Source organism: Rhinatrema bivittatum, chromosome 12 (assembly GCF_901001135.1).
Source record: "Rhinatrema bivittatum chromosome 12, aRhiBiv1.1, whole genome shotgun sequence".
In the NCBI taxonomy this organism is placed as follows: Eukaryota; Metazoa; Chordata; class Amphibia; order Gymnophiona; family Rhinatrematidae; genus Rhinatrema; species Rhinatrema bivittatum.
The window spans coordinates 2,186,517-2,327,900 of NC_042626.1; the positions used below are offsets into that span (position 1 = coordinate 2,186,517).

The 141,384-nt window shown below is 47.1% G+C and overlaps 8 protein-coding genes across 13 annotated transcripts in view; 2 read left to right on the forward strand and 6 right to left on the reverse strand.

Annotated features, from left to right (window-relative positions):
* Positions 1-3,315: 3,315 nt before the first annotated feature.
* Positions 3,316-4,944, reverse strand: LOC115074232 (translation initiation factor IF-2-like). The gene has a single exon (XM_029573521.1). It carries the CDS (start codon positions 4,942-4,944, stop codon positions 3,316-3,318), a length of 1,629 nt encoding a protein of 542 aa, XP_029429381.1.
* Positions 4,945-5,331: 387 nt separating this feature from the next.
* LOC115073879 (G1/S-specific cyclin-D3-like) lies at positions 5,332-17,781 on the reverse strand. Its single transcript, XM_029572803.1, has 5 exons — positions 17,529-17,781; positions 16,867-17,082; positions 10,885-11,044; positions 10,380-10,522; positions 5,332-6,269 (listed from the first exon to the last, which is right to left on the reverse strand). Exons 1-5 carry the CDS (start codon positions 17,724-17,726, stop codon positions 6,099-6,101), a joined length of 888 nt encoding a protein of 295 aa, XP_029428663.1. The 5' UTR covers positions 17,727-17,781; the 3' UTR covers positions 5,332-6,098.
* Positions 17,171-45,274, forward strand: TAF8 (TATA-box binding protein associated factor 8). Of its 6 annotated transcripts, XM_029572797.1 has the most exons (10): positions 17,906-18,015; positions 19,643-19,760; positions 34,081-34,237; positions 36,555-36,653; positions 42,608-42,670; positions 42,758-42,882; positions 44,341-44,488; positions 44,582-44,691; positions 44,814-44,846; positions 44,973-45,274. In XM_029572797.1, exons 1-10 carry the CDS (start codon positions 17,987-17,989, stop codon positions 45,114-45,116), a joined length of 1,026 nt encoding a protein of 341 aa, XP_029428657.1. In that variant the 5' UTR covers positions 17,906-17,986; the 3' UTR covers positions 45,117-45,274. The 6 variants fall into 6 exon arrangements, with proteins under 6 accessions (XP_029428660.1, XP_029428657.1, XP_029428655.1 ...); XM_029572795.1 differs by lacking the exon at positions 44,814-44,846 and having other exon boundaries at positions 17,910-18,015; positions 44,582-44,724; XM_029572800.1 differs by lacking the exons at positions 17,906-18,015; positions 19,643-19,760; positions 44,814-44,846 and adding an exon at positions 17,171-17,317 and having other exon boundaries at positions 44,582-44,724.
* LOC115073877 (acidic mammalian chitinase-like) lies at positions 28,620-70,819 on the forward strand. The gene is made up of 12 exons (XM_029572794.1): positions 28,620-28,656; positions 47,690-47,837; positions 49,283-49,312; positions 54,180-54,381; positions 56,734-56,790; positions 56,914-57,079; positions 59,105-59,229; positions 60,029-60,152; positions 60,242-60,424; positions 60,597-60,713; positions 64,976-65,105; positions 70,478-70,819. Exons 2-12 carry the CDS (start codon positions 47,807-47,809, stop codon positions 70,747-70,749), a joined length of 1,437 nt encoding a protein of 478 aa, XP_029428654.1. The 5' UTR covers positions 28,620-28,656; positions 47,690-47,806; the 3' UTR covers positions 70,750-70,819.
* Positions 70,820-75,591: 4,772 nt separating this feature from the next.
* LOC115074442 (protein pitchfork-like) lies at positions 75,592-99,426 on the reverse strand. Its single transcript, XM_029573903.1, is given in 7 exon segments — positions 75,592-75,753; positions 76,488-76,605; positions 80,587-80,705; positions 87,821-87,872; positions 87,874-87,920; positions 98,255-98,397; positions 99,330-99,426. Coding segments are annotated over 7 exon segments (561 nt in total). The 5' UTR covers positions 99,343-99,426; the 3' UTR covers positions 75,592-75,684.
* Positions 99,427-99,435: 9 nt separating this feature from the next.
* LOC115074233 (suprabasin-like) lies at positions 99,436-101,032 on the reverse strand. Its single transcript, XM_029573523.1, has 2 exons — positions 99,637-101,032; positions 99,436-99,518 (listed from the first exon to the last, which is right to left on the reverse strand). The coding sequence occupies exons 1-2, from the start codon at positions 101,030-101,032 to the stop codon at positions 99,436-99,438; spliced, it is 1,479 nt and encodes a 492-aa protein (XP_029429383.1).
* Positions 101,033-102,490: 1,458 nt separating this feature from the next.
* On the reverse strand, positions 102,491-107,509 carry LOC115074496 (acidic mammalian chitinase-like). The gene is made up of 11 exons (XM_029573991.1): positions 107,443-107,509; positions 106,727-106,756; positions 106,190-106,391; positions 105,700-105,756; positions 105,432-105,597; positions 105,219-105,343; positions 104,761-104,884; positions 104,077-104,262; positions 103,556-103,675; positions 103,305-103,446; positions 102,491-102,870 (listed from the first exon to the last, which is right to left on the reverse strand). The coding sequence occupies exons 1-11, from the start codon at positions 107,465-107,467 to the stop codon at positions 102,602-102,604; spliced, it is 1,446 nt and encodes a 481-aa protein (XP_029429851.1). The 5' UTR covers positions 107,468-107,509; the 3' UTR covers positions 102,491-102,601.
* A 20,714-nt stretch (positions 107,510-128,223) lies between these two features.
* Positions 128,224-141,384, reverse strand: part of LOC115074464 (acidic mammalian chitinase-like) — a 13,579-nt gene continuing 418 nt past the window's right edge. The window contains exons 2-11 of the mRNA XM_029573932.1: positions 138,627-138,656; positions 136,610-136,811; positions 136,077-136,133; positions 135,405-135,576; positions 134,651-134,775; positions 133,891-134,014; positions 131,735-131,920; positions 131,137-131,256; positions 129,642-129,783; positions 128,224-128,516 (exon numbers count right to left, since the gene is read on the reverse strand). Coding sequence (XP_029429792.1) covers positions 128,290-128,516; positions 129,642-129,783; positions 131,137-131,256; positions 131,735-131,920; positions 133,891-134,014; positions 134,651-134,775; positions 135,405-135,576; positions 136,077-136,133; positions 136,610-136,811; positions 138,627-138,656 — 1,385 coding nt within the window. The 3' untranslated portion in view covers positions 128,224-128,289. The remainder of the gene's footprint in view (positions 128,517-129,641; positions 129,784-131,136; positions 131,257-131,734; positions 131,921-133,890; positions 134,015-134,650; positions 134,776-135,404; positions 135,577-136,076; positions 136,134-136,609; positions 136,812-138,626; positions 138,657-141,384) is intronic.

A 141,384-nucleotide genomic window follows, 5' to 3' on the forward strand; every position in this document is an offset into this window, starting at 1 on the left:
CTTTGGGACCTTGATGAGGTCCAGAAATCTTCGGGGAGCGGGTACAGCTTTTCCATAGCCCAGCTGCTCTTCAGGGAGGCCTCCAGGGTGTCCCATTCCCTGGTGAGAAGTTGTAAAAACGAGTCATGAATGGGAAAAGCCCGAGCCCTCGGCTGGAGTGCCGCCAGGACAGGATCTCCCTTCCTTGAAGAAGTGACGACAGTGGGAGCTACTGGGGCAGGCGGGTCTGGTGGCGGGTCCAAATCTAATTCTTGGATGATCTGCGGGATGAGGTCGTCCAGCTCTTCCCTCTGGAAGAGGCGTAGGGTACGCGGATCATCCCCCTCCTGCGTGCCGTCCCCTTGTCCCCCGTCCGGGAGGTCAAGTCCATGTCCCGCTGAGTCTGGCACCGCCCCCACTGCCGCGGGCATGGATCGGACCCGGGTAGGAAGGCGGGAGGCCCCCACTCCCGGAGGGTCGGGGGGGGGCCGGCGTCGAGGGCGACATCCAAGGGATCTTAGGAGGGGGGGTCCCACAGGTGCTTCCAGCCCCTGCAGATAAGCGGTATGCATGAGCAGGATAAACTCTGGAGAGAACCCCGGCCTGCTCGGGTGCGCTTCGGGGGTGGTGTGGTTCCTGCTCCCTGGCTCTGGGTGCTTGGTTCCTGCACCAAAATCGGGGGAACACCCCCGCTGGTAGAGTCCTCCAGGGATCCGTTCTCCCTCGTGGCCTGCGCCTCAGGGCGCTCAGAATGTAAAATGGCCGCCGTTCCTGCCAAAAATGGCGGAGTGGCCGGCCCGCACCGCCCAAGCAAAAAAGAGAAATCAGTCAGGGACTGTGAGGTACCTTCCCCCCCGGGAAGGCATCGTGCACAGATGCCCTCCCGGGAAATCTGGGACCCCGGGTCGCCGCAGGCCGCACAGCAGGACGGCCGCGGCATCGGGATCGCTGTAGGAGAAAAGAAAAAGCCACCGGGGGGGGGGGGCCACGCGCACAAAAGCGCCGCTGCGGGGGGGCCCGGTCGGCCCGCACTGCCCACTGTCCGAAAATAGAGGAGGGTGCCGCGGGGGGGCCTTCCCGGCCACACGACCCGCCCCAGACATCTTTCCCTAAATGGCTCAGCAGCCCATGAGGAGCTGTAAAATGGCCGCGGGTGAGGGAGTAAAGAGCGAAGAGGCCGGCTCCACCGGCTTTCACAGGCACCGGGGGCTGAGCTGTGAAGGAAAAAACTACAAAGGAAAAACAAACTTACCCCTGGCTGCAACGAGAAATAAACAGCAAGGCCGCAGAGAAGAGACAAGGAAGAGAAGCCACTCCCCAGGAGTTGAAAGAACTCTGCCTTACTTTTTTTTTTTTTTTTTTTTAAACTTAATACAAACTTGATCCACAGAAAAAGACAACAACAAGCCATAATCAAGCAAGAAAGTGAAGAAAAAGGAAAAGGAGGGGAAGCCTGATTCCCCTACTCGCATCTGCTGGAGTCAGAAGATACTGGACTCCTGCAGAGGGGGTAGTAGTATATATGGATACGCCCCCTCAAAGCTTGTGCTGACTCCATCTGCTGGATTGGGGACATAACCCACTGTCTGGACTGATCCAGGTACGTACAGGGAATTGGATCTACTTTATGGGGCTCTGCCAACCTGGATTGGCCACAGTGGGAGACCTTAGTCTGGTAAATCTTATGTTCCTGCAGCTGTGCGGTCAAGGTCCTTCTTGTTCTACTCGAGCAGGCACAGAAGACTTACAAGCAATACTCCCTGATGTGCTGAAGCAGGAGGGAGATAGCAGAGAAAGGAGGAGAAGAGATGCAGGATAAACTGGACTAGGCTTAACAGAAGAGAGATCAAGGCTGCCTGAGTCTGCTGGAAGCCTGCCTAGCTCCTTTCAGAGGGAGAGGGACCATGCATTCACCTCCTGAAACCTTCCCAGCGCAATACCTCTGGCACTAGGAGCAGCTCACCTGAGGGAAGGAGACTTGATTGTCACCTCAGGAGTACCTACCCGTCTCAAACCTGACAGGCCTACGTTCACAGAAGCAAATGCACATCAGCATCTACTGGAGACAGAGAATACAGGCAGGCTGGCGGTGCAGGAGTGTATGGGAGTGAGAGCTGCCAGTCTGGTCAGCTCCGTCTCCAGCTGCTGGAGACAGAGAATACGGGCAGGCTGGCGGTGCAGGAGTGTATGGGAGTGAGAGCTGCCCAGTCTGGTCAGCTCCGTCTCTGGCTGCTGGAGACAGAGAATACGGGCAGGCTGGCGCTGCAGGAGTGTATGGGAGTGAGAGCTGCCAGTCTGGTCAGCTCCGTCTCCGGCTGCTGGAGACAGAGAATACGGGCAGGCTGGCGCTGCAGGAGTGTATGGGAGTGAGAGCTGCCCAGTCTGGTCAGCTCCGTCTCCGGCTGCTGGAGACAGAGAATACGGGCAGGCTGGCGCTGCAGGAGTGTATCGGAGTGAGAGCTGCCAGTCTGGTCAGCTCCGTCTCCGGCTGCTGGAGACAGAGAATACGGGCAGGCTGGCGGTGCAGGAGTGTATGGGAGTGAGAGCTGCCAGTCTGGTCAGCTCCGTCTCTGGCTGCTGGAGACAGAGAATACGGGCAGGCTGGCGCTGCAGGAGTGTATGGGAGTGAGAGCTGCCCAGTCTGGTCAGCTCCGTCTCCGGCTGCTGGAGACAGAGAATACGGGCAGGCTGGCGCTGCAGGAGTGTATGGGAGTGAGAGCTGCCAGTCTGGTCAGCTCCGTTTCCAGCTGCTGGAGACAGAGAATACGGGCAGGCTGGCGGTGCAGGAGTGTATGGGAGTGAGAGCTGCCAGTCTGGTCAGCTCCGTCTCCAGCTGCTGGAGACAGAGAATACGGGCAGGCTGGCGCTGCAGGAGTGTATGGGAGTGAGAGCTGCCAGTCTGGTCAGCTCCGTCTCCAGCTGCTGGAGACAGAGAATACGTCTCCAGCTGCTGGTTGGTGTGCCATGGCCTGGCCTGCCTGGATGAAGAGGAATTTTTGTTTTTACATGATGAAAAACAACTTCAATCATTTTTACACAACTCTTGAATGTTTTAACTGAAAATGAATGTCAGTTAAAATATTTGAGTAGTGTGAAAGCAATCTGGTGGATCAGGCTCCTGCCCAGCTTATGGCACTTCAGTCCTGGAGTTATCGCCCACCAAAATGGTTGCCTACCCTTGCATGAGGAGGCTTCAAAGGTGTAAACTCAAGAGCCACCTGGAAATGTTTCTTCAGAGAAAAGGCTGGGTGTACGGCACGGGCTCCCGGGGCTGAAGCGCGAGGCAAAGAGACTGGGCCAGAAACCAAGAAGGGCTCTGCTAAGGACAGAGGAGGCCTAGAGCTGACACGAGGGGATCAGCTGGGCCCTGGGCAGAGAGAGAGAGCCCTCGGGTGCTGCTGCATCTTGCCCTGGGGCGGGAGAGCCCTCGGGTGCTGCTGCTGCATCCTGCCCTGGTGCGGACGGGGCAGGAGAGCCCTCGGGTGCTGCTGCTGCATCCTGCCCTGGTGCGGACGGGATGGGGAGAGCCCTCGGGTGCTGCTGCTGCATCCTGCCCTGGTGCGGACGGGATGGGGAGAGCCCTCGGGTGCTGCTGCTGCATCCTGCCCTGGTGCGGACGGGGCTGGGAGAGCCCTCGGGTGCTGCCGCATCCTGCCCTGGTGCGGACGGGCTGGGAGAGCCCTCGGGTGCTGCCGCATCCTGCCCTGGTGCGGACGGGGCTGGGAGAGCCCTCGGGAGCTGCCGCATCCTGCCCTGGTGCGGACGGGATGGGGAGAGCCCTCGGGTGCTGCCGCATCCTGCCCTGGTGCGGACGGGGCGGGGAGAGCCCTCGGGTGCTGCCGCATCCTGCCCTGGTGCGGACGGGATGGGGAGAGCCCTCGGGTGCTGCCGCATCCTGCCCTGGTGCGGACGGGGCTGGGAGAGCCCTCGGGTGCTGCCGCATCCTGCCCTGGTGCGGACGGGATGGGGAGAGCCCTCGGGTGCTGCCGCATCCTGCCCTGGTGCGGACGGGCTGGGGAGAGCCCTCGGGTTGCTGCCGCATCCTGCCCTGGTGCGGACGGGCTGGGGAGAGCCCTCGGGTGCTGCCGCATCCTGCCCTGGTGCGGACGGGATGGGGAGAGCCCTCGGGTGCTGCCGCATCCTGCCCTGGTGCGGACGGGATGGGGAGAGCCCTCGGGTGCTGCCGCATCCTGCCCTGGTGCGGACGGGATGGGGAGAGCCCTCGGGTGCTGCCGCATCCTGCCCTGTGCGGACGGGGCTGGGAGAGCCCTCGGGTGCTGCCGCATCCTGCCCTGGTGCGGACGGGATGGGGAGAGCCTCGTGTGCTGCCGCATCCTGCCCTGGTGCGGACGGGGCTGGGAGAGCCCTCGGGTGCTGCCGCATCCTGCCCTGGTGCGGACGGGATGGGGAGAGCCCTCGGGAGCTGCCGCGTCCTGCCCTGGTGCGGACGGGCTGGGGAGAGCCCTCGGGTGCTGCCGCGTCCTGCCCTGGTGCGGACGGGCTGGGGAGAGCCCTCGGGTGCTGCCGCGTCCTGCCCTGGTGCGGACGGGCTGGGGAGAGCCCTCGGGGTTGCTGCCGCGTCCTGCCCTGGTGCGGACGGGCTGGGGAGAGCCCTCGGGTGCTGCCGCGCGTCCTGCCCTGGTGCGGACGGGCTGGGGAGAGCCCTCGGGTGCTGCCGCGTCCTGCCCTGGTGCGGACGGGCTGGGGGGAGCCCTCGGGTGCTGCCGCGTCCTGCCCTGGTGCGGACGGGCTGGGGAGAGCCCTCGGGTGCTGCCGCGTCCTGCCCTGGTGCGGACGGGCTGGGGAGAGCCCTCGGGTGCTGCCGCGTCCTGCCCTGGTGCGGACGGGATGGGGAGAGCCCTCGGGTGCTGCCGCGTCCTGCCCTGGTGCGGACGGGCTGGGAGAGCCTGGGTGGCAGTAGCAGGCACTGTCTGATGAAACCCTGGGCCCGCTGCTCTTCTGCATGACCTTGGCTTCTTTCTGTTCAGTTCTTTTATTTTCCAGTGTTTACTCTAAACGGAGAACATCAGTGGCAGTTTCTCTTTCTTACTGACTTTCTCTTTTCTGTAACATCCAAGAACCCTGCCAAATGCCTGAAGTGCAGAAAGTCAGAGCCGGGGCCAGGAGTAGGAGGCAGCAGCTCTTCCATCCCACCCCCAGCTCAAGGGCAGATAAGAGAATTTGAGAAATAAAGCCCTGTAGAAAGGTAGAAATCCAGCCCCCGGGAGCAGCGTGGGGGATGGGCCCTGCGAGCCATGGCAGACGCACAGGTACCTGTACTTCCTGGGACCACCCCCTGCCCGGTTTCCTCCACTACACTCCTGCTTCTTGGCCTTTTTCTCTGCATGCAAAGGGCATCAAAACGCAAGATTTGTTTCCAGAAACATTTATTCAAGATACAGGACACTGGAAGCAATTCCACTCCACCCTGCTTCCTGGAGGTCCTATCCCCCTTCTGTATGTTACATGGAAAGAACCCAAGCTTTACACTCCTCCCCCAGCTCAGCTGGACCCCCTGTGTGCCACAGCACCAAGGAAGCTGGGGGGATGCGACCGCTCCCCACCGCTGCTGCCCGGCTGAGCCCCTGTGCTCCAGGAAAGAAAGAGCGAGAGAATTAATTTTCCTGTCTCTTCTAAAATAAGAGCGAGAATATATCAGCACCACCACCACCACCAGCCCATGAAATACCGGATGAAAGTTCAGCGGGCGCGAGGCGTATTGCGCCGCTGAGGGGCCCAGAGCCCTCCCCCAGTGATCAGCGATCATTACTGAGGCTCAGAAAACAGCAGCAGCCTGTGGGAAACTTCATCCGGGAGCAAGGGCCGCGCAGTCCCTGCTGCTCTCCGTTCCAAGCAGGTGGCCCTGTAGCCAAAGACATCAATGCCAGCGGTGACCTCGTGACAGTGAGTGGCTGGGATGTGCAGTGTAACACAGGCAACCTGCCGCTGCTTCCACTGCAATAAGCATCGGGGCCACCCTAAGAAAGCTGTAGAGGATACAGGAAACAAGTCAGTGTACAGCAGAATCAACCACCTATCCGTCCCCCTGAGGCAAGAGCAGGCCTTATGGCTTCCTCGCTCCCTGCACCACGCAAACGCTGCTGCCTCTGTCCCAGGCATCACAGGCTGACGTCCGCCACGTCGCTTGGTGTGTTCGGAAACGTGAGTTTGTGATCCGTCTGGCAGCCCGCAGCTTTGCAGGCCAGGACCTGCCGCTGGGGCTGGGATGCTTGACTCAGGTTTTCTGATAGAGCAGCTTCAATCTTTTCCTGACAGGCAATCACAAGTTGCTATGGGAGAAAGGAAGTACAATGAGGCAAGGCCCTCCAGGCCGCCTGTCTCCTGCCGTTAATGTGCCGAGGGGAGGGACGCAGTGGGATTTGTACTGAATGTAGTGCAGATGGCGCCACATATTTTGTGCAAAGTTATTGAAGGCTACTTGTGGCAGGGACTGGACAAAAGAGCCACAGCTGCTGCATTGTATCTCTGAGTTTCAGCCAAAAGGTTAGAACTAGTTCTTAGAAAATAAGACAGGCTGTGGTTTATAAAGATAGCAATTCATTCCCCCTCTGCTTCCAGTGACCATACTGGCTCAGGCTGAGGGTCCATCAAGCCCAGCATCCTGTTTCCAGTAGTGGGCAATCCAAGTCACAAGTACCTGGCAGGATCCCAAGGGGGAGAGCGATTCCAAGCTGCTTATCCCAAGAATAAGCAGTCAATATCTGCCCATCAAACTTAATAATGCTTTATGGACTTTTTCTCCAGGAACTTGTCCAAACCATTTTTAAACCCAGCTATACTAATAGCTTTCACCTCATCCTCTGGCAATGAATGCCAGAGCTTAATTATGCATTGTGTAAAAAAATATTTTCTTATTAGTTTTAAATGTATCACCGAGTAATTTCATTGTGTGGCCCCTGCTCTTTGTACTTTTGAAAGAGTAAACAACTGATTAATGTTTATTCGTTCCACTCCACTCATGAGAGGCTTCTAAGAAAACTAAAGTCATGGGATAGGTGGCGATGTCCTTTCGTGGATTACAAACTGGTTAAAAGACAGGAAACAGAGAGTAGGATTAAATGGTCAATTTTCTCAGTGGAAGGGAGTGGACAGTGGAGTGCCTCAGGGATCTGTATTGGGACCCTTACTTTTCAATATATTTATAAATGATCTGGAAAGGCATATGACGAGGGAGGTTATAAAATTTGCGGATGATACAAAATTATTCAGAGTAGTTAAATCACAAGCAGATTGTGATAAATTGGAGGAAGAGCTTGTGAGACTGGAAAATTGGGCATCCAAATGGCAAATGAAATTTAATGTGGATAAGTGCAAGGTGATGCATATAGGGAAAAATAACCCATGCTATAGTTTCACAATGTTAGGTTCCATATTAGGAGCTACAACCCAAGAAAGAGATCTAGGCATCATAGTGGATAACACATTGAAATTGTCGGCTCAGTGTGCTGCGGCAGTCAAAAAAGCAAAAATAATGTTAGGAATTATTAGGAAGGGAATGGTGAATAAAACGGAAAATGTCATAATGCCTCTGTATCGCTCCATGGTGAGACCGCACCTTGAATACTGTGTACAATTCTGGTCGCCGCATCTCAAAAAAGATATAATTGTGATGGAGAAGGTACAGAGAAGGGCTACCAAAATGATAAGGGGAATGGAACAGCTCCCCTATGAGGAAAGACTAAAGAGGTTAGGACTTTTCAGCTTGGAGAAGAGACGGCTGAGGGGGGATATGATAGAGGTGTTTAAAATCATGAGAGGTCTAGAACGGGTAGATGTGAATCGGTTATTTACACTTTCGAATAATAGAAAGACTAGGGGGCACTCCATGAAGTTAGCATGGGGCACATTTAAGACTAATCGGAGAAATTTCATTTTCACTCAACGCACAATTAAACTCTGGAATTTGTTGCCAGAGGATGTGGTTAGTGCAGTTAGTGTAGCTGGGTTCAAAAAAGGTTTGGATAAGTTCTTGGAGGAGAAGTCCATTACCTGCTATTAATCAAGTTTACTTAGGGAATAGCCACTGCTATTAATTGCATCAGTAGCATGGGATCTTCTTAGTGTTTGGGTACTTGCCAGGTTCTTATGGCCTGGATTGGCCTCTGTTGGAAACAGGATGCTGGGCTTGATGGACCCTTGCTCTGACCCAGCATGGCAGGTTCTTATGTTTATAGGCCTCTATCGTATCTCCCACCAGTTCCCACCTTTCACCCAGACAAACCATGCGGACGACTCGGCAGTGAGCATGGGACTCGTGAGACTGAAGCACTGAGGAGGACTCGGCAGGGAGGGCAGTGAGCGTGAGACTGAAGCACCGAGGAGGACTCGGCAGGGAGGGCAGTGAGCGTGAGACTGAAGCACCGAGGAGGACTCGGCAGGGAGGGCAGTGAGCGTGAGACTGAAGCACCGAGGAGGACTCGGCAGGGAGGGCAGTGAGCGTGGGACTGAAGCACCGAGGAGGACTCGGCAGGGAGGGCAGTGAGCGTGAGACTGAAGCACCGAGGAGGACTCGGCAGGGAGGGCAGTGAGTGTGGGATGCTTGAGACTGAAGCAACCGAGGAGGACTCGGCAGGGAGGGCAGTGAGTGTGAGACTGAAGCACCGAGGAGGACTCGGCAGGGAGGGCAGTGAGCGTGGGACTGAAGCACCGAGGAGGACTCGGCAGGGAGGGCAGTGAGCGTGGGACTGAAGCACCGAGGAGGACTCGGCAGGGAGGGCAGTGAGCGTGAGACTGAAGCACCGAGGAGGACTCGGCAGGGAGGGCAGTGAGCGTGAGACTGAAGCACCGAGGAGGACTCGGCAGGGAGGGCAGTGAGCGTGAGACTGAAGCACTGAGGAGGACTCGGCAGGGAGGGCAGTGAGTGTGGGATGCTTGAGACTGAAGCACCGAGGAGGACTCGGCAGGGAGGGCAGTGAGCGTGAGACTGAAGCACCGAGGAGGACTCGGCAGGGAGGGCAGTGAGCGTGAGACTGAAGCACCGAGGAGGACTCGGCAGGGAGGGCAGTGAGCGTGAGACTGAAGCACCGAGGAGGACTCGGCAGGGAGGGCAGTGAGCGTGAGACTGAAGCACCGAGGAGGACTCGGCAGGGCGGCAGTGAGCGTGAGACTGAAGCACCGAGGAGGACTCGGCAGGGAGGGCAGTGAGCGTGAGACTGAAGCACCGAGGAGGACTCGGCAGGGAGGGCAGTGAGCGTGAGACTGAAGCACCGAGGAGGACTCGGCAGGGAGGGCAGTGAGCGTGGGACTGAAGCACCGAGGAGGACTCGGCAGGGAGGGCAGTGAGCGTGAGACTGAAGCACCGAGGAGGACTCGGCAGGGAGGGCAGTGAGCGTGAGACTGAAGCACCGAGGAGGACTCGGCAGGGAGGGCAGTGAGCGTGAGACTGAAGCACCAAGGAGGACTCGGCAGGGAGGGCAGTGAGTGTGGGATGCTTGAGACTGAAGCACCGAGGAGGACTCGGCAGGGAGGGCAGTGAGCGTGAGACTGAAGCACCGAGGAGGACTCGGCAGGGAGGGCAGTGAGCGTGAGACTAAAGCACCGAGGAGGACTCGGCAGGGCGGCAGTGAGCGTGAGACTGAAGCACCGAGGAGGACTCGGCAGGGAGGGCAGTGAGCGTGAGACTGAAGCACCGAGGAGGACTCGGCAGGGAGGGCAGTGAGCGTGAGACTGAAGCACCGAGGAGGACTCGGCAGGGCGGCAGTGAGCGTGAGACTGAAGCACCGAGGAGGACTCGGCAGGGAGGGCAGTGAGCGTGAGACTGAAGCACCGAGGAGGACTCGGCAGGGAGGGCAGTGAGCGTGAGACTGAAGCACCGAGGAGGACTCGGCAGGGAGGGCAGTGAGCGTGAGACTGAAGCACCGAGGAGGACTCGGCAGGGAGGGCAGTGAGCGTGAGACTGAAGCACCGAGGAGGACTCGGCAGGGAGGGCAGTGAGTGTGGGATGCTTGAGACTGAAGCACCGAGGAGGACTCGGCAGGGAGGGCAGTGAGTGTGAGACTGAAGCACCGAGGAGGACTCGGCTGGGAGGGCAGTGAGCGTGAGACTGAAGCACCGAGGAGGACTCGGCAGGGAGGGCAGTGAGCGTGAGACTGAAGCACCGAGGAGGACTCGGCAGGGCGGCAGTGAGCGTGAGACTGAAGCACCGAGGAGGACTCGGCAGGGAGGGCAGTGAGCGTGAGACTGAAGCACCGAGGAGGACTCGGCAGGGAGGGCAGTGAGTGTGAGACTGAAGCACCGAGGAGGACTCTGCAGGGAGGCAGTGAGCGTCACTGAGGAGGACTCTGCAGGGAGGCAGTGAGCGTGGGATGCGTGAGAGTGAAGCACTGAGGAGTCTCTGCGCGCGGGCTTCTCCCACCCTCTTACCACTCTGTAACACTCACCACCTCGGTGCCAGTTATTCCTGCCAGCAGCTCTGGAAGCGTCGCACCCGTCCTGGGTTTTGCCAGGATCCGCAGGCCTTGCATAGCTGCCCCAATGCTGCCTGTGGCAATCATGGATGGAGGGTAGATGCTGAAGGTGAAATCTGCATGGAGCAAGAAAGGGTGCAGGAGATGTCAGTACAGGCAGCATCGATGGGGGGAGGGAGAGGACCCCCACAGCAGAGGAAGGGCTGCTAGGTGCAGGGCTGCCATGGAGGGAGTGCTGTAGCCTCAGCTGATGTTCCCAGCAATGCCTGCTCTCTTCCCCTCAGTGAAATATCAGGCACAGGACAGTGCAGGCAGGAAGCTGAAAAGCCAGAAGATGGGGCATCAGAAGCAGTGAGGCAGGGTAGGAAGAGGGCTAGAAGGGTCAGCAGACGCAGGCAGAAAGACTAGGATGGCGCTGGCCAGGAACTACAGCCCGGTGCTGCTGGACAGGAAGGTGGGGCAGGCTGCACGGCCATACCTACGGTGCAGAGTGTGATAAAGGACTCTGCGTGTTTCTTCACCAGCTCCCTCTCGTGCCTCAGGAGGGAGAGGTACTGAATGATGTGCTCCAGGAAGTCGTGCGATACCACGGCTGCAAGGTCCCACTTCAGCTTCCCGAGGACCAGAACCTCCCACTCCTAGCAAAGAACAGAGGTGGATTAGCAAGAGCGAGGCAGGGCCGACCCTCCCCAGCAGCACAGGAGAGAGAGAAGCCCGTCCTCGCTCCCTGCGCAAGGCAGTGGTGAGGACCCCGGCAGCCTGGGCACAGCCGCGCTGCTGCTCACAGGCGCAGATGTGATTTAAGGGGGGGGGGGGGGTTTCTAAGACAGGGCAGCCGTACCGATTTACGAGATGAAAGATGAGCCGGCACCTGCCAACGTCCCAGAGTGGGAGGTCAGTAAATCAGAGGCAGTAACAGAGGGTAGGAGTAAGTGAAGGCTCAGCTTTCCACATGAGGGAAGTGTCGCAAGCAGGGGCGATTCTATAATGAGGCAGGGTGAGGAGGCAAAAAATGCCCCTCTCAGAACAGCACTGTAGCATCTGCCTCACCCTGCTGACCCCGGCAAGGAGGAGGGTCACTGCCACCAGAGGCCAGGCCGGCAGCATGGAGCAGGGACACAGACAGCAGCGCAGGCTGGGCCGGGGCGGGGGCTGCCCTCTCATCCCGTGCCTCAGGCCTTGAAGCATCCCTGCTCCCTCCACTGGGTCCTGTGCAGTTTAACAAATCCATAAATTATCTGGAGAAAGGAATGAGGGAGGTGGGCCAAGCTGCAGATGTCACAAAATTCTTCTGAGTTGTTAAAACATCGACGGATTATGAGGAACCACAGAAGGACCTTGCGAGACTAAGTACCCAGATCAGTCCAGACTCCTGGGTTTTGCCTCCCTGCCAGCAGATGGAGACAGAGAGAGTCTCACTGACACTGTACATAACCCAGTGAGTCACCTGCAGTCCCTCAGTATTTCTCTGTCTCCAGCAGTTCCCTGTATGTACCCAGATCAGTCCAGACTCCTGGGTTTTGCCTCCCTGCCAGCAGATGGAGACAGAGAGAGTCTCACTGACACTGTACATAACCCAGTCTGCCACCTGCAGTCCCTCAGTATTTCTCTGTCTCCAGCAGTTTCCTGTAGGTACCCAGATAACTCCAGACTCCTGGGTTTTGCCTCCCTGCCAGCAGATGGAGACAGAGAAAGTCTCACTGACACTGTACATGACCCAGTGAGCCATGCTCTGTCCAGGCACCCTTTGACTGCCAAAAAAGACTTGCTCTCTCCGGCAATCAAAGTCGACAGCCCCACCCCCCAAAACATATGTTCCCGAGCCACAGATCCAAAATTTCTAAATAGTTCTGGAATGATCCCCATGTGCTCCTTCCCCACTTACCAGAACATAAAATTGGTGCCAGCTGGGCCCTGTAGCCACCCCCAGTTTGTTGTACAGAAAAACAGGCACTGCTGTGGTGCCACCAGGAAACCCTGGAAAAAAAAGGCCCTTAGGAACCCATATAACATGAGGCCTATTGTAACGCATCTTAGGTGTGGGTTTAGTAACATTTCCATACCAAATCAGTATTAACTGCATGCACTCAAACAGGAACAACCCTATCTAAGAAAAATCAAATATTATACCAGGCCCTAAAGCCCAACAAACTGTACACAGAAACTACGCACTAGCAGAATACATCACCTCGCTCACACATGAAGAACACTGACAAATTCACACAAAATACAGAATAAAGAGACCATAAAATAGAAATAGAAATGTGTAGAAACTGTACTGGAAATTGCAATAAGCCAGACTCTGTATGCAATGAAGCAATGGAAAAACAGAAACATCATCAGCCCTCATAAATCATCAAACAATAAAATCAAGAACTATAAATCGAACAATAACCCAGCCTAATAAAAAGAATATTGCCAAACACATGAAAAGTAGAATACTGTAACATCCAATTATTAAGTACTCATAATATGTTTTAAAAATTTGCAAACAGCAATAAAATATTTAAAAAAGACAGACACATCGACCCCCCAATAATTACATCAAGGGGGAAAAAAACTGCTTCCCATACCTGAAAACTTTTGATTTCCAGTCACCCTGTGTGTGTTGTAGATTAATGAGGGTGGCACAAATTTTTCACCCCTCTCCTAAGGCATTGTTCTATTCACACACAAACCTACATCCTCCCCGAGCAGGCTCCCATTTACACACACACACACCTCTATCTGCCCTAGGCAGGTTCCCATTCACACACACACACACCCCCCCCCGAGCCACATCTCCATCTGCCCTAGGCAGGTTCCCATTCACACACACCCCCCCCGAGCCACATCTCCATCTGCCCTAGGCAGGTTCCCATTCACTCACACACACCCCCCCGAGCCACATCTCCATCTGCCCTAGGCAGGTTCCCATTCACACACACACACCCCCCCCCCCGAGCCACATCTCCATCTGCCCTAGGCAAGTTCCCATTCACACACACCCCCCCCGAGCCACATCTCCATCTGCCCTAGGCAAGTTCCCATTCACACACACCCCCCCCCCCGAGCCACATCTCCATCTGCCCTAGGCAGGTTCCCATTCACACACACCCCCCCGAGCCACATCTCCATCTGCCCTAGGCAGGTTCCCATTCACTCACACACACCCCCCCGAGCCACATCTCCATCTGCCCTAGGCAGGTTCCCATTCACACAGACACACCCCCGAGCCACATCTCCATCTGCCCTAGGCAGGTTCCCATTCACACACACACACCCCCCCCGAGCCACATCTCCATCTGCCCTAGGCAAGTTCCCATTCACACACACCCCCCCCCCTGAGCCACATCTCCATCTGCCCTAGGCAGGTTCCCATTCACACACACACACACCCCCAAGCCACATCTCTATCTGCCCTAGGCAGGTTCCCATTCACACACACACACCCCCCGAGCCACATCTCCATCTGCCCTAGGCAGGTTCCCATTCACACACACCCCCCCCCCCTGAGCCACATCTCCATCTGCCCTAGGCAGGTTCCCATTCACACACACACACACCCCCAAGCCACATCTCTATCTGCCCTAGGCAGGTTCCCATTCACACACACACACCCCCCCGAGCCACATCTCCATCTGCCCTAGGCAGGTTCCCATTCACACACACACACACCTCTATCTGCCCTAGGCAGGTTCCCATTCACACAAACACACACCTCTATCTGCCCTAGGCAGGTTCCCATTCACACACACACACACCCCCCGAGCCACATCTCCATCTGCCCTAGGCAGGTTCCCATTCACACACACACACACCCCCGAGCCACATCTCCATCTGCCCTAGGCAGGTTCCCATTCACACACACACACACCCCCGAGCCACATCTCCATCTGCCCTAGGCAGGTTCCCATTCACACACCCCCCCCCCCCCCCCCCCCGAGCCACATCTCCATCTTCCCTAGGCAGGTTCCCATTCACACACACCCCCCCCCCCCGAGCCACATCTCCATCTGCCCTAGGCAGGTTCCCATTCACACCCCCCCCCCCCCCGAGCCACATCTCCATCTGCCCTAGGCAGGTTCCCATTCACACACACCCCCCCCCCCGAGCCACATCTCCATCTGCCCTAGGCAGGTTCCCATTCACACACACACACCCCCGAGCCACATCTCCATCTGCCCTAGGCAGGTTCCCATTCACACACACACACACCCCCGAGCCACATCTCCATCTGCCCTAGGCAGGTTCCCATTCACACACACACACACCCCCGAGCCACATCTCCATCTGCCCTAGGCAGGTTCCCATTCACACAACACACACACACCCCCGAGCCACATCTCCATCTGCCCTAGGCAGGTTCCCATTCACTCACACACACACACACACCCCCGAGCCACATCTCCATCTGCCCTAGGCAGGTTCCCATTCACACCACACACCCCCGAGCCACATCTCTATCTGCCCTAGGCAGGTTCCCATTCACACACACACACCCCCCCCCCCCCCCCCCGAGCCACATCTCCATCTGCCCTAGGCAGGTTCCCATTCACTCACACACACACACCCCCCGAGCCACATCTCCATCTGCCCTAGGCAGGTTCCCATTCACACACACACACCCCCGAGCCACATCTCCATCTGCCCTAGGCAGGTTCCCATTCACACACACACACACCCCCGAGCCACATCTCCATCTGCCCTAGGCAGGTTCCCATTCACACACACACACACCCCCGAGCCACATCTCCATCTGCCCTAGGCAGGTTCCCATTCACACACACACACACACCCCCGAGCCACATCTCCATCTGCCCTAGGCAGGTTCCCATTCACTCACACACACACACACACCCCCGAGCCACATCTCCATCTGCCCTAGGCAGGTTCCCATTCACACACACACCCCCGAGCCACATCTCTATCTGCCCTAGGCAGGTTCCCATTCACACACACACACCCCCCCCCCCCGAGCCACATCTCCATCTGCCCTAGGCAGGTTCCCATTCACTCACACACACACACCCCCGAGCCACATCTCCATCTGCCCTAGGCAGGTTCCCATTCACTCACACACACACACCCCCGAGCCACATCTCCATCTGCCCTAGGCAGGTTCCCATTCACACACACACCCCCGAGCCACATCTCTATCTGCCCTAGGCAGGTTCCCATTCACACACACACACACACACACCCCCGAGCCACATCTCCATCTGCCCTAGGCAGGTTCCCATTCACACACACACCCCCGAGCCACATCTCTATCTGCCCTAGGCAGGTTCCCATTCACACACACACACACCCCCCCCGAGCCACATCTCCATCTGCCCTAGGCAGGTTCCCATTCACTCACACACACACACCCCCGAGCCACATCTCCATCTGCCCTAGGCAGGTTCCCATTCACACACACACCCCCGAGCCACATCTCTATCTGCCCTAGGCAGGTTCCCATTCACACACACACACACCCCCCCCCCCCCAAGCCACATCTCCATCTGCCCTAGGCAGGTTCCCATTCACACACACCCCCCCGAGCCACATCTCCATCTGCCCTAGGCAGGTTCCCATTCACACACACACCCCCGAGCCACATCTCTATCTGCCCTAGGCAGGTTCCCATTCACACACATGCACACCCAAGCTGCCATTCACAACCGCCACTCAAGGCAGGCAGGTCCAAGGGTCTCTCTTTCTCCTACTAGTACTACTGCTGGACGGCCCTGCGGGATTAGCATTTCCCCTATGTTCATCTTGTGACGCATGAGATGAGCCTACAGGAAGTGCTAGCACCATGATTGTTGAGTACCACGGGGCCAGCTGGCACACAAGGAGGAACCATAGAGCGGCTCCTTCTTCCGAGGGAGTGCAGTGTGGGTCCTTTTATTCTTCTGTCGCCGGTGGGACGGGGTCCACCAGCAGCGCATGGGTTGCTTGCTATTGCAGTTGGTGAGCCCCTTCCACTGCACGCCCTGTGCAACTGCATGGTTTACACTCCCAGTAGCCCCAGGCCTGCAGACAATCAACCTATGGAATCTGTTGCCAGAAGATGTGGTCAAGGCAACTACCATCGTGGACTCATAAAGAGCATTAGACAAGCTGATGAAGGAAAAGTGCATAGCAAGGTAGTCTTGGAAAAGCCAGTGCTTGACCCTGGGAGTGCGATATAAGAAACACATCAACTATTGCGGACTGGCCACTATCAAAGATAGGATGCTGACCTCGATGGACCCTGGTCTGATCTAACTTGGCATTTGTTAGGTTCTTATGCCCCTGTGGTGGCAGGAAACCCAACTGTGCGAGGACTGCTCAAGACCTGGTGAAGAGTTTGCTGCTTGCTACTGTAAGGCATCCTTCCCAAATACCCGGGACCCTAAATTAATGACCATCCATCCACAGGAGTCTGGGACTGGGGGGAGGGGGGACCACAGGCCATAGCTGAGAGGGGAGTTAGGATAGAGAAGGGAGGTACCAGCAGCTCATGTGGCCAGAAGGAGCAGCCTGTGTAAACGCAGAGACTCTTCACAGTCAGGGGGCTGCTTTCTTTCAGCTTGGAGGCCAGCAGCATGCAGACAGCTCCCAGCAGCTGGAGATGGCGCTTTTGAGTGGGCACAGAAGACAGGTAGCGGTCTAGGTAGTTCATAGCCAAGGGAAAGACTTCAACTTCACATTTCTGATCCTCGCATACCTGGGAGAGGAGAGAGTGTAAGAAACGATCTTCAAAAGACATTAACATCCAACTACAAGGATGTTAGCCCAAAGTCCTGCCATAGTGGCCGGAGGGCGAACTCCTGCTGAAGGGGAAGAGACACCTGCAGGAAAAACAGCTTCAGGCAGGAGGCTGAATTCTGCTCGTCTGCAATTTGCAATTAAGCAATACAAGGGAACATTTGCTTGAAAAGATTTCCAAGTGACAACCAAAAGTAGGTGTTTATTATCTGCCCGATTCTTTTCGCTCCTTTCAAAAGGCCTTTAAACCTCGTTGCATTTCAGCCTTCATTTTTTGTTACTTTGCAAATAAGGGAACAAACATTTCATGTGACAGTAAGAGCAGGGAAGGGGAAATATCGTCCCGCCCTCTAAATAGCCCAGACACCCTCAGGCCCGTCCAGCCCCTGCCCCGGAGAGCGCTACCTCCAGTATCCACAGCGCCAGCATCCTGCGCATGTACGGCTTGATCTCCTGCTGCACGCATTGGAAATAGGTGGTGCGCGGGCTGTAGCGATCCTCCTGCTCCAGCAGGTTCCGCAGCACCCGCCGGTCCTGCAGCAGCCGGGGGTCGGGGCCGGCACGCGGAGCCCGCGCCGGGCCCTCGGCGCACAGCAGCTCCATTGAGCCGGGAGCGGCCGGGCCGTCAAAACCCGCGCTCAGGAGAAGGCGGGGGTCGCGCAGGCCCCGCCCACTTGAGTGACGCAGGGCGGGGCGGAAAGTGCCCGGCCACAGCCATCTTTGTGCGGGGCGCCCCACAGGCAAGAGCGAATGCTCACCTCGTCCCAGCTTAGCCGAGCGGCCGGACGTGACGTCGTGGCTAGCAGGCGGGCTCCGCCCCAGGCCGAGCTGTGCTGCTTTCTTTTTCGCGGGAGATTTAAAGGATGAGAGCGTGGCGGGAATTCCAGGAAAGGTATTTTCGCGTTTGCTGTAGTATTTCCTGGCAGATCAGGGAAGAGAGTTATAGACCAGGGTTAATCCTGCGAGAGATGCATCCTAGTACCAGCAAAGAGAAGATGGCAGCGAGTTGCTGAGCCCTGGGCTTTGCACCAATTAATTTAATAAAAAAAAAAAAAAGTTGCTGCCTCTGCTGAGAGACTTTATTCAGATGCTACTTCCACTTTAAACACATCAGTTTTATACACCTTCATGCAGTCACCTCTCTGGTGGATGCCTATTCACAGACGGGCTGATACAGTACCCACCATTGGACGTGCGTTTTCGACGCGCTAGCGTTACCCCTTATTCAGTAAGGGGCCGAAAACGCGCGTCCAACCCGCCGAACCTAATAGCGCCTCTACATGCAAATGCATGTTGATGGCCCTATTAGGTATTCCCACGTGATTCAGAAAACACACGGGCCGATTCAGTAAAGTCCGCAGGAGAGCTGAGCAGTCGCCTGTGCGCGCGATTCAGTATTTAAATGAGGTCTGGCGGTAGAAACGTCTCGAGCCCGCTGACAGCCATGGACTCGGAAACCGGACGCCGGCAAAATTGAGTGTCCGGTTTTCGACCCGACAGCCGCCGGCCGACTTCAAATTTTTTTTAAATTTTTTTTTTACTTTTTTTACCCTTCAGGACCTCAGACAATATCGCCATGATATTAAGTCGGAGGGTGCACAGAAAAGCAGTTTTTACTGCTTTTCTGTGCACTTTCCTGGTGCTGAAAGCAAAATGTGCGGCTTGGCTGCACATTTTATTTTCTGAATCGCGCGCATACCTAATAGCGCCATCAACATGCATTTGCATGTTGAGGGCGCTATTGGGTTCGGCGGGTTGGACACGCGTTTTCAGCCCCTTATTGAATAAGGGGTAAGGGAAAACGCACGTCCAATGGTGGGTACTGTATCGGCCCAAAAATGTGCTTTTCTGTGCACCTTCCGACTTAATATCATGGCGATATTAAGTCGGGGGTCCCGAAAGTTTTGAAAAGTAAAAAAATAAAAATTTGAAGTCTGCTGGCGGCTGTCGGGTCAAAAACCGGACGCTCAATTTTGCCGGCGTCCGGTTTCCAAACCCATGGCTGTCAGCGGGCTTGAGAACCGACGCCGGCAAAATTGAGCGTCGGCTATCAAACCCGCTGACAGCCGCCGCTCCTTTTGCCCTGTTCTACTGCCGGGCCTCATTTAAATATTGAATCATGTGTACAGGCGAGTGGCCTGTGCGCTCTCCTGCGGACTTTACTGTATCGGCCCATTAGTTTGGAATAGAATAAGTGTGCAGCCTCTCCCGAGAGTCCCTCGTCTTCTCCCTGCCTTCCAGGTATCCCTTCCTTAACATGCTGAAGCACAACAGCATGGCTCTGTGCCTTTCACTGCAACAGCTAGAAATGAGGAAAATCTCTGCAACAGTGAATGAACAGAGGGGGTGCTGGGGGCCAGAAAGCCAATCCACGGGTGAAAGGATACCAGACCCAATCAGGTGTGCGGGGTAACAATTACGGTGTGATGGTATATAACTAAACGACGGTATAGAAAAGATTTTACATAAATCACAATTATATCTTTGTCTGTCACCAGTAATCTCTCCTTTCTGTTTAGTGGTATCCTGCACCAAAACGGCTCCTTAATTAAAGTGCAGATACGTAACACATGGAAGGGAGCCAAGACAGAGACTTTCGAATGGGCCCATCTTTGCCTAGAGTGCCAGATTTTAAAGGTACCAAATATCCAAACTGAACAGGAGCCAGTTTCCATTTATTTTAGGGCAGTCTGCCGGTACAGCTGTAGGAGGGTGTCACCATGGCACAACACCTATGGGTGCCAAATCCATCTCTGCATTCAAAGAGCTCAAAGATATCAGTAATGTACAAGAAGCAAACGTTTTTCAGAGGAAAGAATATTCTCAATCAAGTGGTCATGGTATAAGACTCTTAAGGGGCAGACTCAGGAAATATTTCTTCACGGAAAGGGTGGTGGGCCTCTCAGGGGAGGTGGGAAAGATAATACAAGAAAGGCCAGGGGAAGCACAGAAGAGAGGGGTCTATAGCAGTGCAGCAGGGATGGAGTTGGGCATAGCGAATGAAGCTGAAGTCTTTACCTCTGTTAGGTGGGTGGGTTTGAGGGGTGTCTGCTCCCAATGCCTGAATGCTTGACTGATGGCTGTTTGCAAACATCTGCTGTTGGCAGCGGGTAACCACAGCAGCCCAGGGGAGCTCTGGGCTCTAGGGCTGGCAGCAGGGTTAACGGAGGCTGCACCTGCACTGCAGTTTCTCCTGCTATGTGTGGACACTAGAGATGTGTGTTCAGGGGAAAAGGGGCTGCTTTGTGCATAGTGTGTAGGTGACAGTGAGATTAGGGGGCATTTGGGAGAAGCAGAATTGGGTTATTCCCTGCTCCTTGATCCCTGTCTCTATATGAGACAATGAATGTGCCATTTACTCTAAAGAGGCATGTGTTGCACCAGTAGCATGTGATGCTCACAGTGAAAGAAACAGTCACATCACGCTGAAAAGTCCCACTGATATGCAAATTGGTGTTTACAATTTTACATGTCTATATTTAAAATACTTGTTTCTACCCACATAGGGCAATATTTACATTAAGAGTTGTCTTATGTAGTGAGAGTAGAATAAGATGGTTTACTTCATACACAGCATATTTCCTATATCATAACATTTATAGCAAAGTTCATGTCAGCTGGCACTGACAATGAGTCACAATTCCCATTTGCCCTGACCCTTGCCCTTTGCACCACTCTGAAGAAATGGTCCTCTCAGGTGTAAGCTCTTCAGTGCAGGGAGCTACCAACTGATGCCCACTATGTAAGAGGACCATGAGGGACCCTTTCCTGCTGTACTGATTAAGCCATAGGAAGTACAAAGCGAATGCTCTTATGGAGATGGCAGGAAAGAGCTCCCTACCTTCTGAAATCCTCTCATTTTTAGCCCTTTGAAACCACACTTCCTCTGCAGCTGCTGGTTCCTGCAGTGCCCTCTGGGCCTGGGCGGTTCACACTTTCTGTTGTGAGCACAGACTCTCAAAAGCACCCGTCACATCTTCCTGCTCTACCTCTAAGTAGGTTACAGATGTTTTTTGCTGTCTCAGGAAACTGAAAAAAATGTAGAGCTACAAGCACAAGGATCTCTATTTTTATTCAAAGCTACCAAAAATCCCCTGTGTACCTTCCAGCCTGTTTGTGTCTAATGAGGGTGGAGCAGGCAGTGTGGCCCAAGGGACTTCCTCTCAGGCAGCAAACCTGGCCTGGAAGTGGATCCTGAATCTGCATTTCTCGGCTGCTCTACCATGGAGGGTCAGGACATTTGTAACTGACATCAGCCTTCTTGTAATCTTCCACTGTGCTGCAGCAGCAAAGGGATGAAAACGGAAGCAATGGAATTAGTTCCACTAATCCTCTCAACCTGAACACCTGTCAGTCATTGCAGCACTCAAGTCTTGTTCCCTCTACTGTGACCATCTTAGGACACTTCCCAAACCTGTCCTGGTAACCCTACGGCCAGTTGGGTCTTCAAGATTTACTGGGACTCCTTTTTATGCAAATTAATCTCATGCATATTCATTGTGGATATCCTGAAAACTTGACTTGTGGTGGGGTCGCTGGGTCAAACTTGGGAAGTTTTGTCCTAGGAAGTGCACAGTAGAGATGGGAAGAGGCAGGAATGGGATTTGTCCTAACAGGAAGGAAGAATGGGAAATAAACGAGACAGGCATGGAAACGCATAAGCATTGACGTGGGGGTTAAGGTCAAGGTAAGCTTTGGGGGATAAGGATAGGGTGGAGCAGCTGTGATGAGCACAGCTTATCAGAGGTTGGCAGCTGTATTCACCCAGCATCCTTGCCCTTTCTGGCAGTTTATCAGTAACAAATGTTTGCTTTTGGTTTCCAACTCTATTTGAAAAGGGAGCCTGACTAACAGCAAAGCTTCCTTCTGCTCCTCACATCCTCATGGAGAAAGGCTAAACAGATTAGGACTATTTAGCTTGGGAAAGAGACAGCGAGCAGGGATAGCATTCAGATTTATAAAATCATGAGTGGAGTGGGAACGGTTCTTTACCCTCTCAAACGCCACTGACGCTGCATGAAAGTAGCAGCCGCAGATTTAAAGCAAATCACAGGAAGTCTTTTGTCCCTCAGCGCACAATCCAGTTGTGGGATCTGTTGCCGGAGGACGTGATGAAGGCAACTAACATAGTGGGGTTCAAAAGAGGATTGGACAAGTCCCTGAAGGCAAAATGCACAGCCAGATGTTAGCCAGGCAGGCTTGGGAAAGCCGGCGCTTATCCCTGGGAGTGAAATTGTTTAGGATCTGCCAGAAACAAGTCACAGCATCATCTGCAGGGACCTGTGACTTGTTACTTGAGGGCACGAGGCAGGAGCTTGCACACAGATCTGTATGAAGCTCCATATTGTTCAGATGGAAACAAAACTCCCACGTGAACAAGGGATGAAAGTCTTGGGTCAAAACTTGTTACTCAAACCTGATTTATTTATTTATTTATTTAAAGGCTTTTATATACCGGAGTTCATGCACTTGTGCATACCACTTCGGTTTACACAGAACAAGGAACAGAAAATTACATCAAACAGATTGAACAATTAAACAAATATACAATTATTATTATATCCTGAACACTGCTTACTGTTCAAAGCCATGGTGCTATATCATTAGGTATTGCCTCACTTCATGGAGCTGCCTCATCAAGCATTGCCTGGCTTTATGCAGCTGTCACTTGTGGAGCTCCTATCTTTGCAGAGCTGTCTCATGAGCACTGTATGTCTCTGAAGTGCTGTGACTTTGCATCTGTGTTTTAAAATGTAGAGTTTCATGCCAGGGTTGACAAGTTCCAGTGCATATTACAGAGCCATATAATCTGGTCAAACAGCTCCCTCTAGTGACAGTTGATGCAATCGCAGAGTGGTTTAGGAACATAAGAAGTGCCATAGGGTCCACTAAGCCCAGCATCCTGTCCCAGTCCACGTGACAAGTACCCAGCAGATCCTAATAGGAAGTCCATTCCATGCCGCTCACTTCCAGAAGCAAGAGACGGAGACACCAGAGTCTATGAGCTCCAGAAGCTTGGCCAAACATATTTTAAGCTCAGCTATTGTACTTGTATTCACCTCTGACAAGAAATGTCTCAATTTTATTGTGCACTGACTGAAAATATTTTCTTAGAATGTTTTAAATCTGCTACTAGTTAGTGTCATGGAGCGTCCCCTGGTCCTTGTACTATTTGAAAGGATATTTATCTGTTCCACCCCACTCATGATTTTATAAACCTCTATCATATCCGTCCTCTGATGTCTCATTTTAGCTTCGGAAACTGAACATCACTATGACATGTAATATAGTTACACTCTAAATTATTTCTTGTAGAATTGCCATATATTGTGACTTTAAGTCAATAAACAAGTTCTAGATAATACTTTTTTGGTGCCCTATTTATTTATTTATTTTTTATTTTTATATACCGATGTTCCTGTATAGAGTACATATCGCACCGGTTTACAGAGAACTGAACTGTCGCCCCACGGGCGGATACATTGGAACAAATTTCTCACTTGTAGATACTTATACCCTAAATACTAACATTTTTTAACTCTTTATTTATCAACATAAGAACATGCCATACTGGGTCAGACCAAGGGTCCATCAAGCCCAGCATCCTGTTTCCAACAGAGGCCAATCCAGGCCACAAGTTTTTTAACATACACCAAGGCAATGATAACACTTGATCTTGACAAAAGCATATCGTGCAATACAGTAGCGTGACATTGGAAATTCAATCTAACCAAAATATTGTATAGTATAATCACCAAATGTTGTACAATCTCACCTGTTTAACGTATAATATTAACCAGAATCCGCCCTGGCTATCTAGTTATACTCGTCCCTGAATAGTGTCCAGTAGGGCCGCCACACTTCCTGTTTGTCTGTTTTTAATACACGTTACTTTCTCCATTATGGTTCTATCCACCGCTTTGCTTTCCCAACACAGGATGGTTGGGGACCTTTTCCACTGAGGAGCCCCTGTTAGCCATGCTGCATGCAGCCTCTCGTTTCCCATCTCTTAGACCATTTCCCCAACAGAAAAAGAGGAATATTTACAGCTAACTGTTGCCGACATATGTCTGAAATACAGTCCAGAAAGATTGTTTCCCCACATTTCCACCACATATGTAAAAACGTTCCTATCTGACTCGGGTTACTAAACTTTGCTATAAAAACCCCACCAGTGTGCAGTATAATCTATTTAATAGCTTATACAATAGTCTTTGCCCTTTATTACATATAGTGATGTGCCGAGACATCTTCCAGATCAATTTCCAATCCTTATTTATCGAGGTCAACATTTAAATCAGAGTTCCATATATGAATACGTTTTTGCGAAGTTTCTTTTTCACACAGTACTGACTGAAAGTTATATACAAAATAGATATCAAATGTCTCGCTCTTTATTTACATCCTAACATTCCTTCGATCCCCTTACTATCCGCTGTATCTTGATTTTCCCGAATAATATCTCTAATGCCTTTGCGTAAATGTAGATCTAAATAGCAAGTCTTGTTGGGTATTTGATATTCTCCCACCAGCTCTGTAAAAGTTTTAACTTTCCCATCCTCAGATAACTGTCCTAGAAATCTTAGCCCTTCTACAGTTCACAGTTCAATATTAGGTGAAAATGTATATTGTGAGATATTCTATAGGACCAGGCCACATCCATTGATTTAACACGGTGTGTTACTGACTTCCATGTTTTGAGTGTGTGTGCAATGATAGGATGTTCACACGTAATCTGTCTATATGTCTTGAAGGAATATGGCATTGTAACAAAGATGCCAAACTGCATCCTCGTGCTCCCTCCTCCTCTAAAGAGAGCCACGACTGCGGTGGGACTGTGCCGATCCATATTTGCAGGTACCATAATGTATATGCCCAATAGTACCACTGGAAGTGCAGCAACCCGAACCCTCCTGCCTCCCTAGTTTTTACCATGGCATCCTGTTTTAACCTGAGCGGCTTCTCCTTCCAAAGAAAGCTAGTGAAATCTCCCTTTAAGGCCCGTATTGGGACATCACGTAGGAGGTGCATATAAAGATATACAAGCCTTGGTAATATGGCCATCTTTATCAAATTTACCCACCCAACAGTGACCAAGTCAGGGAAGATCACTTCCGTAAGTCAGCTTTGATCTTGTTAAGAATTGGCAAATAGTTCTCTTTATAGAGTCTGCTATAGTCCCTGGAGCCCCAGATGCCAAGACATTTAAATCCTTCCCCAGATCTTTTAAATTGGTTCAGCTCTGGAGGATGTTTCCTCGCCAGACCCAGTAACATCAGTTCAGATTTGGTATAATTAATTAAATAGCCCGAGATTTCCCTATAAGAGCCATTAATGCTGGTAATGAGCTTGTTAGATGAGTTAAATATAATAAATGTAAACCCCTCTATTCTCTTAGAGCTTCTAATATCCTGAGCCAATGGTTGTAATGAAGATGGAATAATAATGGAGATAGGGGGCATCCCTGTTTCGTTCCTCTTCCAATTTCAAAAGGAAATGAAACTACACCATTAGTCAGAATCCTCGCTGTAGGATTTTTATACAGAGAAAGGATCCAAGAAATAAAACAGCAAACATATAAACCAGGACACCCGGTCAAAGGCCTCATCTGCATCCATGGAGCTCACAGCCCAGTGTAATATATTAAACAGTCTCCTTGTAGAAATTCTACCTTTAAAATATCCTATTTTATCCTTATGCATCAGAGTTGGTAGAACATTGTCCAAGCAGTTCTGTAAGATTTTTGCTAAAATCTTTAAATCAGCATTAATAAGGGATATAGGAGGAACACTCCAATGGGTCCCTGGGTGCCTTGCAAACCAGCACAATTAAAACCTCTGTGAGGGTTCCCTCACAGGCCCCTGGGGTTCTAAGATAGATAAATAAGTCACTCAAAGTAGGAACCAAGTCCTCCATAAAGATTTTATAAAATTCTAACAGATAGCCATCAGGTCCCGGGCTTTTCCCACCCACCAGGGCTTTCAAAGCCCGCATAACCTCATCAGAAGTAATGTTTGCAGATAACCAATCTGCATCTTCTACCTCAATACAAGGCAAACCTAAAGGATCCACAAAATATAGGATCGTCTGTTCTTCTGGTTCAGGTTGTGCCTGATAAAAGTTGGCAAAATATTTATTTATTTATTTTTATGTACCGACATTCGAACTAGTATATCACATTTGTTTACAAAAAAATAATCAGGATTGCTTACAAAGGCATCTTAACAGAGAATCTTAGGATAGTGCATAAAGACAACATAGGTGGAAATGTAGGTAGAGGTGGAATCATTTGGTGTGACAAACCTTATTGATTTGAGTAGACTTAGGTGGAAAGGAAGGTAACATTAACTTCACAATATAAAAAGGAGATATTCAAATTAGATCTAGTCACGTAGTATCAGTTTTGTCAGAATAGGTAAGTGTTGGGAAAAGGCGAGTGTAACATTTCTTAACAGGATGCACTATGGGGACAAGGTTGTTTTAGAGAGAGGGAATGGTGGTGCTTCAGGCCTGGTTGTGTTCACCCAAAGGCTTTTCGGAAAAGCCATGTTTTTAGTTTTTTCTTGGGTTCCATTTTTAGCTCGGTTGGTAGATTGTTCCATAGGATGGGTCCCACCAAGGATAGTGCACGCTCCCAGATTGTGTTCAGGTGTGCTGATTTTGGGGAGGGGGTTGGGGGACGGCCGGTATTTGAGGACTGTAGGCTCCTTTGAGGCATCTGAAAGTGCAGGGCAGCACAGAACCAGTCTATGTTCTCGTTGTACAGAGTTTTATGGATGAGAGTCAGGGCTTTGTATTGGATTCGGAAAGCATTAATGTCAAGCATCTGCTCGATAGTCCCCTGGCTATCTGTAATGACAGATATTGCAGACCTCTCCCAGACTGCCAATAAGGAGCCTGCTTTGCTACCTTGCCCATAATAAGTTTGTTGTGAGAAACACATTGCAGTTCTTTAAGTTCATCTCGCACTATACACAATTTTTTAAAAGTATTACGAGAACAGTGTAATTTATGCTTTTGCTTTAGTAATTGAATTTGCTTTTCTAACTCTGCCTGTTTTAATTTGCTCTGCTTAATTTGATAACTGGCATATGAAATCATATCAAAGATTCCCACCTTAGAGTAGGATTAAATTCAGCGCAGCTAAATCCTCCACAGCCTCTTTCATGTTATCTCTAAAATCTTTTTTACATTAAGCCTCCAAGCCCGCTGACTCCTGTCAACATACGATTTAAATGAGAGGTGATCAGATGTGGTGCACATTAAGATATTGCTACAAAGAAAAAAATCTGTCCAGCTATAGGTTTGAAACCTCGAAGAAAAATATGTATAGTGTCTACAATTTGGGTTCCTCTCTCTCCATTTGTCCACCAAATCCCACATTTGCATTCGATCTATAAGCCTCTGCCGGTATCAGCCTGAGAGCTCCGTGATCCAGATTTATCCAAACTCCCCCATACAAACCCTTGTTATATCATATCCCAGAAGAACCTCTCGCATCTTATTACAGAATTCTGCCTGTCCTACCTTGGGCCTGAAATTATGTGATCATTTGCCCATATAAACTGCCCTCCAGATTCACATAATGACCTTCTGCAAAGGAAGGTTCTTATGGATCAGAACACAAGCCTATGCCTGTCCTACCTTTGCTCTTTTAAGTTTTCCATGTTTGGGGGCCACCAGGTGGGTCTCTTGCAGGAATGCTATGCTTGCCCCGTCTGTTTCAGAAATTGTAATAGACTTGAGCTTTTGACAGGGTTAGATATTCTGTGAATATTTATTTATTTATTTAATATATATTTCTATACCGGACTTCACGAATAGAAATTCACATCAGGCCGGTTTACATGGAACTTGGGGGAAAAACAAGTGTAACCAAGAACAAGAAGGCTGAATCAAGCAAAGTTACATAAAACAGGGGCATTGAACTTGGGGGCTAGAGTAGCCAGGAAGAAAGGTAGAGCGGAAAAGCAACAAATAAATAATAAATAACTGGTTATGAGATTGGTAATTATCTCATTCCTTAGGCTGAGTTCGAAGTGGCATTTTGACTAGGGGAAGGCTTGGAGGAAAAGCCACGTCTTCAGAATATTCAAAGATACAGTTTTTATCCCGGCCATTCTCAAAGAGACTCAAAATATTGACCCATGACATAATCCAGGATGGTGAACTGCCAATGTCAACATCAAGAGGTGATCCCCCATGACAAAATATAATTGCATCTAAACTTTAAACCAGTGCTTTCCATTATCCCATTACATCTTCCCCCCTTCCTTCCACCCTGGTGGGGATCAGGCCATTCATTCATTTAGATAACTTTATTGGCTCAATAGCTTATCATTCTTGTCCTCCTCTCCAGTCAGTTAAGTGCATGATGATTTTCCTGCACCTGCAGCAGCGGCACAGGAGACTTCCAAGATCCTCTCTCCGTACCCATGAACTACAAATCCCATCATGCCCCGGGTTTGGCGCATGTGCAGTCCACACAGCTAAGATGGCGGAAGCTCCGGTGGCGACCAGCGGCTCGGGCTCGGTAAGAGCCGCGTATCCCGTGGGATGGGGAATTAGGTTATAATCGGGACGGCCTTTCCCCGCCGCGTTTCCAGCTGTTGGTACCGGGTCCGTTGGGAAACAGAGCCCGCATCCGACTGGCTGGACCGCCTCAATGAGGCCGTGCTCGTGTCCTATTGGTTATCGGGCTGCCAATGGGAAGGTCGTGACGTAAGAGAACGCGAAGCTGGTTTTCTAGAGCTCCTTCTAATTGGATGGCTGAGATCACGTGGTAATTTAGCGCCCTGAAGATGGGGTGAGGTTGATTTCGGGGCGCGCTTTGGCCACTTCCTGTTAGATTTGGGCGGGGTGGTTTCCTCTCCCCTCCATGCACATCTGCTGCCTCCAGCGTGCCACCCCTTTATATGCATCTGTACTTAGGCCTGCTGCTTCACTCATGTTGCAGGTCCCACCCCAGTACCTCTTTAGCAGGTGACTCAAAAGACAATTCACTTATGGGTTTTTTATTTGGGGGTGGCCAAACAGTTTTGTGTCAGTTGGGTTATTTGCCAGAGGAATTTGTTGCCAGAGGATGTGGTTAGTGCAGTTAGTGTAGCTGTGTTTAAAAAAGGATTGGATAAGTTCTTGGAGGAGAAGTCCATTAATGGCTATTAATCAATTATACTTAGGGAATAGCCACTGCTATTAATTGCATCAGTAGCATGGGATCTTCTTAGTGTTTGGGTAATTGCCAGGTTCTTGTGGCCTGGTTTGGCCTCTGTTGGAAACAGGATGCTGGGCTTGATTGACCCTTGGTCTGACCCAGCATGGCATGTTCTTATGGCATTCTCCCCCCCCCCACTTTCACCCCCAATGTTACACAGATTCGTAATAGGGAGGGCCATACCCCAGCTCAAATCAGACATGTGCTTACCGCTTATTCCTTTCCCATGGGTAACCCTCTCCCACATTAGCTCCAGCTCATTGGGAAAATAAAGATCACCAGGCTGTGGCCTGAATTAATCTCAGAATAATCCCCAGTCAGAGAATGCATAATACAATTCAGTCTTTGGCAGTAAGGACCACAGAAGTGTAACATTTGTGGCTACTTCTTACCTGTGATATTGTACCAATTTTCAAAGCAAAAACTTTCCCTTTGAAAACTGTTAAAAAAAAAACCAAAACAACATGCACACAGCTTTGCAACCTGCTTTTTATGTGAGTAATTTTTTCAGATAAATTTACTCAGTTGTGAAAAACTTTCCAACCCTGTCCCTGGGAACAGATCCCCCTCACTATGCATAAAGGTACATTAATAGTGGAATTACGTGCATGGTATAACCTGCATATAGGGTGGGTAATTCCTGACATTAGCCAAACCTGGTCACAAGTATCCATCAAGATCCTAAAGAATATTTATTTTAAAATTTGTATATTTCACTTATACTAAATATCTACTACCTCTACTGCTTAACATTTCTGTAGCTCTATATGAATTACGCAGCGCTGTACAAACATACAAAAAGACAGTCCCTGCTCAACAGAGTTTAACAATCTAATAAGACAAACATACAGGACAAGAGGCTTGGGGTATTTCATAAAGCAAAACAATAACTAATGAGATATTCTTGCTCATATCCAGAGGTAAGCAGTGGCTTTCCCAAGTCTATGTGGCTAATAATGATTTTTCATACTCTGCCCTGAGCTGTCTAAAAATAGTGACATAAATAAATCTAATACGCTTATAAATAACACATTTTAGAAAGATGATTGGATTACAGCATGGATCCCATGCAGTAGTTTTGACAGATGAGATGAAAGGCAGGTGAGCACCTGGCTTCAGGATACCAGTGACATGCAAGGCCAACTGACATTGTGCTTTTCTTTCTCATTGGGTGAACAGGACCTGAAAGCTACCTCTGGTTCAGCTGTTCCCAACAGTGCTGGCTATAAGGACTTGTTCTTACATAATCATATTGTGGTTTCATTCCAGGCACACAAAAGTTATCTAAAAATAAGTGTTCTGGAGACTCTGCATGCCCTGCTATTTATTCATTCTCTGCTGTTCCCAAAATTCTAAGAGAATTCATCCTGTGCTATTAAATAGCATAACATCAGTACACCTGTATCAGAAAAGAAAACTAGTCCATAAAATTACGTTAAAACACAGTGAGGCCCATTTTCAAAGGGTTTAGGCTCCTGATTTGTGGAGTTAGGCTCTTAAATTGGCCCTTCTGAAAGTGCACTATGGCTGAGTGCATAAACGTAGGTTACTAAGTTCACTATTTATTTAATTTAATATTTTATGGACCACTAAATACAAAATGTGTTAAGAACATAAGAAATTGCCATGCTGGGTCAGACCAAGGGTCTATCAAGCCCAGCATCCTGTTTCCAACAGAGGCCAAAATCAGGCCACAAGAACCTGGCAATTACCCAAACACTAAGAAGATCCCATGCTACTGATGCAATTAATAGCAGTGGCTATTCCCTAAGTAAAATTGATTAATAGCCATTAATGGACTTCTCCTCCAAGAACTTATCCAAACCTTTTTTGAACCCAGCTACGCTAACTGCACTAACCACATCCCCTGGCAACAAATTCCAGAGCTTTATTGTGCGTTGAGTGAAAAAGAATTTTCTCCGATTAGTCTTAAATGTGCTACTTGCTAACTTCATAGAATGTCCCCTAGTCCTTCTATTATTCAAAAGTGAAAATAACCGAGTCACATCTACTCGTTCTAGACCTCTCATGATCTTAAAGACCTCTATCATATCCCCCTCAGCCGTCTCTTCTCCAAGCTGAACAGCCCTAACCTCTTCAGCCTTTCCTCATAGGGGAGCTGTTCCATCCCCTTTATCATTTTGGTTGCCATTCTCTGTACCTTCTCCATCGCAACTATATCTTTTTTGAGATGCGGCGACCAGAATTGTACACAGTATTCAAGGTGTGGTCTCACCATGGAGCGATACAGAGGCATTATGACATTTTCCGTTCTATTAACCATTCCCTTCCTAATAATTCCCAACATTCTATTTGCTTTTTTGACGGCTGCAGCACACTGAGCCGACGATTTTAAAGTATTATCCACTATGATGCCTATATCGTTTTCCTGGGTGGTAGCTGCTAATATGGAACCTAACATTGTGTAACTATAACATGGGTTATTTTTCCCTATATGCATCACCTTGCACTTGTCCACATTAAATTTCATCTGCCATTTGGATGCCCAATCTTCCAGTCTTGCAAGGTCCTCCTGTAATGTATCACAATCCGCTTGTGATTTAACTACTCTGAATAATTTTGTAACATCCGCAAATTTGATAACCTCACTCGTCGTATTGAACTAAGTGGAGCAGAAGAACACGTAAATATCTTACAATAAACTAAATAAAGCATTAGTTCAGTAAACAATTTCCTGAGCTTCTAAATGAAGAAGACTAAAAGTGGGTGAAGAGGAGCAGAGTTAGGAGCTCGGCTGTGCTTTTCAGAGCTAGAAGCCTAAATCTAGGCAGATGAACAGCACTGACTTTTAGGCTCTTAAATGTATGTGAATTTTTGGCTGAGAAAGGGGCCTAGATTAGGGATAAGCTTTTTTTGAATATTGGTTCCTAAATGTCAACATCAGAATTGTAAAGTGGATACGGCATGTAAGTTGCCTGAGTCGTGTGCTCCAGCTCTCACTGCAGCATGCGTGAGCCTCGAAGAGAGACCTTCTCCACTCTTCCCTCTCCTTCGCCCTTAAAGGACGGTTGGTGCCATTTTGGAAAATGGTGTTGACTGGCCCGGGGCATAGGGGGCACTTGATAGTCGACTTAGGTAAGGGAGGCTCCGGGGGGGGGTGTATGTGTGTGCGGGAGAGGGTCCCTAGAGCACCAGGATGTCACTTCTATCAAAGGTGCGGCCACCAGACTACCAGGCATGATGTTATATAGAGGGGGGAAGGAACTATATGTAACAAAAGGGGAGGGATCAGTTAACTACAACTCCTGAAACTTTGTTAAAATAGTGCAGCTTGCTTTTTTGAGGCAAGCCGTGTTATTTTATATGCATAGGATTACCTACTTTGCATTCATTTGTAAATCTTATGCATGCAAAGCAGCTAATTTCAATAGGGGTTAATTTTTTGGGAAAAATATGCTATGTTAGTATATCGCACGATAAATAGTGTTCATATACACGCTATATATCATGGCTTAGTAAATGTACCTCTACGTTTGAAAAATAGCCTCATAATCCAATCGAATGCAGGGTGGTGGGTTAGAGCTCTCCAGAAAAGCCTTTAAATCTAAGACTTCAGACAAAATTGAGGATAATTCAGGCTTCTCCCTAGATTTACAGGCAGATAAAAAGTCCTGGGAACAGTTTTAGAGCTTCAGGTTTAACCCTCACCTTTTCTAGAAAATATTTTATCAGCTTAGGAAAATTAATAAGTCTTAGATTTTTCTGCTTCACTGTATTTTCCAAGTTGTCCAATTTCTTGTGAAGAAAAATATCAACTTTAACCAAAAAAGCTTCATCCTGCTGAAGTCTATCACATTTTCTCTCCAAAGTTTCCTGCCTTTGATTTTCATCTGGACCAACACCTTGGCTGTAAGTAACTGTAGTTGGTCTGAAAGGGAGTAAAGATTTCCCGAGCCCGATACATAGGTACATTTATCATTGTGGCCACTGAATCAGCGGGGGAGGTGGCCATTGGCATCTGTACTAGGCTGGTGAGCCACACAGTCTTCTGAGGGAGCTTCATTCAGAGGGTCTGCAGTATGTTTCCCTTGTAGCTGGAGTTTGGCTCTATTTCAGTCCAAAACGCGCGTCCAACCCCCCGAACCTAATAGCGCCCACAACATGCAAATGTATGTTGATGGCCCTATTAGGTATTCGCGCGCCATTCAGAAAGTAAAATGAGCAGCCAAGCCGCACATTTTACTTTCAGAAATTAGTGCCTACCCAAAGGTAGGCGCTAATTTCTCCGGGCACCAGGAAAGTGCATAGAAAAGCAGTAAAAACTGCTTTTCTGTGCACCCTCCGACTTAATATCCTGGCGATATTAAGTCGGAAGTCCCGAAAGTTTAAAAAAGTGAAACCGGATGCTCAATTTTGCTGGCGTCCGGTTTCCTAGCCCGTGGCTGTCAGGGGGCTCGAGAACCAACGCCGGCAAAATTGAGCGTCGGCTGTCAAACCCGCTGACAGCCACCGCTCCTGTCCCTAGCGCCTCTTTTTACCGCTGGGCTTAATTTAAATAAATTAATTTACTGTATGGCGCACACAGGACACTGGCCTGTGCACGCGCGCCGGGAGCTCTCCCGCGATTTTTACTGTATCGGCCCATTTATTTGTTGTTGCCATCTGAGGGAAGCAGTGCGATACCAGTGTCCCCAGTCCTAAGTCAATGATCTTGAATAAGGAGGTTAGCAAGCGAGAATGGGAAAAAATGACTTTCTAACCTGGGATTCTTCCATTCCACAGCGATCTGGGGGAAAACACTCATCCACTCCTACGGATAATTATTCCCTGGCGCGAAGGAGAACTCTGCAAGTGGTGGTCAGTTCTCTGTTGACAGAGGCAGGCTTTGAGAGTGCAGAAAAGGCTGCGGTCGAGACTCTGACTGAAATGTTACAAAGCTGTGAGTATTCCTTGTTAGGTGGGAGAGACGAGGGAGCTATGGGGAACAGGGCCCATGGGAGAGACGCACACTTTCATGGTAAAGTCTAGTGTCAATGTGTGAAGCAGAGTTGCTGTCCCATGTTCATACGTTGCCAGGCAGTGGCAGATGATGTGCTGGAGCCTTGTGCATGGACTAAGAAGGCCCACACTGCTCTTTCAGTCTCTGTCTGCTAATGGGCTAATTTTGTGCAAACCATGACTGGAATGAACCTCAGTTGTAAGCCAGGGCATAATCTAACTCCCCCAGTTTCTTAATATTTGCATTGCAGAGCGCATAGGACATAATATATACAGGCAACAGCAAGTGCTCCTTTTAGGGCCTTTCTGGTGTAGAAATCATAGGGATAAGTCACTGTGAATTATGGCAGACGAAGGCCCATGCAGAGGGCTGCTATCCGTTCTTCTCTTCTGCTTGCTGTCAGCGTCCATGTAACATTCATTGCTCAGATCTTTCCTCCTGTCCTGTCCTGCCTGAGTGAAGCTCTGCTGTCAGAGTCCATGTAACATTCATTGCTCAGATCTTTCCTCCTGTCCTGTCCTGCCTGAGTGAAGCTCTGCTGTCAGAGTCCATGTAACATTCATTGCTCAGATCTTTCCTCCTGTCCTGCCTGAGTGAAGCTCTGCTGTCAGAGTCCATGTAACATTCATTGCTCAGATCTTTCCTCCTGTCCTGCCTGAGTGAAGCTCTGCTGTCCATGTAACATTCATTGCTCAGATCTTTCCTCCTGTCCTGCCTGAGTGAAGTTCTGCTGTCAGAGTCCATGTAACATTCATTGCTCAGATCTTTCCTCCTGTCCTGTCCTGCCTGAGTGAAGTTCTGCTGTCAGAGTCCATGTAACATTCATTGCTCAGATCTTTCCTCCTGTCCTGTCCTGCCTGAGTGAAGTTCTGCTGTCAGAGTCCATGTAACATTCATTGCTCAGATCTTTCCTCCTGTCCTGTCCTGCCTGAGTGAAGCTCTGCTGTCAGAGTCCATGTAACATTCATTGCTCAGATCTTTCCTCCTGTCCTGCCTGAGTGAAGTTCTGCTGTCAGAGTCCATGTAACATTCATTGCTCAGATCTTTCCTCCTGTCCTGTCCTGCCTGAGTGAAGTTCTGCTGTCAGAGTCCATGTAACATTCATTGCTCAGATCTTTCCTCCTGTCCTGTCCTGCCTGAGTGAAGCTCTGCTGTCAGAGTCCATGTAACATTCATTGCTCAGATCTTTCCTCCTGTCCTGCCTGAGTGAAGCTCTGCTGTCAGAGTCCATGTAACATTCATTGCTCAGATCTTTCCTCCTGTCCTACGTGAGTGAAGCTCTGCTGTCAGAGTCCATGTAACATTCATTGCTCAGATCTTTCCTCCTGTCCTGCCTGAGTGAAGCTCTGCTGTCAGAGTCCATGTAACATTCATTGCTCAGATCTTTCCTCCTGTCCTGCCTGAGTGAAGCTCTGCTGTCAGAGTCCATGTAACATTCATTGCTCAGATCTTTCCTCCTGTCCTGCCTGAGTGAAGCTCTGCTGTCAGAGTCCATGTAACGTTCATTGATCAGATCTTTCCTCCTGTCCTGTCCTGCTTGAGTGAATCTCTGCTGTCAGAGTCCATGTAACATTCATTGCTCAGATCTTTCTTCCTGTCCTGTCCTGTCCTGCCCTGTCTGAAGCTCTGCTGTCAGAGTCCATGTAACATTCATTGCTCAGGTCTTTCTTCCTGTCCTGTCCTGCCTGAGTGAAGCTCTGCTGCCAGAGTCCACATAACATTCATTGCTCAGATCTCTTCCTCCTGTACTGTCCTGCCTGAGTGAAGCTCTGCTGTCAGAGTCCATGTAACATTCATTGCTCAGATCTTTCTTCCTGTCCTGTCCTGCCTGAGTGAAGTTCTGCTGTCAGAGCCCATGTAACATTCATTGCTCAGATCTCTTCCTCCTGTCCTGTCCTGCCTGAAGCTCTGCTGTCAGAGTCCATGTAACATTCATTGCTCAGGTCTTTCTTCCTGTCCTGTCCTGCCTGAGTGAAGTTCTGCTGTCAGAGTCCACGTAACATTCATTGCTCAGATCTCTTCCTCCTGTACTGTCCTGCCTGAGTGAAGCTCTGCTGTCAGAGTCCATGTAACATTCATTGCTCAGATCTTTCTTCCTGTCCTGTCCTGCCTGAGTGAAGTTCTGCTGTCAGAGCCCATGTAACATTCATTGCTCAGATCTCTTCCTCCTGTCCTGTTCTGCCTGGTTTTCTGGACACCAGGGAAGCCCTGAGTGTTCAGAAATGTTAATGGAGATTTGCTTCTGTTTCTTGGTCAGATTTGTCCGAAATTGGCCGGAGTGCCAAGTCTTACTGTGAACACACGGCCAGGACACAGCCAACGCTCTCAGATATTGTGGTGACCCTGGTGGAAATGGGTAAGCAGGGCCATTCCCTCTGGGGTTCTGAAGGGGCTGAAAGCCTCAGTTGTTCTTACTCTATAATAACAAGAATGAGATTGATAATCAAAGGGGTTTGTGCAGCCCAAATTTTAAATATCCTGCCCCGTGGAACAGGCAGGGTGGGTGTGTTTTGGGGGAGGGACCTTACATTTACCCAGCTAATGCTGAATATCAGAGCTGGCTAACTCTGCAGGTCTAAAGTTACTCTAAGTTAGTCTTCGTTCTGAAGAAGGATTGGTCCCTGAGAGTGGTCTGTGAAGGGACCAATCATTGGTCTTTTTAAGTAGTGAAGTGAATAAATTAGCAGTCAGAAGCTGTATTCAGCACACTGGCAAAGCTTGGGGGGTGCGGCTTTGGCCAGCACCTTTTTTAAGGTAGAGGATGGAGGAGGGATTGGCACCCACTTAGCTTGCTAGGGATTTTTCTCCCCAATATTCAAAAGCCCAGTGAGATACAAAGTTATCCGAGTATATTCAATTCCAGTATATACCCAGATCAGTCCAGACTCCTGGGTTTCTGCATCCCTGCCAGCAGATGGAGACAGAGAAAGTCTCACTGAAACTACATAACCCAGTGTGCACCTGCAGTCCCTCAGTATTTCTCTGTCTCCAGCAGTTCCCTTTACGTACCCGGATCAGTCCAGACTCCTGGGTTTCTGCATCCCTGCCAGCAGATGGAGACAGAGAGTCTCACTGACACTGTACATAACCCAGTGTGCACCTGCGGTCCCTCCGTATTTCTCTGTCTCCAGCAGTTCCCTGTATGTACCCAGATCAGTCCAGACTCCTGGGTTTATGCATCCCTTCCAGCACATGGAGACAGAGTGAGTCTCACTGACACTGTACATAACCCATTGAGTCACCTGCACTCCCTCAGTATTTCTCTGTCTCCAGCAGTTCCCTGTATGTACCCAGATCAGTCCAGACTCCTGGGTTTATGTATCCCTGCCAACAGATGGAGACAGAGGGAGTCTCACTGACACTGTACATAACCCAGTGAGCCACCTGCAGTCCCTCAGTATTTCTCTGTCTCCAGCAGTTCCCTGTATGTACCCAGATCAGTCCAGACTCCTGGGTTTATGCATCTCTGCCAACAGATGGAGACAGAGGGAGTCTCACTGACACTGTACATAACCCAGTGAGCCACCTGCAGTCCCTCAGTATTTCTCTGTCTCCAGCAGTTCCCTGTATGTACCCAGATCAGTCCAGACTCCTGGGTTTATGCCTCCCTGCCAGCAGATGGAGACAGAGGGAGTCTCACTGACACTGTACATAACCCAGTGAGCCACCTGCAGTCCCTCAGTATTTCTCTGTCTCCAGCAGTTCCCTGTATGTACCCAGATCAGTCCAGACTCCTGGGTTTATGCATCCCTTCCAGCAGATGGAGACAGAGAGTCTCACTGACACTGTACATAACCCAGTGAGCCACCTGCAGTCCCTCAGTATTTCTCTGTCTCCAGCAGTTCCCTGTATGTACCCAGATCAGTCCAGACTCCTGGGTTTTGCCTCCCTTCCAGCAGATGGAGACAGAGAGAGTCTCACTGACACTGTACATAACCCAGTGTGCCACCTGCAGTCCCTCAGTATTTCTCTGTCTCCAGCAGTTCCCTGTATGTACCCAGATCAGTCCAGACTCCTGGGTTTTGCCTCCCTTCCAGCAGATGGAGACAGAGAGAGTCTCACTGACACTGTACATAACCCAGTGAGCCACCTGCAGTCCCTCAGTATTTCTCTGTCTCCAGCAGTTCCCTGTATGTACCCAGATCAGTCCAGACTCCTGGGTTTTGCCTCCCCGCCAGCAGATGGAGACAGAGAGAGTCTCACTGACACTGTACATAACCCAGTGTGCCACCTGCAGTCCCTCAGTATTTCTCTGTCTCCAGCAGTTCCCTGTATTTACCCAGATCCGTCCAGACTCCTGGGTTTTGCCTCCCTGCCAGCAGATGTCACGTCCCCCTGTGGTCCTCTCATAAAGCTAGTAGCAGTTCGAGGAACAGTGGACCATCTGAAGTTCCGCTAGAGGAGCAGAGAACAGGGAGGTATTTCATCTATTTTGTGGTGCCAAAGAAAGAAGGATCATTTCAACCCATTCTGGATTTAAAGAAGTTAAACGCGGCCCTCAGAGTTCTGTGTTTTCACATGGAAATGCTAACGTCAGTCATCGCTGTGCTGTGCAAGGAATTAGGCTTCTGTCAGATCTAGAGATGCCAATCGTCACTTAACCATTCAGCAAGAGCACCAAAGGTTTCTAAGGTTCAGGTTACTTGGGAAACATCTTCAGTTCTGGGCCCTGCCCTTTGGTCTGGAAATGACGCCGCGTACCTTCACCAAGGTGATGGTGGTTGGTAGTGGTGACCTTAAGTAGGGAAAGGGTCTGGTGCATCCGTACCCAGATGACTGGCTCAGTCGGTGTAGAAGGTGCTGAAGTGCCTACAGTCAATTACCCCAAGAGAAATCTTGTTCCCTCTCAGTCCCTGGAGTATTTGGGGGCGAGGGTTCCTCACGGAGGACAGGATTGTGAAGCTGCAGGGGCAGGTCAGTCACCTGTTGCCCAGGGCATGGGACTGTTTACGGGTCCTGGGTTTCATGGCTTCGACTCTGGAATTAGGTTCTTGGGCATTCGCAGATATGCAGCCTCTTCAGAGAGCTTTTCTCTCTCGGTGGAACCCGTTGTCAGGAGAGTTTCATCTCCCTGTGCTGCTCGAGGGGGAAGGAAGGGACAGTCTTCCCTGGATCGAGGTCTGGAGTTAGAGGTCCCAGACTGGGTGGTGGTCATGGGCTGGGGTGCTGTGTGTCAGGGTCAAGCAGCTCAGGGCCAGTGGTCGAAGAAAGAGGCTTCTTGATTTCTCAATTGATTAGAGACAGGGGCGGTGCGCTTCGCTTTACTTTCTACTACAGTTGCGTGATCGTCAGGAGCGGGTTCTGTCGGCATTACAATAGTTTATATCAACCGATAGGGTGGCTCAGGAGCTGCAGGAGGTGATCCTGTGCGCAGAGCAGCACTCGGAGAGGAGAGCAGCGTCACACATTGCCAGGGTGAGACCTCCTGAGTCAGAAGGAGATGGACCCTGGAGAGTGGGAGCTGTCAGAGGTGGAGATATCTCTCAATCACAAGAAGTGGGACTCGCCTCACATGGATCTGAGGATGACCAGAAAGAACGCAAAGGCCTGCGGTTCTTCAGCCGAAGAAGGGAGCACGGGCGCTGACGCTCTGGCTCTTCCATGGCCTCGCATTGTGTCGTGTTGTATGTCTTTCCCCCGTGGCTTCTGGTGAGAAAGCTGATAGTGGATAGAGATGCACCCGAGAGATGTTATTCAGGTGCCTGCACAGCGGCCACGCCATCCTTGGTTTGCGGATCTCGTCAACAGGGCCATAGACGGGCCCCGGAGCTTCAGCCATCTGGAAAATCTTCTCCACCAGGGCCCCATATTTTTGGATCAGGCAGTTCACTTCTTTCTCGTAGCCTGGCTTTTGAGATGAAACAACTAAAGCAGAGAAGTTATCCCGACTCTCTTATCACCACCTTGCTGCAGGCCAGGAGGATTCCACATCTTTTGTCTTATTGCGAGTCTGGAAGGTTTTCAAGACCTGGTGTCTCAATAGGGATGTGCAGGTGCTGCAAACTACAGTGTCGCGTATTTTGACTTTTCTTAAGGAAGGGCTGGTCAAAGGTCTGGCCTATAATTCTCTGAGGGTCCAGATAGCAGCTCTGGGCTGTTTTCGTGGCAAGGTGCGGGGTTGTTCCCTGTCTGCACATCTGGATGTTATAGGTTTTCTTCACGGAGCAAAGAATTTGTGGCTGCCAGCGTGGAAGGCATGTCCCGTCTTGGAATCTCAATCTGGTGCTTACAGCTTTACATGCGGCTCCGTTTGAGCCTCTAAGGAGTGCAACGCTGAAGGATTTGACACTTAAAGGTGGTTTTTCTGGTAGACATTTGTTTGGCAAGGAGAATGTTGGAGCGTCAGGCTTCGTCCTGCCAGGATCCCTTTCTGCAGATTTCAGAGACAGGAGTATCTTTGCACACAGTGCCCTCCTTCCTGCCGAAGGTGATGTCAGGGATCCATGTTAATCAGACAGTGGAGTTTCCAGCTTTTCTGGACTTAGATGCCTCTGCTTCTCTTGCTAAGGAGCAGAGGCTTTTGGGTGTCCGGTGGGTGTTAAGATATCTGAAAGTCACTAATGATTTTTGTACATTGGATCAGCTTTTCATCCTCTGGAATGGTCTGAGGAAGGGACGTCAAGCTTCCAAAGCTTCCTTTGTGCATTGGCTCAATCAGTTCGGCCTATCTCTCTGGGTCGTCTGGTTCTGGAAGGTTTGAGTGCTCATTCGACACGCTCACAGGCAGCTTTTCGGGCTGAGGTGCAGCAGGTATCGCCGCAGGAGATTTGCAGAGCAGCAGCTTGAAAGTCGCTGCCATTTTCCCAGACACTATCGTTTGGATGTCAGGACTCCGGCTGCAGGGTGTTTTGGTGAGTGTTCTGTGAGCGAGACTCTCCAGCTCCCACCCTGAGTACGGAGCTCTGGTACATCCCAGGAGTCTGGCCTGATCTGGGTATGTATGGGAAAGGAAAATTGGTTCTTACCTGCTAATTTTCTTTCATGTAGTACCACGGATCAGTCCAGAGACCTGCCCAGTGGAAAGAAGGTGGGAGAGTCGTCCACTCGTTCTGTTGGTCCTGTATGTCATGCAGAGTTTTTAGCCGTTCACTAAGCTGTTTCGTCCTACTTACATATGTCTGGAACAGAGTTATGTTTCCAATAGGTTACGGCATCACCATCCTCCTGTTCGTTGGGCTGTTAAGTTTGGTATACATTTTTTTTTCTCTTGGCTTGGGTACAGGTCAATACTGAGGGACTGCAGGTGGCTCACTGGGTTATGTGCAGCATCAGTGAGACTCTCTCTGTCTCCATCTGCTGGAAGGGAGGCAAAACGCAGGAGTCTGGACTGATCTGGGTACATACAGGGAACTGCTGGAGACAGAGAAATACTGAGGGAGTGCAGGAGGCTCACTGGCTTATGTACAGTGTCAGTGAGACTCTCTCTGTCTCCATCTGCTGGCAGGGAGGCAAAACCCAGGAGTCTGGACTGAGCTGGGTACATACAGGGAACTGCTGGAGACTGAGAAATACTGAGGGACTGCAGGTGGCTCACTGGGTTATGTACAGTGTCAGTGAGACTTTCTCTGTCTCCATCTGCTGGCAGGGAGGCAAAACCCAGGAGTCTGGACTGAGCTGGGTACATACAGGGAACTGCTGGAGACTGAGAAATACTGAGGGACTGCAGGTGGCTCACTGGGTTATGTACAGTGTCAGAGAAATACTGAGGGAGTGCAGGGGACTCACTGGGTTATGTACAGTGTCAGAGAGTCTCTCTCTGTCTCCATCTGCTGGCAGGGAGGCAAAACCCAGGAGTCTGGACTGATGCGGGTACATACAGGGAATGAAAATTGGCAGGTAAGAACCAGTTTTCCTTTAAGTCCCACGAGTTAGGAAATTAACTTCAGTGTCGCCACATTACGGAATATTAATCTCAGTGTTTTACATTTTTATATGTAATATACCATCATTTTTATTCATATTGTTGTATTCTGCCTAGAGTCCTTTCAAATTAGCAACTTATAAAAATAAAATAGTATTACTATTATTTGATTGTCTGCTACCTGATATAGTATTTTTATAGCAGTTTACAATAAAATGCAGGTTATATTTAATATAATTATAATGCAAATAAAATACAATACATTGAATAAAAAATAAACAATCCTCAGAAATATAAAAAATAGTTAAACTCTATAATCTACAGCCCATTCAGGCCCTCTTCTTGCCGCCCTACATCCAGGCAGGATTTGCATGTGCAACGGCCACCTCCGGCCACCTCACCTGGTTCCAGAGGGACGTGACTTTCTGCTGCCTTACTCTCTTTTTCAGGATTCAACGTGGAGACCCTTCCTTCCTACGCCAAACGTTCCCAGCGAATGGTCATCACTGCACGTACGCTGAGTGTGGGAGGGCGGGGGGAGCACCGGGCTGGGGGCTGGTTAGCGAGTTATCGCCCTAAGATTTCTTTTCCTTTTTCAGCACCTGTGACAAATCAGCCAATGACCCCTAAAGCCCTGACTGCTGGACAGAGCAAGCTGCACCCCTCACACATCCCTGGCCACTTCCCAGAGTTCCCCGATCCACACACCTATATCAGAACGCCGGTGAGTGGGGAATCCCTGTGAAGCAAGCATCACATTCACTTCATTCACTACCATGTTAGTCTCATAACTGATACTGCAACATGCACCGAGAAATCAACATGTGTCTGTGTCCATGTGCATGGGAGCAGGGGGTGAGGCTTCTCTCTCTGTCCGTGTGCGTGGGAGCAGGGGGTAGGGCTTCTCTCTCTGTCCGTGTGCATGGGAGCAGGGGGTGGGGCTTCTCTCTCTGTCCGTGTGCTTGGGAGCAGGGGGTGGGGCTTCTCTCTCTGTCCGTGTGCTTGGGAGCAGGGGGTGGGGCTTCTCTCTCTGTCCGTGTGCATGGGAGCAGGGGGTGGGGCTTCTCTCTCTGTCCGTGTGCTTGGGAGCAGGGGGTGGGGCTTCTCGCTCTGTCCGTGTGCATGGGAGCAGGGGGTGGGGCTTCTCTCTCTGTCCGTGTGCTTGGGAGCAGGGGGTGGGGCTTCTCTCTCTGTCTGTGTGCTTGGGAGCAGGGGGTGGGGCTTCTCTCTCTGTCCGTGTGCGTGGGAGCAGGGGGTGGGGCTTCTCTTTCTGTCCGTGTGCGTGGGAGCAGGGGGTGGGGCTTCTCTCTCTGTCCGTGTGCGTGGGAGCAGGGGGTGGGGCTTCTCTCTCTGTCCATGTGCGTGGGAGCAGGGGGTGGGGCTTCTCTCTCTGTCCGTGTGCGTGGGAGCAGGGGGTGGGGCTTCTCTGTCCGTGTGCGTGGGAGCAGGGGGTGGGGCTTCTCTCTCTGTCCGTGTGCGTGGGAGCAGGGGGTGGGGCTTCTCTCTCTGTCCGTGTGCGTGGGAGCAGGGGGTGGGGCTTCTCTCTCTGTCCGTGTGCTTGGGAGCAGGGGGTGGGGCTTCTCTCTCTATCCGTGTGCGTGGGAGCAGGGGGTGGGGCTTCTCTCTCTCTCTCTGTGTGCGTGGGAGCAGGGGGTGGGGCTTCTCTCTCTGTGTGCGTGGGAGCAGGGGGTGGGGCTTCTCTCTCTGTGTGCGTGGGAGCAGGGGGGGGGGCTTCTCTCTCTGTGTGCGTGGGAGCAGGGGGTGGGGCTTCTCTCTATCCGTGTGCGTGGGAGCAGGGGGTGGGGCTTCTCTCTCTGTGTGCGTGGGAGCAGGGGGTGGGGCTTCTCTCTCTGTGTGCGTGGGAGCAGGGGGTGGGGCTTCTCTCTCTCTCTGTGTGCGTGGGAGCAGGGGGTGGGGCTTCTGTCTCTGTCCGTGTGCGTGGCAGCAGGAGATGGGGCTTCTCTGTGTCAGTATTTTACTGGCATGTGCTGCAGGTGCTCGTCTGTCACCTGTGAATCTGAATGTCTTTTGCACTTTGGCACAACGCAGCGGTGCGCCGGGTCGCAGACACTTACTGAGATTGAGGGTTACTCTTGGATAGTGCTTGCTCCTTTGAGTCTCTTTGGAGCGTCCCTGGAAAGGGATTGAAGTGTGACCCGAGTGTTTCCTTCCCATCCCTTAGACATACCGAGAGCCTGTCTCTGATTACCAGATCTTACGGGAAAAAGTGGCCTCTCAGAGACGGGATGTGGAGCGAGCCCTCACCCGTTTCATGGCGAAGACTGGCGAAACTCAGACGCTGTTCAAGGATGATATCAGCACATTTCCATGTAAGACAGGCCTGGAATAACCCTGCCGGCCGCTTGCATTGTGCAGTCTCATTACTACCAAAATACCTTTTCCTTTCTTTATCCCCCCTGCAGTGATCGCTGCTCGGCCGTTCTCCATCCCATACCTGAATGCACTGCTGCCCTCGGAGCTGGAGATGCAACAGATGGAGGAAACGGACTCCTCGGAGCAGGATGAGCAGACGGACACAGAGACACTGTCCCTGCACCTGCACACGGTATGGACTCGGAGCCCATGGCCTTCTCCCCAGAGCCCCCTCTTAGCACGCTTGCTCCTTATCCGGAGATGATTTAGGATGAGCAGACAGACACAGAGACACTGTCCCTGCACCTGCACACGGTATGGCCTTCTCCCCAGAGCCCCCTCTTACCACGCTTGCTCCTTATGCGGAGATGATTGAGGTCTTTATTTGTGCAGCACTCCTCTCCCTTCCTGCCTGAGGTGCCCTTGTGTTTTGTGCCACAGGATGATTCTGGAGCAGAGAAGGAAAATGTCTCCGTCCTGCAGCAGAACGCTGCCCTGCAAGGAAACCGAAACGGAGAAGAGAATCTGATAGACAACCCGTACCTGCGCCCTGTCAAGAAACCCAAGCCCCGCAGGAAGAAGTGACTGGTCCTTCAGGACTCGCGCCTCTCTCCACCTACGTTGCTGAGCATTCATGTGGCTTTTACTTTTCCTCTGTATATATGGATCGCATCTTTTATACAAACACAGGAAACTGAAATTGCAATGGCATTTTTGAGTTCATAATAAAAACTCTGCCTTGAGCAAAGCTTGTGCGGTATTGAGTGGGCTGGGAAGCGGCCCGGTCCAGGGCAGACATGCACCTTTCTCTGAATACACAGCACCTTCCCCGAAATGCCTTCCAATCTTATCCAAAGGCAGCAATCATCTGATGGCAGCTTTCCAGGAGCAGCTGATGGAGGGGTGTGCGGGGGAGGTGCTAGGTGAAGGTGAAACGGTCGGCCTTGACTTGTTTTGTACGGCTTCTCTTTAAGCTCTCCTTCTCTTTCCAGGGCGGGGGGTCACCCAGCAGTTTTCAGACAGGACCAGGACTAAGATCTGGCTCCAGAGCTCTTCATTTGCAGCTCCCTGGGGATTTTCACTTTACCCAGACGATGCCATGATGTCCTGGGCCAGTGGCCATGGACCCTAAATCTTGGCACCAAGTGTTGCTGTTGTATGGTGGCTAGAAGTGACGCCCTCCCCTTGTAAAGGGCTGTGAGCGCTACTCCTGCAGCATTCCTAGTCCAGCTGAGCCAGGGAGCGGAAGACATTTTATATTGGAAATAAGCACACATTTCTGCAGGGGAGCGAGACACAGCATCGGGTGCAGCGCTATCCACCCACCCAAAACCCTTCTGCCACAGGCTATGCAGAAGTGAACCCGAAAGGTGAAGAACCGATACCAGCACTATCTTGAACATAAGCGGGGGCACTGCTTCAGATATATGGCCGCCCGATACTGTTCCAGTGTTTCGCCATCATAAAAACAGACATCTCCTGTTCTTGTCAGTGCCTCTTTGCAAGTCTTAGCATTAATACAGGTTGAATCACTAATAAGTAATTTTACTTGCAAAACGAAAATTCAAAATATCGAGATATATATATGACCTATGATTATAGTTTGGACACAGTCTAAGTCAGTCTGAGAACACTCCAGCAATGAGTGTGCTTGGCATCTCTCTCTATATATATGATGGTCATACGATATTAGACATTTTGAGCAGTGCACCATCCATACATATACAGTATAAGCGAGCCTCAATGTTGTACTGGGTGAATCACTAAAGGAAAGAAATACGACTAAAGGAAAGAAATACGACGAGTGAGATAATCAGATTTGCAGATGATACAAAATTGTTCAGAGTAGTTAAATTACAAGCAGATTGTGATAAATTGCAGGAAGACCTTGTGAGACTGGAAAATTGGGCATCCAAATGGCAGATGAAATTTAATGTGGATAAGTGCAAGGTGATGCATATAGGGAAAAATAACCCATGCTATAATTACACAATGTTAGGTTCCATATTAGGTGCTACAACCCAAGAAAGAGATCTAGGTGTCATAGTGGATAACACATTGAAATCGTCGGCTCAGTGTGCTGCAGCAGTCAAAAAAGCAAACAGAATGTTGGGAATTATTAGGAAGGGAATGGTGAATAAAACGGAAAATGTCATAATGCCTCTGTATCGCTCCATGGTGAGACCCCACCTTGAATACTGTGTACAATTCTGGTCGCCACATCTCAAAAAAGATATAATTGCGATGGAGAAGGTACAGAGAAGGGCAACCAAAATGATAAGGGGATGGAACAGCTCCCCTATGAGGAAAGACTAAAGAGGTTAGGACTTTTCAGCTTGGAGAAGAGACGGCTGAGGGGGAATATGATAGAGGTGTTTAAAATCATGAGAGGTCTAGAACGGGTAAATGTGAATCGGTTATTTACTCTTTCGGATAGTAGAAAGACTAGGGGGCACTCCATGAAGTTAGCATGGGGCACATTTAAAACTAATCGGAGAAAGTTCTTTTTCACTCAACGCACAATTAAACTCTGGAATTTGTTGCCAGAGGATGTGGTTAGTGCAGTTAGTATAGCTGTGTTTAAAAAAGGATTGGATAAGTTCTTGGAGGAGAAGTCCATTACCTGCTATTAAGTTCACTTAGAGAATAGCCACTGCCATTAGCAATGGTTACATGGAATAGACTTAGTTTTTGGGTACTTGCCAGGTTCTTATGGCCTGGATTGGCCACTGTTGGAAACAGGATGCTGGGCTTGATGGACCCTGGGTCTGACCCAGTATGGCAGGTCCTTATGTTCTTAAGTGAACCATGTTATGTCCCAATGCAGACTTTTCTGGCTTCCTTCAGGAATTGTCTCCCTCCAGTGTGTGCTCAATATTTCTGGATTTCACTAATTACTCTGCCTATGGTCTGTTGGGTTACAGCTGAGCGCACAATAACCCAAAACTCAGCACCACATTAACAAAGAAATGATTTTACAAGGAAGATGGGATCCATTCACTGGATATGCCCAGTCTCCTCTCAATGCATTAACCATTTTTGTAAGCCTGACAGGTCTGATATTCTGTTTTTCTCTATTACAATGTAAAGCTGTCAGTCTCATGAAAAATTACTCCCATTCCTTAATTTTTTTTTAAATGTCTGTTTTTCTTGTGTAGTTTGTTTTTCTGTTCTGGCAGGTTTCCTCCCTGCACAGGTGTGAGGTTTCCACACTGATAAGGGTCTTGCCCCTGTATAAAAGGGGTGCAGGGCTGAGCTGAGCCTGAGGAAGGACCATGGGGAGGACGACGCTGCTGCTGTGTGTGGGTGAGTAACTTGGGATCCTCCGTGCAGGCTTCACAGCACCGCAGTCTCTCACGCCTCAGTGCAGGCTTCACAGCACCGCAGTCTCTCACACCTCCGTGCAGGCTTCACAGCACCGCAGTCTCTCACGCCTCAGTGCAGGCTTCACAGCACCGCAGTCTCTCACACCTCCGTGCAGGCTTCACAGCACCGCAGTCTCACGCCTCAGTGCAGGCTTCACAGCACCGCAGTCTCTCACGCCTCAGTGTAGGCTTCACAGCACCGCAGTCTCTCACACCTCCGTGTAGGCTTCACAGCACCGCAGTCTCTCACCTCAGTGCAGGCTTCACAGCACCGCAGTCTCACACCTCCATGCAGGCTTCACAGCACCGCAGTCTCTCACCTCAGTGCAGGCTTCACAGCACCGCAGTCTCACACCTCCATGCAGGCTTCACAGCACCGCAGTCTCTCACGCCTCAGTGTAGGCTTCACAGCACCGCAGTCTCTCACACCTCCGTGTAGGCTTCACAGCACCGCAGTCTCTCACCTCAGTGCAGGCTTCACAGCACCGCAGTCTCTCACACCTCAGTGCAGGCTTCACAGCACCGCAGTCTCACACACCTCCGTGCAGGCTTCACAGCACCGCAGTCTCTCACCTCCGTGCAGGCTTCACAGCACCGCAGTCTCTCACACCTCAGTGCAGGCTTCACAGCACCGCAGTCTCGCCTCAATTCAGGCTTCACAGCACCACAGTCTCTCACACCTCAGTGCAGGCTTCACAGCACCACAGTCTCTCACGCCTCAGTGCAGGCTTCACAGCACCACAGTCTCTCACGCCTCAGTGCAGGCTTCACAGCACCGCGGTCTCTCACACCTCAGTGCAGGCTTCACAGCACCGCAGTCTCACACCTCAGTGCAGGCTTCACAGCACCGCAGTCTCTCACACCTCAGTGCAGGCTTCACAGCACCACAGTCTCTCACGCCTCAGTGCAGGCTTCACAGCACCGCAGTCTCTCACGCCTCAGTGCAGGCTTCACAGCACCGCAGTCTCTCACGCCTCAGTGCAGGCTTCACAGCACCGCAGTCTCTCACACCTCCGTGCAGGCTTCACAGCACCACAGTCTCTCATGCCTCAGTGCAGGCTTCACAGCACCGCAGTCTCTCACACCTTCCTCAGTGCAGGCTTCACAGCACCGCGGTCTCTCACACCTTCCTCAGTGCAGGCTTCTCAGCACCGCGGTCTCTCACGCCTCAGTGCAGGCTACGCAGCACCACGGTCTCTCACGCCTCAGTGCAGGCTTCACAGCACCGCGGTCTCTCACACCTTCCTCAGTGCAGGCTTCGCAGCACGGCGGTCTCTCACGCCTCAGTGCAGGCTTCGCAGCACCGCAGTCTCTCACACCTTCCTCAGCGCATGGGAACATCTGCAGCTGAGGCTTTACTGCTAAGGGGTCTCCTTTCTGTTGCAGGTTTGGCCTTTTTGCTGCAGTTGCAGCTGGGTAAGAAATCCCTTTATTAACCTAACATCCTGACGTTTGTGTGTGTCAGAGTCCTGGACTGCTTAGTGAGTCTGTGTGTGTTTGTCTCTGTGTGCAGTTGATGTGTTGAGTGCATGTGGGAATATCTGCACACATAGGAATGACTTGATATTCTTGGGTGTGTATAGGAATGCCTTTGTGTCTGTGAGAATATATCTTGGGGGTAATATGTCTAGATGGGATAGTTTTAGTTTCATTTCGTTTAGCTATTACTCATATGCATGACAGGAGTGATCCTCACTCATAAACCAGGCTACTGGTTTTACTCAACGCATAATTAAGCTCTGGAATTCATTGCCAAAGGATGTGGTGAAAGTAGTTAGCATAGCTGGGTTTAAAAATGGTTTGGACAAGTTCCTGAGGAAAAGTCCATAAAGCATTATTAAGCTGGAGTTGGGGAAATCCCCTGCTGCTTATCTCTGGGATAAGCAGCATGGGATCTATTGACCTTTTGAGATCCTGCCAGGTTCCTGCTGTTGGAAACAGGATACTGGGCTTGATGGACCCTCGGTCTAGCCCCCTTATGTCAGCTCTTATCTTCTCATGTATGCTGTGTCTCTGAAATTTACTTCTGGAATTATTAGGATTTAATTTCCCAGTTTTCCCAGTTGATGCCAGGACAGTGACACCCAGCACAATTGGCATTATTTCTGGATCTCTGCCACATTTCCTTGGTCTCTGATTGCAGTTCTTGATACTTAACATAAGAAATGCAATGCTGGGTCAGACCACTGGTCCATCGAGCCCGGCATCTTCTCTCCCACAGTGGCCAGCACTTCCCAATAGGAAAGTCAGTTTCATGTTACTCCCCCTGACAAGGAAGAGTGGAGAAACCAAAGTCTGTCTGGCTAGGAATTATTCCTGGACCTCTCCTCTCCTCCAGAAACCCGGGCAAACCTTAGCTTGATTGTGCATTGCGTGGAAATCTCCTTCCTGTCAGTTTCATGGAGTGGCCTAGTGCTATTTGGCATGTAAATACTTTCCTAAACCTCTATCACGTCCCCTCTCCAGGCTGCAGAGGCTCTAATCTCCATCCCCTTTATCGTTTCTGCTCCCTTCCCTGTACCTTTTCTAGTTCTGCTATCTCGCTTTTCAGGTCTGGCCACCAGGCTTGCACACATTATTCCCAGGTATGGCTGGATCATGGGCGTTCTGATAGTCTCAGTTTTATTCTCTCTTCCTTTCCAAAGAATTCCTAACATTGGCTTTGCTTTTTCGACCGCCGCACACTGAGCTGAAGATTTCAAGGTATTGTGCACAAGGACTCCAAGGACCTTTTCCAGGGTGGAGACTCCTAACATGGAGCATCGTGTACCTGCAATTGGGATTATTCTCCTTCCATGCATCCCCTTGCCCAGTTCTCTAATTTGATCACCTCGCTCATTGCTGCTTTTCTAGATCATTTATGAATAAGTGAAACAAACTGATCCCAGTAGAGATCTCTGGGGCACTTCAGTATTCACGCTTCCCTGAGAAGGATGACTCTGTTTCCCATCTTTCAACCACTTTCCAAAGCACATACTGGGAAGTTTATATTTCCACTCACCCTGAGATTATGGAGAATTGGAGCGAGGGGAGACGTCTTTCTCTCACACACTCACAAGCTCATTCTCAGCCACACACTGACTCTTCTCATTCTTCCACACAATGTCCACCCACACACTAACACACATGCATGCGACACACACTCTTCTCCGTCACTCCCATGCTCATTCAGTCTCCTTTCTCTCTCTCACACACTGTCTCTCTCATTCTTCCACACAATGTCCACCCACACACTAACACACATGCATGCGACACACACTCTTCTCCGTCACTCCCATGCTCATTCAGTCTCCTTTCTCTCTCTCTCTCACACACTCTGTCTCTCTCATTCTTCCACACAATGTCCACACACACACACTCTTCTCTGTCACTCCCATGCTCATTCAGTCTCCTTTCTCTCTCTCACACAGTCTCTCTCATTCTTCCACACAATGTCCACCCACACACTAACACACATGCATGCGACACACACTCTTCTCCGTCACTCCCATGCTCATTCAGTCTCCTTTCTCTCTCTCTCTCACACACTCTGTCTCTCTCATTCTTCCACACAATGTCCACCCACACACACTCTTCTCCGTCACTCCCATGCTCATTCAGTCTCCTTTCTCTCTCTCACACACTGTCTCTCTCATTCTTCCACACAATGTCCACCCACACACTAACACACATGCATGCGACACACACTCTTCTCCGTCACTCCCATGCTCATTCAGTCTCCTTTCTCTCTCTCTCTCACACACTGTTTCTCTCATTCTTCCACACAATGTCCACCCACACACACTCTTCTCCGTCACTCCCATGCTCATTCAGTCTCCTTTCTCTCTCTCACACACTCTGTCTCTCTCATTCTTCCACACAATGTCCACCCACACACACTCTTCTCCGTCACTCCCATGCTTATTCAGTCTCCTTTCTCTCTCTCACACACTGTCTCTCTCATTCTTCCACACAATGTCCACCCACACACTAACACACATGCATGTGACACACACTCTTCTCCGTCACTCCCATGCTCATTTAGTCTCCTTTCTCTCTCTCACACACACTCTGTCTCTCTCATTCTCTTGTGGGGGCAACACAAACAATAGATGCCAAGAAATGTCCGTTAATCTTTGTAGTGGATTAACAAGTCTCTAAATAAAGCATCTTAACAGACATTCCTTGGCGTCTATTGTTTGTGTTGCCCCCATGGCTTTTTTAGATCGCCTACCTCCCTGTTTTATCAACTCTCTCATTGTCTCTCCTTACCTCAGCCCACCAGCAAGAACAGCCTCCTCCTAATCCATCTCCAGCTGCTCTGGGCCAGGGATCTCCTTCACTTTCCTTCCCTATGTGGGGCCTTCCATCGCGGGAGGGTCTCCTTTTTCCTGCTGCTCAGTGCGTGGCCCACAGAACCTCTGCTTCCAGGCCTGCCTTGGCAGTAGCACCCGGAGTTTTCCTTTATAATTCCGGAGAGTTCCCCGAGTCACTGCCTCCTATCCTATGACTGCTTAATTTCTTCAGGAGTCTCCTATTTGGGACTTTATCAAATGCTTTCCGAAAATCCAGATGTTTATTTACAGCTTCAAAGAATTCTAATAGCTTGGTAAGGCAGGACTTCACTTTGCTAAAACCATGTTGGCGGTTTCCCCATTAAGCCCAGTAATTCTGTTAGTAGTGATACATTTAAGGCAAATGGAGAAAATATTTTTTTTGCTCAGCACATAATTAAGCTCTGGAATTTGTTTCCAGAGGATGTGGTGAAAGCTGTTAGTGTAGATGGGACAAGTTCCTGCAAGAAAAGTCCATAAATCATTAAGGTGAACTTGGGGAAGTCCTGGGATAAGCAGCATGGGAACTGTTGATCTTTTGGGATCCCGCCAGGTACTTGTGACCTGGATTGGCCACTATTGGAAACAGGATACCAGGCTTGATGGATCCTTGGACTGACCCAGTGTTGCAAGTCTTAGGTTCTGCCAAGGATTGTCTCTTTCTTCATATATTCTATAGAGCAGTCACTTGGTACTGACACATCTATCACTGATTTTGTTCTTGTGTTTTTAACGTTCTCAGAATGTCCAGTTTTCTTGCATCAAGTTTTGGAATGGGATTGTCCCAGGGGATCACATTTCTCTCAGGGTTGTGATCCCAGTATTCTCTGGTTCTGTGAGGTTTTGTAAAGTTTGCAGTTTCCGGTGTCACTTTATTATTCCCTTCTGTATCCTCAGCATGTCACACTAACAGTCTCTAGGTCTGAGGTACAGAATCAGCATTTCTTGGCGTCACCATGCTTTTTCTATGAAATGGGACTGTCCCAGGGGATCACAATTCTCTCAGGGTTGTGATCCCAGTATTCTCTGGTTCTGTGAGGTTTTGTAAAGTTTGCAGTTTTAGGTGTCACTTTATTATTCCCTTCTGTATCCTCAGCATGTCACACTAACAGTCTCTAGGTCTGAGGTACAGAATCAGCATTTCTTGGCGTCACCATGCTTTTTCTATGAAATGGGACTGTCCCAGGGGATCACAATTCTCTCAGGGTTGTGATCCCAGTATTCTCTGGTTCTGTAAGGTTTTGTAAAGTTTGCAGTTTTGGGTGTCACTTTATTATTCCCTTCTGTATCCTCAGCATGTCACACTAACAGTCTCTAGGTCTGAGGTACAGAATCAGCATTTCTTGGCGTCACCATGCTTTTTCTATGAAATGGGACTGTCCCAGGGGATCACAATTCTCTCAGGGTTGTGATCCCAGTATTCTCTGGTTCTGTGAGGTTTTGTAAAGTTTGCAGTTTTGGGTGTCACTTTATTATTCCCTTCTGTATCCTCAGCATGTCACACTAACAGTCTCTAGGTCTGCGGTACAGAATCAGCATTTCTTGGCGTCACCATGCTTTTTCTATGCAGGCTATGAACCATCTTACCCATAGTCCACTGTCTCTCGTCTTTAGGTCTGAGCTCTTCCTGGGTCAGGATTTCATCTCCGTCTGATTCTGGAAATAACTCTTTCTATTTCCCACTTTATCTCTGCTTTTCCCAATTGGTTTTCCTTGTTTGCTGGTCTGATTTTTTTGTTTTGTTTTGTTTTTCTTCTGCAAATTCTGTCACCTGCTGGTAAATTCTCATTCAATTGTTCAAGCTTAAGGCTGGAGAGTGATTTTAGTCATTCATTTTCATACTTCTGCACTTTCTGAATATTTGGGTATGGCTGGAGTTAGAGCTGAGCGGCGAGAATGTCCCTCTCTATCTCCTTATGATGGGCAATTGACTTAACTAATTGACCTTAGGCTCTGCTCTTCCCTACCAGGCTCTACACTGAAGCTTGTCTGTTACTTCACAAATTGGGCTCAGTATAGACCAGAACCAGCCAAATATATGCCAGCAAACGTGGACCCGAACCTGTGCACCCACCTGATGTATGCTTTCGCCACCATGAACGACCACAAGATCGCACCCTATGAGTGGAACGATGATGTCCTCTACAAGCAGATTAATGACCTAAAAAAGCAGTCAGTAGCCTTCAGTGACTAAATTGGCTAATTTTTTGTAACCCATGTATAGCTAAATCTGCATGACCGAACTCCAGATTAAGCTTGAGAATTTCCAGGTGTCCCCAGTGCATGGGCAGACCCCAGGCAGGATGTAACTTTCTGCAGGAACATTCACCCCCTGCAGCTCTGTCTTCTCCCCTGCTTGCCCGTAAAATCTGGTTTAAACTGGCGTTGGTGCACATAAATCCTTGTGAAAATCTCCCCCTTGGAAAGTCGTATACTGTGCTTTCTACTGTCAGATATTTTGGGTGATTTCTAACCAGGCTGCAGCAGTTGTGCAATGACTGTTAACCATTTTCTTCCAGCTCGTAATTCCTTTTTCTTAGGGCCGTCCCAATGGCTAAAGAGCCAGTACGGGTGAGGGGGTCTTGTGAGTTCACAGCCCTACGAAACATGAGCTTAAGAAATATTCCCGTGAAGTCCCCTGCTTCTGCTGGAAGCCCGCAGTGGTTAGGGGTGGCTGCCCCTCCACCTTACAGTAACGTTGAGCCTTTGGAGCTGTGGAAGGGGCCATGGGGTGAAATCCCAGCAGCGAGACTGCTTGCTCGGCCAATCCTTGCTCATGTCCCTGAAAATGCTCACAGAGAAGTAGGGATTCAAATGATCTCGCTACCTAATTTCCTAAATGAGTTTCCCACTATTGAGCCCCTGAATTTAGGAGCTGAAAGAGTGAGCAGTGCTGGGTCCATAAATGTAGGCACCTCGAGCCTAATATTTAAAAAAAACCCTGAGCTCCTACATTCGGTGCCTAAGTTTTCAGATGAAAATTCACACAAATTTAGAAGCCTAAAAGTTAGCGCCATGCATTGAGGCCTGGATTTAGGCTCCTAACACCACCCCTGTGGCCACTTTCTGGGCTCCTACATTTAGGGACTCAGCCATAGAAGATTTTCAGAAGGGTCAATGTAGGAGCCTAAATCCTTTGAAAATTGACCTCCTTGTTAGGTTCCTAAGCTAAGAGAATTTTTATCCTAAAACCGAGAATGTGCCTTTCGTTAGAGTCCTAAAATGTAGGAACTGAAGTCCGTCTTAGAAAACTGATCTGTGACTGAGGTAAGGAAGCAGGTGAGACGCCTGCCTGGCACCACTAAACCTCTTTGCACTTCTGTTCACTTTTCCTCCTATTGTTGCAGGAGAGCTAAGAGGGTGGAGTTGACTGTGGCAAGAGCCAGGGTTGGTGCTTCCATTAGGAAAATAGGCGGGGGCGGCAAAATCCTGCCAGTACAAGGCCGAGGAGAGCTGTGCCAGAGCCAGTACCACCAACGAGGGGAGCCCAGTGCTGGAGCCACTGCCCCTCTCCATCATATGTGCTAGAGCCACTGCCCCTCCCCCCCTTATGAGGGAGCATTGTGCTGGAGCCACTGCCCCTCTCCATCGTATGTGCTGAAGCCACTGCCCCTCTCCATCGTATGTGCTAGAGTCACTGCCCCTCCCCCCTTATGAGGGAGCATTGTGCTTGAGCCACTGCCCCTCTCCATCGTATGTGCTGAAGCCACTGCCCCTCTCCATCGTATGTGCTAGAGCCACTGCCCCTCCCCCCTTATGAGGAAGCATTGTGCTGGAGCCACTGCCCCTCTCCATCGTATGTGCTGAAGCCACTGCCCCTCTCCATCGTATGTGCTAGAGCCACTGCCCCTCCCCCCTTATGAGGGAGCATTGTGCTTGAGCCACTGCCCCTCTCCATCATATGTGCTGAAGCCACTGCCCCTCTCCATTGTATGTGCTAGAGCCACTGCCCCTCCCCCCTTATGAGGGAGCATTGTGCTTGAGCCACTGCCCCTCTCCATCGTATGTGCTAGAGCCACTGCCCCCCCCCCTCTTATGAGGGAGCATTGTGCTGAAGCCACTGCCCCTCTCCATCATAAGTGCTAGAGCCACTGCCCCTCCCCCCCTTATGAGGAAGCATTGTGCTGGAGCCACTGCCCCTCTCCATTGTATGTGCTAGAGCCACTGCCCCTCCCCCCTTATGAGGGAGCATTGTGCTGGAGCCACTGCCCCTCTCCATCGTATGTGCTGGAGCCACTGCCCCTCTCCATCGTATGTGCTGGGGCCACTGCCACCAGAAGGCGGGTGAGGTGTATTGGAGCCACTGTTGCCCTAGGAGGGAGCGCTGTGCTGGAGGTAAGTTGGGGGCCAGGAGTGTATAACTGAAGGGTCACCTAGGGCACCTCTGGCTGGAATTTATTCTGAGGAGGCAGCAGAATAAACCTGCAGGACCGAACGTGCTCTACTAGCAATAAAAGACTTTCCAGCTTGGTTCATATCTTGCTAAAGACTGCAGTTTACGCAGAACTGTTTTCTCTCTCACAGAAACAAACAGCTGCTGACACTGCTGGCCATTGGAGGATGGAACTTCGGCACTGCCAAGTAAGAGTTTTCCTTAAATTAATGCTGAGGACGATCCCAGGGAGGGGGGAGGCTGGCGAGCAGATGCTGCTTGTGACTGCCTCGCTATGCGAGCTCTCAGTAACTGTCCAGGATCTTCTTCAGGTTCACTGCTATGGTTTCCAGTGCTGCTACGCGCAAAATCTTTATTGACTCGGTGATTGAATACCTACGGAAGTACGAGTTTGATGGGATTGACCTGGACTTTGAATACCCGGGATCGAGAGGAAGCCCCCCTGAGGATAAGCAGCGCTTCACCACCTTAACTGAGGTGAGGACGCAGAACATATCTAGAAGATGTGAGAGTGGAGCCATGAGGCCCTCTTCTTGTGCTATAAAGGAGGTCGTTTCCTACAGATTGAGACCAACAGAATCATCCAGGTTCATGCAGAGTTGATCTTATTGATCTCTTACACAATAAGCGTGTTATCATACAGCAGCTGCACACGCATTTGGTAGAAGTTCAGGGCATGTGTTTAGGAGCGAAGCTGGGGTCTTCATACCTTCTCAATCTTTCATACAGGCCTAGGACCTGAGAGGAGCAGTGGGGACACTCACGTTTCGGTGATGCCCAGAATAAGGGAAAGGCAGTCTATAAGACTGCTAAATAAGGAAGGGGGTAGATTCAGGAAATCTTCTCTCATGGAAAGGGTGGTGGATGCATGGAATCGCCTCCCAGAATGGGTGGTGAAGACGCTTCCAGAAAGCCCAGGAGAAGATGGGCCTTGGTTGCACACAGGTGATCAGGCAGCGGAAGCAACACCAGTATCGTTTATTCCCTTTCCAGATTGCTTTTCTAGCAAATGTGCAGAAAGATTCTGATTTACAGTATTCAGTACTGGTAAAGTAATGAGCATGACAAGAAAAAAACAGCAGCAAGCTAAACCCAAACATTTCAGTATAAATAAAAGTAAGATACATATGAAAACAGCCAGCAAAAGATAACCAACACCAATGACTGGAAAGCAATGAAGAGATTCAGTTTACTAATGGCCAGTTTATCAGATCTGTGCAGATTAATTGTAGGGGAAGGGCTGGGAAAATAAACAGGCACTCCACTTATCTGCTGTAATTGGAAGATTGAAATGGATTTATTACCTGGAAAAACTCACTGCACTAGGAAGAGATTTCAAGGCTGGTTGAAAGTTAAAAGTAATCTGGGTTAGTTCTTCCTGAGACTAGAGGTTTGTCAGCGGGCATCTATCTGTGATATAATGATTTGCACAGCCTCGTGCTCCTTCTGGGGCACATATTAGTGATTAGGATTGGGAGGGGGAGGGAATGTTTAAACTTTGAAAACAGTCTTGTGGAAAGTAAATCTCAATTTTGAAATGCGGAGGGAACCGAAGATGTAACAGACTATAACCCTCTTTGGCTACTTAATTGTGTATTGTAATTATACGCATCCTTGCATTTTGTTATATTTCTTGTCATTGAATGAAATATTAATTATTAAAAATAGAAAGAAATGTAGATCCTTAGGATAAGAAATGGATTCATAAAATAATCTGACTTGGCTGGGAAGTGGAAAAGCGTAAGCAGCTGAAGACATTCATTCTTTCTGCCTGTGGTAAGGAGCAAGGCGCTCATTTCAGTCTAAGCTCCTGCCCTGGTTCCTAAGGCATAAGAAGGCTAGAGACAGGGAACATCCCCAGCAAATCTTAAAATGGACACGGCCTATGACTGGCAGCCACAGGACAGAGGGAAAGCCAGGGCAGGTCCATCGAGCTGCAAGCCATGTCGATGCAGCAGGTGGTGATAGTGAGGCACCATCCAGAAAGGCCATAGGGATATAGGGGGTTGGACACGGCCTATGACTGGCAGCCACAGGACAGAGGGAAAGCCAGGACAGGTCCATCGAGCTGCAGGCCATGTCGATGCAGCAGGTGGTGATAGTGAGGCACCATCCAGAAAGGCCATAGGGATATAGGGGGTTGGACACGGCCTATGACTGGCAGCCACAGGACAGAGGGAAAGCCAGGACAGGTCCATCGAGCTGCAGGCCATGTCGATGCAGCAGGTGGTGATAGTGAGGCACCATCCAGAAAGGCCATAGGGATATAGGGGGTTGGACACGGTCAGCAGTCCTGCTAGCCTTTGTGGTTCAGCGCAGGAAGAGAAGGGTGCTGGGGGGGTTTAGCATGCTCATCTACCCAAGATGATGGCATTCATCCTATAAGCGGTCATACTGGGATATATCTTTGAAGCATGGACAGGAATAACCTCTGTAAGATTTGTTAAGGTTCTGAAACCTGGTGTCTAGGCTCCTGCACATCGACTGTCTTCCCTTTTCCAGGAGATGTTAGCTGCATTCGAGGCAGAAGCTAAAACCACTGGACGCTCAAGACTTTTGGTTACAGCTGCAGTGTCTGCCGGCAAAGGGACAATCGATGCTGGGTATGAAATTGCAAAGATTGGAAAGTAAGTACAGAGACTCTGTAATGCAGTGAGCACTGGGATCTCCCATTTCTGAAATATTTATACCAACGCCAGGAGACGCCTGAGCATGCCGTTGTGCTCTTAGGTGCCTGACACTCTGCCGGCATGGGATTTCCACTGGTGGAATTGCTTCTCCCCATGTTTCTTCTGGTGCTAGTTCTGGCACTGCGTTGCTTCCTTGGGTGGTGGGTGACCGCCATTCTATATAAAATGGATCCAATACGCCTGTACAGAAACATAAAGACCATAGGCCCTTCCACATCTCCTGCGCAGTTGTACAGAGGTCCTCTCTGCTTGTCCCAGGTTTTATTGCATTCTCATACTGTCCTCATCTCCACCACCTCTATAGGGAGGCCGTTCCATGCATCTGCCACTCCTTTTGTAAAGAAATAATTACTCCCGAGTCCCCCTCAGCCCATGACCCTTCATTTCCATTAAGCGAGGCTGGTCTCCTGGGTATTTTTTCCTTGGAGGTATTTCAATGTCTCTAGCCTATCTCTATTTCTTTCTTCTGGAGTTGGGGTGCAGGGTGTAGTGGCTGTGGCAATCTGAGTCCAGCTGCCATCTTGTGGTAGAATTTCATCTTCCCCATCTTTGACATCGCAATAAGCATTTTACTGATGACGTCCTCATTCTCCCGGATGCCTGTCAGCCTTTCCCGAGGGAGGGATCCTGCAGACACCTTTCAGCAGAAAAACACAGGAGTGCTGAGCTCCCTTCATCTTCTCAGGGCATTTATTTAGCGGTAACTTTGAAATTCATTGTGGCTTCTCTGTTTAAGAACGTTAGACTTCATCAGCGTGATGACCTATGACTTCCACGGAGGCTGGGACACATTCACGGGACATAACAGCCCACTTTACCAAGGATCCGCTGACAAGGGCGACTTCATCTATTTCAACAGTGTAAGGCCATGGCTAGGATTTTCTGCGATTACGCAGTTCTCTGTGTGTGGTAGTCACTGACTGGGAAGTTGTCTTTGCTGTCTCTGCAGGCGTTTGCGATGAAATACTGGAGGGATAATGGTGTCCCAGCTGAGAAGCTGCTCATGGGCTTTCCAACCTATGGAAGAACCTTTCGACTCACTACCTCCAACACAAATGTTGGTGCCCCGGCCTCTGGGGCTGGCTCTTCTGGGCCTTACACCCGGGAGGCTGGATTCTGGGCCTATTTCGAGGTAACCGTCTTTTCCAGCACTTACAGCTCGATGTTCGTGTTTTGCTGAGGTGATTCCTGAATGCAGCTTGCCTTGAGCTACCAGGGAAAAGGTGTGAGCAAAATCCAAACAAGTCAGGCTAGGGCTGTCTTTTGCTTTTTATACAAGTGTTGACAATTCCTATGTCTGGCAGATATGCACATTCTTATCAGGAGCCACAGTTCAATGGATTGATGACCAGAAGGTTCCCTATGCCTACAAGGGAAACGAGTGGGTTGGATTCGACAATATCCAGAGCTACAAGTGCAAGGTGAGTCCTTCTTTGAAACCTGCTCGTGTCATTTATATGCATAAAACCCCACCAGGGCTCAGTGCACGTGAAAGTACACGCATGCAAGCCGGTGGAAGAGGCATTGCCTACGCCCAAGTATAGAGGCGGTCTTTGTGCCCTGTGAAGAGATGGTTAAACCTTTTACGCCAGAATGCAAGTCTGTACTGGCTCAATTACCCGAGGAGTCTCAAAGCAAACTTTACAGCCTCAGCATCTCCTGCTCTGCCTGCACCATCTTCCCTTTTCTGTTCAGTTGCTAATTTTTCAGGACCCCCTTTTTAGATTTCTTTATGTTGCTCTCAGTCCTGTAGAGAATGAGATTCTGTCGCCCTTCATTGAACCACATGAGAATAATCCTAAAGTGATATGGTAATTAACTTTTCAGAGACTGCAGGTCATTTCTTCTCAAATTTGTGAGAGGAAGAGGAGGTGACTGAGATGAGCAGGCCTGGATCTGAGTGGTTGGGAGTCAGGGAGGGTCAAGGAGGAATAGAAGGAAGTACTCCAGGTCGCTTTTTTATCCTTAAAGACATCCTGCTGCCATAAAGATAAACCCTCTGGGCAGGGACTTCAGGCATCTCAGGGTTCATACTAAGGGGTGAATTTAAAAAACCCAATATAAGTGAGAATCTGGGCCGACTGTGAGCAACGCAGATTTTAAAACCCGCAAATTATGTGCGTATATACACGTACGGGAGTAAAATAAAAAGGGGAGGAATTATGTGCGTATGTACACGTACGGGAGTAAAATAAAAGGGGACGAATTACGTGCGTATGTACACGTACGGGAGTAAAATAAAAAGGGGACGAGTTACGTGCGTATGTACACGTACGGGAGTAAAATAAAAAGGGGACGAGTTACGTGCGTATGTACACGTGCGGGAGTAAAATAAAAAGGGGTCGAGTTACGTGCGTATGTACACGTGCGGGAGTAAAATAAAAAGGGGACGAGTTACGTGCGTATGTACACGTACGGGAGTAAAATAAAAAGGGGACGAGTTACGTGCGTATGTACACGTACGGGAGTAAAATAAAAAGGGGACGAATTACGTGCGTATGTACACGTATGGGAGTAAAATAAAAAGGGGACGAATTACGTGCGTATGTACACGTGCGGGAGTAAAATAAAAAGGGGACGAGTTACGTGCGTATGTACACGTGAGGGAGTAAAATAAAAAGGGGACGAGTTACGTGCGTATGTACACGTGCGGGAGTAAAATAAAAAGGGGACGAGTTACGTGCGTATGTACACGTGCGGGAGTAAAATAAAAAGGGGACGAGTTACGTGCGTATGTACACGTGCGGGAGTAAAATAAAAAGGGGACGAGTTACGTGCGTATGTACACGTGCGGGAGTAAAATAAAAAGGGGACGAGTTACGTGCGTATGTACACGTGCGGGAGTAAAATAAAAAGGGGACGAGTTACGTGCGTATGTACACATATGGGAGTAAAATAAAAAGGGGACGAGTTACGTGCGTATGTACACGTATGGGAGTAAAATAAAAAGGGGACGAATTATGTGCGTATGTACACGTATGGGAGTAAAATAAAAAGGGGACGAGTTACGTGCGTATATTCACGTACGGGAGTAAAATAAAAAGGGGACGAATTATGTGCGTATATTCACGTACGGGAGTAAAATAAAAAGGGGACGAGTTACGTGCGTATGTACACGTATGGGAGTAAAATAAAAAGGGGACGAATTATGTGCGTATATTCACGTACGGGAGTAAAATAAAAAGGGGACGAATTATGTGCGTATGTACACGTACGGGAGTAAAATAAAAAGGGGACGAATTATGTGCGTATATACATGTACGGGAGTAAAATAAAAAGGGGACGAATTGAGGCTTGTCGGGGCATTCTGGGCCGGGGCAATTTCCACGCATAAATCCGAATTTTAAATCCGGTGCCTGTAGCGCAGCAGACTGTTAGCCCTGCATGGCTACTTCTGCTCTTGATGAGGTGGAAGTCTGTTTAGGGCTAAAATGACTGGGTGAGGGGTCTGAGTGCAGGCTGCAAAGGGGTCTGGTTGACTGGGCAAACTCTTGGACTAATATGTAAAACTGGAAATGTTTTAAAGTCCACTTACCTGTGCATGTTAAAGCCAACAAAGTCCTAAGAAAGATTTGCAAAATGAGAAATTACTACTGATAATTTCCTTTTCTCTAATGAAGACAGTTTAATCCATGACCAGTGGTTTATGCAGCTCTACCAGCAGATGGAGACAGAGCAAAGCTAACATCCCGGTATATATATATATATAGTAGGGATGTGAATCGTTTTTTGACGATTTAAAATATCGTCCGATATATTTTAAATTGTCAAAAATTGTTAGGGCCACGATACAATACCAATTCCCCCGATTTATCGTCAAAAAATCGTAAATCGGGGGAAGGGGGAGGGCAGGAAAACCGGCACACTAAAACCCCCTAAAACCCACCCCCGACCCTTTAAATTAAATCCCCCACCCTCCCGAACCCCCCCCCCCAAATGCTTTAAATTACCTGGGGATCCAGCGGCGGTCTGGAACGGCGGCGGTCCGGAACGGCCCCCTCAATTGAATCGTGTTGTCTTCAGCCGGCGCCATTTTCCAAAATGGCGGCGCAAAATGGCGGCGGCCATAGACCAACACGATTCGACTGCAGGAGGTCGTTCCGGACCCCCGCTGGACTTTTGGCAAGTCTTGTGGGGATCAGGAGGCCCCCCCAAGCTGGCCAAAAGTTCATGGGGGTCCAGCGGGGGTCCGGGAGCGATTTCCTGCCGCGAATCGTTTCCGTACGGAAAATGGCGCCGGCAGGAGATCGACTGCAGGAGGTCGTTCAGCGGCGGTCCGGAACCCCCGCTGAACGAACTCCTGCAGTCGATCTCCTGCCGGCGCCATTTTCCGTACAGAAAATGGCGCCGGCCATACGCGTATGGCCGGCGCCATTTTCCGTAAGGAAAACGATTCGCGGCAGGAAATCGCTCCCGGACCCCCGCTGGACCCCCAGGAACTTTTGGCCAGCTTGGGGGGCCTCCTGACCCCCACAAGACTTGCCAAAAGTCCAGCGGGGGTCCGGAATGACCTCCTGCAGTCGAATCGTGTTGGTCTATGGCCGCCGCCATTTTGCGCCGCCATTTTGGAAAATGGCGCCGGCTGAAGACAACACGATTCAATTGCAGGAGGCTGTTCTGGACCGCCGCCGTTCCGGACCGTCGCTGGATCCCCAGGTAATTTAAAGCACAGATGCAGCTTTGATTTCCTTAAGAGAAGCGGGACACGGGAGTTGGATAAACCTGTCTTACACAAACAGTGCAGTTAGCCACCTTTGGGCAAACTCAGCTGGAGCTAAGCTAATGAAATATATTAGGGAAAAAATTAAGTAGAGCAAGAAATAAGACCGCCGCCGTTCCGGACCGCTGCTGGATCCCCAGGTAATTTAAAGCATTGGGGGGGGGGGGGGGGTTCGGGAGGGTGGGGGATTTAATTTAAAGGGTCGGGGTGGGTTTTAGGGGGTTTTAGTGTGCCGGCTCACGATTTTAACGATTTTCACGATACTTTACACACCCAAACGGCAACAATACGATTCCCTCCCCCTCCCAGCCGAAATCGATCGTTAAGACGATCGAGGACACGATTCACATCTCTAATATATAGCCCTGCACGGACATCAGCCCACCAGTATTCTCTGCAAAAGCCACTGTGGGCAAACTAACAATACCTGATTATAACCATTAACAGACAACTACTCAAGCACTCAGCAACAGGAAACATTGAGCTCAGCCAAAGAGTGTAACATCACTAATCTAGGGCCTGAAAGTGACACTTACCAGTTACCCCCGGAAGGCAGCCACTCAGGAGGACAACAGAACTACAAACCGGCAGCTAAGGGTGGGAAAGTGGATTAATCCTTCTCTTTCTCCTTCTTTTATTTATTTTTTTAAAAACAAGCAATTCCCAGTAGGAAGATGCATGTCCACTATCTGCTGGAGACAGAAAATACTGGCGAGCTAATGTCATAACCCACTGGTCGTGGATTAACCTGTTTGAATGCTGAGAAATACATTTGCTCGAGTTGACTGCTTAAAATTAGGAGCACACATATGTGCAGGAAATGTATTTTAAATCATACGCGAGCAACTGTTTGCACCATTTAAAACTCTAGTATACATGTGCTCGCATGCCCATATACACATGTATAGGTGCCCATATGCTAGTTTTAAAGTTACCGTCCCTCTGTTTATCCCCACTGTACAGGTGAAATTCTTGAAGGAACATAAATTTGGAGGTGCCATGGTTTGGGCTATTGACCTGGATGACTTCAGTGGGTTCTTTTGTGGTGAAGGAAAATATCCTTTAATAAGCCAACTGAAGGCTCTCCTTGCAGGTAATGGGGCAAAAAATCAAACATGGGATGTTGTGTCTCGAGTGTCCTCCTCACAAATAATGGGCTATAAAATGACACACAGGTTAGTGAACCCCAAATGCTCCTCTGCAAGCTCCCAAAATCATTCAGAGGTTAGCATAGCTCGAGTACCTCTCTGCATGCTCCTGAAATCACACACAGGTTAGCATAATCCAAGTACCTCACGGGACAAACATTACTTGCGTCACGGTGCACGCAGTAACAAGAAAGAAGAGAATAACGATAATCCTTATTCACGGGACATACATTACTTGCGTCACGGTGCGCGCGGTAACAAGAAAGAAGAGAATAACGATAATCCTTATTCACGGGACATACGTTACTTGCGTCACGGTGCGCGCGGTAACAAGAAAGAAGAGAATAACGATAATCCTTATTCACGGGACATACGTTACTTGCGTCACGGTGCGCGCGGTAACAAGAAAGAAGAGAATAACGATAATCCTTATTCACGGGACATACGTTACTTGCGTCACGGTGCGCGCGGTAACAAGAAGAAGAGAATAACGATAATCCTTATTCACGGGACATACGTTACTTGCGTCACGGTGCGCGCGGTAACAAGAAAGAAGAGAATAACGATAATCCTTATTCACGGGACATACGTTACTTGCGTCACGGTGCGCGCGGTAACAAGAAAGAAGAGAATAACGATAATCCTTATTCACGGGACATACGTTACTTGCGTCACGGTGCGCGCGGTAACAAGAAAGAAGAGAATAACGATAATCCTTATTCACGGGACATACGTTACTTGCGTCACGGTGCGCGCGGTAACATGCAAGAAGAGAATAACGATAATCCTTATTCACGGGACATACGTTACTTGCGTCACGGTGCGCGCGGTAACATGCAAGAAGAGAATAACGATAATCCTTATTCACGGGACATACGTTACTTGCGTCACGGTGCGCGCGGTAACAAGAAAGAAGAGAATAACGATAATCCTTATTCACGGGACATACGTTACTTGCGTCACGGTGCGCGCGGTAACAAGAAAGAAGAGAATAACGATAATCCTTATTCACAGGACATAAGTTACTTGCGTCACGGTGCGCGCGGTAACAAGAAAGAAGAGAATAACGATAATCCTTATTCACGGGACATAAGTTACTTGCGTCACGGGTGCGCGCGGTAACAAGAAAGAAGAGAATAACGATAATCCTTATTCACGGGACATACGTTACTTGCGTCACGGTGCGCGCGGTAACAAGAAAGAAGAGAATAACGATAATCCTTATTCACGGGACATACGTTACTTGCGTCACGGTGCGCGCGGGTAACAAGAAAGAAGAGAATAACGATAATCCTTATTCACGGGACATACGTTACTTGCGTCACGGTGCGCGCGGTAACAAGTAAGAAGAGAATAACGATAATCCTTATTCACGGGACATACATTACTTGCGTCACGGTGCGTGCGGTAACAAGAAAGAAGAGAATAACAATCATCCTTATTCACGGGACATACATTACTTCCATAGTAACAAACAGGGAGCCCACTTGTGAAATAAAAAGTTCTCATATCTTAGGTATATTACATTAGAAATCTGTAATTTGGAAGGGAGTTTCCAGTGTATAGATGTGCCAAAATAACCGCAGCCAGGAGAAAATTGAAGGAGTAGATGATTATTTGCAGTGGCAAGCTATATTTTGTTGGGCAGCCACCAACATAAATAAATAAATAAAATAAATACATATTTAAAGTTATTCCTTTCCTTGTACTGGAAGAAACCCCACCCAATACCCTAGAAGGACAGTGAAAGGGTCTAGTGGCAGACGTATCCTACTAAAGTGGTAAAATTCATGAAAGAATTTCAGATCTTTGTCTGTATTTTGGGACATGTATTCCTCCACAAACCTGCCAACATCAATCCTGTCCAGGAAGACCCATCTTCTTCAGTTTATCAGGCAAATAATACCAGTGGCACACAATTTCTGTCTGTTTTATTGATTGGTAAGACAAATTGAATTATCTTTATTAATTCTACAGATAATTTGTAAACAACTATTTTGTGGGATCTCATCACCAATTTCTTTCACCCATTGATTTTTCACCCTTCTTTTGAGATAAGACCTTTGCTTGGTACAAGTCTAATACCAGCTTTTCAATATCTGTGAGTTCCCTACTACGTTTTCCCAAAATCCTTTTAGGTGTACATTTCAAAATCGTCATTGTGCTCTCTCAGCTGTTAATTCAATGGATAGATAAAATCTCTCCTTCCTTGAACATCTAACAGTGTGCTTCCCGAGATTGTACTAGTTAGGGCAGTTACTTCTAGTGAAATGCTCTGGGAAGTCAGGGTTATCCCATGAAGAGGACAATGGCCGAGGAATAGAAGGTTAACTCCTTCTTATCCAGTTGTTTCTTCCAGTTATAGTTTTGCACTTTACGAATACCCATTCTCCATGGTCTAATTCTTCTAGGAACATAATAAGTGCCATACTGGGTCAGACCCTGGTCCATTCAGCTCAACATCCTGTCTCTGACAGTGACCAGTCCAGATCGCAAGTAGCCAACACATCCCATAAAGTATTTATGTATTTATTTATTTAAAAACTTTTCTATACCGTCGTTAAGTTATATACCATCGCAACGGTTTACAAATAGGTACATAGACTAAGGTAAGTAAATATAGGATATCGTACATTCTAACGGGTGCCAATAAAGTTCGGTTACAGTTTCATAAATAAAATCATTATTTGAGTAGATCTATTTCTTGTTGCTCACTCCCAGGGATAAGAATGACTTTCTGTAGTCTACCTGGCTAATATTATTTTATGGACTTTTCCTCTAGGAACTTGTCCAAATCCGCTTTAAACTCTGCTATGCTAATCACCTTGACCACGTCTTCTGGCAACAGATTGCACAGCTTGATAGTGCGGTACAAGAGGAAAACTTTTTTCTATGATTTGTTTTGAATCTGGTGGTTAGTTTTATAGAGTGTCTCCTTATTTTATTATTATTTGAAAGAGTAAATTGTCTTTTATTTACCTGTTCCACTCATGATTTTATAAAGTTCTGTCATATCCCTGTCAGTCGTCTCTTCTCCAAGCTGAAAAACCCTAACCTGTTTAATCCCTCATCATAGGGGAGCTGCTCCATCCCCTTTATCATTTTTCTTGCCCTCTATTTATCCAGCGTTTATCTTCCAGATTCTTACTCTTTAGATGTATAGCTTTTTGGTAAAGCTGAAAATTAGGAAGACCCACCCATCCCGGTCTCTAGAAGAGAACACTAAGCTTAGAGAGACTTTAGGCCTGTGCTGAGTTTAAAGCAGAAAAATTCCACCATCAGAATATAAAAGAAATACAATTCCAGGCAGGATATTCATTTTCCCAAGCCAAGAGATGGAATCTGTTTTATTTTATCCAAAAGAGGAACATAGTTTGAGAATATAATCTATTCCCATGTTTTATTCCTAAATATGTATTACTCCCTGGGACCATTTCAAGGGACATATGGTTACTTCTGACTTAGTGCTAGTACTAATTCCCAGAATTTTTGTTTTGGTTATATTTGCCTTATAACCTGAAAAGCTGCCAAATACCCCAAATTGTCTGCACACTAACTTGTAGATAGGTAATTGGATCTCCAATATATAGCATTATGTCATCTGCAAAAAGCCCAAGTTTATGCTCCATGTTAGCATCTGCCCTGCTCTTAGCTACGTGTGACTCACGCATCTATGCAAAAAGCATTGGGGATGGGGGACGGCCTTGCCTTGTCCGCCTAACTTAAATGAAAAGGTCAGAAATCTCTCCATTGACCCTGACTTGGGCCTTAGGTGCTAACACATTTTTTATAATTTCCCCCCAAATCCAAACTTTTCTAGACTATGAAATAGGTAAGGTATCCCCACTCCACACAATCAAATGCTTTCTCCCATCTATTGTCTGCTTGGCTGACTTTGGCCTCGTGTATTATAGTTCTTCTCACGTTATGGGAACCTTGCCCCTCTGTTGCAACGCTCTTTTGATTTTTGGGAATCAGCTGTGGTAAATCTTTGAGAGTATTCCCCAAGCTCTTCATTGATATCTTAACATCATTATTCAGTAAGGCTTGGAAGAGGAGCTTCGTTCCTATCCTTGGGAATAACTATAATGTTTGCCACATTGTACTGGGTATACTGGCATCTATCAGGACTTCATTAAACATCTCTGTCAAAAGCCTAAATGGAGGAAAACACTTAGTTTGTGTGTGTTTGTCTTTTTTAAAGCAGCAATGCACACAGTTTATGCATGTATTTTATAAAGTACAGCCATGAATTTTACTCATTGAATGAATGTAGCATGGGCATGTAATAAAGCTCGGTTTATGCACGGTGGCAGGTATTTTATTAGGTTGGTTGAGATAAGCACTTATCTTGCTTATAAAAATACTGACATCTGTATGTACTTCCAAGCACCAGCTCGCCGAGACCTCCACATGTTGACCCAGATCTTCACCAGCTCACCCCCACCGCACACCCAAAAACTGCAAACGAGAAGTCAGATTTAATTAACAGGTGTACAGCATGCATCCATGCGCTCTGTTTATAAAATCTGCCTGCGTGGGTGCTCACGCTTTCCAGTCCTGGCCCTGAATGCTCTGCAATGACTTCTTTCCTGCACATTGCTTGGCACACACAAAGGCCGATTTTACATGCACAAACCCCACCTTGCAGTATAACGAAGAGAGAAACCCGCAAATCTCTGCTCCCTTCTATTATTCGTGGGAATGACGATATCACAACTATTCATTAAATAAAGAAATAGCTATGACTGTCACCTTTCCAGGTTCCCACAGCATTCCCTTTATATCAGCCAAAGAGCCCTGTCTCCATCATCTCGCCCGACACAGCAAATCATTCCTTCACGGCTGGTGACAGGATAACTTTGCAGCCTATTAGAAACATCTTTTTAATTATCCTGTATTGTAGATGCAGCAAACAAAAAAATAAAAATCCTTGACGTCTAGCAATAACCATACTAAACATATTTTCAATTAAAGTTATTCCATTTTACTTTGTTTCAGACATGAAAAATCATGGAGCAAGCCTATAAAATGTGTTAAATTACCCCAACAGAATGACACTGTGCACAGTGAACATTTGTATCAATCTTTTTACTGGAATTCATTTTCTGTTTCATAAGTATGGTCCATGCATCCCTTGAAATGCACAGGAATAATCTGCAGTGTTTTAGTTTGTCCCATGGAGCTCCCTAAAACATTTGTTATCCGCCTGCTGATTCCATGGCTGTGACAGGACAGGAATTAACATGCAAAGTGCAACTGCCATGCTCTGCAGATGGCAGGAGGGTTGCTCACTCTTTTCTGTGATTGTTTTTAGGTTCAGATACAAGTTGCCCTGACAGCGTAACTCCGACTCCTCCTCCTCCTACTCTGACTCCTCCTCCAACTCTGACTCCTCCTCCACAGACTCCTCCTACTGAAGACTCTGTAGTTGACCCAAATTTTTGCAGTGGCAAACCAAATGGCTTTTACGTCAATCCTCAGAACAGCAACCGGTTTTACCTGTGTGCTCAGGACAACACCTATCCCATGAGGTGCCAGGATGGGCTGATTTTTGACACAAGCTGCACTTGTTGTAACTGGCCATGATGGAGCTTTTGGGGTATCCTACCCTGCCATCATGAGACCCCCAGCTCTAAATAAAATCCAGTGACATGCAGCTGTCTCTTGTTTTTTTTTCTTGTTACAGTTCCTGTGAGAAAATTCTCTTCCTTTAGGGAAGGCAGTAAAGATTCTTGGTTAGAAGTCATTCCCCAATCCCCTCTTTGGTGTCCTCACATGGATGTAGTCATGGAGCACAAGTGCTATGCCCTGAACACAGCGGGCAGGGGAAAGGATGCCTCTGTGTTTACTGAAGCCCTTTCTCATAACTCTGCTTCCTGTGATGCATTCTCCATCTCCTCAATACCTGTTTCTTTTTAATTAACAAGTCAATAAATATAAGCAAAGTAACAATGAACCAGCAAGGGAATGCTTGCACCTGAAGGTAGAAGACTGAGGTGGAGGGTTTGGATAAGTTCTTGGAGGAGAAGTCCATTAACGGCTATTAATCAAGTTTACTTAGGGAATAGAAACATAGAAACATAGAAACATAGAAATGACGGCAGAAGAAGACCAAACGGCCCATCCAGTCTGCCCAGCAAGCTTCACATTTTTCTCTCATACTTATCTGTTTCTCTTAGCTCTTTGGTTCTATTTCCCTTCCACCCCCACCATTAATGTAGAGAGCAGTGATGGAGCTGCAACCAAGTGAAATATCAAGCTTGATTAGTTAGGGGTAGTAGGGGTAGTAACCGCCGCAATAAGCAAGCTACACCCATGTTTATTTGTTTTACCCAGACTGTGTTATTCAGCCCTTATTGGTTGTTTTTCTTCTCCCCTGCCGTTGAAGCAGGGAGCTATGCTGGATATGCGTGTAGTATCAGTTTTTCTTCTCCCCTGCCGTTGAAGTAGAGAGCTATGCTGGATATGCGTGAAGTATCAGTTTTCTTCTCCCCTGCGGTTGAAGCAGGATATGCATTGAAAGTGAAGTATCAGGCTTATTTGGTTTGGGGTAGTAACCGCCGTAACAAGCCAGCTACTCCCCGCTTTGTGAGTGCGAATCCTTTTTTCTTCTCCCTGCCGTGAAGCAGAGAGCTATGCTGGATATGCGTGAAGTATCAGTGTTTTCTTCTCCCCTGCCGTTGAAGCAGAGAGCTATGCGTGAAGTATCAGTTTTTCTTCTCCCCTGCCGTTGAAGCAGAGAGCTATGCTGGATATGTATTGAAAGTGAAGTATCAGGCTTATTTGGTTTGGGGTAGTAACCGCCGTAACAAGCCAGCTACTCCCCGCTTTGTGAGTGCGAATCCTTTTTTCTTCTCCCCTGCCGTTGAAGCAGAGAGCTATGCTGGATATGCGTGAAGTATCAGTTTTTCTTCTCCCCTGCCGTTGAAGCAGAGAGCTATGCGTGAAGTATCAGTATCAGGGCAATTAATAGCCACTGCCATTAATTGCATCAGTAGCATGGGATCTTCTTAGTGTTTGGGTAATTGCCAAGTTCTTGTGGCCTGGTTTTGGCCTCTGTTGGAAACAGGATGCTGGGCTTGATGGACCCTTGGTCTGACCCAGCATGGCAATTTCTTATGTTCTTAGAAATAAAGAAGTAGCAAAGAGGTCTTTAAGATCATGAGAGGTCTTGAATGAGTAGATGTGACTCGTTTACACTTTCGAATAATAGGACTAGGAGGCATTCCATGAAGTTAGCAAGTAGCACATTTAAGACTAATCGGAGAAAATTCTTTTTCACTCAACGCACAATAAAGCTCTGGAATTTGTTGCCAGAGGATGTGGTTAGTGCAGTTAGTGTAGCTGGGTTCAAAAAAGGATTGGATAAGTTCTTGGAGGAGAAGTCCATTAATGGCTATTAATCAATTTTACTTAGGGAACAGCCACTGCTATTAATTGCATCAGTAGCATGGGATCTTCTTAGTCTCAGGTTTTGGTGTAGCCCCTAGGCACTTGCCTGTGTTTTCTAGGTAAAGGTCCATGCACTGTGAAAACCTACAGGTACTGAGGGGCACAATTTTCAGCCCATGTAATCCAACCTGTTAACTACTGTGGGCTTCATGTTCAAAGTGTTTGGCTGGCTAATTCTGAAGGGTTAGTTGGACAAAACGAGAGATTTGAATATTTTCCCCCACTCCCTGTGATACCGGGGATAAATTATATAAACATGATAAAGCAGATCAAATTGGTAGAGGGGCAGCAGAAACAAAATGCACTGTGGAATCCTTCTGGAAAGAAATTCCATGTGTGACGGGTCAGAGTATAGCAGTGGATGTATACTATCATCCACCTGGCTAAAATGAAGAACAGAATGTGAAATGCTAACTGCAATTAAAAAAGAAAATTTGGCAGCACAATAATAATGGGAGACTTCAATTACCCTACTAGTGATTGGGTCAGTGTCTCATTGGGACATGCTAGAGAGATTATGTTTCTAGATGCCAGGAATGACTGCTTCACGGAGCAGCTGGTTCTTGAACTGATGAAATGGGCAACTACTTTAGATCTAGTCCTCACTGGAAAGGAAAATTGGTTCTTACCTGCTAATTTTCGTTCCTGGAATACCACAGATCAGTCCAGACAAGTGGATTTTGCATCCCTACCAGCAGATGGAGATAGAGAATAAAAACTTTTCAGGCACTGCTACATAACAGAGAGTGCAACCTGCAGTCCCTGTACCCAAGCCACTGTAGAAGAAAAAAAACTCTCCAACTCAAATCAAATTTTCCCTTCTAGGGTGAACAGAGAACCTAGGATTGGAGTCCCCTGAACTGAAGCCTTCAAACCCAAACAAGGAACTGGAAACCAACTAGCTCGATTGGTTAAACATATATACATGCAGAAAGCTCTGAATTAAATCACAGCTACAACAGTCTTTCAAAACCAAGGGGACAAGCCTCTGGAATAATCTGTGGTATTCTGGGATCCAAAATTAGCAGGTAAGAACCAATTTTCCTTTTCTGTTCATACCCCAGAACAGTCCAGTCATGTGGGATGTACTACAGCTCTCCCACACTGTGGGGAAGGGAGGGTTGAAGCCTGGGATAAGCACAGAGGATCCTTAGCTGTGAGGGGAGTGAGGGGTAAAGCCTGGGATAAGCACAGAGGATCCTTAGCTGTGGGGGAGTGAGGGGTAAAGCCTGGGATAAGCACAGAGGATCCTTAGCTGTGGGGGAGAGAGGGGTAAAGCCTGGGATAAGCACAGAGGATCCTTAGCTGTGGGGGAGTGAGGGGTAAAGCCTGGGATAAGCACAGAGGATCCTTAGCTGTGAGGGAGTGAGAGGTAAGCCTGGGATAAGCACAGAGGATCCTTAGCTGTGAGGGAGTGAGGGGTAAAGCCTGGGATAAGCACAGAGGATCCTTAGCTGTGAGGGAGTGAGAGGTAAAGCCTGGGATAAGCACAGAGGATCCTTAGCTGTGAGAGAGTGAGGAGTAAAGCCAGGGATAAGCACAGAGGATCCTTAGCTGTGGGAGAGTGAGGGGTAAAGCCTGGGATAAGCACAGAGGATCCTTAGCTGTGAGGGAGTGAGAGGTAAAGCCTGGGATAATCACAGAGGATCCTTAGCTGTGAGGGAGTGAGGGGTAAAGCTTGGGATAAGCACAGAGGATCCTTAGCTGTGGGGGGGAGTGAGGGGTAAAGCATGGGATAAGCACAGAGGATCCTTAGCTGTGAGGGAGTGAGGGGTAAAGCCTGGGATAGCACAGAGGATCCTTAGCTGTGGGGGAGTGAGGGGTAAAGCCTGGGATAAGCACAGAGGATCCTTAGCTGTGGGGGAGTGAGGGGTAAAGCCTGGATAAGCACAGAGGATCCTTAGCTGTGAGGAAGTGAGGGGTAAAGCCTGGATAAGCACAGAGGATCCTTAGCTGTGGGGGAGTGAGGGGTAAAGCCTGGGATAAGCACAGAGGATCCTTAGCTGTGGGGGAGTGAGGGGTAAAGCCTGGGATAAGCACAGAGGATCCTTAGCTGTGGGAGGGAGTGAGGGGTAAAGCCTGGGATAAGCACAGAGGATTCTTAGCTGTGGGGGGGAGTGAGGGGTAAAGCCTGGGATAAGCACAGAGGATCCTTAGCTGTGAGGGAGTGAGGGGTAAAGCCTGGGATAAGCACAGAGGATCCTTAGCTGTGAGGAGTGAGAGGTAAAGCCTGGGATAAGCACAGAGGATCCTTAGCTGTGAGGGAGTGAGGGGTAAATCCTGGGATAAGCACAGAGGATCCTTAGCTGTGGGGGAGTGAGAGGTAAAGCCTGGGATAAGCACAGAGGATCCTTAGCTGTGAGGGAGTGAGAGGTAAAGTCTGGGATAAGCACAGAGGATCCTTAGCTGTGGGGGAGTGAGAGGTAAAGCCTGGGATAACCCTATTTCTCCCTAGTTGTTGATGCCATATGGGGAAAAAATGGTAGAGGTATGGCCCCAGTTTCCCACTTCATTGCACTGCCTATGAAGCACAGGGGATGTTTAGTTGAGGGAAAGGAAGTTGGGAAGTTAAGCAGACTGCAATTTGGCAACCGGAAAGTAAAATGGGCAGAGCTGATGGAGCAGGTGGTATTTATCTGCCATGAAGTTTGATTTTCTAATATTCCATCAGAGTCCTCCTAAGGGTTCTGGTCTGTACAGCTGCCTCGTTCAGAGGGCTGAGGATAACAGTGATAGCTTTCCTAATTCTGTCTCTCGAATGTAACGATGCGGAGGGCCACATATCACTTTCAGCAACCTCTCATTTAGGCCACAGATCACTGCCACATCTTTAAATCAAACAAAAACTGTTTCTTCATAACCAGGTTGAAAATAGCAGGATAATATTAAGCTTCAAAGAGTCGGCACCCCATCCTCAGCACTACGGCAGGATAAGAGTCTGCTGAACACAGAGAAAGAAGTCACCCACGAGTCTGGCACGTGATAACCTTTTTATTGAATTAACTCAAAGCCTTTGAGACTTGCACTTCCTTATCAGATTCGCCAGACAGCAGAGGTCCAGCTGGTTTTTTAGCTGTAGTAGAGGCTCAGGTAGGCTATTCTGCTTCGTTTCTTTCGGAATTCTTTATCTGTTAAGAGCTGAAATAAAAGTGGAATGCATGCATTCATTACTTTTCAGAAACCTCCCCAGCCTAACTCGCAGGGTTTGGCAGAGCCTCTCTCCACTTGTCCAGCTTCCACCAGTCTATTCTGCTCAAATTCATGTTTAACACAGGCTGCCAATTACAATACAGAGAAAAAGAAAGGTCCATGACAAGAAGGTTCACAGATATTTTCTTCCTAAGCCAATGGACTGGAAACGTGTGAGCAGAATTCACTCCTGTATGAGGGAGACTCACAGGGAAGGAAGCAGAATATAGGGGACCAAGTATCTGCTGAAGCAGGGAATGAAATCTCCCTGATGAAAGGTTGGCACAGTTGGAGTTAAGACAATGATGCAGATGCACAGTACATAGTGGGGCAAACCCCCATTCTGTCCATGTGTCACAGCCCCATGAAATGTATCCTCCTGACACATAACGCAGCAGAGCCCAAGGAGGACCATGAGGTCGCTCCTCTCCAGTTCAGATACATTTAAAGCCTTCATTTTGGGCTGACACAATTGAGGTTTTTAGAACTGTGAATACAAATAATAATGCAGTGTCCTGCTAGAAGGGACCCTAAGAGTTTGTGCATGTGTGAGCTCAGGATTAGTGGCAGTCGTACATCTGGAGGAGAGCGGCAGCTGCTAAAAGATGGGTGCTGTGAATCTGGGCGCAGGGCAACCTTTTTATAACTATCATCATCCGGAGAAACCATTGCATAGTCTTTACCTCTGACTTCAAGGTCCTCTTTGCCAGTGAAGGAACCAAAGACCAGTCTGGGGCCCCAAACTTCATTGGCCACGAGACTTTCCTGTTCTGATGCACTTCACAGCTGTAGGATCCGGGGCTAAAGGCAGAAAAATCCCAGAAGCCTATTAAAGCAACAGCACCCCCAGGACAGGGTTTCCCAACCAGCTGGGCCCTGTTCTGAGCCCCAGCGATAGCTCCTTTCTGTGACCCGGCGGGATGTGTTCTCCGAATGCCGGCATATAAAGGTTCATAAATAAATACATAACATGGGTAAGCCTGCAGGATGTAAAGGGCAGCGCAGACGGGCTCCGGCGTCATCTGACGGGGAGAGTGTGCACTGAGCACTGGGCGTGACCGACTCATTCTATACAGGGGATGCTCCATTGTGATGGCTTCATGTGTGTCTCTGCCCCCTTTCTTCCTTTCTTGTAAAATCTGGAAGAGAGCCTGGCATGCTTTCAGTGGTTTCCTACCTTTTTGCCCATACAATTCCTCTCCATGCCCTCACTGCCTGCTCCAGAGGACCTGGTGTGCCACACAACGTGTCTTGGGCATGAAAAAGTTGGGAAATACTGTCCTAAGAGACAGATTTAAAGCAGCCAGATTGGATCTACTTAGTTCTGGGATGGCTACTCAGCTATTACAGTAAATAAGACACATATCTGTCAGTAAATAAGACATATCTGTCAGTAAATTAGACAAATATCTGTCAGTAAATAAGACACATATCTGTCAGTAAATAAGACATATCTGTCAGTAAATTAGACATATATCTGTCAGTAAATAAGACACATATCTGTCAGTAAATAAGACATATATCTGTCAGTAAATAAGACATATCTGTCAGTAAATAAGACATATCTGTCAGTAAATTAGACAAATATCTGTCAGTAATAAGACATATATCTGTCAGTAAATTAGACAAATATCTGTCAGTAAATAAGACATATATCTGTCAGTAAATAAGACATATCTGTCAGTAAATAAGACATATATCTGTCAGTAAATAAGACACATATCTGTCAGTAAATAAGACATATCTGTCAGTAAATTAGACAAATATCTGTCAGTAAATAAGACACATATCTGTCAGTAAATTAGACAAATATCTGTCAGTAAATAAGACACATATCTGTCAGTAAATTAGACAAATATCTGTCAGTAAATAAGACATATATCTGTCAGTAAATTAGACAAATATCTGTCAGTAAATAAGACACATATCTGTCAGTAAATAAGACATATCTGTCAGTAAATAAGACACATATCTGTCAGTAAATAAGACATATCTGTCAGTAAATTAGACAAATATCTGTCAGTAAATAAGACATATATCTGTCAGTAAATTAGACAAATATCTGTCAGTAAATAAGACACATATCTGTCAGTAAATAAGACATATCTGTCAGTAAATTAGACAAATATCTGTCAGTAAATAAGACATATCTGTCAGTAAATTAGACAAATATCTGTCAGTAAATAAGACATATATCTGTCAGTAAATAAGACATATCTGTCAGTAAATTAGACACATATCTGTCAGTAAATAAGACACATATCTGTCAGTAAATAAGACATATATCTGTCAGTAAATAAGACATATCTGTCAGTAAATAAGACATATATCTGTCAGTAAATTAGACATATATATCTGTCAGTAAATAAGACACATATCTGTCAGTAAATAAGACATATATCTGTCAGTAAATAAGACATATCTGTAAGTAAATAAGACATATATCTGTCAGTAAATAAGACACATATCTGTCAGTAAATAAGACATATATCTGTCAGTAAATAAGACATATATCTGTCAGTAAATTAGACATATATCTGTCAGTAAATTAGACATATATATCTGTCAGTAAATAAGACACATATCTGTCAGTAAATAAGACATATCTGTCAGTAAATAAGACATATATCTGTCAGTAGCTGCAAAATGCAAACGGCTAATAGGCAGCAAGGGTCCAATGTAATAAAATCTGAGATAAATTTTAGCTTATATTTTGTTTTACTCACAGGCCAATGCATACAGGTGCGTATGCCCGAAAGAACATTTTGTAGGCATAAACCTTACTCCTTACATCAAGGAGTTTTAAGCTCACAAAATGTGAGGTCAGCTCAGCGCTCTCGCATGCAAATTCCATGCACATGAGGGCATTAAGCATCTCTCCCAGTGCAGAGATGCGTGCAGGCTGAGCGCACATCTTCTTAACGCTAGCAACTGTACTCCTGGTCAGAGATGGAGTAAACTTTCTAACAATCCATCTGCCGATGGGGCTTCCCCTCCACCTGCAAGGACAATCGGCAGCAGCTCGACACTGCGTTCATTTTTTAAGCCTAACTGTGGCCAGATAGCAGGCTAGGAGCACCACCAGAGAGCGGCCCCCGAAGTTAGGGGCGCCGCCACAGAGCGGCCCCCGAAGTTAGGGGCGCCGCCACAGAGCGGCCCCCGAAGTTAGGGGCGCCGCCACAGAGCGGCCCCCAAAGTTAGGGGCGCCACCACAGAGCAGTCCCCGAAGTTAGGGGCGCCGCCACAGAGCGGCCCCCGAAGTTAGGGGCGCCACCACAGAGCAGTCCCCGAAGTTAGGGGCGCCGTCACAGAGCGGCCCCCAAAGTTAGGGGCGCCGCCACAGAGCGGCCCCCGAAGTTAGGGGTGCCACCACAGAGCGGTCCCCGAAGTTAGGGGCGCCACCACAGAGCGGCCCCCAAAGTTAGGGGCGCCACCACAGAGCGGTCCCCGAAGTTAGGGGCGCCACCACAGAGCGGCCCCCGAAGTTAGGGGCGCCACCACAGAGCGGCCCCCGAAGTTAGCGGCGCCACCACAGAGCGGCCCCCGAAGTTAGCGGCGCCACCACAGAGCGGCCCCAGGGATATAAGCAGTGAGAAGCAATTTTAGGGGCACAATAAGAGATCCGCTCCTTTACGTTCTCTCTCGTTCAGCTCCTCCCCTCCTAAGTTAAAATGTGTGTTCAGACTGTGCTGAGCGATCATTTTAACTCCCAATGCGTTAGCATAACATTAGTTTACTGCATTGGAATTTATTTATTTATTTATTTATTGTTTTTCTATACTGGCATTCGAGATAAGGATCACATCATGCTGGTTTACATTTAACAGGGGGTGAAAATGCAAATAAAAAAATTTAAAAAAATTAAAACTGTGCATTGAAATTCAGCACACAGGCTCTTAATGAACAGGTTATTGCATTGGCCTGTCAGAAAGTAAAAACTGAGTTAACTCTGAATGCAGTAAGCTAGTGGTATGGTAATGCATTGGGTCTTAAAAAACACACTAACCCAAAAATATGTGCAGAAAAATATGCACAGCACATATAAATTGTATTTTCCGTGCATAAAACGTCTTATAAGCACAAATGATGGGGTTTTTACACATATAAAATGATTTGTGCACATAAAATAACTGAAGAGGCGCACTAGAGAGGCATACAGTTATAAAAAAGTGCTTCTCTTTGGGGATTGCACTTACAGCAGCACAGCTGTCAGCAACACGCAGGACTCACTGTATGTACGACGTTTCTCCAGTTCCCCCATCCCCCCCATGCTGCTCCTGCTGCCAGCTGTTCTCCCAGGTCTTACCCAAATCCAGAGAAGCAAGAGGTGAGAGCGACAGACAGCTGTACATACATCAAGCATTGCACAATGGTGACAACTGTGCCAGTGTAAGGACCTTCCCCAAACAGCTTCCATTGCAAAAGAACATTGCACATTCAACAATTCGGTGTCCTGATTCGGGGGTCCTGGGGTACAGTTCCTCTGTTCCAAGACAGAGTCTCTAGCTTGGGGTTCTGGACTCGGGTACCCCAATGCTTAGCCTGGGGTTTTTAGGACTAGACATTTAGTTCCTAAGTTATCTCACATTTCTGGGCCCAGTGTTGCCCTGGAATTCCAAGGTGCAGTGGGCCATCCTAGACCCAAGAGACCAGGAAATCCTTATTAAATTAGATAACAGACTTTCAGTACCACTCCCTTCCTAGTTCACCTTGCTTCTGTGAGAAAGTTTCTGCTGCCAGCTGTCACTTGCAATGTTCAGCCTGGCTCAGACACAAACATACCCAGGGAATAGCATGCTGTCTGATATCCTCGTCTCAAACCGTTCTGCATTGGCAGAAAATGGTGCAAAATTAGGTGTAAATATCCTCTCCTTGATCCACAGTGAGGGTGGTGGAACATCCTGTCAGTTAGTAAAGAAAATACAATTACTGTCTATGAGCTGAAAATGAGCAACTGTTGCAAGCTCTTTGATGATTTACTGCGTATGGCAGTTTTCTGCAATTATTTATGCACAGAAATTGCCAGTAAAAAGGAAACTTGGTTCTTACCTGCTAATTTTCATTCCTGTACAGATCAGTCCAGACTCCTGAGGTTTTGCCTCCCCTCCAGCAGATGGAGACAGAGAGAGCTTTACTGGCACTGACACTTAACACAAGGAGCCTCCTGCACTCCCTCAGTATTGAACTGTACCCAAGCATGATAGAAATACAACAAACCCAACTAAGTGAATAATTCAATTCCCCTGAACAAGTAGAGGGGAGAGGAACCAGAAACTGACAAACTCGCCCACACAAAACCTGAGCCGTTCTTCCCAGTACTGACAAATTGCTACACGGACAGATCGAGCAGACGCTCCCCCTGACACTGATCCCTGCTAAGAACCCATTTTCCTTTCCCCGTATGCACCCAGTGTTGCGCCAGTCAACCACTCAGGCCATGGCTTTGCAGTTTCAGAACCGTCTCGGTACATGAAGGCGGCTACTGTTATATCGGAACCTATAGTTCCCCGTGCCGAGATTGGAAAAGACCCTGGAAGAGCTGAATCTTCAGGACTATTTAATCCATTGGAGGTGCTAGCACAGTTAAAAGAACAGTTGAGTCATAAGACTTTGGAGAATGAGAAGCTGAGGAAATCTCATGGACAAACCACCCAAGGCCTACTAACCATTCTGGCTTATAAGGAACAGGAGATTCAGCAATTACATACTCGTTTGCAACAGAGTACTCAAAGGGGTTCCGCGGTATCCTCATCAATCATTCCTGACTCCGTGAACGCCTTACAAGAGGGACTTTCCTTCCTGCAGACTTCGGAGTTATCCAGTTTGGAGACTGAGGATAGTGAACAGGATTGGATTACAGAGGATGAAGTGGACTGGACGACAGAGGATGACAACCTATCGGAGGGGGTCCTTGAAGAGGGGGTACTGTTGCGCCGGTCGACCACTCAGGCGCAACAGTACCCCGTGCTTACCCGCTCTCGCAGCGGATCGGCGGGCCTGGAAACGCTGGGAGGCCTCCCTTCGCAGCAGGAGCGCTGCCGCCGGTGAGGCCACTCCCCCTGACGTCATATGGACGTGCGCGGCGACGTCAGCGCTTCGTTTAAAGGGTCCAGCGCGGGAAATACCCAGCGCCAGCCCCGGAAGTTCCCCAACCCTGAGGGATTTAAACCCTCTCTCTTTTACTGCTAGTCGAGTTAGCAAGGATCGGTTGCCTTGGTCTGAAGCTACTCTGCTGCTTCTATCCACTGGAAGCTATCTTCACCCTTTGGGGTTTTCTAACCTGGGTACCCGCTCCTCGGGAGCCCTCTACTTATTTACAGGTGCCTATTCTCTTACAGGTACTTGCTCCTCGAGGCCTGTGTGTCTTTCCTGGTGCCTGCTCCATTCTTCAACTTGCTGGAAATCCATCTATCAGCTACAGAGAGTGAGTACAACTTCTACTAGTTCGTCTCTCATCAGTTCCTCGCTACCTCTCTGCATCAGACCCTACACCACCATTGTGGAATGGGTCTCCTCTGCCGAGAACCACGGACTGCTAATACCTGTCCTCTCTATTGCTCATTGGGATTCTTTCTACTTAGCTACAGGACTGTGTTTAACATCTGCAGTCTCTCCTACAATGCCTTGTTGGACATCTGCGTTGGGGCCTTACACCACCATTGTGGGACGGGTCTCCCTCGCCAAGGATTACAGACTGCTACAGCTAACCTGCTCTCTACTGCCACCTCTAGTGGTCATCCTAGCTGTACAATAAAAGAAACTCTCTCTGTGTTTGTGCTATTGAGTCTAGCCCGGTGCATCAGTCTCCCTACGGGGCTCCTCCCCCTAGGAGATAACATCACTGTTGCCCTAAGAATCCACCAAACACTGAGGGAGCTCAGAGATGTGCTGGCGGGTCTACTGTGTGACCTGTTCAATAGATCCCTAGAAACGGGAGTGGTGCCAAGTGACTGGAGAAGAGCGGTGGTGATCCCGCTTCACAAGAGTGAAAACAGAGAAGAGGCTGGTAATTACAGACCGGTTAGCCTCACCTCGGTGGTGGGAAAAGTAATGGAGTCACTGTTAAAAGAAGGAATACTGAACTATCTACAGTCGGAAGAACTGCTGGACCAGAGGCAGCATGGATTCACCAGGGGAAGATCCTGTCAGACAAATCTGATAGAGTTTTTTGACTGGGTAACCAAGGAATTGGATCAAGGAAGAGCGCTCAATGTCATCTACTTGGATTTCAGCAAAGCTTTTAATACGGTTCCGTACAGGAGACTGGTGAATAAAATAAGAAGCTTAGGAGTGAGTGCCAAGGTGGTGACCTGGATTGCAAACTGGTTGACGGACAGAAGTCAATGTGTGATGGTAAATGGAACTTACTCTGAAGAGAGAGCGGTGTTGAGCGGAGTGCCACAAGGGTCGGTGTTGGGACCGGTCCTGTTCAATATCTTTGTGAGCGACATTGTGGACGGGATAGAAGGTAAGGTTTGTCTTTTTGCGGATGACACTAAGATCTGCAACAGAGTGGACACACTGGAAGGAGTGGAGAGAATGAGACGGGATTTAAGGAAACTGGAAGAGTGGTCGAAGATATGGCAGCTGAGATTCAATGCCAAGAAGTACAGAGTCATGCATATGGGGTGTGGAAATCCGGAAGAACTGTATTCGATGGGGGGAGAAGGGCTGATGTGCACGGGGCAGGAGAGAGACCTTGGAGCACCATTGCCAGCCCAAAGGAGAGAGCGCAAAATTGAAAATGTTCCCCCAAATCATAAACCACAGATATCTTTGATGATTGGGTTGAATTCCGATGTGCAAGTATGCTTCGGTCAAATCCAGGGATGCTAGGAACTCCCCCTTGTTCACCGAGACAATCAACCGAGCCGCAGAGTTTCCATCCGGAACTGGGGCACCCTTAAGGCATTGTTGACCTTCTTTAAATCGAGAATTGGGTGGAACATGCCCTCCATCTTGGGGATAATGAAATAAATGGTGTAGCATCCTGCGCCTCGTTCCTCCAGGGGGACAGGAATTATGGCTCTTAGGCTGCGCAGATGACCGACAGTCTCCCTCACTGCACACTCTTTTTCCTCATATGAACATGAGAAAATCAGAAAACGATCCTTTAGCAGACGAGCAAACTCTAAAGCGTAACCTCGACTTATTAAGCTTAAGACCCACTGGTCCAACGTGATTTTGGTCCACTCCTCGTAGAAAAGGGCCAACCGACCCCCTATCCTTGGAACCGAGGAGTGGACCAATCTGACAACATTGGGAGGATTTTGCTCCACCACCTAGGGAGGAGTCATCTCTATCAGGCCAACGCCCTCGAAAGGACTGGCCCCAAGATGGCTGCCTGCTTGAGGACTGCCTCTGAATACTCCCCGACATCTTGAGCAGTCAAAAACGCCGACTTCCTCTGAAGCAGGCCTGAGAAGAAAAGGAGCTTTTCCCTTTCGGCTTATTTTCAGGCAACTTATGGACCTTATTCTCATCGAGAAGCTTGATCATCTCTTCCATGTCCTTGCCAAAGAGCAACTTCATTTATTTATTTAAAAACTTTTTTAAACCGGAGATCATGTACAAATACATATCGCTTCGGTTTACAGAGAACCAACAATTGGAAATTACAGCAAACAATATGAACAAAATTGAACAAATATAGAACCAGAATGGAATTGAACATGGATTACATGTGGGGATTAAGGGGAAATTGCAAAAAGGAAAACATGAGAATCAAAACATGGATTACATGATAAGGAGGAGTAAGGGGAACTACGAGCAGTTAAACGCAACCGAACCAAAGTACTATAATGTAGGGTCAAGTAAAAGATCAGGTAAAAAGGACTTTAAGTAAATGCTCTTGTGAAGAGCCAGGTCTTCAGTTTTTTTTTGAACGTCCGCAGGCAGGGTTCAGTGCGGAGTTCTGAAGGGAGATTGTTCCATTGTATGGGTCCAGCAATTGAGAAGGCTCGTTTCTTGTGAGCTGACTTAGCGGTGGGAACATGAAGGGTGCCTAGGTATGTTGTTCTGATTGGTCTGGAGGCTGAGTGATGTTGAAGAGGGTAGGATAGTTCGAGCGAGGTTAGGGAGTGAATAGTTTTGTGGATCATGGTTAGCACTTTATACTGAATTCTGAATTTAATAGGGAGCCAATGTAAGTACATAAGAATGGGGGTGATATGTTCTCCTCTTCTGGTATTGGTTAAGATTCTTGCTGCAGAATTCTGTAGCATTTAAAGTGGTTTGGTGGTGATAGCTGGAAGACCGATTAGAAGGGAATTGCAGTAATCTATTTTTGAGAATAAGATGGCTTGGAGAACTGTTCGGAAGTCCTGCAGGTGGAGGAGGGGTTTCAGATTTTTTAAAATAAGTAATTTATGGAAGCATTCTTTTGTTGTGTTGTTGACGAATCTTTAAAGGGTAATGCTTCCAAACGAGTCTTGGATGAAACATCGGCCGACCAGTTCCTCAACCAGAGAAGTCTCTGGGCCGAAACTGCCCACATCATAGTCCCGGAGGAGATTCTGGCAAGATCGTACAAGGCATCCGCACTGTATGCCACCACAGCCTCCGGCCTCTCAGCTTGCCTCACCTCAGACTCCAAGGCCTTATCGGCCTGTAACTGCTGAACCCAGCATAGGCCTGCCCTCACATAAAACTGCTACACATAGCAGCCTGAACCCCGAGGGCAGACAATTCAAAAATCTTGAGGTGCACCTCCAGTTTCCTATCCTGGAGGTCCTTGAGTGCTATAGCGCCGGCCACTGGAATGGTTGTCCTCTTTTTAACAGTCGAAATAGACGCATCCACCTTCGGGACCTTCAGGAGTCCAGCGCCTCCTCTGGCAAGGAGTACAATTTATTCATGGTTCTGCTGACCTTGAGGCCTGTTTCAGCAGAATCCCACTCCCTGAACAGCAACGCGCTCACCAACTTATGAAATGGAAAGGACCTCGCTGGACCCTGGCGGCCAACCATGACCGGGTCCACTGCTCCCCGTTCCAACTCCTCCTGCGGGATCTCTATACCCAACTCTTCTAGAACAGCGGGTAAGAGAGGACCCAGTTCCTCCTTGCGAAACAATCGGACTACTATGGGGTCATCCCTGTCGACAGCTGAAACATTAGTCAAAGCTTGTCCTGGGTCCTGATGCACTGAACCTGGATCTGTCCCGGAGAGGTCCTGACGCTGAGGATACTCTGCCTCCGAAGCTTCAGAGGAGCTCCCCGTAGACAAGGAGGGTACCCAGTCCCCGGGAATCCATCTCTTATGGCCCCCATGGCTCCCGAGGGTCTGGGCCTCTTTGCAGGCCTCCCTGAGGCCCCCTGAAGAGCCCAATGGCGTGCATCCTTTCTGGTCCTATATGCCTTGTGCAGGAGAAGGACATAAGAAACATAAGAACATAAGAAAATGCCATACTGGGTCAGACCAAGGGTCCAAGGGTCCATCAAGCCCAGCATCCTGTTTCCAACAGTGGCCAATCCAGGCCATAAGAACCTGGCAAGTACCCAAAGTCTGAAGAAAAAATAGTGGAGTCCTCTGAATCCCCCTGGGAGCACTCCCCACTTTCAGAGTGGGGATCCGTGGTCTCTGGACCTCCCCCGGAGGCCACCCCCATCGGAGACAAATGAGGAGGGAACTCTCCCTCCCTCGCCGTGGCTCGCACAGCAGAGTTAAAACTTCACAAAATGGCCGCCGTTCCCACGCTCAGTGGGAAGGGATCATTGGCGGGCTGCCGCAGTGGAGAGAGATGGCCAGGCTCCCGTTGACTGGCCAGAAGAGATGTAGCTATGGTCTCCAAAGTGCATTCCCCTCCAGAGAGGTACCAGGAGCATTTTCCGTCGCACGCATCTCCGCAAGCAGCAAAGCTGCACCACGGGGCATATTAAACAGCTGGGAGAAGGGGTGGGGGGGGGAGAAGTCGCTGGGAGAATGGAAAACAAAGTCAAGGCGCCAGAGCCCAAGAGTAGCAGAGCCGGGAGAAACACGTGCCAATCCCACGGCAGCCTTGCTTCTCTGCTCAACTCTCACGATCGGGAGGAAAAGTTCTTTTATTTTTTTTTTACTTTAAGTGCATGAAACTTATCACTTCTCTCAGTGAGAATGGCTCCAAGCTTCAACCACTCCACAGGGCGAGGGAACCGGGACCCCCAGCTGTCAGCCTGCCCAGCATCAAAGGACCGAGCAATAAAGGGACCCAGCTCCCTGCTTGTCTGTCTCATGAACGGGGGGGCAAACAGGGTAAAATCTTCAGAAGGAAAACTATCTTCCTTTTTCTTCTCTTCTTTTTTTTCAGACAGACTGCAGGCTTTGCACCTCCACTATCTGCTGGAGACAGAGAAATACTGAGGGACTGCAGGAGGCTCCTTGTGTTAAGCTGCAGTGTCAGTAAAGCTCTCTCTGTCTCCATCTGCTGGAGGGGAGGCAAAACCTCAGGAGTCTGGACTGATCTGTTATATGTACAGGGAAATATTATTTCCCCTCCCAAAAAAGCCATTCCTGATACACAGCACTGAGTGTGTGGAATATTACTTACTGTCTGCCATAACATCTGTATGGCTCCAGATCAAAATATGCTAACACACCAGTGCTTGTAAACACTGCCTGGGATATTTTCAGTGCTAAAATTACCCTGAAGCAGCTTATGCCATCCTCGGTTGGTTGTGGTTTAGCACTTCTCTAAGTGAAGCAGAGAAAAGCTGAAAGAAGAAAAGGCCTCCTCTGCAATAAGCTAAGTTCTTTATTTTATGAAAAGAGATAAAAAGAATTACAGACAGAAATGCGAAGGAATGTTTGGGTCAGGGTTGCGAGTTTTTGATCAGTAACAGTTTGACAGGCAGGCATCAGTGCAGGTCTGAGATCTTTTCCTCCTCTTCTACCCTAATTGTGACAGTGTTTACAAGGGCTGCTGTGTTAGCATTTCATGGCTCCAGACCACCATACACTCTGCCTGGCTGTTCTCCCCTCACCCACAGAGAAGCAAAACAAGAAACTGTGTCCCAGGGCTGAACAAACACTCTTCTTACCTTCCAGCTTGGGGGAAATCGCTGTGCTGCTCTCGCACCCAGTGTATAACCCTTTTTTACTCTGGGGTTTCGCATTCAGGTAGTACATTATTCCAGTCACCTACACTTAGGAAAAAATACCACAAACTTAGGGCAGAGTCATCCTGTTCTCTCACATAGAAAAACTATCCGTTTCCCAAAATAGATAAAACGAAATGTAACCCACATGGGACAATTACTTCTTCCCTGCTAATTTTCTTTCCTTGGGTCCCACAGATCAGTCAGACGCAATGGGTTTGTCTCCCCTCCCAGCAGATGGCGACAGGGAAGAAAAGCTTTACTGTACTGTTGCTACATAAGACAGTGTGCCGAAGCTAAGATCAACAACTAACCCTCTTATCGTCAAGTAAGGAAAAGAAGAAACTATCAGTAACCACATCCTTAACTGGAAATCCCTCACCAATTAAAGTAATTTGAAACACCAATGGAAAAAACCTGCTGACACATTTGAAGACATATGCAGGCCAGACACAAGTAAGAACAGTCTTCTGAAATCCGGGCAGGATTCTGGACTAATCTGTGAGAATGAAGGAAAGAAAATTAGCAAGTAAGAACCAATTTTCCTTTCCTTATCATCTTCAGATGAGTTCAGATAACTGTTTAGCTTTCCTAAACTAGGCGGAAATCCAAGAGACCCATTAACAGCACACTCTCAGCAAACATCCAGCCTATAATGTTTGGGGAAAAAAATGTGCCACGAAGACCAAGGGGGGCCGCCTTGCAGACCTCCTGCAGAGAGACTAACTGACATTCAGCTCAAGATGCCACCTACACCTAGTGGAATGAGCCTGAAGGCCCACGGGAACCTTTCGACCCTTGCAAATATAGGCAGAAGCTATCGCCTCCTTGATCCATCTGGCAATGGATGCTGTCAATGCCTTCTCTCCCGTTACACCCACTGAGTAACACAAACAGATGATTTGATATGTGAACCCCATTGGTAACCTTCAAATATCTCAGCAGATCCTGCTCACATCCAAAACATTAAGTTCCTTGGAATGGGACAAAGACGAATATAACCTCTGAAAAGCAGGCAATTCTAATGATTAACTTACATGGGAAGAAGAAACTATCTTTGGCAAAAGCAACGGTACTGTCTGGAAATCCCACCCTCTGAAAACTGAAGGAAGGGGGTCCCTGCACAACAACAGCCTGTAGTTCTGAAATATGTTTTGCTGAGTAAATACCTATAAAGAGTAAGGACCTTCAACAATGCCCTCAAACCAACACAACCTGCCAAACTGGTGGACACAAATGCTGCACCCCTCTGATAAATTTCACTACATTCGGGTGTGACGTTAGAGAAGCCTGTGTAACAAGCCAACAACGCTATCTGCATTTTAAGAGAGCTGAGACCTTTCTATAAACCCCGCTGTAGAAAGACAAGAATCTGCGGGAGTGAGGCCTGAAGCGGGCCAATCCCCATCTCTTGACACCTAGCCCCCAATACCTTCCAAACCCGCTAGAGAAATCATGGTTGAGAAGACTTCCTCAACCTTCTCCTCTCAGAAGGCAGGCTGCGAGTCAAAGCACAATCCACCCTGATAAAATAGACCAGGAATATGACTGAAGCTTGAGGAACCCTCCAGCTTGAAGTTTGTCGTGCCCACAAATCATGATCACCTGGGCCATTCCCGAGCACCAGAATTGTTTTTCCATCTTCCTGACTACCTTGCCTATCAGAGGCCAAGGAAGAAGAAAGAAAAAAGAGACAAAATAGGAACTCTTGAGCCTAAGGGCCGGGAAAGGCAATCAAGGACCTCTGACCTTGCCTCTCGTCTTCGACTGAAGAATCATGGACCCTTGGTCTTCAATCTGCTCACTATCAAATCCACCTGGAGAAGTCCCCCAAATAGCCTTGAAGAGTGAAACTTCTCTTGCGCCAACTCTCATTTTCCAGGGCCCAATATGTGTCTGCTCAGGAACTCTGCATGAACATTCTCTGTCCAGGACATTCATCAAGATATCACATCGGTTCACAGCGTAACATAAAACTAGTGCCTGTAACGGCGCTTTACATTGAACAAGTTTACCAAAATACAATTAAAAACATATTGAAACTTAATAACTAGAAAGTAAAGGGAAAGGTGGGGGAAGTAAAGAATTAAACTAAAATTAAAATAACATGTTTACAAAAGGGTAAACGAAGAAAAAAGGGGGGGGAAGTGACAGCAGAATAGAGTTAGATTAATAAATTATTGTAGGGAAAAGTGACAGAGGAGTTATTGAAGGGGAAAGTGGCAGAAGAATAAAGGTAGATGAAAATTATTGTAGGCAAAAATAGATTTTTTGCCTACAATAATATTTTTTGCCTACAATAATATTTTTTGCCTACAATAATATTTTTTGCCTACACCTAATATGGAACCACATCTAAGGAAACTGCTGGGCTCTTGGTACCCCCTGTCCGCTGATATAAGCTATTGCTGTCGTATTGTTAGACAAGATCTTCACCGCCCTGTTCCACACCAATGGAAGGAAGAACACCAATGCTTTTCTGATCATCCAGTATCCAAATAATTAATAAATCATGAGGCTACCAACGTTGACCACAGACCCTGTAGTATTTGTCCCTAACAAAGAGCTCCCCAGCCTCAGAGACTGGTATTCGTTGTCACCATGACCTAAGCCGGAATTTCCAACTCCATTTTTCTGGACAATTGTTCTGTGAGAGCCCCCTGGAAAAACTCAATCTATCCTACCCAGACAGGGGCAGCATGAGCTCGAAAACCTCCAATTGAGGACTCCACCATCTTTATCTTTATTTAAAACATATGAATCACGTATGCATAAGCACTAAGTGATGTAAAACAATCATAAAAGCATGGATATCACAACAAAACTTTAAAATATATAACATAACACCTTGCACGCTCTACAGATCTTGCTCCATCAAGCACTAAAAAACTTTCAGAAGTTGTTAATAGGCTTGACTGAAAAGAAAAGTTTTAAGCAAGGTCTTGAATGTCTTCATGCTATCTCCCAGATGCAGAGCCTCCAGAAGAGAGTTCCAAAAGATAGAGGCCGCAATAAAAAAAACACATGACAGAAGGGATCCTTGTAAGGGTCCCATGTAAGCAAACGCCCAAGGAACTAGGAGTAGTGCCGACACCAGGAAACCCAGAACTTGAAATGAATCCCCAATCCAGGGATTCCTCGGATGTACCACATGGGTGGATCCGTCTCTGCAGTTACAGCATCCAGTCCGTGATAAGGAACATCATGTTTACACTTTTACTCAAAATGTGTCCCTAGGTATGCCAGCGTTCGCATGTTATAAAATCGGCGTGTCCATGTGCCCGTGCTGGGAACTGCACGGACATGGACACTCGCGTGCGTGGGTCTTAAAATCGACCCCTAAGTCAACTTGATTAATAGCAGTTAATGGACTTAGCCTTCAGGAACTTATCCAAACCTTTTCTAAACCCAGCTACATTAACTGCCCTTACCACATCCTCTGGCAACAAACTCCAGAGCTTTATTGTGCACTGAGTGAAAAAGAATTTCTACAATTTGTTTTTAAATGTGCTACTTTGCTAACTTCAAGGAGTGCCCCCTAGACCTTGTATTATCTGAAAGAGTAAATAAACAATTCACATTTACCTGTTCTAATCCTTCCATGATTTTATAGACCTCTGTCATATCCCCCTCAGCTGTCTCTTCTCCAAGATGAACAGCCCTAACCTCTTTAGCCTTTCCTCATAGGGGAACCGTTCGATCCCCTTTATATTTGGTCGCCATTCTCTGTACCTTCTCCAATGCAACTATATCCTTTTTGAGATGCGGCGTCCAGAATTGTACACAGTATTCAAGGTGCGGTCTCATCATGGAGCGACAGAGAGGCATTATGACATCCTCTGTTTCATTCTCCATTCCCTTTCTAATAATTCCTAACATTCTGTTTGCTTTTTTGACTGCCCGCAGCACAAAGAGCCGACGATTCAATGTATTATCCATTATGATGCCTAGATCTTTTTCCTGGGTGTAGCACCTAATATGGAACCTAACATCGTGTAACTACAGCAAGGGTTATTTTTCCCTATATGCATCACCTTGCACTTGTCCACATTAAATTTTATCTGCATTTCAACACCCATTCTTCCAGTCTCACAAGGTCCTCCTGCAATTTATCACAAACTACCTGTGATTTCATTACTCTGAATAATTCTGTGTCATCTGCAAATCTGATCACCTCACTCGTCGTATTCCTTTTCAGATCATTTATAAATATATTAAAAAGCACAGGTCCAAGTAGAGATCCCTGATGCATGCCACTGTTTACTGTTTCCACTGAGAAAATTGACCATTTAATCCTACTCTCTGTTTCTGTCTTTTAACCACTTGTAATCCATGAAAGGACATCACCTCCTATCCAATGACTTTTTAGTTATTCTTAGAAGCCTCTCATGCGGGACTGTGACTGCTTTCTGAAAATCCAAACACAACTCATCTACTGGTTCACCTTTGTCCACATATTTATTTACCCTTCAAAAAAATGTAGGAGATTTGTGAGGTAAGACTTCCCTTGGTGTAAATCATGTTGGCTGTGTCCCATCAACCATTGCATATCTAAATGTTTTGTGATTTTATTCTTTATAACAGTTTCATGATTTTTCCCGGCACTGAAGTCAGGCTCACACGTCTATAATTTTCCGAATCACCCCTGGATCCCTTTTTAAATATAGGGTGTTACATTGGCCATCTTCCAATCTTCAGGTACATCGGATGATTTTAATGATAGGTTACAAATTAATTGAAATAGGTCTGAAATTTCATTTTTTAGTTCCTTCAGAACTCTGGGTGTATACCATCTGGTCCAGGTGATTTACTACTCTTCAGTTTGTCAATCAGGCCTACCACATCTTCCAGGTTCACCGTGATTTGGACCAGTTGATCTGAATCATCACCCATGAAAACCTTCTCCGGAACGGGTATCTCTCCAACATCCTCTTCAGTAAACACCGAAGCAATGAAATCGTTTAATCTTTCCACAATGGCCTTATCTTCTCTAAGTGCCTCTTTAATCTTTCGATCATCTAACGGTTGCAACTGACTCCCTCTCAGGCATTCTGCTTCGGATATATTTAAAAAACTTTTATTTTGAGATTTTACCTCTATGGCCAACTTCTTTTCAATTCTTTCTTAGCCTGTCTTGCCAATGCTTATGCTTTATCCTATTTTCTTCTGATGGATCCTTCTTCCAATTTTTGAATGAAGAACTTTTGGATAAAATAGCCTCTTTCACCTCACCTTTTAACCATTCTGGTAATCGTTTTGCCTTCCTTCCACCTTTCTTAATGCGATGGAATACATCCGGACTGTGTTTCTAGGATTATTATTTTTTTAACAATGTCTGCGCCTCTTGCACACTTTTACCTTTGTAGCTGCATTTTCCAATTTTTTTAAAACAACTCTCTCATTTAATCAAAATTTAACTTTTCAAAGTTTAGTGCTACAGCTGTGGATTGCTTACTGTCCCCCTTCCAGTCATTAATTCAAATTTGATCATATGATGATAACTACTGCCAAGCGGCCCCACCCACCGTTATCTCTCACCAAATCCTGTGCTCCACTGAGAATTAGATCTAAAATTGCTCCCTCTCTTGATGGTTCCTGAACCAATTGCTCCATAAAACTGTCATTTATTCCATCAAGGAACTTTATCTCTCTAGCATGCCCTTATGTTTCATTTACCCAGTCAATATTGGGGTAATTGAAATCTCCCATTATTACTGCACTACTAGTTTGGTTAGCTTCCCTAATTTTTCTTAGCATTTCACTGTCCATCACATCATTTTGGCCAAGTGGACGGTAGTATACTCCTATCACTATAGTCTTCCCCAACATACAAGGGATTTCTACCCATAAAGATATCAATTTGCATTAGTCTCATGCAGGATGTTTATCCTGTTGGACTCTATGCCATCCCGGACATAAAGCGCCACACCGCCCTCCGGGTGCTCCTCTCTGTCATTGCGATATAATTTGTACCCCGGTATAGCACTGTCCCATTGGTTATCCTCTTTCCACCATGTCTCTGAGATGCCAATTAAGTCTATGTCATCATTCACTGCTATACATTCTAATTCTCCCATCTTACTTCTTAGACGTCTGGTATTAGCATACAAACATTTCAAAGTTTGTTTTTTGTTTGTATTTTCATTCTGCTTTTTAATTGATAGGGATAAGTTAGAATTTTTTGGCTCAGGTGAGTTTTTAATTACAGGCACTTGGACTACTTTTCTTATTATTGGAACCTCACTGTTGGGATGCCCTAATTCTAATGCATCATTAGTATCCTTTGAAGATACCTCTCTCCGAACCATGTGCTGCTGAGCGACTGTCAGCTTTTCCCTTTGTTCTAGTTAAAAGCTGCTCTATCTCCTTTTTAAAGGTTAGCGCCAGCAGTCTGGTTCCACCCTGGTTAAGGTGAAGCCCATCCCTTCAGAAAAGTTTCTTTCTTCTCCCTTCCCCAAAAGATTCCCCGGGTTCCTAACAAAACTGAATTCCTCTTCCCTGCACCATCATCTCATCCATGCATTGAGACTCTGGGGCTCTGCCTGCCTCTGGGGACCTGCGTGTGGAACAGGGAGCATTTCAGAGAATGCTACCCTGGAGGTTCTGGATTTCAGCTTTCTACCTAAGAGCCTAAATTTGGCTTCCAGAACTTCCCTCCTACATTTTCCTATGTTGGTGCCCACATGTACCATGACAGCTGGCTCCTCCCCAGCACTGTCTAAAATCCTATCTAGGTGACGCGTGAGGTCTGCCACCTTTGCACTAGGTAGGCAAGTTACCAGGCGTTCCTCATGCCCACAGCCACCCATCTAGCCGCTATCACACAAGCCACTCCTCAAGCTGCAGTACACGCCAAATCATGGCTTGCATCTGCCCAAAAAAGCAGCTCCTGGCTCTAAGTAAGGCCAATATTCTCCCTTGCACCTCCCTGCAAATTGGCCTGAACTACCATAAAGCAACAAGCGGAGACTTGAAAATTCATGGCCATAGATTGCTCTAGGATAGCTCAATCTTCCGATCCGGAAGCATCCTTCAGAGCAGCTCCACCTTTCACCGGAATGGTGGTTCTCTTAAGTTAAAGCACACACTAGGGCATGCACTTTCTGGAAATGTAACTGTTCCCTTGCATTAGGATCCAAGGGGTAGTTTCTCGCAAGGGACATACCTCCCTTAAAGTTAGCCTCTGGAGCACTCCACTCCAAATCAATTCTTGAACCGCTTCATGAAGGAGAAAGAAACAGGTTGCCTTCCACAAACTGACCATAATAGGGTCTTTCTTCTGCGTCTTTGTCAAATCTGCCTCAACTGCCTCCAACTCCAGTGCCCTCAGCGTCTGAGCCAACAAGCCAGGCAACTCGTCCCAATGGAAGAGATGCAGCATAGCTTTGTGCAGTTCCAGGTTTGTGAGATTTCACCCTCCTCAAAGCCAACTCTCCCAAGTACCCCGGGGACGAACCAGATTCATTCCAGGAGTCCTTAGAGAGAGCACTGTCGTCTTCTTCCACCTGATTCCCCCACCTCCCCTGCTTGTTATTGTTACGCGTGCCATCGACAGCAGACCTGCGGCACGGCCCCCTCACCTTCTTACACAGACTCCAGCTCCTAGTTCCTGCTCGCTAGCAGCGGTGGGCCGCCCCCGGTGCCTCCAGCTGTGCCATGGTCCCCAGTGTGCCAGCCAGATGCCCTTGCTCGTCAGGCCTCTCCGCTAGCCTGCGGAGAGACGCCGCCACCCGTACCATGCCCCTGTCTAGGCACACGCACATCGCTAATCCTTTTGAAGGGCCTGCAGCGGGAACCTGGCCGCAGCCCCGGATGATGACATCAGACTCTCCAGTGTATTTAAGCTCAGGCCTCGCTCCATAGCGTTGCCTTTGCAACAGGTCTCCTTGTACTCCTTGAACTCGTTGCTGATAGAGAATCCTCTCTATTCCTTGTTCCTGACCTTCGTTGTTCCCGGTTTCTGTCTTCATCGTTCCTGCCCTATCTATCTGTTGGACTGACTCTACAGATATTGACTTTGCTTTGTTGGACTACGCTTCAGGTTATCTCCAGATCCAGACCTCCGCTACGCCTGACTACTCTATTGCCTATCTCCAGATCCTCTCCTACACCCAACTACTCTACTGCCTATCTCCAGATCCAGACCTCCGCTACGCCCGACTACTCTATTGCCCATCTCCAGACCCGGACCTCTGCTACACCCAACTACTCTATTGCTTATCTCCAGACCCAGCCCTCTGCTACGCCTGACTACGCTTGACTTCTCCATGATCAGACCATCGCCTTGATTGACTACGCTATAGACTTCTCCGCATTCTGAATTCTACATTGCTTGTCACGACCTCCGCTTGCCACTGGCCCTGATCCAAGCCTGTCATTGACGCCTCACCTAGCCTATTCCCAGGATGTGGATTTATCAGGCTTCGGCCTATCTTTGTTTGAGTGCCTCCAGCTACTATCCGTTCCATTAGCGTCCGAGTTTTAGTACCGTACCCAGTCCGGGGTAGGACTATGCCATCTATCAACTGCTGTCTCTGGGCTGAACCAACTACTCTCGCAAACCAACCTTGAGGCCCACCTAAGTCCTGCTGGCCCTGGCACCCAAAGGCTCAATCCGCGGGGAACGAGGGCTGGTAGATGTGAAGCTCCAGCGGCCTCTACCTTCAGCCCACTCCACCTGCCGATGACACACACACTCTGACGGCTCACTGACTTTAATGTTTTTCTTTATACATTGTTTGTACTCTTCTCAACAATAAAAAAAAAAGAAAAAACACACACAATCTCTGCTCAATGAGACGTGTCGGCACCAATAGTCCAGGAAGCTGCATCTCCTCATTGAGCTTTTGTCAATAAGAGCTGCAATTTTTCATATCATTGCCAGTTCTTTGCCTTCTGCCTCATCCCAAATCAGCTGCTCAGCATTGCGCCGGGACCCAGCCAGAGGAGAGAGAGAAAACCGCTTGCTGAAAGAGAACCTAAGCAAGGCAGGGTAAGCAAAACTGAGTCCCAGGCTTCCTTATCTTAGCTGGAAGCAAGGCCCAAGACCATGAAGAAGAGGCTAACAGCCTTCACTCCGAGTAGTCCCAGAATTTTATAAGTGGCACTCTCAACTGAGGGAGACCTTGCTATCACCTCAGGAGTCAGCCAGTCAACATGTCGCAACAGGCCTAGACACACAAGTGAATATGCATGTCCATCATCTGCTAGAGATGGAGAATACTGGGAGACTGATTTCGGTAGAGTACTATATGAGAAAGACATCAGTGAGTCAGTTTGTCTCCATTTGCTGGTAGGCGTGCATAACCCACTTGTGTGGCCTGGCCTGCCTGGACAAAGAGGAAAAGAAATACTTTCCTGAGAGAAGTCTTCAGGGGAAGCAACTGGAACCACTGGCTGTCAAATCCCTCTCCAGGACAGGGCACCAGCCAAACAAGGGCTACTGACCCCTGCTCACCCCTAGCCTACCAGGGAGATGGTCCCAGTCCAGAACCTAACACCCCTGGAAACAATTTGTTCTCCAAGTTTGACTGTAGGTTTTGCATCTCTACCATCTGCTGGAGATAGAGAATACTAAGCACCGGCAGGCGGCACATTGTCTTACGAACCAGAAGTACTGTAAAGCTTTTCTTCTCTGTCTCCATCTCCTGGTAGGAAAGAAAACCCAACTGTCTGAACTGATCTGGGGGACAATAAGGAGGACTGAGTGGGCGACAGTGATAATTTGTATTAATTAATTTATTTAATTGATGTGTATTTTAATTTATTACTATTTTATTTTATAAATGTTTTCTTTTATATTGATATTATGAACGTTATCTGTAAACCATTGTGATCAAAATATGGAATGACTGTCTAGAAAATGTTTAATTAATAAATAAACAAATAAGGAATATACAAATAATGCTGAGACACCCATGATTGATACGGATAGAAGGATAGTACTGAGAGCTTTTCTGCTACTGTGTGTCTATGGGAAACATCTCTGGACTGTATAAGTATCTAGTTCTGGTCCATAGTTTAATATCAGCAGGGGGATAGCTGGTACTAAACATATGCTGGAATGAAAAGATTAGCAAGTCATACTGCATTGTATAGGTAGCAGCCACCCCTGGTATTATGGGGGAAATAAAAGTGGAGCAGAGAAGGAAAGCTAGATTAATTGCACTGATGATGGGCTTTGCCTTAGAAAAGAGCAAGATAGCACCCCCTAGAAAGATCCCATTTATTCCAGGGGCAATTTAAATGGGAGCGGAGAAAGGAGGAAAGTGACTGTAACTTTCTTTTCTACAATTCTGTCAAACGAAATCTTGAATTGGTGATTGATAAATAAAAAAGTCATTTGCTTGCACAGACCCATCAGATAATGTTGTTTACCTTATCCACTTCATAGGTGGCTGGTCCGATGTGAGGGGGCCCCCGGATGGGGACCAGCTCCGTGCCCAGCCGGTCCGGGGCACAATAATAGGGGAATTGCCTCCTTTCCTGGGTAGTGCCAAAGGAGAGCTGCCTCAGCTTCCCTGCAGGGAGGTGGAAATGGTAAGAAACAGATTAGGGAGGAGGCTTTCCTGCAAAGCAATGAAACTGAGAGAGATTATTGCACTTTGTGCAAGGCTGAAGCGAGCTCCAGCAGGGGCAGCCTGAGGAGTTACGTCCAGAGCCAAAGGTCTCCGAGGTCATCTTGGGCTTTAGCGGTGCCCACGCCTCGCAGAGGCAAAACCATCCCTGCTCCGGCCTCTCCCTCCCCCTCTTACCCCTCCGCATTTCGCTCTTTCTCTCCCTCTCTCACCTTCCAGCTCCATCCCTGCTCCGGCCTCTCACCCCTCCGCATTTCGCTCTTTCTCTCCCTCTCTCACCTTCCAGCTCCATCCCTGCTCCGGCCTCTCTCCCTCCTCTCCCTCCCCCTCTTACCCCTCCGCATTTCGCTCTTTCTCTCCCTCTCTCACCTTCCAGCTCCATCCCTGCTCCGGCCTCTCTCCCTCCTCTCCCTCCCCCTCTTACCCCTCCGCATTTCGCTCTTTCTCTCCCTCTCTCACCTTCCAGCTCCATCCCTGCTCCGGCCTCTCTCCCTCCTCTCCCTCCCCTCTCACCCCTCCGCATTTCGCTCTTTCTCTCCCTCTCTCACCTTCCAGCTCCATCCCTGCTCCGGCCTCTCCCTCCCCCTCCCCTCTCACCCCTCCGCATTTCGCTCTTTCTCTCCCTCTCTCACCTTCCAGCTCCATCCCTGCTCCGGCCTCTCTCCCTCCCCCTCTCACCCCTCCGCATTTCCCTCTTTCTCTCCCTCTCTCACCTTCCAGCTCCATCCCTGCTCCGGCCTCTCTCCCTCCCCCTCTCACCCCTCCGCATTTCCCTCTTTCTCTCCCTCTCTCACCTTCCAGCTCCATCCCTGCTCCGGCCTCTCTCCCTCCCCCTCTCACCCCTCCGCATTTCCCTCTTTCTCTCCCTCTCTCACCTTCCAGCTCCATCCCTGCTCCGCTGTCTACAATCGGTCGCTAAGGTTACAGCGGCGTCCACATGGTCTGTTACGTCACGGACACACCCATGCGCGCGGAAAGAAGTCACGTGCTTCCGGCGGAAGTGGCGAACAGCCGGTGAGCAGGGCGCCCAGGCGAAGTGACAGTAGCTGGGAGCTGTTCGCTGGCTGCGGCAGAGACAACAACTATAGACGTGTGGGGCTGTCACCTGCCTGTAGTAACGCTCTACCCCTGCTGCAATAACGCTGTGCCTGCCCTGCAGTAACACTTTACCCATCTCATTACCTGTGCTGTGGTAACTGTGCCTGCCCTGCAGTAACACTTTACCCATCTCATTACCTGTGCTGTGGTAACTGTGCCTGCCCTGCAGTAACACCTTACCCATCTCATTACCTGTGCTGTAGTAACTGTGCCTGCCCTGCAGTAACACTTTACCCATCTCATTACCTGTGCTGTGGTAACTGTGCCTGCCCTGCAGTAACACTTTACCCATCTCATTACCTATGCTGTGGTAACTGTGCCTGCCCTGCAGTAACACTTTACCCATCTCATTACCTGTGCTGTGGTAACTGTGCCTGCCCTGCAGTAACACTTTACCCATCTCATTACCTATGCTGTAGTAACTGTGCCTGCCCTGCAGTAACACTTTACCCATCTCATTACCTATGCTGTAGTAACTGTGCCTGCCCTGCAGTAACACTTTACCCATCTCATTACCTATGCTGTGGTAACTGTGCCTGCCCTGCAGTAACACTTTACCCATCTCATTACCTGTGCTGTAGTAACTGTGCCTGCCCTGCAGTAACACTTTACCCATCTCATTACCTATGCTGTAGTAACTGTGCCTGCCCTGCAGTAACACTTTACCCATCTCATTACCTATGCTGTGGTAACTGTGCCTGCCCTGCAGTAACACTTTACCCATCTCATTACCTATGCTGTGGTAACTGTGCCTGCCCTGCAGTAACACTTTACCCATCTCATTACCTATGCTGTGGTAACTGTGCCTGCCCTGCAGTAACACTTTACCCATCTCATTACCTATGCTGTGGTAACTGTGCCTGCCCTGCAGTAACACTTTACCCATCTCATTACCTATGCTGTGGTAACTGTGCCTGCCCTGCAGTAACACTTTACCCATCTCATTACCTGTGCTGTAGTAACTGTGCCTGCCCTGCAGTAACACTTTACCCATCTCATTACCTATGCTGTGGTAACTGTGCCTGCCCTGCAGTAACACTTTACCCATCTCATTACCTGTGCTGTAGTAACTGTGCCTGCCCTGCAGTAACACTTTACCCATCTCATTACCTATGCTGTGGTAACTGTGCCTGCCCTGCAGTAACACTTTACCCATCTCATTACCTATGCTGTGGTAACTGTGCCTGCCCTGCAGTAACACTTTACCCATCTCATTACCTGTGCTGTGGTAACTGTGCCTGCCCTGCAGTAACACTTTACCCATCTCATTACCTGTGCTGTGGTAACTGTGCCTGCCCTGCAGTAACACTTTACCCATCTCATTACCTATGCTGTGGTAACTGTGCCTGCCCTGCAGTAACACTTTACCCATCTCATTACCTGTGCTGTGGTAACTGTGCCTGCCCTGCAGTAACACTTTACCCATCTCATTACCTGTGCTATAGTAACTGTGCCTGCCCTGCAGTAACACTTTACCCATCTCATTACCTATGCTGTAGTAACTGTGCCTGCACTGCAATAACACTTTACCCATCTCATTACCTATGCTGTAGTAACTGTGCCTGCCTGCAGTAATACTTTATCCATCTCATTACCTATGCTGTAGTAACTGCTTGTACTGCAGTAATACTTTACCCATCTCATTACCTATGCAGTGGTAACTGCCTGCACTGCAATAACACTTTATTCATGTGGTTACCTATGGTGTATTAACTGCCTGTACTGCAATAACACTTTACCCATGTTGTTACCTATGCTGTAGTAACACTGTATGCTGCAGTAACACTATGGCTGCATTGTGTAACATTGTCAGCCTGTTTATAAGTAAATGTTTGTTTATTTTTACAAGGAATTGAATCCTTCCTGCTTGATCAATCTCTAATTGAGTTGGGTGGCAGGGTGTCACACCCCACATATTTCATAAGTTCTAATTTCAGCCAAAAGACCAATAAGTTGCAATCCTTAACATGACTCAAGCCTTACATCTGATTTCCATAAAAGGCCAAAAAGATTTTTTTATTATCCTATTGAGGGAACCAGACATTTTCTGTGACTACTTACATGTACACACAAGTTTTTGTGCCGCATCGTATATTTATTTATTTTATTTATTTATTTCTTTTATATACCGACGTTCGATCGAGATATCACATCGGTTTCCAGATAACTCAAAGAATAGGGTAGTAACAGCCCTATTTTACATTATAACATTGTAATAAAATAATAAATTGTAACATTGTAATAAATATAACAAATTATACAAATTATAACAGGAATAACAGGATTACGTTGAACATTTGATGTAGTATATAACATATGTATATGTATATGAAGCAAAGACCTATCTGCTCTTCAGAGCTTAGGTATGAAAGTTTTCAGAGGTACTGAGTTGGGGTAACTGACCCAGGGGGCTTGGTGAAGTTCATTCTTGGTGGCCTTTACAACATCTATGTAACATTTTTTTTTGGTTCAATAAAAAATGTCACAATCTGCAAAGAATCTTATTTTCCATGGGACTAATATAGTTCTTAGAATTCTGCAGACATAAAGTGGCACAATGTTTTATTCTGAAGAAGGTCCTACTACAGTGTGTTTGTTGGACCCTTTTACTGAGAATCCTAAAAAAATAAGTGGGAATGTTGGAATCGTATTTGTGCAGTAAAATTGAAATTCTTCGTGCATTGCAGACTTGTGCATTTCTTGTCTTCCTGAGACTTGCTGGTTTGAATTTTTATTGCAGTGTATTTGTAGAAGTTTCACAGTATGAATATTGGATGAGACTCAAGGCTACTTATCTTTCTAAAGCCGGACTCCCTCTGTGAAGTGATTTCAGCCCTGAAGCACAGAAATTCCAGGACATTCTAGTCTTACTGGTCCTGCTGAAAACTGTTATCAAAATACCAAGGAAAGCTAAGTAAGAATGTAGAGTCAGGAGACATTTGCATTTATGCTGTACTCTTTATTTCAGATTTATTTCTTGCAATAATGTATAAATCAGTGAGAGATTTCAGTTGCTGAGAAACCATTAGGGTTGTGGTCCAGGTTTTGCTTATGGCCAGTTGCAGCAGGAGCAGCTTGTATCAAAGACAAGGCCGGTCTGGCAGTGCTGTTGATAAGTGATCCCGTTCTGGCAATGCCAGAAAGCATTGCTGTTCCCGGAAACAGGATAGAGACCATTGGCCTTGCCAACACAGAATCCACTTCCACCCGAGCTACCACTTGAACCTGAACCAGAACCTGACCCGCTTCCACTACCGCTGGGGACAGTTGCTGGTGCTGCTGTGATTGGAGCAGCAGGTGTTGCAGGCGGAGTACAACCTACAAGGAAAGAAGAGATGGCAATCAGTTCCTTCTGTTCTAGTTCACATCCTGTCTGGCTGAGACTCGTTCCTGGTGACACAGAATTGTTGGAGCATCGATTACATAGGCTTATGGAATTAATGATCACATTGATCAGCCATCCTTTATACAGAGCTATACAGATCTGGAAAAAGCTGGAAATTAAATTCTGCTTTTAAATGAGTGACTTTTCCAGGAATTTATTAATCAAAACTGTTAAAATCAATATTGAATTCTGATCCCTGAGAAAGAGGTAGCGCTCATAATTAATGGATCTTTAGAGAGATTTGCTGTGACAAAGTAAGCAAGCACTTCAGAAAAGGCCATGCGGTTGCTTAAGATGGCAGATTATGAATAAGGGGTTGAAAGTTGCTTTAAAAGATTTGTATATTAGCAGTTATGTGGTTACCCACCAGAGGCCTGCACGCCAAGAGTACTCTTCAGGGCGCTGATCAGAGGGAACTTGCCCTGGTTGCAGAAAGTTCCTGTGAAATCATCCAGGTCAATAGCCCAGACCATGGCACCTGCCAAATTGTTCTTCATCAGCCACTGAGCCTGTAAGTCAAAAGAAATGAAAGAAAATCTATTTCATACAAAGAAACTGTGAATTTTATTGTAGACAATGGAAGCCAGTTAGCATCTTAGGGCAGCTGTAATGCAATACCTTTAATGTGAAGCTCTTGACGTTATCATACCCAAGCCATTCATTGCCTTGGTATGCATAGGGAACGTCTTCTGCAGACGACCAAACCTGAGTGGCTCCATTTTTCAAGAAGGTACAGATCTAGGGGAATTAAAGATTTTAGTTTATTTATTTATTTAAGAGTTTTTTTTATACCGAGGTATAGCTAGCTGCCTTCACTCCGGTTTACATATACAACTTATTACATTTAACAGTAACATTTATAACAGGGTATATCTGTGATCAAACCATGTAACTGGGGAGATCAAATCTGGGTAAAGATCATGCCCTATTCAAATTATCTGGTACATGTTTGATAGATACAAATATTTTTTTCTTAATTGCAAATTAAAGATGTTAAATACTGTTATGTTTTGTACTGGATGTGAAGAAGCATTTTGTATGTATTTATTTATTTATTTATTTATTTAGATTTATTTATGTTTTGTACTGGATGTGAAGAAGCATTTTATATTTATTTATTTAGATGTTTATGTCTTTACCTCATAGTATGCCCAGAATCCAGACTGTCTCGTGTAAGGTCCAGCAGGTCCAGCACCAGAGGTTGGAGCGCCAATGCCATTGTTAGATGGATTGCTGAGAACAAAGGTGTGTCCATAGGTTGGGAATCCAACAATGAGTTTGGAAGCTGGGGCACCATTATTCAACCAGTAGTTCATAACATAATCCTGCAAAGATAGCATTGAGTATAAAAAAAGTCACTTTTGAGAAGAAAGATCTAGTATTATGGAAAGTCATGCAGCAACCACCATCATCATTCATGACACGTTTTTCCACCCAAAGAGTTTAAAAGCATGGTACAGTTTAACAAGAAGTCCACAGCAGGGGGACTGTGTGTCCTAGTGACATAAATCTGTTTGGTGACGATGTCCTCTGCAGGTAACGTGGAGCTTTTGCTGGTCCATGAAAGTACAGTTGTTAGAGTGTGAGCAAATGATTTAGAGATTTGGGTGGTGTATTTGCACAGGTAAATGTAGGTGGCTAGCCTCAAAAGCTTCCTCAAACAGCCATGTTTTTAATAGCTTTCTGAAAGATGAAGCCTGGGGCCAGCCTTATATAAGGAGGCAAGGAGTTACAAAGGGTTGGCGCAGAGCTTAAAGGTTAACCATGATTTGATTGGGTTTTATTGCCTTGATCTGGGATGTACGTTTTAAAGACCTACTTACCACATTCAAGTAGCTGTTCGCTCCAGTGGCAGCAGGGTTTGAGTACAGGGGGCTGTTCTCCCCTGTATATCCTTCCCAGGAACCATGCAAGTCGTAGGTCATCACATGGAAATAGTCCAGATACCTGTGCAAAGAAATCTGTATGAATCTCCTCTATTAGTCTAAAGCATTTAAATGTCATTTTCTTAATGTGTTGCCTATTAAAGGACTGGATTATCTTCTGAGGAATGAAAGTACATATTTATCAATGCTTTGTTCTGAGTGGCTCATTGTAACAGTGTACAAACAGATCTCTTACCTAACATAATGGTAAATTAGTTTACTAATAAGGATTTGCTGAGAGAATTTACAATTTTTTCAGCTGTGCCTCTAGGTCCACGGCTTTGGGTCGGGAGAGCTATTAGTAGAATTGTGAGACGAGAACTACCCTGAGGGATGGGAATAATCGTGATTCTTACTGAGCAAGCTGAGGAATCTGGTAGCCGGACTGAATGTTAGATATCCCACCAGCCACAGCCGCTGTAACCATCAGCCTGGCTCTGTTTGTCTGCGTTGCTTCTTGTTCGAAGGCTGCTAGCATTTCCTGAAGGAGAGAAAGCAGAAATCTTTATGAGCTTCATGCAAAAGAAAAAGGCTTTCCACCCTGCACCAAACGAGTGCGCCCTGCTTACTTGAACTAAAGTGGTGAAAAGCTGCTTGTCCTGAGGGGGGCTGCCTCGTGAGCCAGGATACTCCCAGTCAAAGTCCAACCCATCAAATCCATACTGGCGCAGGAATTTAATGACAGAGGTGATAAAGGTTTGGCGGTTTTGGGACGTGGATACCATAGTAGTGAATCTAGAGAAGAGCAGGGAAGCTTTAAGAAACACAAGCAAGGTATGGTTCCAACGACACACAATGTCACCATGCACTTTCAGGCTAAGAATACTTCAGACTTACGGTGCAGTTCCAAAGTTCCAGCCTCCAATAGCCAGCAAGGTTTTCAAGGCGCCGTTCCTGCAAGAAGAGAATGAAATCATTAGCAAAGAATTTCCTTTTGCCACATACGGCTTTCTAACGTTATTACAGATTCTGGTCTCTCCTAACTGAGGGTAAGGTGCTGCTTTTTTAGGGCAATATAGAAACCAAAATCCAATAATTAAATCATTCAGCACTCGAGTCGCATTAGATTTCATGAGTCTGCTTATCCAAGCTATAAAGAAAAGTGTTCAGGAGGAGCAGGATACGACACAAGGAGCAGTACAAACAACCTGTTGCATTCATCATTGCTAGTGAAGGCAGAGTTTCCTGCTAGTAAAACTGAGGAGCCTGCAGCAGGATGCAGTAAAGACCTTTTCCGCATTGTGCCCAAGAAAACATTTTGATATTGACATAAAGATCCCCCATTAGTGGCTGTGAAGTTTGGGATGCAGGTGCTTTTCTGACTTACTGATTTTTCAGGTTCTGGAATGAGCTGTAAAGGGTCACATCGTTCCATTCAATGGTGGTGATCTGGTTGTTGGACATGCCAGCGAAGGCATAGATCAGGTGAGTACACAGGCATGGGTCAATGTTGTCAGGCTTGAATTTCCCCAGACCTGGTCTGTACTGGGCCCAGTTGGTGAAGTAACAAGTCAGTTCGTAGGCAGAGCCTGCATGAAGAGAAATGAATCAGTCAGGCCTGGCAGGATAGAGAAATCTACCGAGATCAGAGTAATAAGAAGCCAGCATTACTGGCGCTTTGTGGGCCTGATGTCAGATCTGACACATGGCGCTCACTCCTGCTGAAGGGTTACAGATTCTCTTTCTTTTTATTCTGCCAGGATATTTGAGTTTTTTCTGTGAAAATTAGCCCACAGCTTGTCTGTCTGTGGGATTTATGTAACGTTTTTGCTCATTCTTTTGTCAGTGATAGAGGAGTCCTATCTTGCTTTCATTCACATCTTGTTTTGGACTAAGAAAAATGTCTTTTAATCATCCCACTTACCTAGCTGAGCATTTAGCAAAAGTGCCAGACCTGAAGAAAAGGAAAAGAAATAAAGCAATGAAATAAAAATAGATTTTATGCAATCTTTGCACAGGAGATTCATGACGCCAACTTCCTAAACGAAAGGAAGAGTTTGGAGCTGCCTTACATAAGAACATAAGATCTGCCATGCTGGGTCAGACCAAGGGTCATTGAGCCCAGCATCCTGTGGCCAACAGTGGCCAATCCTGGATGAAAGGAAGAGTTTGGAGCTGTATTAGAAAGAACGTCAGGTGAGGATTGCAGAGGCCGCTGCTCTATTTTCTGCCCTGAAGTTCCTGCGGGCTTTTTGTGATTGGCAGTTTCCTTCAGCTTCTATGGGCTTCCAGCTCAGTCAGAACCAGAACTGGGATCTGACACCCTGAGCCGTCATTCGCAACCACCCAGGGAGCATTTCCTCTCCTGAATATTCCCTCCAAGCTGTCTGGGCTGTGAGCGCAGCCCTGGAAACCACACCCAGCTCCCTCCAGTTTTCATTTCAGCCCTGCATCAGCACTGTATAGAAATAACTTTATGATTTCTTCACAGGTCACTCGGGAAAAGGACCTGAGCAGGCTCTGCTACCCTGTACTTCTCTGACTTAATGGTAAAGTGGTAAAATAAATGCTGATACTGCAACAATATCTCTGTAGCATTGTAGGCTAGGCAGAAATATAAACTTGTAAAGCTTGTCTTACCGGTGAGGAAGAGTAACTTGGCCATCTTTGCCTCTGTACTGATTCTAAGTTGTCTCCTTCTGCCTTTTATATAAAATAGAGCTCCTCCTCTATTCCTTTATCAAGAATAAATATGGCCTTTAAAATTAATTTGTGACCAATTTGTAAATCTTACATTTTTGTTTTATAGAAGATAGCTTTGATGCACTGATCCTATCGCTGCCATATCTTAGTATTGATGTGGACAGATCAATCTTAGCACACTTTGGTAATCTTTGTATGCAGTGCATGCCTAGTGGTACCACGGGAATTTGCTCGTTTGCAAGCATAAAGCATGATAAGCACCAAATAAAAGGCTCCATTTAATTTCTGATTCTGTACATTAACAAATTCCATAAGTCTGAAAACCAAAAGAGCTGAGCAAACAACGTGTGAAGGTCACATGATGAGAAAGTCATAACATAGCAACCTAGTAATGACAGCAGAAAAAGGCTAAATGGTCCATCCAGTCTGCCCAGCAAACTTCTTATGGTAGTAACTGCTGCTCCGTGCAGGTTACCCCCATATGTCTGTTAAGGGTAGTAACTGCCGCTCCGTGCAGGTTACCCCCATGTTTCTGTTAAGGGCAGTAACTGCCGCTCCTTGCAGGTTACCCCCATGTTTCTGTTAAGGGTAGAACCTGCCGCTCCGTGCAGGTTACCCCCATGTTTCTGTTAAGGGCAGTAACTGCCGCTCCCTGCAGGTTATCCCCATGTTTCTGTTAAGGGTAGTAACTGCCACTCCGTGCAGGTTACCCTCATGTTTCTGTTAAGGGTAGTAACTGCCGCTCCCTGCAGGTTATCCCCATGTTTCTGTTAAGGGCAGTAACTGCCGCTCCCTGCAGGTTATCCCCATGTTTCTGTTAAGGTTAGTAACTGCCGCTCCCTGCAGGTTATCCCCATGTTTCTGTTAAGGGCAGTAACTGTCGCTCCGTGCAGGTTACCCCTATGTTTCTGTTAAGGGTAGTAACTGCCGCTCCGTGCTGGTTACCCCCATGTTTCTGTTAAGGGTAGTAACTGCCTCTCTGTGCAGGTTATCCCCATGTTTCTATTAAGGATAGTAACTGCCGCTCCGTGCTGGTTACCCCATGTTTCTGTTAAGGGTAGTAACTGCCGCTCCGTGCTGGTTACCCTCATGTTTCTGTTAAGGGCAGTAACTGCCGCTCCGTGCAGGTTACCCCCATGTTTCTGTTAAGGGCAGTAACTGCCGCTCCGTGCAGATTACCCCCATGTTTCTGTTAAGGGCAGTAACTGCCGCTCCGTGCTGGTTACCCCCATGTTTCTGTTAAGGGTAGTAACTGCCGCTCCGTGCAGGTTACCCCCATGTTTCTGTTAAGGGTAGTAACTGCCGCTCCGTGCAGGTTACCCCCATGTTTCTGTTAAGGGTAGTAACTGCCGCTCCGTGCAGGTTACCCCATGTTTCTGTTAAGGGCAGTAACTGCCGCTCCGTGCTGGTTACCCCCATGTTTCTGTTAAGGGTAGTAACTGCCGCTCCGTGCTGGTTACCCCCATGTTTCTGTTAAGGGTAGTAACTGCCGCTCCGTGCAGGTTACCCCCATGTTTCTGTTAAGGGTAGTAACTGCCGCTCCGTGCAGGTTACCCCCATGTTTCTGTTAAGGGCAGTAACTGCCGCTCCTTATTTATTTTTATTTTATTTATTTAATAACTTTTATATACCGACGAACGTTGGGAACATCTCGTCGGTTTACATAGAACAGAACTTAGCAACAGGCTTTACAATTATTGCATAATTAAATAAGGAACATTCAGAACATACAAATAACAGATTAGATTATATAAGTAAAATTATCAAAGTGGGATACGTGAAAGAGGTTATCTAAGCGGGGGGGGGGGGGGGGGGGGAGATTCTGATATATAGGGGGGTATCCATAATTAAAGGAGGTATATATACACGTGATTGGGAACCAAATTTTTATATACAAATTTTTTTATATACCTTGCAGGTTATCCCCATGTTTCTGTTAAGGGTAGTAACTGCCGCTCCATGCAGATTACCCCCAAACTTTATGTTAAGGGTGGTAATACTAACAATCAAAACCCATAACAAAATTACTGCTAGCAACATTTTTACAGGGCGAGCAGCCTTCTTGCTAATTCAGACACTGCTGCTTTTGGACTTGGCTGTAGATGCAGTCCTGTGCTTTTTCTCTGATGTCAGTCGGGACCCAGCATTGGTTGTTGTCTGAATCCAGTTCTCGTTCATGAGCAGTATTCTCTGACCCTCTGCAATGCTACCTGAATATACATGGCAGCATGAAGAAGACACGCTCTGTTGCTGCTTGTTAAGATTTCTTCTTTTGCTTTTTCGTAACTCAAAATACCTCCTAGGGTCTATCCCTCCGAACCTATCATTCCGCAGTTCCTGTAATCTGCGTTGGATTTGGGGGCAGCGGTGCCCGTTGTCGGCGTCAACGAGGGAGAGTTTTCATCGTTTGTGGCTGTAACATCTCTTAGCCCCCCGGATGACAAACTTACGCCCAATATTTATTTATTTATTTATTTGTACAATTTTTATATACCGTTGTACAGAAACGAGTTTCCATCACTACGGTTTACATTCCAAGTAAAAAAATAAAATATAAAATAATTAGAATAAAATTACAAAAACAGGGTTAATAAAAATAAAAAATAAATAAGACTAATTGATAACTACATTCATTACTAAAAAACAGTAAAGGTAAAAAAACCCTAGAAATCATAAAAAACTAGATGAATCTTTTCATTCGGGGTCAGCTTTAAACGCCTGTTGGAAGTACCATGTTTTTAACTCTTTTCTACCCTGGACGCGTCGCCGTCACAGTCCGATGATGTGGATGACGTCCGATGATGTGGATGACGTCCGATGATGTGGATGACGTCCGATGATGTGGATGATGTCCGAGGATGTGGATGATGTCCGATGATGTGGATGATGTGGATGACGTCCGATGATGTCCGATGATGTGGATGATGTCCAATGATGTCCGATGATGTGGATGATGTCCGAGGATGTGGATGATGTCCGATGATGTGGATGATGTGGATGACGTCCGATGATGTGGATGATGTCCGATGGTGACCGATGATGTGGATGATGTCCGATGATGTGGATGATGTCCGATGATGTGGACACTGGATGATGTCCGATGATGTGGATGATGTCCGAGGATGTGGATGATGTCCGATGATGTGGATGATGTGGATGACGTCCGATGATGTGGATGATGTCCGATGATGTGGATGATGTCCGATGATGTGGATAGACGTGCTGACTGCGAGGGAACTAAAGGAAAAAGAGGCCATGGCAAAGAAAGGTCATCACTAGTGGGAGGACATGGAGGCATTTCAGCTTTGAGTGAGGGGGAGGGATTCCTCCTCCTGCGGCCTGGTGTGTGTTTTTCTCCCACAGAAACCGGCGGTAGCTGCTTTGGATGCACTATGGGACCTCACTGCACTCTTTCCGAGAGTCTATGAAGGTAAATGACATTTTTATTAAACTTGAAACTTTGACCTCAGATACAACCCGACATCAGCAAGAATTTTCTATCAAAATTTCTTCCTTAGAGAGAGAAGTTAATGCGGTCAAAAGGGTCCAAGCAACTCTTATACAGGATTGTGGGGGAGGGGATCCGTAGAAGAGTGGAATTTATAGAAAACAGGCTGAGGTATTTGGACTTGCAGTCGCTGAATTTTCCTAAAGTGGGGGAATTACCTCATCTTCTCTTAAATACATAAGTCACAGAAATGTTGTTGTTTACACAAGAATCTCTCTCCCTCCCCCTCCCCACTAAAGAAAAATTGGTTCTTTCCTGCTAATTTTCATGCCATTCTTCTCCAAGTATTGCAGAATCTGTAATTCTGTTTCACTGCACCCACAGTCTCCTCAACACAACGTCAAACAGTTATCCTGAGCAGGTTTGCACGTTTAGTCCCTTGCGAGGGTTCGTGCACAAAGTCCCTTCCTCTGTAATTTCAGATTTTCAAAGGCAGGGAAAGTCTATCCTGAACTGAACAGGACAGGTAATGTAAAATTAACTTTGGGTGACGCGATTCTTGCTGTCTGTACGTTTGAAAGAAGTTTTTTTGTCCTAGAACTACCCCCATGCAGATACTCGGGGTTACGTTTGCGTTAAACTTGATTATTACTAGAGAAGCCTGGCATTCCTGCATATGGTGTACGTCAGGAAACGTTTAATTCTATGACTCTGTCACGTTTCTCTCTGGTGAATTCTTGGTTGCATCCGGCAGTGTTCTGTATCTCTTTTAAAACTTTCTAAATCAAATTTCAGCTCATTTCATATTCATCTTGTGAGCCATGTCCAGTTCTGTTCATTATAGAAAAGATAAAAACATGGAAATGACTGCAGAGAAGGAGCAAACGGTCCATCCGGTCTGCCCAGCAAGCTTATGGTAGCATCTGCCGCCGTACAAGCCACCTTTATAATTATCAGTTTCCCCAGACTGTCAAAGCCAGGGGCCTTGTTGGTTGCTGTTTGAGTCCAATTCCCCGTCACCTCTTGCCATTGAAGCAGAGAGCAATGATGGAGTTGAGTTGCATCAACAGTAGGAAGGCTTTATTGGTTAAGGGCAGTAACCGCCCCACCAGCAAGTTACCCCGTTACCCCCATGCACTCTTTTCTTCATGTCCAACCTTTAGCCTTCAAGGACCCACAGTGTTTATCTCCTGCTCCTTTGAAATCTTTCACTGATTTACAGGGCATGGGATAAATTCCAGGCATAAGTCCTGGCAGAGGGTGAGATCTAATCCTGGGTTCTTTAAATGCAGATTTGAGAAAATCTCAATTCATCCCTGCCCATGTACTTCAGAGAACAAGCAAACTGCATGGCACCCGTCCATGAAAAGGCCTGGAATATGCAACTTGCAGGTAGAGCGACATAGGATACTCACGTTATTCCACTTGTTTTTGGAAATTTTAAACTAAAACTTGCTTTATAAACACAGATTTTAATTCCTACTAAGCCATATGTATGGGAGGCCGCTTTAGATTAGAAATGTACAGTGCTGGTCCCAGAAGGCCACAAAGACACCTGTTTTTCAGGAAAGGCACAATGAATACTCACCAGGTTAATCTGCGTGGCTTCAGTTACCCGGAAACCCTGGCCCCAGGAAGAACCTATGATAATTAAATTATTCCAGCTCCTGCAGCGTCACCTGCACAAGCACGGAGCCAAGACCTACACAAGTCTTCTGACAAATAAAGTCCGCGAGTACAAAAACAGGACACATGATGTTAGCTGCAGTATCCCAGAGAGCTTTACTTTAACCAAGTGAAGTCGTCATCCACCGGTTCAGTGCAAGGAGGAGTCAGATGGGCACAAGCTTCGTGGGTAACCCTGCCCATTGAGGGAGGGGTGCAGTTCTCAAAGTACCCAGCCCAGATAGTTTCTCTTTGAAAATCAGCGAGCATAAAGAACAAGGCACTAAAAATGCCCATGAACACCCCCCCCCCCACCCGATCCATCTAACCTGGCTGAAAGGAAAGAGGCAATTCCCAGCCAGGCTAATTTGTTCAGACTTAGAAACCCTGCCCTTCTCATCCCTTGTCCGCTGAGCTTCATCTGCAACACAGGACGTGGGGCACAGACGCACCCGGGGCAGGGGTTGGCAACTGTTTTCTAGTCCAATGCAAGCTTCTGGCATTGATGAAAAGCTTTTGGAAGAGAACTGCAGTAAGGTTTGCAAGTTCCAGAAGTGAATGTGAGTCAGGGAGGGCTCAGCAGATGTCAAGCTGTGAAGGACTAAAGATATCGCCCTTCCGAAACTGTGAGTAGTTTCCAGTAAGTCTATGAGAGGCTAAACCCTCCACATCCAAATTTGTCTGGTTAGGTCAACAAGGGCATTTTCTATTAACCTAACCTTCCTTGAAGGGACCCCTGACCAGCACCTCACAATGGAAAACCAGATCTCAGCAGTGACAAAGACCCCCTTTATTCATCCACACCAGACTCATTAACCATGTAACTACTTAAGAAAGGTGACCCAGCTACCGTCATTCACTCTCTGATCACTAACCCCATCGCCTACTGCAACTCTCTGGTCCATGGCATCGCGCAATATAACCTTTTACAAAGCATGGAAGCTAGACATTGGCTCCTTGTTCTGAGCAGGATAAAATGATAAACAGTTTGCTTTGTCTTCAAATGCATGAATTGACTGACCCTGAATATATTCCCCAATTTTAGCTCTCCTTCACCCCTCAAGAGAACTTCGATCCAGCCCTCCACTGGCTTCAGCCAGTCTAACATGCACAAGAGTTTGTGCATTCAGAAGCTCTGCTCCTAGCATATGGAACAGGTAACCTCCTACGCTGCGCCTGCAAACTTGTGGAGTCTACAGGAAGTCAAAGATTGGCTTCACAGCAGAGACTCATCCTCATCCTCATCCTCTGCCTACCAGAAGTCTTCCTGACTGTGAATCCCACAAACTTCACCCACATCTGGGCTAGCTCTAGCCTCCTGGTTCTTAATATTTCTCAGACTGCTGGTGTGTAACTTTCTTCTGAACTATATATATGTAATTTGTAGCCAATGCCCTCCTAACTAGTGCACCTCACGCTTATATAGTTACTTGCAGTCAATCTCGTATCCGTACATGACATCTGTATGTATCCAGTGCCTTCTTACTTTATATAATATGCCTTGCAGCTACCTTTAGGAAAAGGTGGAGTATCAAATCATTGAACAGAAAGAAGTTTTTCAGAGCTAGCTCACCTCTAGGTGAGTTTTTGACCACATTACCCTTGGGCCGTGCCATGTTATTATAATCCTATTCTAAGAAGATTTACTCGTGGAGCTCTGTTTTCCAATGCTTACACACTATGCAAAGCTTGAGCGCTGTTAGAGAATGGTTCTGTATTCAAAGTTTTCTTTTTGTGTTCAGCAACAGTCTATTGGACTTTCCAGTAAGAACATGAATTTATACGCAGCTTAATATGTGTGCATGGTCCATCGCTAAGACACAGTGCTTTTTTCACAAGCCTCCTGACTGGCAGGAGGTCTCTCCTTGTCCCTTTCAATCACCTTTTCAGGGACTTAAGGAAGCGTACGACAAGGTGGCTCCTGTTACTTATCGATAGGCACTGCCTGGTATCATTCAGGTCTTCAGATCTTGAAGAGACAGTGTAGACAATGAGAGGAGAAAATGGGGTCATAAAGAATGTACTGATGTCAAGCTTTCTTTAAAAATAGTGTCAACATTTATTTAAACGGAATTAAAAAAGCCAAGGATCCTATTGTACTGGGGCTGTGAGGGAAACAGATCACTTCTTTCATTGGCTGGTTTGCACCCTACAAATCCCAATTTCACTAATATCAATGCTAATGTTTTCACATCTGCTTTCAGAAATAGAATTAGAAGGATTGAAAAAGAGCTCGAAATCACCCCTTTAGAAGAGTCGCATGATGCTTTTTCAACAAGTGGCTGTATTGTTCCTTGTAGTAAGTTATCAGCATTCAGCAAGGTCACATTACACAGAGGTGGAACAAGTGAAAGTCTGTTCTTTACATTTAGATCCATTACCATGCAAGTTACTCAGAGATCCTATACCAGACCTTCTTCCTCTACTCACGAGCATTATAAGTGCTTGTTTTTCTTTTATTTTTTACTTGTCTTATGTGTAAGTGTACATTATTATGAACATTTTTATGGAAACCTCCTAGTAACATAGAAACATAGAAAGTGATGGCAGAAAAGGACCCTACGGCCCATCCAGTCTGCCCAGCAAGCTCCCATAGTTATCAGCTACTCAGACCATCAAGGTCAGGACTCTTGTTGGTTACCGTTTGAGTCCAATTTCCTCTCCCCACCCCCCGCTGTTGAAGCAGAGAGCAATGTTGGAGTTGTAATATTTATTTATTTATTTAGGATTTTTATATACCGACATTCTCGATACTAATATCAAATCAGGTCGGTTTCCATTGAACAAAACAGTCGCGGTTAAGGCGTTACATTAAACAGAGTTTCTGAACATAAGAACGTAAATATTAAATATTAAATAGACATCAATAACTCGTCAAATAGCGTTAAAAGATGTAAGATAAATTGAGAGATACAAGTAAGATAAATTGAGATAATAGAAGTGTAGTATCAGGCTTCTTGGTTAAGGGCAGTAACCTCCGCATCAGGCAAGTTACCCCCATGCTCATGAGTTTTCCCAGACTGTACAGTTCAAGGTCTTATTGGTGGTTGTCTGAATCCAATTCCTCTTTCCCCCCTGCTGTTGAAGCAGCGAGCAATGATGGGGTTGCATTAACAGTATGAGGGCTATTTGCCACGGGTGGTATCCACCACACCAGCAAGTTACCCCCAAGCCTTACTTCGTTCCCCTCCCCCTTGCCTTTAGGGATCCACAGTGGTTATCCCATGCCCTTTTGAAATTTTGCACCTTTTTTGCCTTCACCATCTCCTCTGGCAAGGCATTCCAGGCATCCACCATCCTCTCCGTGAAGAAATATTTCCTGACATTGCTTCTGAGTCTTCCTCCCCATAGTAGTGTTATACGCAGCTTATAAATGATAAATAATCACAAGGCTCTTTAGTTTATTTCTTGATTAATCACAACTGTTTACCTCATGTAATTCAGAGCGATGTACAATAAGAATAAATGGAAACGTTGTTATTCAAAAAGTGGTGGGAGGACATATTTACAATAAAACAATGGCAGAGTAGATAAAGAAGAAAACCCATATAAAACAAGAAGATTAATGTTCTAATCAGGCTATACTTAGAAAGAGAATAGAACCTTCAGTATTACAATTGGGTAGAGCATACAAAACCCAGGCAGAAGAATACAATTAACAAATTAAAATAATTACCAATAAAACAAATTGTCAGTAAATAAAACATAGAGTAATAAAATTAGAAACCAATAATAATTTAAATACAGCTAAAAATAAGGTTAATCATAGCCTTTTAATATCTTCCTGAATTTGTGGCAGTCTTTCTCCAATCAGAGAGCAGAAAGGAGTTCAATAGACATGGGGCTGCGTGGTTTCCAACCTAATGTCCTTAGGAGAGGGCAGAACCAATAGTTCATGTTGAGTGGAATGAAGCAACCATCCTGGACGATAAATGATTAATTATACCAGCGAGATTGAAAGCTACTTCCCACCATAGAACCATGTAGGTTAACCGGAAGCCAGTGTAGGTCCTTCAAAAGAAGGGTAACATGCTCGTGTTTGGACTTGCTGAAAATACGTTTAACAGCTGTACTTTGTAGTAGTTGGGGGTCTTCTTAATAGAATAGTTGTGAGCCCTTGAAATAATCAGTGGTTAGTAATCAATTCTAGTTAGAAGAAGGGAATGGGCGAGAGTTTTTAAATTAGACATTGCAAGAAATGGTTGAAGCTGAAGAATGAATAAAAGAAAAAAACAGCAGCTTTGCATTAAATGAAGATATTATTAGAGAAAAATAGTGCGGCATCAATTGTGATACTTAGTTTGGTGACAACTTCCTTAATCTGGATCGAGCTACAAGCTAAAACGGGAGCAGGAAACAGATGGGAAGTATTTTTCTTGGCAAACCAGATTGCGTCAAATTTTTCTGGATTACGTTTGGAGGATTTAATCCATTTGGGTACCTTAGATAAACAGTAATTTAGAGTAGAAAGTGCTGCTGAGCCAACCCTCCCCTGAGTTAGGAATTTGGGGTGGCTAAGCAGGAATGAAGGAAGTAGAGAGAGAGATAGAAAAATTGAGGCAATAAATGGGAGAAAGAGGTAGGTTTGGGAAGGAGAGAAGAGATGAGTAGGAGATGGGAGAGGAAAGAAAGATGTGAAAGAGTGGGAGGTGAGGTTCATAGGTTAGGGGAAGGGGGGCTATGGGAGGGCAGCAATAGGAGGAAGGGGAGAGAGATGGGAGGGGAAGGGAGATGTGGAGGGGGATTGGTAGTTGGAGGGAAGGATGAGGGAGAGATGAGAGAGGATTGTGTGGGACGCAGGGATTGGAATGGATATTCAGGGATGCAGTGACTTGGTGATTTGAAGGGAGGTTTCAGTAAGGGGTGTTAGATGGGCTAGGGATGTGAGAGGGGTGGAGAAATGGTGTGAAGAACCAGGAGGGGCTGGGGAAGTTTGAGAGGGAATCTGGGAATGAGCAGAGGGAAGAGATCTTCAGGAGGCTGGGCTTGATGGCCTGACCAGCCTGGCACGTCCTATAATGAGAGGGACAGGTCTGTCAGGGGGCGGTAGAGATAATGGAAATGGGAGAGCTGGGAAGAGGTGAAAGCAGAAATAGGAGCAAAAGAAAGGGGGTGAGTGAGGGAAGGGATGAGAGAGGTAGGTGGATGAGTGGTGGTGAGTACAAACAGGGGAGGCTGAGAAAGGAGGGAATGGGAATGGGAGGACTGAGAGGAAGGGCGGTGAGAGAAGCAAGGAAGAAAGAAATGGAGAAAGAAGAGGAAAGGCACAGATCAGTGTCAGACAGATGTTAGGAGAAAGAAACGACAGGAGGAGAGAGAAAATCTCTGTCTCCAGAGATTCGAAGACCAACACGAGAGACCAGGACCGCCCTGATTACAAAAAAGAAAAAGCTAGGAAAAAATGCATTCATTTTTATTTAGTGAAATGTAATTATGGGTGGATAGAAAGGCAAAGAAGAGAGGAATGGAGAAGAAGATGAAAGGGAAAGAACAATGTCTGAGGCAGATGTAGGGAAGGGAAGAAGACAGGAGGAGAGAAAAAATGGAAAGTGGAAAGGAGAAGACTCAATCACAAAAATAAAAAGCCCCCACAGCAAAAGCAGAACATATTTGTAGGGTGTGGAGTGTGTCGTCAGCTTTTATATCTTTGCCTTTTGCTCAGGTCAGGAGGAAATGTTTATTTACAATCAGGCTCAACTGATGTTACAATGTAAAACAAGAAGACCGTTACAATGTAACCCCATGGGATATTCCAAACTGAGCAACTAATAATAAATACAAAGAAATGCATTTCTCTTTCTTATTCTCTGCTGTTGCACTGCGTGCAGAATTGGGGTTCTTGGAGTTTCCATTTCAGGTTCCCTTTTAAATGTATCTTCTGCTTTTTTGGCACTTAAGATGGATTACATTGAAGTACTGTAGGTATTTTTGTCTGCATTTTCCTGTTTTTAATTTATGGTCCCTTATTTTGTATTAGGTAAGGGTCGGTTTGTGTTCTGTGTGTGTCTGGCTTTTTTGTTTTTTCCAGTAGAAGGCGTATTGGTGTTCTAGGGCCTATAGTAATATTTGCAGTGCTGCCACTTCCCAGGTACAGTTGCTGCTGTTTGAATCCTGGAAGTTTGTTATTTTTTGGCAGGTTTTCGATATAGGTTCTGAATGTCTTTTTTTAAAGGATTTTGTGTTACTTCAAAAAGTTTCTGGCAGTGAAAGATGTTTGTGTAGCTGTTAGTGAAGTGACACATTAGAATATTAATGTTTTTTTTTGTATGGTGAGTTGGTGTGGGTCTGTCTTTTGGAGAACGTATCCCTTTTGGGTACCTTAGCAGGGGTGGCTGGGGGGCATCTCATCCTATCCCATCCCTCAGGCAGCAGATTGTCTTCAGTGGTTCCTGACTGTCGGCACCAGTTACCAATAAAATAAAGCCCTGCTCCTTTCTGAATTGCCTCCCACAGCCTGATATCACCAAAGGCCAGCTCAGTGTCGCATGGGTTAGCATGTCCAAAGAGATATTTTGGGCCTGGTCTTTATTGATGATGGCAGGCTGGGGAGGCAGCTCAGAGGATCGGTAACATGGCACAGGCAAATTTTCTGATGCACCACCAACTTCAACAGTCCCCCTCCGCCCCTGTATAGCAGATTTAGGAAGAGTCTGAAGACCTGGCTCTATTCCAGACTTTTTAATGCTTGAATAGATTTGTTCTTTAACTGTTATATTTTATTTGTATTTTATCATATTTTTATTGTTATATTTAATTATTGTTTTCAAGTTCTCATTTGTTTACTTTATATTTTATTTTCATGTATGATTTTAATTATTGCATGTTGCCTTGTTTTACTATTTTTAGCATTGTACATTGCTTTGATTATCCATAAAGAAAGGCAATTTATCAAATGTATATTAAACATTAAACATTACACAGTTCAGATCCTTTGGAAAGATTCCGATAGTGTGCCAGTTACCTAAATAGTACTATGTTGACTGTGTATGATAACATTTCCAGCAAAAGACAAAAGGACAATGGTTGGAGTTACAGTAGTACTGTTTCTGAACATTGCAAATGGGGCCACATTGTATGAGATTACATTTAATGGTGTTTGGCCAATCAGATACACAGATGGCTCTCCCCTAGTTTCCAGTACATGCTATAAGCTATAAGAAGTAGAACCTACTAAAAAAAATATGTGACAAGGACCATTTTAACCTAGCTAACCCAAAATTCACATACACTGAAGGTTAATCCTACCATGTTGGGAGCATTATGGATTAATAACATGAATCTGGTTAGCACAGAAGCATTTTCAAAGCTTGCTGTTTGTCTGGCTAAGTTTGCTGAATATCATTCTCATAATTATTGCTACCAGGTATTTCAGATTTGATGACTGACTTGTGAGATATTTTTTATGTTTTGTAATGTTGGTTGTGGGTTTGTTTTGATTTAATTCACATTGGTTGAAAGAGTGGTGCCGAATAATGGGCAGTGGAGATTCTGAGGTCACCTCTAGTCTTTAATGGAATGTGTGACATAGATTATCCCGTGTCACAGTCCCCTGCTGTTTGAACAACTTTCAATCATTTTGTGTTATCTGCAAATTTCATCATCCCACTCGTCGTTCCCTTTTCCAGATCATTTAGTGAGTTCAAGCAGTACAACAACCATAACCAAGTGGAGGAGCTCAATACAATTCATATTTGCAATGCCAAGAACACACTCCCCGAGGTGTTTTGACCAAGCATAGCTGGCGTCCTGCATGGCCTCCTTTAAAGGTCCAGTGGGTCAGAGCCACCAGACAAAATCGCAACAGGCATCCTCACAAAGCAGTCATGCCATACATCACACACACGCTTCCTTTCCCCCCACTCCCCCCACCCCTAGGAGCTGGCGCCTCTAATAAACTGACGTTGCAAATTCCTACAAAAGATCAAATGTTAACGAACAACAAAGTTTGTCCATTACCCCCCTCTGCACAGGTCGCAGCATACGAATCATCCTGGTTCCGTGCAGCCAATCAGGTAGTCGGGACCTATTTATTTCCAAGATGGGTGATATCCAGTAGCGAGCAGAAGCGTAAGACAAATAGACCAGCAATTTCTGTAATTCTGGTCCGGTGCCGTAGGCTGCCGAAAGAGGCCAAGCGTTCCATTTGCATTGAAGATGCGAGCCGATAATACCAGGCCCGCAGGGTGGGGGCGTGTCCGGCACTATCCAGTCAGCTAGGAACGTGCGACACGCCAGTAACACTACGGTATGGCCAAACTTGTCCAGTGATGACTGATAAACGGGAAGAGCTCCTCGTAATCCGGACATAAGTAGTTTGCCAGTCCAGCTAATGGTAGAGCCTGTGCTTTGAGCAATAACTTCCAGCTCTTTATTCCAAAAGCTTGCTAGGCTAGGGCAGGTAGACAGCTGAGGAGCCAGAGTGCCCCCCTCCTGGTTGCATTTAATACATAGTGGCGAGGCCAACCTCCCCATTTGGTAGCGACGAACATCATCACAGAGAATGTGGTGTAAGATCTTAAATTGCAGTTCCTGGAGGGATAAATCCAGTAGACTCTTAGGCATATACTTAAAACAGGAAAGCAAATAGGCATTATAGATGTCTGTTGCCCATGCCTCCGTCCAATACTGTGCTAGGTGAGCGATATGTCTTACCCAGCTCGCACCAGCCCTTGATGGAGTTCTCTTTTAAAGCAACATCAAAAAAACGCTGGCAAAGAGGGATTCCAGGCGATAGACCTCCACAGTCCATCGGAAAGATTGGAGGTAATGACGCGTCTGCAAGTAGGCAAAAAAATGTTTAGGCGGTAGATCGTAGTCCGTCGCCAAGGATGCAAAGTCTCTCACCGTCGGCGAATTGCGGGAATAAAAGTGAAAGATGAACGGTAATCCTTTTTGTAGCCAGGCATCAAAGGTGGAATAACTTTCACGTCCTGGAAGAAAATACCATCCAGCGCCCCCTGTGCCCTAATCCGACGCCAAGCCTGCCGGCAGGGCTGAGCCAAGCTACGAGGAATTGTTAAATTGCAGAAGGCTGTATTACTGATCTGTAAAAGATATAATGGAGACCACGGGGAGACCATACTGATAACGAGCCCATCCTCACAGTAAGAGTATTGATCAAGGAGCCACTCCCCACATAACGAAGTTGGCAAGCCACATTATAAAGCCAAATATCCGGCAGGCCCAGTCCTCCTCCCACTTTAGGGTGTGTCAGAAGCGTATATCGCAGCCTAGCTTTCTTCCCTGCCCAAAGACATGAAGACTGCAGCCACTGTACGTCTCTGCCAGTCAGCCAGCAAGGTAACATGTGCAGCTTATATAGCAGCTTGGGCATCAGCACCATCTTGAGGAGGGCACTCCTGCCAAAGAGAGAGAGAGGCAAGGACCGCCACGTTTTGAGTTGGCCATCCAGTGCCACCAGCGCGCACGTAAAAGGAAATCCACCCGACCAGTTTAGCTGTACTCTAGGATCTAGCGCCAGCGCCTCTGACGTTGAAAAGTTGATGGCCAATCCAGCTATTGTTTTGAAAAGATTAAAATTGCAGATAATTGCAGGAATACTATCTTTGGGTTGCCCCACGAACAACAAGATGCCGTCCGCGAACATTGCTAATTTCATCTGATGTCGCCCAACACGGAGACCTTTAAACTCCTCATCCAACCGCAAATTGATAGCCAGAGGCTCCAGCGCCAGAACAAACAGGAGGGGTGAAAGGGGGCATTCCTGATGTACGCCACATTGAATGGGAAAGGGCTCAGATAGGGCCGCGCACTAGGATTGTTATACAGAGCCTGCAACACCATAAATTTGTAAAGCTCAAAATAAATAATCCCATGAGAGGGAGTTGAGGGCCTTCACTGCATCCAGGCTCAGGACTAGAGCCTCGGTCCGCAGGTGAAAATTTAAGAGACCGATCAAGCGTCTCACATTTTTTACACCTTTCCTCCCCTTTATAAAACCTGTTTGGTCCGCGTGAATTGTGGAAGGCAGTATGGAATTTAATCTGGCTGCAAGAACAGCTGGCAGGATTTATAGATCTCCATTAATAAGGGAGATGGGCCTGTACGAGCCACTTCCTGGGGTCTTTTCCAGGTTTTGGGAGGAGAATTATAGTAGATTGGTTTTCCGTGGGATTAACAGTAGCACCATGAACTAAGCTATTATAATCCTGTCTCAACACCGGCAACACAGGAACCTTTAAAATCTTGTAAAATTCAGGCCCCAGCCCGTGGGGGTCGGCCGCCTTCCCCGTTTTCAGGCCGTGTATTATCGCATGAATTTCTGTGTCTACTATCGGCTTATTTAACAAGACCAGCTGCTCCTCAGTTAGCCGAGGCCATGGAAGATTTTGAAAGAAGTCCTCCCTTGCCGCCGAACTACTGGATTTCCCCCCATAAAGTCCCCTGTAATACTCATGGAATCAGGCCGCGATAGCTGTAGTAGTTACTTTAGAAGCCCCTGTCTTATCTTTTATACTAGTGATGAAAGATTTAGGGCCACGAGCCCTAACTAAGCTGGCTAGTAATTTACTGGGCCGATTGCCATTCTGGTACAGCTGGTATTTGTAGTATCTCATGGATTTGGACGCTCGCTGGTGGAGGAGCGCCTGCCGTGTTTCACGGATACCCTCCGCCTCCCGTTTGCTAGTCTCTGACGCCGGATTTGGGCATTTTTAAAATTCTACCGTTAGTTTAAGGATTGCGGCATTTCGCTGCTTATTTTGGATAGCGACTTAGGAGACAATGTGTCCTCTCATTACTGCTTTTCCCGCTTCCCACAGGACCCCTGGTGTGACGTCAGGACTAGAGTTTGAAAGCAGATATTCCTCCCAACGCTCCGTGATAAAACGAGAAAGCTCTTTGTCTAGGATTAAGCCCGGGGGCATGCGCCATGACAAGGGAGGTTTTGGGGTCTGACCAAGAGTGACAGTGACTGACACCGGGGCATGGTCTGACAAAGCAATTGTGCCTATGGTGGCTGCAGACGTTTTGGGAAACAAGGACTCCGAGATCAAGAAGTAATCTAGTCGGGAATAGGACCCGTGAGGATGGGAGAAAAAAGTGCAATCTTGTTCCCTGGGATGCAGAGCCCGCCAGATACCGAACAAGCGTAATTCATGACACAAAACGTTGAGTCCCATATGAGGCTTAGGAGGTTTACAATCCTCCTGGTTATTTGCTACCATGTTAAAGTCTCCCCCCACCAACAATGCACAATCAGAGAGTTCACCCAAAAGCCCCAATAAGTGTGTGACAAAGTCATGTCCATAAACACTGGGAGCATATTCGTTGCACAAGGCCACTTTTTGCTGGTTACACAGTCCTTGGACAATGACGTAAGGCCCTCTGGGTCAAGCCATAGCTTTTCCGACTGAAAAGATAATTGTTTATGAATTAATATAGCCACCCCACGTCGTCGGGAGGAATATGAAGAGAAGAAGCACTGCCCCACCCACTCTCTCTGCAGTTTGGCATGCTCACCTGCCGACAGGTGAGTTTCCTAGAGGAATCCCCCCTGTGAGCCCATACGTTCAAAGGCCATTAATAACTTCTTCCGTTTGATTCCATCCACATTAAGAGATGTGAATTTTACTGTAGCCAAGGTATTAAGAACCTAAAAAGCTGCCGCAAGGAGGCATTTCGTAGTAGGTGGTATTGTCGTAAATGCCTCGGCTCCCCAGCCTGAGCCTCTGGGATCATATGGAAGCAACATCAGTATTAGCCATCATGTTTCAGCAAGAACCAATGAAATCTACGCATCTCCTAATGCTCCCACCTTTCCCAATCCTATCCCCAACATCCACTCCCATGCACCCCATTCACAACGTGCGCACCACAGATTCATCCTCTCAAACTTACATTCTTCAGCACTCAGCCCTAGGAGGCGCTCCCCTCCAATATGGGGTGCGCTGACCTGCCCCTCCCACCCTCATAACAACAAAAGGCGCAACCCAGAAGTGCAAACCAGTAGATACCGAAAACAGTGAAAGGACTTGAGATTTCGTCGCCCAGTGTCCCAGGGCCGCCACAAGAGCGCGACGTGCGTGAACGGGAAGCGTCAATCTCCAGAATGAAAGGCTGATCTGTTAGCAAGTCTAGAAAAAGACACCTGCAGGCGCAGCACTAGCCAGGCACGTAACGTTTTGAGAAGGCAGGAAGCAGCAACCTTAGCTCAATTCCCATGAGGCAAATAAAGATTCCTTAGTTACACAGTACCGGCTGCGCGCCATGGGTAGATGGGCAGAGGCCGTTTAATCCCATACTCTGGGCCAGATTTTATAACATGCGCGCGGGCGTAGATTTGTTCGCGCAACCCGGCGCGAACAAATCTACGCCCTATTTTATAACATGCGCGCGCAGGGGGTGCACAATTCTGCAACCTGTGCGCGCTGAGCCAAGCAGCTGCCTCTGTTCTTCCATCCCCCCCCCCCGCACCTTCCCCTCCCTTCCCCTATCTAACCTGCCCCCCAGCCCTAACTAAACCCCCCCCTTGACCTTTATTGAAGAAGTTACGCCTGCCTCCGGGCAGGTGTAACTTGCGCGCGCTTGCTCTCCATCCCCCGGCCCGGTGGCTGTTCTGGAGGCCTCGGTCCCGCCCCCGGAACGCCCCCGGGTCGGTGCCCGCCCATGGCCTCGCCCCAGAACGCCCATTTTTTCAAGCCCCGGGACTAACGCGCGTCCCGGGGCTTGCGGGCGCCGCTAATCCTATGCGAGAGAGGCTCGGCGCACGCAGGGGGAGGTTTTTGGGGGTTGCGCGCGTATCTTACGCGTGCAACCCTTTGAAAATCTGCCCCTCTGTGTCTGTGAAACCATTTCTCTCTGAGGGGCCTCTCCCGGAGCGAGAGCAGCCAGAAAGGTAGAAGCATCTTCAAGGTTATTGAAAAAGGATGTTTTGTTGTCCTGTTGGACGCGTAATTTAGCCGGGTAAAGCAGCCCAAATGAAATGCCTCTGTTATGCAGTTCCGTGCACGTGGGAGCCGCTGTGAGGCTGCCGCTGCCGAGACGTCGTTGAAAATGTAGGATTCGGCTGCCCTCGTATTGCAACACTGGGCGTTTCCTGCACTCCTGCATCACTTGCACTTTGTGCAGCCAATTGATGATGGACGCCATGACGGGCTGTGGTCTATTGACCCCTTCCCGGACTGGGCCCATCCGATGAGGGCGTTCGCAGCGGAGCTGGGAGCCATCCTTCTACAGTTTCTGGCAGCCCCACCAGTTTTACATTGTTTCGGCAATTTCTGTTCTCCTGATCTTCTATCCGATTCATAAGCACAGCCTTCTGCTCCGTTAAGAGCTGCACCTGTCGCTCTGCACTCACAAGTCTGTCGTCCTGGTCGCTGACACGCCGCTCGACTCCGTCCAAACGCTTGGCCTGGCCTTCCAGCGCGCCCTTAATGTCGCCCATCACTGCCTGTAGCTTGATAAGTCGCTCATCGAGTGCGCCGGAGACCCGGGATGAAATCTTCAGACACGGAGGTGAGTTGTCTCGCGCCCTCTGTGCTGGCCGCCATTTTGGTAGCGGGGTCCCTCGCTCACTGCAGGCTCGGGAGCTCCGGTGGCGCATCCCGCGCTTCCCCGCCGCCAAGCAATGTCGGAATACGGCGATTTTGTTGCGCCGGGGTTCCCTGTCACACTCTCAGCAATCTGGGTCAAAATGGAGCGATTCCCCGGCTGGTGGTAAGGGATTTTGGGAGAGGGGAGCACGGAGCTCTTGGGTTAAGCTTCCATGCAGGGTGACGTCATCGATCATTTATAAATATGCTAAAAAGCACAGGACTTGCCACTCCACTAACGAGCTTTCTCCATTTGTAAAAGTGACCACGAAATCCTACCTTCTGTTTCCGGCCTTTTAACCAGTTACCAGTCCACATAGGACACTGCATCCTATCCCATGACATTGAATTTCCTGAGGAATCTCTTGGAGGATTTTGTCAAATGCCTTTCAAAAATCTAAATACACTCTATCAGCTGACCCACCTTTAGCTACATATTTATTTATGATAGGAAAAGCCTTCCCTTTGCTACAAGCAGGTTTACCTATATGGCCAATGCTTTTTTTTTTTTTTTTAAAAGAATAACTTCTACTATTTAGCCCAGCATCGACGTCAGGCTGAATGGTCACCCATGGAGCCCTTTTATAAAACTGGTGTCACATTGACCAGGTATTGTAATAGGTTAAAGATTATTAATAACAGAGTTCTTGCAGGACATGGACACCATCCAGTCTTGGTGATTTGTTACTCTTTAGTTTGTCAGTTTGATCTATTATAATCTTCCACTGTCACATTGCTCACAGTGGGGGGGACGTTTAAACATCCTCTTCAGTAAAGACTAAAGCAAAAAATTAATTCAGGTTTTCCACTAATTCCTTCCTCTCCCTGAGCAACCCTTTCATCCCTCGCTCATCTAGTGGTACAACTAACTTTCGCTTTCAGTGTTTTACTGGTTTAAATGGTTTACCCCCTAGTTTATTGTAAACCGGTACGATAAGACCTGGTCTTGAGCATCGGTATATTAAAAGAATTAAAATAAAATAAATAAATAAACTAACTCCTTTATTGACCTTTTGCTTTGAATGTAGTTGAAAACATTTTAATTAGTAGTTTTTGCGTCTTCTAACCTTCTCTCTTGGCCTTTTTACTACTGCTACTACTGTTTTACTACTGCTACTACTGTTTTACATCTATCTTGCCAGTTTTATGTTCTTGTCTATTTTCATCATTTCTTTCCAATTTTTGAATGATGTTTTGGATTTATCTGCCTCTCTCACCTCACTATTGAACCATGCTGGCAGTCATTTCATCTTCCCTTGACCTTTTTCTATGCATGAAATACATTTTATATGGGCTTCCAAGATGATACTTTTAAACAATGTCGATGCCTCATGCAGGACAATGACAGAAAATCATTAGTACCTTTCTCATGAGAGTGCAACTTAATGCTTGTTGATTATTTTAGTAAATAATTCTGTATTCAAGGCGTTTCACCTTCAGTGCTTTCAAATTACCTGTTCAGGTATCCAGTAAGTAAGCAGTGATAACTGGCCTAGGTTTTTCCACAGCCCTGTACAGTGCTGTAGTTATAATCTGGAAAAAAGGACCTTGGTGTGTCTTTTCTGGTCACTGTGAAAATCTATGAACCCAGTGTCCCACTGTCCCTTGCTCTCGTTAGTGTCCTGGACCTTTCTACACTGTGGCTCTGTTCACTAGGGTCTTAAAACAGTAATTGGTTACCGTGTTGTTGGGCAAGTGTTGAACTTTTATCACTTGTCCAAAAGTGGTAGAAACTAGCCTCACTCCCACCCACAGACACTTATCTGAGGAGCTTTCCTAGGTGCAAACTGCTGAAATAAAATCAGTGGACAGGAGAGGATGTAAGTAATGCCCATGATAACCACAATAGCTCAGCTCAGTTATTGTGATATGAATAGAGAAATGGGTGTGTGCTAGTCTCAGGATGACTTTTTTTAAGAAGGGGGCGATGGGGGTGTCAGTGTGTGCAGTGCCTTATCCAGTCTCCCTATTTTAGAGCAATTTTTATTCTTTGACATTTAGAGATTTCCATCTCAGAACTGCCTACACAGGGGATGAAATTGATGAGCACTCTTTCTTTAATCAATGCTTTTTTATTGACAGTCTGCTTGCTATTCTTGTGGCCCTCGAAGGCTTCTCTTATTGCCAGTTGCAGCAGGAGCAGCTGGGGTCAAAGACGAGTCCACTCTGGCATTGCTGCTGGTAACTCTTTCCATTCACGCAGTTGTAGAATCCGTTCTTGCTGGTAGGATTTGGGTACAGGCCATTTGTTTTGCCAACACAAAACCCACTGTCACCGCCACTGCTAGGCGCAGCCGTGGGAGCTGCCGTATCTGGCGACACCGTTATTGGTGGAGATTTGCAATCTGCAAGTTTTAAAAGAACAGGGGAAATGAGTTATTTTCCATTGCTCACCTCAGCGAATCTTTATAAAGCAGAACTGTCACCTTTTCCCTTCTCCTTCTGAACAAAAGTGATTCCAAGCTAATGGTAAGAGAGATGTGCGCTGGGAAACTCTTCCTTTCCTAAAAATGTTCTATCTGAAGAGTCAACGTGGTAATATTACAGAGGGAAATACTTTTTTATAGCTAAACTCTCTACTCCATCTTTGACGCAGTGCGTTGCGTCTGGTTACGTGCAGATACAATGAAGCACAATCTGCAAGGTTCCTGAAATGGATTATTTTAGATTCAGTTGGAATTAAAGGTTATTTAAAGGATTGGAATGAGTAGCGGTTTTGTCTTGTCACGACTGATATTATTGAGAGACATGTAAAAAAGTAGCGGTTTAAAGCAAACCTGGGAAAGTGTTTGGAGTAGCAATTACCTTGGTTCACATTGGTGATATAATGGAAGTTAATGAATATCTATGACTTTTTAAAGTGTAGGAATTAGACTTCAAGTCCTGAGAGACACAACCGGCTACAGGATATTGTTAGTCCCTGAGGAAGCCTGATCATTTAGGCGAAACAAGGAGATCCTTTGTTGGACAAATAGTATTACATGTGCGATATTGCTATACTGATTATAATCAATTGGACAAATAAGAGAAGGGTTTGGATAGACATAAAAATAGTATTACATGTTTGATGTTGTTATACTGATTATAATCAATTGTAATTAATTAACCAGTGAACATTATTTGTGTATGTAGATGTTTTTATATGAAGTGTGATTGATGAATGAGTGTGTGAGTTTAGATTTTAAATGTCTAGATAGGGAAAACACCTTGTGATTTCTAATAAAAATTTTTGATAATTTGAATATATGTGTGATCTCTCTGGGTATGTGATATTGCTATCTGAAGAGTCAGCAAGGGAGCATTTAGGGCTGTCGTGCTCACGTAACACAAATGCAAGATCCAAAAACCCAAGAGAAAATATTCAGCAAGAAGACCTGGTGCAGTTTGGTTTGCATAGAAATGACTATTGATAAGATGCAAATCTAGGCCCTGGTCAGTTGTGTTTTCATAGACGCTGGCAGATTACGTACTAGGGGAGGAAATTCCCAATGTCGACTTCAATGTATTCATGAGAGGGTATTTGCCTTCGCCACAAAATGTGCCACTGAAATCATCCAGAGGAATAGCCCAAACCATGGCACCGCCAAAATTGTTCTTCATTAGCCACTCAGCCTGCGGAAGACAAGTATGACCTCGTTTAATGAGAAATTAAATTGTGCATTACAGACAGCAGCAAGAGAGAAGCAAGCAGATACTGTACAGCTTCAACCCTGGCAACACGTGCTCCTCATTCCCATGTGCTTTACAGCCTCCTCCTCATCCTTCCGACATCGTACAGGATTCTCTTTCTCTCCTGACCATCATCCTCTGTACTGTTACTACACAGCCCCGCGTTTCAGCACAGGATTCTGAAGAAATGACAGGAGGGGAGCCACAAGAACACCAGACTCCATCTACCGGACACCATGTTAGTCGTAAATATCATGTGGAGGAGAGGAGCTCAGGGCCTGCAGGGGCTGGGGATAAGGGACAATAAAACAGCCTCCTCCCTCCAGCAGATCTTAATGGTAGGATCCCGTCCCAGAAGTGGCGATCTCCAAGTCCACGGATTCTTTGTTAAACTCAGCTACGAGCCCTGAGCACAGAAAATACTTTCTTGAATTACTTTTAAATCTGCAGTTAGCGTCATGGAGGGTCCACCTAGTCCTGCTGCTATTTGACAGGGTCAGGAACCCTCCCACCCCACTCTGTCCTCTGCCCTCCGAGCCGAAGAGCCCTTAAGGCAGAAACGATGACACCCAGTGCCCAGAACGGGTGCGCAGAAGCTGCGGCGCGTTGTGCATGGAAGCCGATAGCGGGGCTGAGGTACCAGGAAAGAGAAAATAGGAAAAAATCCCCAGGTGCTTGTGATTGAAACCTCTGGTACGATAGAGGCCGATGGCAACGGAGGAAGAGAAAAGCACATTATAAATAAGCAGACGAGTTTAAAACCCATCATGGCCCTCTCTTCAAAAACGGAGCCTTCTGGGTCCTTTCATTCGTAGGGTTTTAGGTGGATCCTGAAATGCAGAGTTCTGGCAGATAATTCTGTAATGGAGCAATATCCAGGATCAGGAGCAGGCAAACCTTTGCTTTCTCATTTCATTTGTGTTTGTTTGAAATGAAATAAACAGAAAAGCACAACCCCCCCCCCCCCAAAAAAAAAAACTCTAAAGAAAACTAAGGGAGAATATCCTCCTCCCAAAACAAATCTCAGCACCACCAAAATGTAAAAATGGAGCCTCCCCAGCCCATCCTGAAACCACCGAGACCCCCAGGAAGGATTAAGAGGCGTCCAGGACAAGGGGAGGGTTTTGCTGGTGATGGTTTTTGATTCATTTTCTTCTGAAATCACCCAAGAGAAAAGAGGCTGCTTGTGGCATTTTTCACGTGCACACGAGTTCAAACCCTTCCAGGATGAAGTGAAAATGTGTGAGTCCTTGGGGAAGAGGGCGATGGCCTGGTAAACGAGAAGAAAAGACTTACCTTGACCTGGAAGCTCTTGGGGTTATCGTAGCCTACCCACTCACTTCCCTTGTAGGCGTAGGGCACTTCCTGAGGACTGTTCCACACCACCGAGGCCCCCCCCTTCAGGAAGGTGCAGATCTGGGGAGGAAGAGCTCAGGAATGAAAGGGCTGCCAGCTCGGGCAGGAGGAAACTGCATTCAGTCACATCCAAACTCATTTCTGCCTGCTTCCTCTTTTCTACAAACTAGGATTTTTATCACGATTCTGCTTGCATAGGATAAGGTTCAAAGTTCTGTTTTGCTTTATAGGAATCACAATTAAATGAGACCGCAATTGTTTCCATTATGGATATTATGGTATTGGACTTCCATGCATAATCCCCAAGTTCTGAAAATGACTGGGGGGGGCAGAGCCTGGGGTACTTTTCCATCCGGGGCAAGGCAAGCATTTATGCTCATACTTTTGCTTTTCCTAAATCTGCACGTAAATGTTACCTGCAGAAGGTTCCCGTGGCTCTGTAACTTTGCATGAACCTCCCCTTCCCCCAGAATATGCGATGCCTTAGAGAAGAAATGGGCACATTTGGACCACAGTCCACTCATTTTTTTTTTTTTACCTCAAAATAGGCCATGAATCCAGCTTCTTGGGTGTAGGGTGCCGAGGGGCCTTGTCCAGTGGTCGGAGCACCCAGGCTTGTGTTTGAGGGGTTGGTGAGTGTGAACGATCGGCCGTAGGCTGGAAATCCCACCATAAGCTTCTCAGCTGCGGCACCATTGTCCTTCCAGTAGTTCATGGCATAGTCCTAGAAGTTCAGCAGGAAAGGGATTTCATAGTCAGCCAGTGCTCTCACTTTTATTAAATAACATGGTTCTGCTTGGGTTGGGCAAGTGTTTGTTAGGTGAGGCATTGGCGTTTTCTCCAGTCCTGCTGTTTAAGGCTTTCGCACATGTATTAAGTAAATTACAAAACAGAGAACAAAAAAACTCATCTGAGCAGCAAAAGGTCTGCTGTGGCCTTTGTTATTCTGGCTAAAAAATGCCATTGAGCAAAGTAAGAATTAGGATAACGCTCTGGAGTTCACAGAATCATCACCACACACCGTCTGTCTTTCTGTTAAAATAGCTTGAAAAGTCCAAAGTATTTTCTATCATACTCAGTTTGCCTGCCTGCTACTGTCTTAGTGGTAAATCCAGAGGCCTGTGCACTAAAATGCTTGCTGAAATGCCACTTAACAGGCAATCTACTCAATGTTATCATATACCTGTAAAACAAAATTATATTCATGGTGTGCATGGGAAGCCAAAAAGCTATATCCTCTCTGTGTTGCTCGCTCCTGTGTCCTAAAATGTCTGCACGAGCTAAACGGAGCATGCACTGGGCTCAGCCCCCTTGCTACAAACTTGTATGAAAGTAATGAGGAGAAAAGAGGAAGAGCACCTGGACCTGAAGAGAGGAGGTAAAAGGAAGACTTCCAGAGGGGGAAACCCAAACCAGAAGCAGGTGCCTCAGGAGTTTTGCCAAGGAGGAGCAGAACTGGAGTGAGAAGGGGCCTCAGCCAGCTCCATCACATTAGAAGGACACAGCAGCCAATGTCTTTGGCCAGATTAATGACAGCAATGCCAACTACTGTGTGCGTTCGGGCACAAATACCATCCCCATGTGCCCCATCCCCCAAAGCTCTTCCCAGGAGTGGCCACCTGAGAGCCCCAGCCAGAGACAGACAGGCTGCAGCGTGACGAGCATCCCTCCTCGTTCCCAGTGCCACTCAATGCTTTTTATAAGGCCTTTCGGCTGAGCTGCTGTGGACTTGCCTTGCAGACTGTTTGTAGCATCGGAGAACAACGCTTCAGCACAATCATGTGGGATGGACTCACAACACTGGGCCTTATACACTGTGCAGTATTCAACGTTTGGAAAACAGTTACCATCAGTGAAACTTGGTGTAAAAATACATTTTCTGGACTAAATAAATATGGGATTTCTTGGTGGTGTCTTTCGTCTCTTGCTCTGTTGCTTCCTTAGTACCTCCCTGTCCTCTACGTCACAACTCCCATAACATCTCCACTAAAAGCCTCATCTCCTGCATCAGTAGCTCCGAGGCATCGGCCCTTGAAATAATTAACATCTAGTCCCGACTATAGTGCGAGTATGCTAAGTAGCGCCTGGAGGAGAGCAAACCTTTCTATGTAGCTTTTACCTGCTAGCATCTCATTTGCACGTGTGTACATGCTAATTTCAGTTTTTCACACTAGCAGGGCCTTATGGCACAGCACACTATTGTCTGTACACACTTAAAGCATTTAATGTATTTTATGCTAAGCGTTCATCAGGCTCCATTCATTTGGAATACCTTCCCTTTTAATTTAAAAACAGAAAAAAATTATCTTAAATTCAGGAAGCTTCTGAAAGCCTGGTTGATTTACAAATCTTTAAGTAAATTAGGTTCAATTGCATTTTAGCTGCGTGAAAGATACCTTTTGGGCAAATTTTATGAGATACTGTGTACTTTAAAACTCTGTATTTTCTCTTGCTTTTATATTACTGATTATCAATGTGTTTTGTTGTTTTAAAATTATTGTATTGATGTTTATTTTTATTATAGATCACTTTTTGTTTAGAAAGTTGGTACATTTATACAAAATTACCATTATGTTGTATTTTTTAGTCAACAGAAATATTTTTTTTCAATTGTTTGTTAACTAGATGTTGTAATTATGTTGTAAACTGCCTGCAGAACTCATGTAGAGGAAATCTCTAGTGGGTGTTACTCACTACATTGAAGTAAATATAATCCCCCTGATCAGCAGGGCCCTGGAAGAGAGGGCTGTCCTCGCCTGTGAATCCCTCCCAGGAACCACGCAGGTCATAAGTCATAACGTTGATGAGGTCAAGATACCTTGAGGGGAGAAACAATAGAAAACATCATTTTATGTCTCCAGATTTTGTTTAAATTACATTTCAGAGGAATAAGACAAGCAGGGGCGTATAGGCAATATAAAAGAGTCCGAGACATTGGAAGAAATGCAAAGTGATCTCAGCTCACTGTTACTGTCCCAGGACTTTTATTCCAGGTATAGAATAAAGTAATTAATGTTTGTGTTGCTCTTTAGTTCTGTGTCGGCTGGCTGTCATGTTTCACATTGCTGTGATTCACCCAGAGGAAACCCTGCCGACTTGGCAACATAAGAAATGGCTATTGGTGGACCGGCCCAGTGCCTCAGGGACACTGAAAGTGTGCAGCGTCCATGCACGGTTTGATTGCCAGGTCGGCAAGGGATGCTGTGGAGATTGCATTCACAGCCCCTGTGGGGAGGATTCCTGCTGTCTGGATTTAGAGCCGTTCTAGAGGGTTCTGGAAGGATTTCTGGTGCATGGCTCCTGGCCTCAGGACCAGGAACTGTGAGGGGGAGTCGATTACTAGCTCAGGGCACTGTCCTGACTGAGCTGGAAGGAGACATGAGGAACTAGCGGCCGATGTTTCCTGCAGCTCCTGTCACATGAATCTCTGATGCTATTCGCAGCTCAAACTCACTTGGACAGCTGGGGGATCTGATAGCCATTTTCGATGGTGGATTTGCCAGCAGAGACAGCAGCAGAGATCAATAACCTTGGCTGGTTACTCTGGCTAGCTTCCTGTACAAAAGCTTCATACATTTCCTAGAAGACACAAGATATTTGTGCTTTTAAAATGTTATACTGGCAGGAGAGTAAAGTTAAGTGAGCACAATGCAGGAAAATAAGTGCAAGCAAATGACTGGCTTCTCCTTCCCTGCAGTGGGTGACGTTTGCTTGTGCACATGAGGAGGCAGGAGCAGCATGAGTGGCGTGGTACCACCCAACTTCCACGGACGTGTCCCTGCCGCACAGCAGTACTGTCCCGAGACAGCCACATGGGCGGCCCGGGCTCATGTCCGTGGCACAGTGGCCTGCCCAGGCCCCATTGGGACAGGACAGCAAAGCAGGGAGATGCAGCGAGGAGACAAATACTCCACTACAGCCTCTCTGGCTGTAGTGGAGTATTTGTCTCCTCGCTGCATCTCCCTGCTTTGCTGTCCTGTCCCAATGGGGCCTGGGCAGGCCACTGTGCCACGGACATGAGCCCGGGCCGCCCATGTGGCTGTCTCGGGACAGTACTGCTGTGCGGCAGGGACACGTCCGTGGAAGTTGGGTGGACCCTTTGGGATCTGATGCCCAGGCCCTTTACATATTTCATGAAATGTTATCTGGGGTTGAAACAATCCTTTCTGGATGGGCGGATGCACAAGTTATTGGACTCTTCTGTGTACCTGCAGGAGGATGCTGAAGAGCTGCTGGGTTTCAGGAGGGCTTCCTCTGTCAGAATCCCCAGGATACTCCCAGTCGATATCCAGCCCATCAAAGCCGTACTGCCGCAGGAATTTGATGACTGAATTGATAAAGGTCTGGCGATTCTGAGAGCTGGAAACCATGTTGTTAAATCTGAAAAAGAAAACATATGGAGGCATTATATGATGGTATCCCAGCTACACAGTGAGAGAAAATGTTTCTCAGTTATTCTGTTATTTTTCAGGACTATGGCTAGCAAAATCCATATAGCCCCGCATGGTTTGGTAGCCATAGACAAGTTCTTGGAGAGGACGTCCATAAACTGTTATAAGCCAGTACTTATCCCTGGGATAAGCAGCAAGGAATCTATTTACCCCTTGGGACCCTGCCAGGTACTTGTGTCCTGGATTGGCCACTGTTGGAAACAGGATACTGGGCTTGATGGACCCTTGGTCTGACCCAGTATGGCGAGTCTTATGTTCTTAAGATACCGTGTAACCTGCAACTCTACAACACAGTTTGATAGACTTGGACAGGAGTAATTCTCTCAGTGGAATTGAAAGTCATTTTTCACATTTGATATCTATTCTGGAAGAAGGTGAGAAGCAGCATAAAAATATTTAAACAATGTTTCACGACTGTGTGCATCTTACCCCGAGGTGCCGAAATTCCAGCCGCCCACAGACAGAAGGGTTTTCAGATCACTATTACTGTAAAAACATGGATCAAGAGGATATCAGGACAGGGGCAGTAAAAGCACAATATCTTTCCAAAAATCATACAAAAAGCATAACACGTACAAGTGTTCACACCTGTACAACAGCTGGATATGTCCTGTGCTCTGAATTATTGAGCTGTAAATTCCCAAATTGATGTTGGACTACGCAAGTTATTGCTCTTTGGAAGACTTGAAAAATTGTAGGAGAAGTAGGAACTGAGCTTTTATGGATCGTTACTGCTTTGCTGTGAAATCTAATCCCAGTTCTCCTGCAACCTCACATCTGTCTCCATTGAACTGTGTCCTGGGTGGTTGCCCCCTGCTCTTAGCACTGAAACTGGTACTTTCTTGTATTCTGCCAGCAGACTAGACGGGTAGAAACACGGGAGCCCCTTGAGAGCACTAGACACTGCTGGACACTGAAGAACGTGTAAGTCAGCGGGGAGGCGAGACAGGCTTGGAACTCACTATTGCTTCAGGGCATTGAAGGAGCCGTAGAGCGTCGCATCGTTCCATTCAAAGGTGGCGATCTGGTTATTGGTCATGGTGGCAAAGGCATAGATGAGGTGAGTACACAGGCAGGGGTCCACATTATCGGGCATGAACCGTGCTATTCCGGGGTAGTACTGCGCCCAGTTGGTGAAGTAGCATACCAGCTTGAAAGAAGAGCCTGACAGTCACATGAAAAGAAACCCAGAGAAAGTAAATGGTTTGCTGTTGCTACAGATTGCGTCATTCAGATACCTCCTCCAGCTGCGAGAAACAGATGTTTTCAGCCATTGCTCAATCATTTTCAGGCCGATACAGTACAGTTTGGAAGCGCGTTTGGACGCACGTTTTCAACGCGCTAGCCTTACACCTTATTCAGTAAGGGGTAATAGTGCATCGAAAACGCGTGTCCAACCCCCCCCGAGACTAATAGCGCCCGCAACATGCAAATGCATGTTGATGGCCCTATTAGTTATTCCCGCACGATACAGTAAGTAAAATGTGCAGCCAAGCTGCACATTTTACTTTCAGAAATTAGCGCCTACCCAAAGGTCGGTGTTAATTTCTGCCGGCGCCGGGAAAGTGCACAGAAGAGCAGTAAAAACTGCTTTTCTGTGCACCCTCCGACTTAATATTATGGCGATATTAAGTCGGAGAACCCAAAAGTTAAAAAAAGTTAAAAAGTAAAAAAAAAAAAAAAGTAAAATCAGCCCGTGGCTCTCGGGTTGAAAACCGGACGCTCAATTTTGCCGGCGTCCGGTTTCCAAACCCGTGGCTGTCAGTGGGCTCGAGAACCGATGCCGGCAAAATTGAGCATTGGCTGTCAAACCCGCTGACAGCCGCCGCTCCTGTCCAAAAGGAGGCGCTAGGGACGCGCTAGTGTCCCTAGCGCCTCTTTTTACCGCGGGCCCTAATTTTAATATTTAGTCTTACTGTATCGCACGCACAGGACACTGCCTGTATGTGCGCCGGGAGAGCGGGCGCTCGCCACTCTCCTGCGAACTTTACTGTATCGGCCTGAGAGTGAGTAAAATTCGCTATCTCATATTTAGTGAACAAGGTCTTGTAAGCCACCCTGTTCTTACTGAGTGCACTGCTCCAAATGTTTCGGGTATTTACCCAACCTGCCGACATAGTGTGCATGTAAACCTAGCTTGCTCCAAGCGCCTACATAAAGTAAGTTCCTAGAAAAATTGACATTGACAGCAATCTTGGGAGTAAGACTTAAAATCTGAAACTCCCTACAATCCCCTTCCTCCCCTTTGCTAATGAGATTTCCAGGTTTGTAAAAATAAAAAGAATGCCTCAAGGGAAACCAGAAATGGTGAGGATCGTCCATGTGAAATCTGTGACGGTAACTTTTAAACAGCCGCGCGGGTGCACATGTAGGCGCCTACGCCAGCTTGCATCAACGGTCGAGGCCATTTTCTAACATGCGTGTATATATGCAGGCATGGCTATAGGCTATGTGCACGCACATACATATGTGCACAGTGTTATATGGACATGCATATGTACGCGGAAATGCCGCCTCTGCCACGCAAGTGGGGGGATTTTAGTAGACGTGCGTGCTGATGCAATTACCAGTTTGCCCAGTTTGCCCAGGTAAAGGATCGGACTTCCTAACCCCCCTAGTTAAGAGCCTCCCTTTTACTCTGCTAGCTCTGACCCTTAAATCCCCACTAACCTCTTTAGTTTTTTTGTTTCAGGATTACACGCCATCCATAGCAGAAATAAAGTGACGCCGCAGAGGACCCTGGCACACGCTTGTGCACTTAAATACACACAGATTTCATTGAGAAATCTAGGAACGCCCATGCACTGCCCAGATCACGCCCACACCCTGCCCCTCGTTTGCTAAATATTTTCTGTGCCCACCCATGTGCTTTTTAAAATCCATGTGGCGCACACTGGCCCGACTTTGGCGTTTGTAGGGCTTTTAAAATTCATCCTTTATGTATAATAAAATCATGCAGTGAGCACATGCAATACTTACCCTGCTGTACGTGCAGCAAAAGGACTAAACCTTTAGAAGAAAGAGAACAGAGACAATGAAAAAATTCTTTGTGACTCCATTCATTTCTGCATCTCGGTATTGTGACTGTCTACAGACTCTCACGTACCTAAACCTGCAGAATGTGAGAATGAGCATGTGCAAATTACTTAGCAATGTTGCATTTCTCTATCTCAGTATTATGTCTACAGACTCTCATGTACACGTACCTGCAGAATTGTTGCATTTCTCTATCAGTATTATGAATGTCTACAGACTCTCATGTACACGTACCTGCAGAATTGTTGCATTTCTCTATCAGTATTATGAATGTCTAGACTCTCATGTACACGTACCTGCAGAATTGTTGCATTTCTCTATCAGTATTATGAATGTCTAGACTCTCATGTACACGTACCTGCAGAATTGTTGCATTTCTCTATCAGTATTATGAATGTCTATAGACTCTCATGTACACGTACCTGCAGAATTGTTGCATTTCTCTATCAGTATTATGAATGTCTACAGACTCTCATGTACACGTACCTGCAGAACTGTTGCATTTCTCTATCAGGATTATGAATGTCTAGACTCTCATGTACACATACCTGCAGAATTGTTGCATTTCTCTATCAGTATTATGAATGTCTATAGACTCTCATGTACACGTACCTGCAGAATTGTTGCATTTCTCTATCAGTATTATGAATGTCTACAGACTCTCATGTACACGTACCTGCAGAATTGTTGCATTTCTCTATCAGTATTATGAATGTCTAGACTCTCATGTACATGTACCTGCAGAATTGCAGAATTGTTGCATTTCTCTATCAGTATTATGAATGTCTACAGACTCTCATGTACACGTACCTGCAGAATTGTTGCATTTCTCTATCAGTATTATGAATGTCTAGACTCTCATGTACACGTACCTGCAGAATTGCAGAATTGTTGCATTTCTCTATCAGTATTATGAATGTCTAGACTCTGCACGTGCAGATTACTCAGCATTGTTGCATTTCTCTATCACTATTATGAATGTCTATAGACTCTCATGTACACGTACCTGCAGAATTGTTGCATTTCTCTATCAGTATTATGAATGTCTAGACTCTCATGTACATGTACCTGCAGAATTGTTGCATTTCTCTATCAGTATTATGAATGTCTACAGACTCTCATGTACACGTACCTGCAGAATTGTTGCATTTCTCTATCAGTATTATGAATGTCTAGACTCTCATGTACACGTACCTGCAGAATTGTTGCATTTCTCTATCAGTATTATGTCTACAGACTCTCATGTACACGTACCTACAGAATTGTTGCATTTCTCTATCAGTATTATGAATGTCTATAGACTCTCATGTACACGTACCTGCAGAATTGTTGCATTTCTCTATCAGTATTATGAATGTCTATAGACTCTCATGTACACGTACCTGCAGAATTGTTGCATTTCTCTATCAGTATTATGAATGTCTACAGACTCTCATGTACACGTACCTGCAGAATTGTTGCATTTCTCTATCAGTATTATGAATGTCTACAGACTCTCATGTACACGTACCTGCAGAATTGTTGCATTTCTCTATCAGTATTATGAATGTCTACAGACTCTCATGTACACGTACCTGCAGAATTGTTGCATTTCTCTATCAGTATTATGAATGTCTATAGACTCTCATGTACACGTACCTGCAGAATTGTTGCATTTCTCTATCAGTATTATGAATGTCTATAGACTCTCATGTACACGTACCTGCAGAATTGTTGCATTTATCTATCAGTATTATGAATGTCTATAGACTCTCATGTACACGTACCTGCAGAATTGTTGCATTTCTCTATCAGTATTATGAATGTCTAGACTCTGCACGTGCAGATTACTCAGCATTGTTGCATTTTACTTTAGACTTTAATGTTGCTAATTATTGCATCATGAGTCTGAGTCACTAAGAAACACAGAATGGGACAACACACAGGCCCCCTGGTTTGTGATAGTTATTTCGATGTAAATATTTAATTATGAAACCTTTTTTTTCCTGTTGTTATTTGTATTCAGTATCTAATCACCCTCTTCTCCCCATGCCTGCACATCTGCATCTCAACTTGCGATTCATCCTGAAATACGCTGCTCGCCTCCAGGAGCAGCTGAATACATTTACTATTAGCATCTCATTCCACCAGAACCCGTGAAACCATGGCAGCGGTGTGTGTAACTATTTCTTTATTTGATAGTCTGCTTTTTAGCAGGCAGATTACAACAGGATTAAAAGATTAGCAGACACTGGGCCTAGTGCGAGGAGTCCGGTGGCGGGAGTTGGTGATCTTTGGTCTCAGTAGGTTGTGGGAGCTTGTGAAGGAGCAGCACAGAAGAGGCTGTTATGGATGAGCTTTGTCCTTCTTTAGATGTCCATTCAAAGGCACGAATGGAAGCACTAGAACTGCCCTAGAGAACGGACGACATCGCCGCCTTCTTTCTTCCCTCACGATTCCTTTCTTTTTAGATTTATTTTGTTCTCAGATCTCTCTTCCGTTTTTTTTTCTCTTTCCCCTTTCCTTGATTTTATTTTTCTGCAATGATTGCTCTCTTTATGTGAATAAAATCTCTAAGTTACACGGAGGTTGCCATGCCACATCACATCAAAGCTGAATAAGTAATAAATGTTCTTTCTCAGCATGCACTGGGTTCCTGATGGCTTTCTGATACCTTTGTGCTCGGGTGTAATATTGCATAAAAAGAAAGTAATAAAAAAGT

Coding starts and splice junctions, on each gene's coding strand:
- LOC115074232 (XM_029573521.1), bottom strand. CDS start 4,944: ATGCAGAAGAGCAGCGGGCCCAGGGTTTCATCAGACAGTGCCTGCTAC.
- LOC115073879 (XM_029572803.1), bottom strand. CDS start 17,726: ATGGAGCTGCTGTGCGCCGAGGGCCCGGCGCGGGCTCCGCGTGCCGGC. Junction 17,083..17,528: donor TGGCGCTGTGGATACTGGAG/GTAGCGCTCTCC, acceptor CTCCTCTCCCAG/GTATGCGAGGATCAGAAATG. Junction 10,523..10,884: donor TATCACACTCTGCACCGTAG/GTATGGCCGTGC, acceptor TGCTCCATGCAG/ATTTCACCTTCAGCATCTAC.
- TAF8 (XM_029572797.1), top strand. CDS start 17,987: ATGAGAGCGTGGCGGGAATTCCAGGAAAG. Junction 44,489..44,581: donor TGATATCAGCACATTTCCAT/GTAAGACAGGCC, acceptor TCCCCCCTGCAG/TGATCGCTGCTCGGCCGTTC. Junction 44,847..44,972: donor TGTCCCTGCACCTGCACACG/GTATGGCCTTCT, acceptor TTTGTGCCACAG/GATGATTCTGGAGCAGAGAA.
- LOC115073877 (XM_029572794.1), top strand. CDS start 47,807: ATGGGGAGGACGACGCTGCTGCTGTGTGTGG. Junction 49,313..54,179: donor TTTGCTGCAGTTGCAGCTGG/GTAAGAAATCCC, acceptor CTTCCCTACCAG/GCTCTACACTGAAGCTTGTC. Junction 59,230..60,028: donor GAAATTGCAAAGATTGGAAA/GTAAGTACAGAG, acceptor TCTCTGTTTAAG/AACGTTAGACTTCATCAGCG.
- LOC115074233 (XM_029573523.1), bottom strand. CDS start 101,032: ATGGGTAAAGTGTTACTGCAGGGCAGGCACAGTTACTATAGCACAGGT. Junction 99,519..99,636: donor GCACAGTTACCACAGCACAG/GTAATGAGATGG, acceptor TCTCTGCCGCAG/CCAGCGAACAGCTCCCAGCT.
- LOC115074496 (XM_029573991.1), bottom strand. CDS start 107,467: ATGGCCAAGTTACTCTTCCTCACCG. Junction 104,263..104,760: donor CGAACAGCTACTTGAATGTG/GTAAGTAGGTCT, acceptor CTATCTTTGCAG/GATTATGTTATGAACTACTG. Junction 103,676..104,076: donor GATTCTGGGCATACTATGAG/GTAAAGACATAA, acceptor TAATTCCCCTAG/ATCTGTACCTTCTTGAAAAA.